General features: G+C 33.5%; 17 protein-coding genes, 1 non-coding gene and 1 pseudogene across 25 annotated transcripts; 11 read left to right on the forward strand and 8 right to left on the reverse strand.

The window, feature by feature from the left end:
* The first annotated feature begins 3,263 nt into the window (after positions 1-3,263).
* On the forward strand, positions 3,264-8,238 carry LOC100780952 (ubiquitin carboxyl-terminal hydrolase 2). Its single transcript, XM_006601807.4, has 3 exons — positions 3,264-3,534; positions 3,837-6,547; positions 7,850-8,238. Exons 2-3 carry the CDS (start codon positions 3,843-3,845, stop codon positions 8,085-8,087), a joined length of 2,943 nt encoding a protein of 980 aa, XP_006601870.1. The 5' UTR covers positions 3,264-3,534; positions 3,837-3,842; the 3' UTR covers positions 8,088-8,238.
* Positions 8,239-19,274: 11,036 nt separating this feature from the next.
* LOC100782394 (phytoene synthase 2, chloroplastic) lies at positions 19,275-21,284 on the forward strand. The gene is made up of 6 exons (XM_041011963.1): positions 19,275-19,673; positions 19,751-19,801; positions 19,891-20,063; positions 20,148-20,383; positions 20,472-20,664; positions 20,849-21,284. Exons 1-6 carry the CDS (start codon positions 19,355-19,357, stop codon positions 21,029-21,031), a joined length of 1,155 nt encoding a protein of 384 aa, XP_040867897.1. The 5' UTR covers positions 19,275-19,354; the 3' UTR covers positions 21,032-21,284.
* Positions 21,285-23,222: 1,938 nt separating this feature from the next.
* Positions 23,223-25,654, forward strand: LOC100782934 (pentatricopeptide repeat-containing protein At5g39980, chloroplastic). Its single transcript, XM_003552717.5, has one exon. The coding sequence runs from the start codon at positions 23,362-23,364 to the stop codon at positions 25,336-25,338; it is 1,977 nt and encodes a 658-aa protein (XP_003552765.1). The 5' UTR covers positions 23,223-23,361; the 3' UTR covers positions 25,339-25,654.
* Positions 25,655-26,247: 593 nt separating this feature from the next.
* Positions 26,248-30,678, forward strand: LOC100781668 (DEAD-box ATP-dependent RNA helicase 52C). Its single transcript, XM_003551613.5, has 6 exons — positions 26,248-26,677; positions 26,756-27,534; positions 27,606-27,848; positions 28,143-28,310; positions 28,927-29,040; positions 29,681-30,678. The coding sequence occupies exons 2-6, from the start codon at positions 26,773-26,775 to the stop codon at positions 30,167-30,169; spliced, it is 1,776 nt and encodes a 591-aa protein (XP_003551661.1). The 5' UTR covers positions 26,248-26,677; positions 26,756-26,772; the 3' UTR covers positions 30,170-30,678.
* A 247-nt stretch (positions 30,679-30,925) lies between these two features.
* LOC100783470 (non-specific lipid transfer protein GPI-anchored 6-like) lies at positions 30,926-32,240 on the reverse strand (annotated as a pseudogene).
* A 3,238-nt stretch (positions 32,241-35,478) lies between these two features.
* LOC102668428 (splicing factor 1) lies at positions 35,479-40,984 on the reverse strand. 2 transcript variants are annotated; one of them, XM_006601810.4, is made up of 9 exons: positions 40,732-40,984; positions 40,308-40,620; positions 39,881-39,991; positions 39,734-39,770; positions 39,553-39,635; positions 38,039-38,116; positions 37,837-37,890; positions 37,564-37,692; positions 35,479-37,414 (listed from the first exon to the last, which is right to left on the reverse strand). In XM_006601810.4, the coding sequence occupies exons 2-9, from the start codon at positions 40,578-40,580 to the stop codon at positions 35,834-35,836; spliced, it is 2,346 nt and encodes a 781-aa protein (XP_006601873.1). In that variant the 5' UTR covers positions 40,581-40,620; positions 40,732-40,984; the 3' UTR covers positions 35,479-35,833. The 2 variants fall into 2 exon arrangements, with proteins under 2 accessions (XP_006601873.1, XP_006601872.1); XM_006601809.4 differs by having other exon boundaries at positions 39,734-39,773; positions 40,732-40,983.
* A 3,980-nt stretch (positions 40,985-44,964) lies between these two features.
* On the reverse strand, positions 44,965-45,709 carry LOC102668641 (gibberellin-regulated protein 12). The gene is made up of 3 exons (XM_041011964.1): positions 45,522-45,709; positions 45,322-45,352; positions 44,965-45,244 (listed from the first exon to the last, which is right to left on the reverse strand). Exons 1-3 carry the CDS (start codon positions 45,585-45,587, stop codon positions 45,063-45,065), a joined length of 279 nt encoding a protein of 92 aa, XP_040867898.1. The 5' UTR covers positions 45,588-45,709; the 3' UTR covers positions 44,965-45,062.
* Positions 45,710-50,621: 4,912 nt separating this feature from the next.
* Positions 50,622-54,042, reverse strand: LOC100784006 (purple acid phosphatase 15). 2 transcript variants are annotated; one of them, XM_006601812.4, is made up of 8 exons: positions 53,465-54,042; positions 52,800-52,991; positions 52,346-52,679; positions 52,038-52,255; positions 51,714-51,904; positions 51,289-51,573; positions 51,045-51,164; positions 50,622-50,933 (listed from the first exon to the last, which is right to left on the reverse strand). In XM_006601812.4, the coding sequence occupies exons 1-8, from the start codon at positions 53,805-53,807 to the stop codon at positions 50,898-50,900; spliced, it is 1,719 nt and encodes a 572-aa protein (XP_006601875.1). In that variant the 5' UTR covers positions 53,808-54,042; the 3' UTR covers positions 50,622-50,897. The 2 variants fall into 2 exon arrangements, with proteins under 2 accessions (XP_006601875.1, XP_006601876.1); XM_006601813.4 differs by having other exon boundaries at positions 52,800-53,013.
* Positions 54,043-54,296: 254 nt separating this feature from the next.
* Positions 54,297-56,900, forward strand: LOC100784000 (protein transport protein SEC23). The gene has a single exon (XM_003551898.5). The coding sequence runs from the start codon at positions 54,462-54,464 to the stop codon at positions 56,652-56,654; it is 2,193 nt and encodes a 730-aa protein (XP_003551946.1). The 5' UTR covers positions 54,297-54,461; the 3' UTR covers positions 56,655-56,900.
* Positions 56,901-58,354: 1,454 nt separating this feature from the next.
* On the forward strand, positions 58,355-64,251 carry LOC100784538 (TBC domain-containing protein C1952.17c). 4 transcript variants are annotated; one of them, XR_419292.4, is made up of 10 exons: positions 58,355-58,812; positions 58,874-58,969; positions 59,034-59,138; positions 59,216-59,380; positions 59,455-59,553; positions 59,645-59,773; positions 60,033-60,212; positions 60,798-60,914; positions 63,605-63,793; positions 63,976-64,150. XR_419292.4 is itself a non-coding variant. In XM_014770850.3 (9 exons), the coding sequence occupies exons 1-9, from the start codon at positions 58,591-58,593 to the stop codon at positions 61,523-61,525; spliced, it is 1,122 nt and encodes a 373-aa protein (XP_014626336.1). In that variant the 5' UTR covers positions 58,358-58,590; the 3' UTR covers positions 61,526-62,332. The 4 variants fall into 4 exon arrangements, 3 of the variants coding, with proteins under 3 accessions (XP_014626336.1, XP_006601878.3, XP_003552768.1); XM_014770850.3 differs by lacking the exons at positions 63,605-63,793; positions 63,976-64,150 and adding an exon at positions 61,517-62,332 and having other exon boundaries at positions 58,358-58,812; XM_006601815.3 differs by lacking the exon at positions 63,605-63,793 and having other exon boundaries at positions 58,360-58,812; positions 58,882-58,969; positions 63,976-64,251.
* Positions 64,252-65,062: 811 nt separating this feature from the next.
* TRNAY-GUA (transfer RNA tyrosine (anticodon GUA)) lies at positions 65,063-65,156 on the forward strand. The gene is made up of 2 exons: positions 65,063-65,099; positions 65,121-65,156. It is a non-coding gene; the product is annotated as a tRNA-Tyr (tRNA).
* Positions 65,157-67,767: 2,611 nt separating this feature from the next.
* LOC100785062 (cation/H(+) antiporter 3) lies at positions 67,768-70,355 on the forward strand. The gene has a single exon (XM_003552721.5). It carries the CDS (start codon positions 67,768-67,770, stop codon positions 70,129-70,131), a length of 2,364 nt encoding a protein of 787 aa, XP_003552769.1. The 3' UTR covers positions 70,132-70,355.
* A 1,041-nt stretch (positions 70,356-71,396) lies between these two features.
* LOC100785594 (uncharacterized) lies at positions 71,397-74,464 on the forward strand. Its single transcript, XM_006601818.4, has 7 exons — positions 71,397-71,613; positions 71,797-71,876; positions 71,935-72,151; positions 72,453-72,508; positions 72,598-72,693; positions 72,771-72,951; positions 73,990-74,464. Exons 2-7 carry the CDS (start codon positions 71,827-71,829, stop codon positions 74,110-74,112), a joined length of 723 nt encoding a protein of 240 aa, XP_006601881.1. The 5' UTR covers positions 71,397-71,613; positions 71,797-71,826; the 3' UTR covers positions 74,113-74,464.
* Positions 74,465-75,527: 1,063 nt separating this feature from the next.
* LOC100786123 (uncharacterized) lies at positions 75,528-83,783 on the reverse strand. The gene is made up of 14 exons (XM_003552723.5): positions 83,583-83,783; positions 83,307-83,414; positions 82,254-83,141; positions 81,829-81,929; positions 81,607-81,721; positions 81,288-81,365; positions 81,029-81,121; positions 80,463-80,546; positions 79,179-79,277; positions 78,179-78,241; positions 77,690-77,720; positions 77,207-77,253; positions 76,926-76,984; positions 75,528-76,108 (listed from the first exon to the last, which is right to left on the reverse strand). The coding sequence occupies exons 2-14, from the start codon at positions 83,379-83,381 to the stop codon at positions 75,889-75,891; spliced, it is 1,953 nt and encodes a 650-aa protein (XP_003552771.1). The 5' UTR covers positions 83,382-83,414; positions 83,583-83,783; the 3' UTR covers positions 75,528-75,888.
* Positions 83,784-85,505: 1,722 nt separating this feature from the next.
* LOC100787189 (myb-like protein X) lies at positions 85,506-90,162 on the reverse strand. Its single transcript, XM_006601820.4, has 4 exons — positions 89,901-90,162; positions 89,093-89,788; positions 86,981-88,001; positions 85,506-86,709 (listed from the first exon to the last, which is right to left on the reverse strand). Exons 2-4 carry the CDS (start codon positions 89,168-89,170, stop codon positions 86,222-86,224), a joined length of 1,587 nt encoding a protein of 528 aa, XP_006601883.1. The 5' UTR covers positions 89,171-89,788; positions 89,901-90,162; the 3' UTR covers positions 85,506-86,221.
* A 2,690-nt stretch (positions 90,163-92,852) lies between these two features.
* Positions 92,853-94,936, forward strand: LOC100499841 (uncharacterized). 2 transcript variants are annotated; one of them, NM_001399547.1, is made up of 5 exons: positions 92,940-93,006; positions 93,414-93,549; positions 93,647-93,715; positions 94,447-94,553; positions 94,627-94,919. In NM_001399547.1, exons 2-5 carry the CDS (start codon positions 93,426-93,428, stop codon positions 94,756-94,758), a joined length of 432 nt encoding a protein of 143 aa, NP_001386476.1. In that variant the 5' UTR covers positions 92,940-93,006; positions 93,414-93,425; the 3' UTR covers positions 94,759-94,919. The 2 variants fall into 2 exon arrangements, with proteins under 2 accessions (XP_040867522.1, NP_001386476.1); XM_041011588.1 differs by having other exon boundaries at positions 92,853-93,006; positions 93,414-93,715; positions 94,627-94,936.
* A 5,151-nt stretch (positions 94,937-100,087) lies between these two features.
* LOC100811409 (UDP-glucuronate 4-epimerase 6) lies at positions 100,088-102,482 on the reverse strand. The gene has a single exon (XM_041011966.1). The coding sequence runs from the start codon at positions 101,786-101,788 to the stop codon at positions 100,427-100,429; it is 1,362 nt and encodes a 453-aa protein (XP_040867900.1). The 5' UTR covers positions 101,789-102,482; the 3' UTR covers positions 100,088-100,426.
* Positions 102,483-116,036: 13,554 nt separating this feature from the next.
* On the reverse strand, positions 116,037-119,944 carry LOC100801291 (Werner Syndrome-like exonuclease). Its single transcript, XM_003552089.5, has 6 exons — positions 119,603-119,944; positions 119,306-119,485; positions 117,891-118,021; positions 117,627-117,785; positions 116,631-116,741; positions 116,037-116,325 (listed from the first exon to the last, which is right to left on the reverse strand). Exons 1-6 carry the CDS (start codon positions 119,823-119,825, stop codon positions 116,251-116,253), a joined length of 879 nt encoding a protein of 292 aa, XP_003552137.1. The 5' UTR covers positions 119,826-119,944; the 3' UTR covers positions 116,037-116,250.
* An 847-nt stretch (positions 119,945-120,791) lies between these two features.
* On the forward strand, positions 120,792-131,828 carry LOC100818545 (DNA repair protein RAD50). Of its 2 annotated transcripts, none has more exons than XM_014770884.3 (25): positions 120,792-120,999; positions 121,090-121,499; positions 121,562-121,676; positions 121,763-121,991; positions 122,153-122,331; positions 122,418-122,588; positions 123,018-123,122; positions 123,200-123,307; positions 123,411-123,622; positions 123,718-123,810; positions 124,546-124,673; positions 126,191-126,305; positions 126,422-126,551; positions 126,658-126,867; positions 127,055-127,263; positions 127,451-127,652; positions 128,131-128,300; positions 128,374-128,698; positions 128,866-128,991; positions 129,081-129,133; positions 130,270-130,420; positions 130,515-130,577; positions 130,688-130,821; positions 131,194-131,322; positions 131,422-131,828. In XM_014770884.3, the coding sequence occupies exons 1-25, from the start codon at positions 120,877-120,879 to the stop codon at positions 131,459-131,461; spliced, it is 3,930 nt and encodes a 1,309-aa protein (XP_014626370.1). In that variant the 5' UTR covers positions 120,792-120,876; the 3' UTR covers positions 131,462-131,828. The 2 variants fall into 2 exon arrangements, with proteins under 2 accessions (XP_014626370.1, XP_003552170.1); XM_003552122.5 differs by having other exon boundaries at positions 120,793-120,999; positions 121,069-121,499.
* Positions 131,829-140,771: the final 8,943 nt, after the last annotated feature.

Genomic DNA, 140,771 nt, shown 5'->3' on the forward strand with positions numbered 1-140,771 from the left:
ACCAAATGTTTTTCTAGGTAAAAAGCTAAAAATAGGAAAGCCAATGAAATGTACACTATCCCGTGCCTTCAAACACCTCTAGGTCCATGATATTGCAACCACCTCAAAAGAGCAAACGTCAGAACATGGACTTGCAGAAAGATGTGGTTATTTTTTTTAGCAAAGGAAATAATAGCAAACATCGATCCCAAAATCAAGAAATAATAGTAACCATCGATCCAAGAATCAGGCAAACAAATAAACATTAGCCCCAACAAAAAAAAATTAAAATACAGAAACATATAGATTAGGCATCAAATCCATACCCTCAATGAACCTAGCAAAGTGAAAACGGCCCAAAATAAATCGTAGAAGATAAAAAATACACAAACAACAACAACACATTTTTTCTGATGCAGGGTAACAGAAAGTTGACATCTTTAGTATCCAACACAACAACAGAAGTCCACAACATTGGAAACAGACAAAGGTCACGCCTTTTTTCTATCGAAAGCAAAAAAAAAAACAAAGTATTTAATAAATCGAGCAAAGAATGGAAGGCTCACAGTTTTTGGGACCCAGTGAAACACAAAGTTGAAAGTTTTAGCCATAAAAACGAACACAAAGGTCAAACCCACAAAGAAGGCAAGACAAACAGGTTGTGTGATTTTCACAAACATAAAGGTCGCAACTTCAAAATCGGACATAGCTACATTTGTATGCATCACAACAACATAAGTCCACAACATCAAAATCAGACAAAGGTGACACCTTTTTTCCATCCAAAGCAATATAAAAACCAAAGCGGGAAAAAAATCAAACAAAGAAGGGTCTTGCATGGGCAGAGTGCCGTTAGCCTGTCCCAAAAATCACCACAAAAAATTAGACAAAAAAAAGGAGGAAAATAGATAAAAATGGAACCTTTATTCTTCAACACCGTTGGTGAAGATCTCTTCCATAGAGGAGGCCGCAACTTTAGATGTAAAAAAAAAACACAGAAGAAGGAAGAGAAGGAAGGCAGAAGAAGGAACCGAAGGAAGGAAGAGAGAACGGGGAGATAAGAACAGGATCGTGTACAAACATTTTGGGGCCTAAGGCGAAAATGTTAAATGAGTCTTTTTTTTACAAGAATTTTAAAGAGACTTAGTATATTATATAAAATATCAACTTTTATATTAATGTTCTAGCTTTTTTAGCTGCAAAATCATTTATCAGAGTTTTATAATCAAGCAATTCTAACACTTCACTTTCAATAGATAAAATAGCTAACTCATTCAATCTATCTTATAACATTGTTGATTTTAATTTTAATCAATAGATAAAATAGCTAACCCAACCGTATACATTCATAACTTAAGGTTATGTAGTCTTATTAATGAAAAAAATGATTACAAATAATAGATCATATCTTAACAAAATTTACCACTTAATAATTTAAATTGACAAAAAAATATTAAAAATGTAAAAAAAATAAAATGAAACTCTTGGGGGCCTAAGGCAAAGGCCTCATTGGCCTTATGGTTTCCACGACCCTGAATTATAATATATTACTTAAGTAAATAATTTATATTATACATATATATTTCTTTTATAATATATTTTTTATGTAAGATCTTTTATCTTGAAAAAGTGAAATATGACCATGATTTTGATTTGTAAATTTCATATTAACACTTTTATGTTGAGACTTGAGACCAATATTACCCATATACTTTCAAATAGTATTTTGATTTTGAATTGACTTGTAAATCTCTAATATTATTTTGTATATTATGATTGTATTAGATTTAACATATATTATATTTGTTTCGCTCTATTTAAGAATAATAAATTTATATATCTATATTGTCATCATATGATATCCAAGTTTAATTTATAGGTTTTGTTAAGTGATTAAAACATTAATATTAATAATAGATTTGTTAGATGATTATATTTGCAATGCTATTTATTTGTAAGTTAAATTTAAAAGAATTTTGCGAAGTAAATAAAAAATAATAAAATGATAGAACCTCAATACAAAAAGAATTGCATGATACTATTATCTACTAATTACTCCACTAATTCAGCATCAATTATCCACTTTAAAAAATCACTTCAAGTCTTTGAAAGAATGCAAAGATAACAAGAAGAAGAGAGAGAAGATGATAGAACTAAACAAATTAAAGTAACAATTTTATGTATACAATTTTAAAATATTCTATCCGTTATAACTTAGAAGTAAAAATCAAACATATAATTTTAATTAGTTTTATTCTTTCCGTTGCAATTTTATAGGCACTTAAAATAAGTAAATTTGTCTTTTGATTTCTTAATTTAGGAGGTAATAGTGCATGTATCTATGGGGGAAAACAATTCTTAGGTTAGACTTTATTTATTTTTCAACCGAACTCAGAGTTTGTTTCTTTTTCTTTCTTACAATGAATCATGGATTACAAAAAAAAATATTACCATTCAAAATCTGAAACAAACCAATTAATAATTATTATAATAATCAATTATACAATGGTACATGTTATTCCAATTATAATTACTATCAATGATAATAACAATCTGCGAGCAATCCCGTTTTTTGCGTCTGTAACAATTATCTACGATTCTAATTCGAAAGAGAGATTGTAATATTACATTTTTTTTGCTGGGTAGACTGTAATATTATATAGTAACTAGTATATTGGAAAAAAGAACAGGACCTAAGACTGTCTAGCCTCACGCTGTACACGGGTCCTGGATAAGAAGTGGAGAGAGAGGAATGAGAGAGAACGACAAAATGGAAAATGAACACTCACATTTCTTTTGGTCTCCATTTGCTCCCTTTTTCTCTTCCTCTTTTCTTCTCCGGTTTCTCTACTCAACCCCGCCGTAAGTATGTATCTTACCATTTTGTTTGCCTCCATTCGTTTGAACTTCATGGGTAAAATTGTGAGCTTGGTGTTCCTTTTCTTTTTCGTGGGATTTTTACTAATAATTATCAATTATTAAATTAATAAAATAAAAAAAGAAAAAATAATATTACGACAACTGACACTAAGGAAAAGAGAAGGGGCCTTTTTTGTACAATAGAGATAGACTATTGTATATAAAATTATATTATAAATATATTTTAAATATTAGTTATGACATTTTTAAAATTTAGAGAAAAGTTTTGTATGACTTAATTAAAATTATATTTGTATAATTTATATAAAAGTTGGTGATTTGAACCCAATTTATATTATGTAAACCAAATATTGGAATTAAAATAGTGATTTAATGAATCTAGTGAGGATATAGATTAAGATTAGGGTACAGTTGCGTGCTTGGTTTCTTCTCAAAAGAGGGGGCGGATCGGGTAGTGACCCGCCTGGACTGGTAAACAAACCAAACCAAACCTTGCAGGTCTCTCGTCAGAGGCATCCATTCCGTTCCCACAGCACTCACCACACTGTTACTCTTCTTCAATCCTTACTACAGACAGCAGTATCTTTTATTGGATTTATCTCACTCACTCACTGGCTTTGTTTTGCATCTTCTCTTGCCCAACTCCTCCAGGCCTTTCCGCCTACTCGCTGGCAGGTACTCACTTTGTATTTGTATTGTTTGTTTTCTTCATAAATGCTTTCATTCACAATATCTTTCGATCTGATGCTTTCAACTACATTATTCCGCTCGCGTCCTAACCTTTCGGTAGGGACCCAGCAACGTATCCGAATTCGTCTTCTTCGTTCAAACATCACACTCTTATATCTGATTTCTCCTGGATTCCAAACATTAGTGCTTTGCAAACTCAAATTCTCTATTTTCGTCCTCCCCCTTTTGATGCATAATGGATATCTGTTGTGTGCTGGCAGATTTCATTGATTTGTTTTGGATTGTAGGAACTGATGGGGAAGAAAGTCAGAAAGAAGACTCGAGGTTCTGCCAAGGAGATGGGGGTTGCTACCCATTTGCCAATCAAGGTTATTGAATCATCCAACCCGACTGTCGAGTCTTTTGATGAGGTTGCAAAAGAGACAAATTCTTGCCCTCATCTTGTAAAAGGGGTTAATTTTGACAGGTTGTCCACTAAGGTTGGCTCTTCTGGATCCATTAGGTGTGAAGATTGTAGGGAAGGTGCGACTAATAGAAGGAGCGGTAAAGGAAAAGGTAAACATGGGAAGAAGAAAGGTGGTGCATCATTAGATTCAAAATCTGAGTCAAAATCTATATGGGTTTGTTTGGAGTGTGGTCAATATACCTGTGGAGGCGTGGGGCTACCAATAACCCCTCACTGCCATGTGGTAGGGCATGCAAGGAAAAACCGGCACCCCTTGGTGGTTCATTTTGATAAGCCCCAACTGTGTTGGTGTTTTCCTTGCAACATGCTTATTCAAGTTGATAAAATTGAAAAAACTGATGAATCAGGTCATCTTCTATCTGATGTTGTGAAATTGTTGAAAGGACGATCACAAGAAAAATCTTCAGTGGATATTGAGGATGTTTCCGTTGGGGATGGCGGTAGTATTACTTCAGAAATTAACTCAAGGGCTCTGTTTGCAAATGATTCATATGGACAAGGTGGTTATGTAGTTAGAGGTATGATTAATCTTGGGAATACTTGCTTCTTCAATTCAATTATGCAAAATCTGCTGGCTATGAATAGATTGCGGGACAACTTTCTTAAGTTAGATGCTCCTGTTGGGCCACTTATTAGTTCCTTGAAGAAGCTTTTCACTGAAACAAACCCTGAATCAGGATTGAAAAATGTTATAAATCCTAGATCTTTTTTTGGCTGTGTCTGTTCTAAGTCTCCCCAATTTCGAGGATATCAGCAGCATGACAGTCACGAATTGCTCCGTTGTTTACTGGATGGGTTAAGTACTGAAGAACTAGCCGGAAGGAAACAGAATGGTTCTCCCAAAAGAGATGGAACCTCTTCCAATACTTTAGTTGATGCTTTATTCGGGGGTCTGATATCTAGTACTGTATGTTGCATAGAGTGTGGGCATTTCTCAACAGTGTATGAACCTTTCTTAGATCTTTCTCTGCCCGTTCCAACTAAGAAACCTCCACCTCGCAAGGCCCAACAAGAACCCCGAACCAAAAAAGCTAAACTTCCACCAAAAAAAGGTGGAAAGATTCGAGTCAGAGTTAACAGGGATACTGATTCCTTACCTGTTCAAACTCAATCAAACCAATTATCCAGCCCCGAATCATCTTGCCTTGATCAGTCCATTATATCAGTTGCTGGAGAGATGGGGACTTGTTCTGCTGATTCTACATTATTAGTTTCTGAAGAAATAAAAAGTGTAGCTGATAAAGAGGACTTGTCTTCACCTAATTTGGTTACTGCTGGAGAGTCTCAACATACACAAGTGATTGACAATGGTGCAATGAAAACATTAGACGAATTTTCATGGTTGGATTATGTGGAAGCTGGAGCAAATGAATGTGATTTCATTTCCCAAAAGGAGGATGCTCCAGAGGTACAGGATACTGAGAGCAAAGATGAATGTTTAAATGAATTGCATGGACAGGCCACCTGTGAATCTAGTGGTCCTGTTTGTTTCCTTAAGGAGGATCAAAACCTAAGTCCCACATTTTCTTCAGCAAATGGGTGGGAAGACGAGGTTCCATTACAAGTTCAAGGTTCAGAAGTCCTGTTACTTCCATACAAAGAAGAAAGTTCCTCTGCTGCTGAGATCATTGGAGGAGATGGTGAGGGCTCCTCATCTGTTTTGGGTGGTGGTCAAGAAGAATTGGAGTTTGATGGCTTTGGTGACTTATTCAATGAGCCTGAAGTTGTTGCTGGGCCTGCTCCTAGACCATCTTCATGTAGTGAGGTTATGGAAGCTGGTTTTATCATTGGAAGCAACAGTGAGTCTGATCCAGATGAAGTAGATGATACAGATTCTCCTGTCTCTGTAGAGAGTTGCTTGGCACATTTTATAAAACCCGAGCTTCTCTCGGATGAAAATGCCTGGCATTGTGAGAACTGTTCAAAAGTTCTCCAACATCAAAAGATGGAAGAAAAAAAGCAGGCAAGAGCTGTATCTGATAGAAATGAGACTGGAATTCATGATGAACCATGGCATGCAGTTAACTCTTGTTCTGTTAAAGTCAGAACCATTGGAAATGGGGACATAAAAAATGACCAAAACGTACAAAATTTGGTTGCATGTGATAAACACAAAACAAATCTTGAAAATGGTCAAAGAGATGAGCTTAGTTTAATTGTTAATGAAAAGGATAGTGGATCATTTGAAATGGAAGATACACATAATGATGAATTACAGTCTTCAAGTTTTCATAATACTTGCAATGAAGAAAGCTGTAGTCATTTAGCTGTTGATTCTTGTGTTACTGAAAATGTCCAAAGAAGAGATTCTCCGATGATAGGTAGTGATAACAATGACTCAGAAGAGGCTGACTCCAAAAGTGTGAAAGTGAAGAGGGATGCAACTAAGAGGGTCCTCATTTATAAAGCGCCTCCTGTCTTGACCATTCACTTGAAGAGATTCAGCCAAGATGCCCGTGGGCGCTTAAGTAAATTAAATGGCCATGTCAATTTCAGAGAAACAATGGATATTAGACCCTATATTGATCCCAGGTAATTTGCCACTTTGCTAGATCTTGTTTGAAGTTTGAACAATCTATAAAGCGTAGACACCCCTTCCCAATATCAGCTTGTCAGACACTATTTAGACATGCCTTGAACAATTTAATTTTGGCTCAGTTGCCTCTTGAACACTGGCCAAGAGAGTGAGCTGACGTCTATTATTGGCTAGACACATATCATTCACTCCTATCATACAGAAAAGATATTTTTTTAAAAGTCAACTAATATTAATATTATAAATATTAGAAATTTTTTTAAAACTGAATTCATTTAAAATATTATGAAGCACAGAACCTGTTCTTCCATTGAATGCAAACATCTTTGCAAACAAAACCCTGTTTTTGTCTTGGTTGTCAGTTGCCGCTCTACTCCAGTGTGGTGGTTGCCGGGTCAGTCACCATGGTTTTTGTTGTTGCCAGCTGCACCTTGGGCATCTGTGGTTGGGTGATGCTCCTCCAGCATCGTGGTTGCTAGACATCTATGTTTTTGTCCTTTGTCCTTGTTTTCAACCTTGTCTCATGTAGTCTTCGTCCATCTTTAGTACTGGTGCTCCATTTAAGGTTATGACACTGATTAAGAAATATTCAATTAATACAAATTTAGACAAAAATACTCTCAGCTTGTCAACTACTTTTGTCATGAATTATCTTACTATCTACCAATTATAAATACATTATGCTTTCCATTAACTTATTTTTATGACTGATGTCTCTTTTAAATGAAAGTATTAATTTATCTTCTTAATCATATCTAGGGGTATTGTTGGAAAAAATAGCTTTAAAAGCGTTAAAATACGACTATTTTGGAACAAAATCAAAATTGTAAAGGAGGGAGTATTCATTTTGTGATGGATATTATAATATGAAAATTGTAAAGCTTTAAAACTGTTTTTAGAAGGTAAATATATAAATCTTAATTCTCAATTTAGAATTTGGTCATATATATATATATATATATATATATAGTATCCCAGTGTCTTATATTTTGAACATTAGCCATCTCTATATCGGAGGTCGGTGTTTTATAGATGCTTCTACATGTTTGCTTTTATTTCATATATACCCCCTATAATCTTCAATTTAGCTTCTTTTCTTTTTTCAAGTGTTAAGGATTGTCTTTTTAGTTTTATTATGACAAGAAATATTTTGGACATAATTTCTCTTCATTGCAATTGCAAACAGTTTGGATTCGTAAATGCAGTCTTGATTGTAGATGTTTAGTTTTTTTTTCTTTTCTTCAGTACTTCACATTGATATACTGGAATGTAATTCACTCCCAATTATATCCAAGCAGGTGCATAAATGAAGAGAAGTATGCATACCACTTGGTTGGCTTAGTGGAGCACTCCGGAACTATGAGAGGGGGTCACTATGTTGCGTATGTGAGAGGGGGCCAGAGGAACTGTGGGAAGGGTGATAAAGAGAATGAGGGTTCCACATGGTATCAGGCAAGTGATGCATATGTGCGTGAAGTTTCCCTTGATGAAGTTCTTCGCTGTGAGGCATACATTTTATTCTACGAAAAAATTTGACTGGAACGTCCGTCTACTTTATACGTATTTATATTCGAGGTAGATATAGCGGTTTACTAAATTTATGAGATAAATCATTGCGGGTGCGTGTAAAAGCAATTACCGTATATTGTATACCATTTTTTCGACATGTGATGAGGTGTTGACTGTACAATGCGATGTCATACAATCAAAAGTCAAATTTTCTTTTGGTGCTAAAGCTTCGGCCGTTGCATTTAAAGTTAAATTACAAAAAGGTCCTAAGCAATTTTCAAAAAATCTAAAATTAACCTTCACTTGGGTATAAAACAGTGTCTCTTTCCCCCAAAATTCGGCTTGTGATAGGAATGGAAAATGCCCTAACATCATGAATATCTTTTTTGATGTTGCTTGTTTAGCAACAAAAATTTGGATACACAACTAATTTTTTAAAGCTTTGGATCATTTTATCAACATGCCTTTGCGGATTTAGGAAAGTGTAAGGAAAGTTACTGCGGTTATTGACCATTATAATAAATGAGTTATAATATTTGGACACCTATAAATTTTAAACGGTTCATCGGCACTCTTTATTCTTTCTCTATCTATCTCTTCCAATCACACTACATCACCAATAAAATTAATCACTTATCTCTCCTCTCTTTGTATCTCTCCCTTCCAATCACATTACATCTATAACTATATATAAATAGAATACATATTTTGGTGTACACATTCTTATATCCATTTTATTTCTATAACTGCATTTTTAAGTTATTATTTTATTTCTATAACTACATTCACAAACCATCTACTAACTTTTATCATCCTTCCTTTTATTTAAAACAAAACATGGAAAAACAATTTGACTGAGTGTTTGTTTTCTCCTAGTCACCAATAAAATTAATCCCTTAGCTCTTCTCTCTCAAGATGTAAGAAGTGTCTATGAAAATCATTTTTTCTAATAAAACAGTTTATAAATTTTTTACGAAAGATAATTACTTTCAAATCAGGACGTTCATAAATCATAATAAATAGATAGTTCTCCCAACAATCTTTTATACGATACCTTAATTTAAGAGGATAAAAAAGTATTAGAATTAGTCACTGGTTGATTTATCATATTGTTAGTATACTAAATCTATAAAGCTTTATACTGATAATTTAATTTTTACCGAATAAAGTTTGTTCTAATAACATAATCTACTATTAATTGTTAGTACGTAATTTAATATATATATATATATATATATATATATATATATATATATATATTATGAGTATTTTTTTATAAAATATTTTTGTGCGAGGGTATATATCGTCCTTGATAAAAGCGAAGGATTTAAGAGAATTAGAGAAACGCAGGGAGGTTGACGTGAATCAACTGATATGAAGAAGACCAATAATTTGCAAATTAGCATGGTTCGCACTAAGACTTGCTTTAAATTTTATAATCAATCTAAACTGTTACTTGTCTGTCGTCAAATTAAAGTTTCAACTAACATAACAATATTGTATTTAGATTTCTTTAAAAGGAAGAATTATTGCTTTACTTTTTCTTTCAAAGATTACTTTGTTATTTAACGTCATCACTAACTACTAACTTGGGTAGTTGGGTCCTTAAAGAAAATGAACAATCGAAAAGGTCCAGCAGGTGCTAGCACCAATGACAGAAGTAAACTTTGTGCGTTGTGGACCAATTTCTCAATGTCAGTGGTAAATCTTTGTTTCCCACCATTTGTAGTGTCGATGGCCAACAGTGATGATGTGTTGGCCGACACTGGCATTTCATTTCTAATCGTCGTTTGAAGAGTATATCTCCTTATGCATTGAAGATGAGAGGCAATTTTGTAAGGTAAGGTCGTAGTTTTGTTACTCTTTTCCACCATAGATGCGTGAATGATAATGTTGTGTTTGAATCCTTTTTTCTTTTTTGTATGGCATGCTAGAGATAATCATAGAACGTGTGTCTAATGTTGTTAATGAGCCATTAGTTGACAACATAAATGAATAGGTCCTTGATGGTGAGGATGTGGGTATAGATGAGTGTATTGGAGATGATATGCTAAATGAAATTGATAAGGTAGCAAAAAAATTGTTGCTTAGTGTAGAGATAATGATGGTGGTGTGGGTAATGTGTAAGAAGGAGATGTAGTGGCTGACAAATCTACACAGGTCGTTGTCCATTCTTTGTATGATATTTCACTTAATTATGGTGGTTTTAATGTAGAAAAAGGAGACATAGCAACTAAAGTAATGATTGATTTCTTTGGTGAAGTTGGGGATGATAAATAAGATACTGAGGAGAAAAATGAAGATGGGAAGAGGATAATGATGGAGGTTATGATGATGACGCTTAATAATCTTTTGATGATGAAATTGATCTAAATTTTATCATCAATATTTTAAGTGAGTGTCCACTTTTATAAATATTATGGATCATTTTGTCATTTAGTTACAAATGTTAGGGACCAATTTGTCGTTGCCTAACCTATTACAAAAAATTAAGAACAAACTCTTTAGCAAAACAATTGTTAGCTTCGTGAATTTAAAATTAACAGTTAAAAAAAGTATCACTAACAATTTAGTCCAAAACACTGTTGGTTGACGTGGCAAATCACTTGCATTCGTTGATTTGCCTTGTCTATAATGTGGAGTTCATTTTTGCTACATGGATTTGCCACATTGTCTTTCATGGGCCATGTAGCCAAAAAACGTTAACAAAAACAAAGATAACTTGATGGTTGGACTAAATTGTTGGTACATTTGCACTTTTGTAGACTAAATTGATCAGTTTCATAATAGTGACGAGGACATTGAAACTCAAGGACCGACACAAGGATTAGGAGGACCTATGACTAGAGCTAGAGTCAAAAAGCCAAAGGAGACCCTAAAACAAGTGGTAGCAACAATTCTTGAAGTTGCACTTGCGGTGAAGGACATTGAACCAAAATTATTTCAGTGCATGATTGTTATTAAAGACCCATGAGCTAGGTGTTGTAGCTGACTTTCTTCTTTTTTATAATTAAATAAAATTGTATTTCTTTTATTTTATTTTCATTTTTTTTATTTATTTTAGTGGCTAACAGCCTTGGTGTCTTTTCATTTGCACCACTAGGAATCAAAGTGCATTTAGAATAATTAAAGGTAGGCTGCCTTCATAATTGTTCATACTTGCAATTAATGGTATATTTAGAATAATTAAAGGTTGATTGCCTATGTGTACACAAAAATTACAATGGAATGGGACTTGAATTTAAAAAAAAAAAATACTTGCCTATTGTGAGAGTATTCTCTAGGTTTCATGTTGAACCTGTTTGGACTTATCAGGGCAACTCATCACCCTTATGGCATCTTCCTTTAGCTTATTTTCCATTGATGGAAGTGGCACCTTCCACCTGTCATCAACGATCCATAACTAGAATCATATCATCTGATATTAGAGCTTTGACTCTTGATACAGGTTCTATCTATCCTTTTCATTCGTTTATCTTTTTGTTTTTCGTTTTTCGCTATTCTATCGTTGTTGTTCAAGTCATCTCTTTGTTCGACTTGTTTCTGCTTGTTCTGTCTATTCATTTTTTTCGGTTTTGTTTTGGCATTCTTTTGTCTTTTGTCTCTATATTTTTGTGCTCTGGGTATATTATAAAAAACAAGTGTAGTACAAAAAAAAAACTTTTCTGTTTCAGTGTTCTAGTTCTACAAGCACAAATCAGAATTAAAAAAAAAAGTGCAATACAAAAAAATGCTTTTGTTTTAGTGTTCTAGTTCTACAAACACAGCAGAATTCAAATAAAAAAAAACATGAGTGCAATACATCTATTTTAAATCAAGAGCTGTTGGATTGTTCTTGATGTGTCCAATTTAGTTCTATCCAGAAACTCAAAAGGATACTAGAGTAGTAAAAGGCAAGAGTGCAGTACATCTGTTTTAATGGCCATATTGAGTGCAAAAACATGAGTGCAACCATTTGATCGAGTGTAAACACGTGAGTGAAGTGGTGAGGATCATTTCTATTAACCTTGATAATTTCTATTTGCTTTTCAAAATATGGCATGAGCCGGTGGTGATGACCCTCCTCATTTAGGTGGAGCTTAGAGGTTGTTACTTGATGCTATGAATGAATAGATGCAAAGGATGATGAGACAAAATAATGAGGAGCTCTATGGCAGGATTGAAGGAATAGAAAATCATTGAATCATGATGCTAGAGGTCCTAATGTTGCCTTCATAATTGTAGTTAATGTTCATAATTGTAGTTGATGGCGCATTTAGAATAATGAGAGGTTGGTTGCCTATATGTACACGAAAATTACAATGGAATGGGGACTTGAATTTTCAGAAAAATATTTGTGTATTGTGAGAGTATTCTCTAGATTTCAGTCTAAACCCATTCGGACTTATCAGGGGCTATCCATCACCCTTATGGTGTCTTCCTTTAACTTATCTTTCATTACTGGAAGTGACACCTTACACCTATCATCAAACGAGTCGTAACCAGAATCATATCGTATGGGGACAAAATTGTCATTGAATGCAAACTATAAGACCAAAGTGGCTATTTACCAAAAAAAAACATTAGTCAAACCAACATTATGTGACAGTGGACACAACTTTTTGAATCTTATTTCTTTTTTCAATTTTTAATGTTTAAATAATACTATCAACCTTAACATGAACCTGCCAAACTCCAATAACTTTAAAGATAAATTGTAATGGATGGAAAACTCATTGATAAAAACAAACAAAAAGGTTTTTCATAGTTTAATCATGAAAGTGAAAGCTAAAGAAGTTTTAGTTAAATTAGAGCTTAATCAAAGAATTGTCTCATTTCTATAATTTGAAAATAAATTCATGAAACTTAAAGACAACATTGTGAAGAACACAATGAACTCGATGCTTTATACTCAAGATACATATATGAGTTGGAGTTCATTTGGATGGATTAAATAGATTTTAGGTTGAATAATCAATTAATGCTTATTTTTTTTATTTTTCTACAAAATTTGACACTTAATTTTCATGTAATAAGTTCAAATGAATTTTGATATGTTTTAAGTCGATTCTTATGTTTTCTAGGCTTCCTAAGCCATTATAATAGTTAGTGGAATTTAATTTCTAGTGGAAATTTAATACTTAGTAAGAATTCATTTCCTAATGAAAAATCAAGGCTAGTGGATCATCATAGGGAAAAATTGCAAATGCATGATTGACATCAAGAAATAAAATATCAAATTCACAGGAACAACGCTTTTGGACTTAACAATTATCACAATAAAAATAGAAACTAAATAATTTGGAAAAAGATTAAAATTTGATTTTTAGAATATTTGATTAGAAATGAAAAAATTAGATAGAACATAAAGATAAAAGATAAAGAAGACTTGATTAAGATTAAATTCAAATTTGAAAATGGGATTTCACTCCAAGACTCTTTGTTCAATTAATCTAACAATTCAAGGTTCTTCCTAATTTTTCTTTAATGACTAATTAATCTAAGGTATTATCTGTTCTCTTTCAAGCAATGAAGATAAGTCTAATTGAATTTGCCCCCACTATCGTGGTATTCTATTCATTTATTTAAACCCTTTACGTTCTTTACTATAATTCATTTTACTCCCTATGACTAATTCTATTGTCGTGAATTAAAACTTAAACTCCCCTTTCATGGTTCCAACACAAAAGTTTACCTCTCATTTTATCCCTTAGCATTTAACATCATTCAAATGGTGATCAAACATCAACATGTATAAATTGATAAAAGAATAATTAAAAGGGAAGAATTAAAGAGAACCTCAAATAACATACATTAACATGAACAATTGTCAAGAGCTATGTCTCGAGGTAAAACAGGTGAAGATCAAGCTTTATGTGCACAAAAAAAATTATTTATTCTTAGTTTTTATAATTCAAAAAAGGCCTTCATGTTAGCAAAAAAGTTCACATATGTTATTAAAAAAGGCTCAACATATAGTTTTTGCTTTAGGTCTCACTTATAGTTTGTCAGTTTTATATGTCCCAATCTAGAATAAAAGAAATTGCTCACACATAATTATGAACAATCCCAAAGAAAACATAAAAAGAAGAATATATAGTATCAATTGAAGACGAGAAAAGTTAAGAAAATTCAAAGCTTTTGCTAAGTTGTCAATACTCGAGGTTCAGAACCTAATATAGAACATAAAGTTCCTATTTTAAGTAACCGGCCAAACATGATCTAACCCAGTCACTTAAAAAAAAATAAAAAAGCAATTAAATCTCGTTGGGGCAATGCACGGACGTGCGGATTTTTATATGCCTGTGCGAGTTTCGGCCAAATCCAAAACAACATAAATCAAAAGTGGCACGCTTGTGCAGATCTCTACCAACTTCAGAAAACTTCCTTCTTCAACTCAAACTGCCTCCGAATGCCACGATTAGGTCCCTAAAGTCTGATATATGCCAAAAAAAAAGCTCTTTTTGCACCTCAAAATCAAGTAAAAACAACTCCACATCCACAAGAGAAACACACAACGTGTAACAGGTTCAACAAAAAGCTAAAAACAAATAAAGAAAATGCAAAATTAAGACCTTAGCAACAAACTATGCAACTAATTTAAACTAAAATGACACTTAACAAATCGCTCAATTAGAGCTAATTTCCTAGTGGGAATTAATTGCTAAGTGGAATGTTTAAAGGGAAACTTAGCGTATAAATGGAGCTCACTTTATGGCTTTGAAGGGAGTTGAATTAAAATGAAGTATGAGTTTTCCTCTTTTGTGAAAGTTTCTCTTAGTTTTTTGATAAAAAAAAATTGAATTTGATCTTAATATATTACTCACTTTCTCATCTAACTATTTTTTTAATGTAATGTCAATATCCTTCTTTTAAGTGAAAACTAAAATTCGTTTCCTAAATCTGAATTCTTTTCATGGTGATCCTATTTTGTTTTTGTGTTCCTATTTATGTTAGCAATTTATCATTAACTTGACTGAGGCTAAATTTAATGCATAATAGAAAAGTTGCACTTAGCCGATGCTAGGTCTGGACTTTATTCTCAATCGATCGCACCCTCACTTTCTTTTATTCTCTCTCTAGTTCTCTCATTCTTTTTTATGACCCCACTGCGAAACCACCCCCCAACCATTCTTAATCTCTCTATACCGTTTAGTTGCTCTGTGAAGATTTACCGTCGTGCGAAGACTTCAATTGCCACTTTGAAGAGTTTGTGATCAGATAAAGACTAGCAAGCTGCCACTACGAACTAAGGCCGGTACTTCAAATTTTCATTATTATTTTGTGTGGAATGTGATTGTTTGCTTGATTCTTCTATGAAATATATATATATATATATATATATATATATATATATATATATATATATATATATATATATATATATATAGAGAGAGAGAGAGAGAGAGAGAGAGAGAGAGAGAGAGAGAGAGAGAGAGAGAGAGAGAGAGAGAGAGAGGCAATATATTATAGCATACTAATAATCATACATGAAGAGAGAGATCAAGAAAGTGTTCTTGAATTCATCCTTGAGTCCGTAATGCTTCAACTGACAAGAGAGACTTGTGTTCTTGTATTGAGATTAAATAGCCCACTTTCTATAGTGTTTTTCATGTGTATCAAAATGTGTAATGGGGTATCAGTTTTATAACTCGTAAGACATAAGCAACATGCATGTAGCTAGGGATTTCTGAACGGGCTATACAATAAATAAATGACCAAACTCATTACAAGGTTACTATTAAAATAAAGCCCAATATAATGTCCATCAATGATTTAGTGCCTATTACTAATTATTGATCATAATCATTTTGGCAAAAACAAACAACACAATTATTGAACATAATTAATATATTTATAATTAAAAAATATTCTAGTAACTGATTAATGTCAATCTACAAAATAGATTAATTATTTAAATAATCTAACATTCTTCCATTTAGATAATATTAGTTAATTACATATATGAATTTTTTAAAAAAATTATATTAGAATACCAATTACGGTTAAGGTATACACCAACCAATAGAACATAGAATACAAATTCTTAACAATGAAAAAAATAATCCAATAAGACATATATCGTACATGTTAAGAAGTTTATACTCACATAAAGAATATGGTGGATAAGAAAAATGCATCATATAACTAAATTAAGATAAATACGTTATTTCAAAAAAATGGTCCAAGCGCATATGAAAATATTATAAGAAGCATGATTCTAAAAATGATGTTATTTTATACATATATCATAATAATATGTTTTTGCACTTCCGATGATGAAAAACATCAAAACTTAACCAAACCATGCATAGAGTTACAACATTTTGATAACTCCAAAAGTGAAGTGTTTGATTTATTATTAGCTCTGCAAGCATGTTTTCTCTAACAATATATTTTATTTTAAGTCTGGAAATATAATCTACATATATACTTATAAATACTCATAATAATCTAATAACAAGAGTAATTACATATGCCAATAAATACTCTATAATATATTCGACATTAAATTAATCCGAGTTTCATACAATAGGTGATTATGCAAATCATTGATAACTCGATCCCTAGCTAATCTTTGCTTTATATAGAATTAACTCAGATGCTTATAGCTTTGCCCGTAAAATCAATGCTGCGGTGGTGCGTGCAGAGAAGAAAGAAATTAAATACAGTATGAATTAAAGATACAGAAATGAAATGCTTTCATTTTGTTACAACAAATTAACTTACACTGTTTTACACGAGCAAGATGGATCACACAATATGTTTTATTTTTGAGCAAAAATTATTTAATGCATTTTAGTGGCAAACTTGCAAGGGTAATTTTTGGTGGATATTTTAGTAGAAGCCATAATGACGGACTGCACAGCATGAATATAATTGGTTTGACAGTGTATGAGCTAAATCCTGCCATTTTGATGACATATTCCCACTCTTTAAGTGTGCGCTCTTTGCCGAAGTTAGTGTGCGCCATCATTATCATGTCCAGCATCAATCCTACATCCTTCAACCCGTTATGTTTCTCTCCTCCTTCTTCTTCAATCTTCTACATTCATTTTACAACACATTTAAGAATGATTTTGAATCAGCCGGTATGGTAAAAAAATCATACGAAAAGAAAAAGAGGGATACGAACTAACTATAATGGATATATTGGATGAACGTGAAGTGATTGATATTATACTTTCAAGATCAGAACTTCTTGTTTCAGAAGGTAAATCTATCAAACTTGATCGATCATTAACAAGTAATCCAAATATGAATGAATTTGGTCTGGGGATATAAAAATAGTACTTCAAGATTCGTATGTACTTCAAGATTCGTATGTTTATAACCACGGACATGAAAAGTCAAAATTCTTTATGACAATTCATAAAAAATCGTCTTAGAAAAACTATATTTTCTAAAACGATTTTCATGAAAATAATTACAAGAGGTTTAAAAAAATTAAAACAAATTTAGAATTTTAAGATAGATTTTCAAAAAATTATCTTAAAATATTTATAATTTAATAATTTTTTTAGAGAATTGTTTTAAAATATTTTTTTAAAAAAATTAAAATAATTTTAGGATTCTATGATTGCCTATGGTCATATTAACCCATTATCAATATTTTGAAGTAAAATGTTAAAATGGTAGAATAAATTATACAAAAAGTATAATGGTTAAAATAAACATTATAACATAAAATATAAAAAAAACAATAAAATCCTACTTATTCAAAAATGAGTAAATGTAAATCTAATAAATATTTTATGAGTAAGAAAGAATAAAATATAAAAAAAATAGAAATTAATACTACGGACTTTCACAATTTGAATTGAATGATTCTGAGGTAAAAAATTATCGATTCAATCTCTTTGGTTTTGACACTTAATCTTCTATTCAATTCTTTTTTTTATTTTTAATTTGATTCACTCCCTTCTAATCCAATTAATTAAAATCGATCTGGGTTTGATTAGTTTTCAGTTTTTTCAAAGAGCCAGTAAATATTTAAGCTAATGATGAAATTCATAGTAATATTACATTTAGAAAACCAAACGAATATAATAGTTGGAAAAGCACGTAAATGCTAAAGTAAATTATAAAATAATGGCTTAACTAGTAAACAATAAAACAAAATTGAAAGATGCAGGTCATTTCTTAATTTTTGCTAGTTAATGCCTAACGGAGCGTTCGGTGGAGGAAAAGCTTTTCATGCTCTGAAAACATTAATTTTTTAAAAATCTAGAAATTATGATTCATGGGAATATGTAAAATAGATTTTATTAGTTTTAATATATTTTTTTTAGAATTAAAGTTTCATGTAAAATAAAATTTTCCCTCCATTCGGAAAAGTTGTACTCCTAATCCCTTCCTTGAAAATGCTTTTATGGAAAAGTGAGTTAAAATTAATTAGGAATCATAATTTTCTGATAATCTTCTTTTATTAATTGCATGTCAAACATAAAAATTATAGTTTTCTACTCTAAAATTCATAGAAAAATAAAAATTGTTCGTCTAGTGAACATCTCCCTAGTGTCTTTGTACTAAAATCGTAATCGAGTATCGTGAATAAAAAAATTTATAGTATATAATATAAAAATAAGTTTGTACATCAAACAATATTAATATAATAAAGCGAACTTTTCATATTACGATAAGAAACTAGTTAATACCATATTCTATGTAATATTCATTAATAGTATATATAAATATGTCCAACCGATACAAGGCCGGGAGACTATATATGTAATTGTAATATATACCACCTGGGTAGTTGTACATTGAGGGCCAGGGGTAGGGCCATACAAAACGGCAGATTCTAAAGTTCAGCCAATAAAGGACAAATAAGCGAAGGATTGATTGTAACAAAAGAAATTAAAAATGGACAGGCCAAGGAAAGGGGTATATGAGTTCGAGAAGGCATCACCAGTGACTAAGATTCGTTACAAGGAACTGAACTAGAAGACACAATTGTAAGAGAAAATTTACAAGACAAAAGCAGCATCTTTGTAAGCCCCGTTCTTGCTCAAACCAAACTAATTAAATATAAATTATCAATATTCCAGAACTTTGTTTATTGCATTAACTAGGTGATTTCCATTGTTTCATTCGTTAGTAGTAAAAAATGAAATGCAATTTAAAGCATCAATCTTACATAAGAATATTCTATACTACCCCAAATTGCCATTGAAATGGTTGTTGGTGTTTACACCCTATTATACAACAACCATATCTAATTATATAGTTGATAGGCTCCTCCAGCCACATTAATTGAGTTAGCAGCAACATATATCCCAGTTAAGCTAAGCCTTGAGAATAGAAATAGTGGGATGATGAGTTTATCATTTTGTTCGCTGATAGCAAAGCCTTGTTCCATGATCAATGGGAGCAATAGGAAACCATGTTGTGGTCGTACAAGATTTGGTGTTATAATTAGGTCGGAAGTAAACGTGGCTCCCAAGCAAAGAGGAATTCCCCAATTGTCAAAACAAGGAGTTCCTCTTGCTGTACAAGAGGTTGTTCACAGGCAGTCTCAGATCATAAATCATTGTAGCAAGCCTAGGCCACTGTTCGAGCCCACTTTTCTTTATGATGCCTATGAAATGTGCAGAAATATTTGCGCCGAATATGCCAAGACCTTTTATCTAGGTAGGTACAAATCAAATCCACTCTTTTCTTAATTTGTGTTATCTGACTGACAGAACTTTTCTTCCCATTCTAAACAGGAACCTTGCTTATGACGGAAGAAAGACAGAAAGCTATATGGGCAATTTATGGTAAATGACACTATAATTGCAAAAAAGATGCATGATGGTAGCTTTGTATTTATAGTGAAACCTTTATTGAAACGCTAGCTTCTCTTCAGTTTGGTGCAGGAGGACGGATGAACTTGTTGATGGTCCTAACGCTGGGTATATGAGCTCTTCTGTTCTTGATAGGTGGGAAGATAGATTGCACGACATTTTCAATGGACAACCCTATGATATGCTTGATGCCGCTCTTACTGATACAGTCTCCAAGTTTCCCTTGGATATTAAGGTCATTAATTAATTACCAGAATTATTTATTTATCTGGATCGCTTAATTAATGAAGTACTTACTCTTGTATTTCATTAATCACAGCCTTTCAAGGACATGATACAAGGCATGAGAATGGATACAAGGAAAGCCCGATACAACAATTTCCAAGAGTTATATCTTTACTGCTACTATGTGGCGGGAACTGTGGGCTTAATGACTGTTCCAATAATGGGCATTGCCCAGGAGTCTGTCATCCCAGTTCAAAGTGTATATGATGCTGCACTATATCTGGGTGTAGGAAATCAACTCACAAACATTCTTAGAGATGTGGGGGAGGAGTAAGTTCTTTTTCTTCACTATATATATTAATTCTGCTTACTATATACATATATATGACCAGACTCTTTTAATTATTTAATTAATTAGTGCATTAAGAGGTAGAGTGTACCTTCCCCAAGACGAACTAGCCCAGTTTGGATTATGTGACAAGGATGTTTTTTCAAGAAACGTCAGTGAAAGATGGAGAAAGTTTATGAAATATCAGATCACAAGGGCAAGATTCTACTTCAACCGGGCAGAAGAAGGAGTTTCTCAGCTCCAAAAGGCCAGCCGTTGGCCGGTAAGGACATATTTATTATATTTTTAAAAATTTACTGAAAACATGCAGAACTATATAAATAAATAATAGAAATTTAAGTCCCAGAAAATAGCAAAGATCGTATCGATCAGGATATATATGGATCATGTCATGCTATGCTGGTGACTTGCAGAGGTTAACACTTTCCTTCTTTGTATGTCTGCAGGTTTGGTCATCATTAATATTGTATCGTAAGATCTTGGATGCAATTGAAGACAACGATTACGACAATTTGACTAAACGAGCTTACGTGGGACGAGCTAAGAAATTTTTAACGTTGCCTCTAGCTTACACTAGATCTCTCTCAAATCACAAAACGAAATTTCGTTCTTTAACAAGGCCTATCTAGCAAACTAGATAGTACCCGAAACTACGTACGGATCCAATGAAATGCATACTTGGATTCCTTGTAAAGATGATATATTCTCCGAAGATAATATGAATACTTGAGCTTGGTTTCGGTTTTCGCAGAAGGGAGAAAGACCCGGATGAAACCCCCAGGAATCTTACCACCTGCCATTTCCTTGGGGTTAAAATTGTGCAAATGTACCCCAAAAGATAAAAATTCCGAATGCATAAATTCATTTCTTTCTCTTTAAACCCACTCTCCCTACACCTTAATTAAGAAAGGGTCCTTTTGAACCAACGTGTGAATATTGTGTATGCGTATATTATATATACAAGTACAGATGCGGAGATCGAGAGATATTATAAAATTTTCGTTATTATATACTTGTAGTTGTTTAAATTTAACAAATATACAAACAATGAAATTAGTATATAATTATAATTCAAAAGTTTTTTTAAAACTATTATAATTGAACAGTTGACTTAATAAAAAAAAAACATGTAAGAATTCTTAATTATTGTAAAAAAGAAAATATTCAATTATGACCATTATATTAAGATTATCTATTCATATTACATAGTACTATTTAATCATAAATTCCATGAAATCTTTCAAAAATATAGCGTGATCTTTAATTATAAAGGAATTAAATTACATGATATTTGTAATTAAGGATATATTAGAAAAAATTAACTGAAAACTTATAACTTATAAGCTATTTAAAAGTTTATAAATTATAAGTTAAAAGTTAAAAAATTCATAAACTCCTCAAAAGTAGCTAATTCATATTGGTTAAAACTAATTCATATTTTGATGAGTTTATAAGATTTTGATTATAGTTTATAAGTTATTTTAATCAAAAGTTTATTTTAGTATATAAATTTATTTTAATATATAGCTTATTTAAATCAAAGTAGATTATAAACTACTCAAAATAACTTATAAACTCTCAAAAGTTTTACCAATATATGAATTAGTTTTAACCGCAGTAGCTTCTGATTGGAAAGAAAGTAATGAAATCAACGCTCAAAACCTGTATGAATATGTGTCCTTTGCACTAAAATAATTAGGTGCACTAAAATATGGTATTCACTGCTGTCAAAAAAACATATGCTATTCACTTTTTGATCCTGACACAAGGCACAATAAATAAGGAATATTATTTGTTTTTAATCTTTTCAAATGCATCTAGACTAAAGGATTTGTTGAAGTATGAAGTAATTTGCAGCAAGCTTTACCACAATTTGACGACTTGAGCTAATTTAGAACATCTGAAGCAAAGGGCAATGACATACCAATAGGCTGCTTCTTCTGCTACACAACCTGAAAGTGAAAGATGTTGCCTCAATTTCAAGAGTGACATTCCAAGTGTAACCACGGAATGGCCATTAGCATTTGTCAAGGTGTATATTATATTTCATTCACAATATTTTCTTTCGTAGCAAAATGGATTTAATTAAAAAAGTTAACATTATAATTTTAATAACCTCATGAATTTGATTATAATTAAATCATTAATTTTTAATTAATGATTATAATTGTATATTTTCTTTTAAAATATACTTTCTAAACAAAAAGCTAATTTCAGATAAGATATTCTTCAAGATAATTAAAAAATGACTACAGGCTTTTGTTTCTAAATAGGGTTCTTCTAGTAGGTTAAAGACATCCTACTTTAGAGTATAAAAGTGTATTTTGCTCTAATTATTAGGTGAGACGTGGGTTATATAGAATTTTCTAAATAAATATGGTAAGATATTTAATTATATCTTATCTCCATAAATCACGAAATTAAGATATAATTCAAGTAAGATATAATTAAGATAGAATAAAAGATGCATGATTAGATGTCAAAGGTTATAGAATCAGACGTTCATAATATATATGATTAAGAGGATTGACCCATTACTTAGTGAGTAGAGTAAGTCCTTCGGGTTCGACCCAATAGAGACTAGAGGGCACAGTCCCTCAAGCTTGAGTACACGAAGAATCTGAAGTATAAAGTCTATAATCTATTGAACTCGACCAATGACTTGATTCATTGGGATGGTCCAATGAACTCGCGGGTACATATTTATTTAGGTATTGCTTTATTAATATTTATAAAACAAAATAAAATGAATTAAACAAGTTTTCTTAGAAGATGAATTAAAGAGATAAAATAAATGTAATTTATATTATAAATTAAAATACTTTAAAACTCTTGAGGTTGAGAGTGGGATTTTGGGCCAAAACCGGGGGCCTTCCGCAACGAATGAAGCCCATGTTGCTGAGGAATGAGCAGTAGTAACAAGTATGAAGAGATAGATAATCCATAAGCATAACTGAAGATGTGCACGGTGGTTTCAAGTTCAATCCTTGTGGGATGGCTTTCTTCTTATCCCAAAACGAAAAGGAGCGTTGGCAATGGCATAAGCCATTTAAGCCCCGCTATATCCGTAGCAGCCACAGCTATGGCTAAAGATGTGTGGACCCGAACATCCTCTTCCAACACCAGTAGGCAACGTAGTAGAAGGCAGCAGTACTGGGACCGCAGCGTTGACATGGAAGAGCTATTAGCGGCAATTGGACAGACCCAGAACGAGGATGAACTGTATGCGGTTATGTCTCCCTACAACGGGAGGCAGTTATCCATGCGCTTCATGGTTTCCCTGCTGTCCCGCGAGCCCGATTGGCAACGTGCTCTTGCCCTTCTCGATTGGATCAACGACAAGGCCCTCTATTCTCCCTCCCTCTTCGCCTACAACGTCCTTCTCCGCAACGTCCTTCGGGCCAAGCAGTGGCACCTCGCACACGGCCTGTTCGATGAAATGCGCCAAAAGGGCCTCTCCCCAGATAGGTACACTTACTCCACCCTCATCACTTCTTTCGGCAAACACGGCTTGTTTGATTCTTCCCTCTTTTGGCTCCAGCAGATGGAGCAAGACAATGTCTCCGGCGACCTTGTCCTCTACAGTAACTTGATTGACCTTGCCCGCAAGTTGTCCGATTATTCCAAGGCCATTTCCATCTTCTCCAGATTGAAAGCCTCCACTATTTCCCCCGACCTCATTGCTTATAACTCCATGATCAATGTCTTTGGAAAAGCCAAGCTCTTCCGCGAGGCTCGCCTTCTTCTTCAAGAGATGAGAGACAATGCCGTTCAACCCGACACCGTCAGCTATTCCACCCTTCTTGCCATCTACGTTGACAACCAAAAGTTTGTTGAAGCACTTTCTTTATTCTTCGAAATGAATGAAGCCAAATGCCCTCTTGATCTCACCACTTGTAACATCATGATTGATGTTTATGGCCAGCTTCACATGCCCAAGGAAGCCGACCGCCTCTTCTGGAGTATGAGGAAAATGGGGATTCAACCCAACGTCGTTAGCTATAATACGCTCTTGAGGGTTTATGGAGAGGCTGACCTATTTGGGGAAGCCATCCATCTGTTCCGTTTGATGCAAAGTAAGGATGTACAACAGAATGTCGTCACCTACAACACTATGATTAATATTTATGGCAAGACTCTTGAGCACGAGAAGGCTACCAATCTCATTCAAGAAATGAAGAAAAGGGGTATTGAACCCAATGCCATCACCTATTCCACCATAATTTCTATATGGGAGAAGGCAGGGAAACTGGACCGCGCTGCCATCTTGTTTCAGAAATTAAGGAGTTCAGGAGTTCGAATTGATGAGGTTCTTTACCAGACAATGATTGTAGCCTACGAGAGGGCAGGTTTAGTTGCTCATGCAAAGCGTCTACTTCATGAGCTCAAGCGACCAGATAACATTCCCAGGGACACTGCGATCGGAATTCTTGCCAGAGCTGGTAGAATTGAAGAGGCTACCTGGGTTTTCCGGCAGGCTTTTGATGCTCGAGAGGTCAAAGATATATCTGTGTTTGGTTGCATGATTAATCTTTTCTCTAAGAACAAAAAGTATGGCAATGTAGTTGAAGTGTTTGAGAAGATGAGAGTGGTGGGATATTTTCCTGATTCTGATGTTATTGCTCTTGTGTTGAATGCTTTTGGAAAGTTGCGTGAATTTGATAAAGCAGATGCTTTATATAGACAGATGCATGAAGAAGGGTGTGTTTTTCCAGATGAAGTTCATTTCCAGATGCTGAGTCTATATGGTGCAAGAAAAGATTTCGTGATGGTAGAGTCATTGTTTGAGAAGCTGGATTCCAATCCTAATATCAACAAGAAAGAGTTGCATCTTGTTGTTGCTAGCATTTATGAGAGAGCAGATAGACTTAATGATGCTTCCCGAATAATGAATAGGATGAATCAAAAAGCAAACAGAAGTCATTATCATGCTTAGCAGTGTGCATCTGCCTTTTTCCCTGTGTAACTTGTTGATGAACATTCTTTAGCCCTGTAATCAGAAAACCTCTCATTCCCAACTGAGTGTCATGTATATATGATACGATATTGAGCAACGATGCATATTCTGAATAGCAGCATCCTGATAATTAGTCATTACACTTCTATTCCCGACTTATGAGCAATCTTCTTTTATTACCTGCCCTGTCGGATTTCATTTTAGTGTTCCTGGGGGCTCTTCTTCCCAGAAAGTTGAGCCGCTCTTTCTGCCAATATATGACTGTGCTTGTTGTAAATCCGATGAGAATTTCAATTACAGATGTAACTGAAAACAATGAATGTCGTGTGCATTGTTGTGTTTCTCTGCGAAACTCAATACTGTGCTAAGGAAAACTCTACAATGTTATTAATGTTAGAATTCAATGGTTCTGTGAGTCAAACTACTCGCGATAATTTTGATTAATTGTGGATCGGGAGGCTTTTGTTCCTCAATACATGCCTATACGTGATGCCAAATTTAGTTGCTTGATTAGTATTTGTCTAAGTATAGTTTCATAATTGAATTGCCTACATGGTAAGTAAATTTTAAAAGGTTTAACTCTAATATACCAAATTGAACATTTTATTAATTAAGGGACCAAATTAAATGAATAAAATGGAAAGACAAAAAATAATTTAGCCAACAAGTTTTCATACACAATTTTTTGTGATGAAAATATTATTGCGATAAAAAAATTGTTGATTTTTTTTTGCATATTTACTGTTTCTAAATTAAAATACAAATGAATTATTTTTTAAACAAATAAATATTAAAAAGTATAGAGTTGCAGAATGATACTTATTTATAATCAGTGAATTCACTATTAAAAGTAAGAAACTTTACAATGTAGATTAGGAGTTTGAATTAGTAAAAATGAAAGGAGATTAGGGAAGGAACTAGGAAGAGAGGAGGAAAGTTGCGGGTTAACGAGAGTTTAGGCAATAATGAATTTAGGTTAATATTCAGGACAGGAGTTGAGATTTACGGCAGCCGCAACAGGCAGGACAACGCGTCTTAAATTGGCAGCAGAAACGGAAAGAGCCTTTTATTAAAAAAGAAGAAAAAAAAAGATATATATATATATATATATATATATATATAGAGAGAGAGAGAGAGAGAGAGAGGAGCGCATCCTAAGGCAGAAAAGATATTTTTGTATCCATCATCCCATCCAAGTTTGAAGGCGTGTTTGTTGTGTGGGTGGCGTTTAGGGTTTCTCGATCTTCGTCAATAATCGTCGTCTCCATTTCAGTCAGGGTTTTAGTCTTCCTCTCCTCCCAATACACACTGCATACAGGTTCCCTTGTCTCTCTATCTTGTTCTTTTTATCCATGGCCATGCTTGGAATTCAATTGATTGATTGTTTGAATTGTAGGGTGATCGCTTGGAAGCATGCGAACTTCATGGGCTGATTTGGCTGCCAATTCGGCGTCTGAAAATGCGGGAACCTCTAACTCCACAGCTCCTTCGCGGCCGGTTTATGTGCCTCCGCATCTGAGGAACCGTGGACCATCAGAATCCCTTGCTCCAGCACCTCCATCCAATAATAATAATAATGTGGGATCACGGTGGGGTGCTCTGCCACCCAGAAACGGATGGGGGAACAGAAGTGGTGGTTGGGATCGGCGCGAAGTGAATCCCTTCGGAGGTCAGGAGGATGCAGCAGCAGAAGAGGAGTTGGGAGGCGAGGAGCAGCAGGAGAGCACGGGAATTAACTTTGATGCGTATGAGGACATTCCGGTGGAGACGAGCGGTGAAAACGTGCCCCCGGCTGTGAATACTTTTGCGGAGATTGACTTAGGCAACGCGCTTAATCAGAACATTAGACGCTGCAAATATGTGAAGCCAACGCCGGTTCAGCGGCATGCCATACCGATATCCCTTGCGGGGCGGGATTTGATGGCTTGTGCGCAGACTGGTTCTGGAAAGACTGCCGCATTCTGTTTCCCAATCATCAGTGGGATTATGAGAGGCCAAGCCCAAGTCCTCCAGAGGCCGCCTCCTCGCGGTGTCCGCACAGTCTACCCACTTGCCCTTGTTCTCTCACCTACTAGGGAGCTATCCATGCAGATACATGAAGAGGCTAGGAAATTTTCTTACCAGACTGGGGTTAGGGTCGTTGTTGCTTATGGTGGAGCTCCGATAAACCAACAGGTCTTCTATCCTCTTGTTGCTTTTGTTTACTTTTTAATGTTTCTTTCTATTGATCCTAACTAATTTTCCAGCTCCGGGAACTTGAGAGAGGGGTGGATATCCTTGTTGCAACTCCGGGAAGACTGGTAGATTTACTGGAGAGAGCTAGAGTTTCATTGCAAATGATTAGGTATTTGGCCTTAGACGAGGCAGATAGAATGCTGGATATGGGTTTTGAGCCACAAATAAGGAAGATTGTAGAACAAATGGACATGCCTCCAGCAGCTGCCAGACAGACTATGCTGTTCAGTGCCACATTTCCAAAAGAGATACAGGTTTCATATTCTCTCTATTTTGGGATTGGGAGGATGTGCCTCACCTTACGTTGTTACTTGTAACCTGTAATTAATCTGAGGTCCATGTTTTTGTGCATAACTTATTTGCATTCAGGGAATCGCTCCTTCCACCTTCCTTCTTAGAAGGATTAACACACTACTATAATTAAATGATGGGCATTCCTAATTTGAATTGGGATGATAAGTGGCTTGAGAGGTCTAAAATATTTTTTGTTGGATATATAGCTTACTCATTTCATCCTTTAATTTTGTTGTGTTTTACTTAATATGCAGAGACTTGCCTCCGATTTCCTTTCAAATTATATTTTTCTGGCTGTTGGAAGAGTGGGCTCAAGTACTGATTTAATTGTCCAAAGAGTTGAGTATGTTCAAGAGTCTGACAAGAGAAGTCACCTCATGGATCTTCTTCATGCACAGAAGGCAAATGGTGTACAAGGAAAGGTATTCTCACAGTTCACTGAAAGTGTATTTTACTTGTATAAACTCAATAAATATATTTGTTTTTAGCAATTAAATGTAATGAAATACACATTTCCAAGGGCTTATTCAAGTTATTTTGGCCTCAATAAGCTGATGAATGCTGATCCATACATCCATTGGTCTTGGGAGGATGTTCCAGATCAATTGAAATGAGGGTTATGCTATGAATTCAATGATGCTTGGTATTCCTAAGTTGATTGATTATGGTTACAAGTTTTTTTTGCCTTTAATAATCTGTGACTCCTGTAGCAGTATTCTGGCAAACTGAAAAGGCTTTCAAAGTAAACTTGATGATTAGTATTGTCTCTGAGACAGTTGGACCTAATTTGGATGGGTTTTTCTGGATTATGCTGATCAACAACACTATAATTGTCTTGCTTGAACATAGTTAGGTCAATACATGATTACATGCATTCTGTTATCTCAAACCTCTTGGCATCTGTTTGTTTGTTTGTGGTAAATTTATAGCATGGATGTTGTGTTTTCTCATTGTATGATTATGTTCTTTCTCTCTGAAAGCAAACACTATTGCTAAATTATCTAAAGCCTATTTCATGGGTGATGTTGTACTCTGCAGCAAGCTTTGACTTTAGTTTTTGTGGAGACAAAGAAGGGAGCTGATGCTCTAGAGCACTGGTTGTGCCGTAATAATTTTCCAGCAACTACTATTCATGGTGACAGGACACAACAGGTTAGTATGTTGTACAACTATATTTGCCTTTGTATCTGTATGTGGATGTAGATGCAGAATAGGCCCCAACTATTCTCATTTTTTCTGCTGTGACAGTGTGTGATGATCCGGGAAAGCAGTGTTGAATGCTTAGTGGAAAGTAGGGATGACATCTGACTTTCCTATGACTTACATGTATAGAAATAAAAGGGGAGAAGAGGGAGTCAGTTAGGACAGTTGGATTGAAAAAGGTTGTTTGAGGAGAGTCCAAGTTCTCAAATACCTGGAATAAGGGAGTGTAATCGTAGTAGTCAATAGCACACTATACTGTAGTGGAGCGGTGTGGCCTTGGGCCTCTATGTGATTCAAATAGCAGAGTGTTTGTCTAGTATAAATTATTTATTTTGTATTGTAATATTTAGGCTTAATTGCATTTTTGGCCTCCTTACTATCGTCATTTGTCAAATTTGCCAAACCCCCCCCCCCCCCCTCCCCCCTTATTTTTTCACTAATTTGGTTCCCCTATTACTTTATTGTGCAATTTTTGGTCGTCTATTAACTTGACATCTAATATTTAACAAAATGTTGATGTGGTAGTATAATGTTGGTGTGGATGTGCAGTAGAGTGTATATAGGCTTATCTTTTTTACAATGCGTGCAGGAAAGAGAATTGGCATTAAGGTCATTTAAAAGTGGCAACACCCCCATATTGGTTGCAACTGATGTGGCTGCACGTGGTCTTGATATTCCTCATGTTGCCCATGTGGTTAACTTTGACCTTCCTAATGATATTGATGATTATGTACACCGAATTGGAAGGACAGGGCGGGCAGGAAAGAAAGGCCTTGCAACTGCGTTCTTTAATGACAACAATGCATCCCTGGCAAGGGCCTTAGCAGATCTGATGCAAGAAGCAAATCAAGAAGTACCTGATTGGCTCTCACGGTTTGCTGCTCGCTCTTCCTTTGGTGGGGGAAGGAACCGTCGATCAGGAGGAGGCCGTTTTGGTGGCCGTGACTTTCGAAGAGAGGGTTCTTTTAGTAGGGGTGGTTCTGATTACTACAGTGCAGGAAACAACAGTAGTGGATATGGCACTTCTGGTGGGTATGGTGGAGGATATGGTCCTGGGGTAACCAGTGCATGGGATTGATTTTCAACCTGATAGCATTATATACTGTCTTATTAGGTATTAGGTGCAGACATACACCTAGGGTGATTTTTCTCCCTTTTTTGTCTTCTTTTCAAGTTTATGGTCTTTAATTTACTCTTACCTTTCTAGTGTTTCAAGCCACAATATCATTTTGTACGGTTTACAATGCTAATCACCAAAGGGAGATGTGGGTGTGTATGTAGCATCATTTCCACATCAGTAAAGGTAGTGCAGTGTCAGTAGGTGTTGGCAATGGCGATTACTAACATATTAGGAGTTCTTTTTAACAACTTTCTGTACTCTTCATTTTGGGTGGTTATTTTGGTGGGAGAAAGGTTGTAGAATATGCGGTGGGAGAGGTGGAGGCATTTCTTTAAAGTCGGATCTTTTATCTCTTGATCATGTTTCTACCCAATGTATGTTGTCATCTTGACTTCCCCATTTTGATGGGCTAAGGCTTGTAATATTTTAGTGGTTGACTGAAATGAATGAAAAGTATTCTTGCCGGATGTTTGTATTGTGACATATTTGTGTGGAAATATCTGCTCATGGTGTTTCTTATATTGAGGATATGTTTGGTAAGACAAAAATGGGTAGGTGGATAATCACTGTATTAGAACTTTAGTAGTTTTAAAACACATTAGCAAGTATGGCCTTGGATAGGTTGTTGTACTTCCAATCCAAACGCACTTTAAAATTAAAATGCATTATTTTGTTTTAAAAAGTTGTATAATGTGTCACAATTTCTTGCATTATATAACAGTCTGGATAGTTTGTTTATGTAAGAATCTTAAGAATGAGTTCTTTTATAACTGATTTGTCTATTATTTTAGGAATTTACAATGTTTATCTTTATTTGCCTTTGTCTTTGTTTCCAGTGGTTGATCCCTTCTCAGCACCACTGGAAACTGAAGTTGAACTGGAACTGTTTGTTTTGCTGGATTTTTGGAATCCCTCAAACACCTTAGCATCAGGAGAGTTAGGTACTAAATGCAAAAGATCTGAATGATATGATATGATATGATATCAGCAAGCCAAGCCACAGTAGTATACTGGTATTTATAGATAAAGCAAATTAATAACATTTCATTACCTACACACTGAGTTATATTATTAGCAGGTGCGTGGCAAGCAGTGGGTAGTTGAATAGCGAGAGTGGCGTTGATCTTGATGCCAAGATTGGGGTCGTCGCGATCTTTGATGAGGATGCAGATGCATTTCTTGCTCTTCTCAAGGACCATTTTGAGACCACTGCAGCAATCTATGGTTGGGGTTTTGGCTTCACCACCAACGTAAGGAACACAGCTAGCTAAGCCCAATTAGTTTGTCTGCACATTCTTCTCTGTCCATGTTTAAATCTGACTTTGCAAAACCAACCAGCAATACCACAACTAGTAACATTAACATTAACATGGGATCCCTCAACCTTCTGCTGCTGCTCTTAGAAATCATTGTGTTGTGAATGAGAACTATCAATAATGTTGTTTATGCTTTGCTATGCTTGTGACTTGGGACTTCACTCCGCATTTTCAACATAACATAGTGGGGTGTGTGGGCCCTTCCCTAGCTATCCATCACATGTGAACCAACTTTGATCTCTACGCGGCCCTGTCCCATGATTCTATTGTACTTGTTATGTTTATTATCATCTGTATAACTTAAAAAAAAATAAATTGAACTGTTCAGTATAAAAATTTATATAATTTTCATTTCTGAACGAGAAACGGCTATCGGACACACTCAAATGAGTTTAAGTGTGTTTTTGTTTCCTTGTTTAAGGTGTGTTTGGGAAGAATTGGTGTGGCTTAACACTTTCCAGCATGAAATTGAGGAGTAAGACTTCGTTTTTTATGTTGAAAAGCGATTTACGCTATTTTAACTGATAACTATACACACACTTAATATATTGGCATTGGACGGATTTTAAACATAAAAACAAACACACTATAAATTGCAAGGTGCAAGATGATTTTCTTAAACATTTTAATAAACATATTTTAGCAAACCTAAAACTAAATTATTACAAAATTTAATCATTTACTTTCGTAAAAACCATCTAATGTTTATAATTCTTTTTATTATTATTTTGAAGTGGAGTCACCTTCACATTCCATCTCTTGAAGATACACAACAACAACAACAACAACGCCTTATCCCACTAGGTGGGGTCGGCTACATGGATCAACTTCCGCCATAATGTTCTATCAAGTACCATACTTCTATCCAAATCATTAAGTGCGAGATCCTTTTTTATAACCTCTCTTATAGTCTTTTTGGGTCTTCCTCTACCTCGAATTGTTTGTCTTCTCTCCATCTGGTCTACTCTCCTCACTACAGAGTCTACCGGTCTTCTCTCTACATGCCCAAACCACCTAAGTCTATTTTCCACCATCTTCTCTACAATAGGCGTTACTCCAACCCTCTCTCTAATAGCTTCGTTTCTAATTTTATCCTGTCGAGTCTTACCACACATCCACCGCAACATCCTCATCTCCGCTACACCTACTTTATTCTCATGTTGGCTCTTGACCGCCCAACATTCTGTTCCGTACAAAATCGCCGGTCTTACCGCAGTCCGATAAAACTTTCCCTTTAGCTTGATCGGTACCTTTGCATCACATAACACCCCCGATGCTTTTCTCCATTTCATCCATCCTGCTTGAATGCGATGATTCACATCCCCTTCAATTTCCCCATCATCCTGTATTACAGACCCAAGATATTTAAACCATGTGACTTGAGGGATAATATGGTCTCCTATTTTCACCTCTGAGTTAGAAACCCTCCTTCTTTTGTTGAACTTACATTCCATATACTCCGATTTGCTTCTGCTTAGGCGAAAGCCATGTGTTTCTAGAGCTCGTCTCCAAGTTTCCAACCTCTCATTCAACTCCTCCCTCGACTCTCCAAGGAGGACTATGTCATCTGCAAAAAGCATGCATCTCGGCACTATCTCTTGGATTTGTTCCGTGAGGACATCCAGAATTAAGGTAAAAAGGTAGGGGCTAAGGGTTGACCCTTGATGCAAACCAATTGTGATGGGAAAATCGTCTGACTCTCCACCCTGTGTCCTAACACTAGTCGATACCCTATCATACATATCTTGGATAGCTCGAATATATGCAACCCTAACCCCTTTCTTCTCTAGAGCTTTCCACAAAATCTCTCTAGGCACTCTATCATACGCTTTCTCCAAGTCAATAAAAATCAAGTGCAAGTCTTGTTGGGCCATGCGATATTGCTCCATCACCCGCCGTAATAAATAAATCGCTTCCATGGTCGACCTTCCCGGCATGAAACCAAATTGATTCTCAGTAACTTGAGTCTCCTTTCTTAATCTCCGTTCGATCACTCTTTCCCATAATTTCATGGTATGACTCATGAGTTTGATTCCCCTATAATTTGTACAATTTTGTATATCCCCCTTGTTCTTATAGATTGGCACTAACGTGCTTCTCCTCCATTCCTCCGGCATGCGTTTTGACCTCATAATTTCGTTAAAGAGTTCGGTGAGCCACTCAAGACCTCTATCTCCAAGAGTTTTTCACACTTCAATAGGTATGTTGTCTGGCCCCACCGCCTTACCGTTACTCATTCTTTTCAACGCTTCCTTTACTTCCTGTTTCTGAATCCGACGATAGTACTTATAGTTCCGGTCCTCTCCTCTTGTGTCTAGACTGCTAGAGTCATATCCATATCCATCATTAAATAAGTTGTGGAAATACGCCTTCCACCTTTCCTTGATATCTTTTTCATGCACTAAGACTTTGCCTTCTTCATCCTTAACACACTTTACTTGATCCAAATCTCTAGTCTTCCTCTCTCTACCCTTAGCAAGCCTATATATAGATCTTTCTTCGTCCCTGGTTCCTAGAGCTTGGTATAGTCCGTCAAAAGCTTGGGCTCTTGCCTCACTCACCGCCTTTTTGGTTTCATTTCTAGCTATCTTATACTTATCCCAAGTTTCAGAATTTCTACACCTAGACCACTCCTTGAAACACTCCTTTTTTACTCTAACTTTGCTCTGAACATTTTCATTCCACCACCACGATTCTTTACCCCTAGGTCCAAAACCTCTAGATTCACCCAACGTCTCTTTAGCCACTTTAATAATCTCTTGAGACATCTTGTTCCACATATCATTTGCACTTCCTTGTGATTGTCCACACCATCCCTCCCATATCTTTTGTTGGAAGATTCCTTGTTTCTCACCCTTCAAGTGCCACCATTTGATCCTTGGTGCTACCATAGGACTTCTTCTCTTTGCCCTATCTCTAATTCTTACATCCATAACCAAAACTCTATGTTGGGTAGTCAAGCTCTCTCCCGGGATAACTTTACAGTTCAAGCAATACTTCCTATCAGACTTCCTGATAAGGAAGAAATCTATCTGAGAACATGTCCCTCCACTTTTGTAAGTGATAAGATGTTCCTCTCTTGAAGATACAATACCACTTTTTTTTTGGCGTCCATCAGTTCTCATGTCTAATACTTTTTTCAGCATCTTGAGTTCGTCCTCCATTGCATTTATTTTTTTGGTCATTTTAGTTTCTTCATATCTTATAAGCTCCATGATAGCAACATTGTAACTTTGGTAAATAACATATGGTGGTCTAATTCCTTTGACAAATTCTTCGTCACGTCTTCATTTTTTCTCCTGAACATCGCGTCTTCCAACTGGCCACTAGCCAGTATGTGTTTGTTGCTAAATATGGGAATCGTTATGCTTTTTTAATATATAACAATTGGATAACAAGAAATTCATAATTTTAATGTTATTTATTTGAACATACGTAACATGAACCCGTGACAAATCGATGCATATATTCTTTAGGGTAACCCGTGATTATTTTGGATTTATCCGTGATTACCTATATTATTTGATTATAGTTATTGGACCCACAAAAACTTTCTCTAACGGTGAATAGGAAACCACTTCTGAATTTGGAAGTAGGGACTCGAGAGTTCAGAGCCACAAATTCATTTTCTTCTTTGACTTTGCATTTGCAATTAGTAAACGAAAAACTTGAACGAATACATCATTTTCGGCTCAATTCAATTCATATTATCCACTACGTTTGCGATTCTTTTCCCCTTGAGCTTATCTCATTTCTTTTCTCTTTTGGTTGAAATATATCTCCTTTCTTTCAAGTACTTCTAACTCTTGATACTAAAAGAAAAAGAGTTGAAAAAATTAAGACCTACTCTTAAAAGTCGTATATGTCCTACCATTCCTGATTGATTGACAAGATAAAAATCTTAAAACTGACAATACTTGAAAATTCAACTATTAGTAGTAGAAGTTACAATTGTCAACAAACAGTATCAATCATTGAAACCAAGCTTAAATGCAACTTGGTCGAAGTGAAAAATCCAAATGAAATGATGTGGTTACATGGAGGAGAGATGACCAAATTCCTGCAAAGATTGGTTCAACTCAATTCCTAATCAAGCATCAGTAATGGGCATTCTGAAAAGGAAGGCCCAAAAAACACTTAATACAATAGTCCTCAACTCAAACTTAGCGGTAAGAAATCATATATTATTTTGTAACATGGCCATTGTTAATCTATACAAATAGTATCGCGCCTGTTTGCCTAAAACTGTAGTCATGACTCCAGTTTTTCACTATCAGTTACGTATCTGTAGCCACATCCAATTCCCTCATTTTCCAGGATTACCTTTGTGTTGTGGAGGTGCAGAAGTGGGTGAAAAGGGATCATAAATTTGGTCTGTAGCATATGCAATCTTACCAGAAGCCATGGGGGGATTGCTGACAAACTTTTGATTCAGAGGCATTGAGATATCTGCCCATGCCATCTGAGTAGCATAGCTTTTTCGAATAGGCATGCCTCTTTGGGAACCAGCACTGGTCAAATTTGGAATTTGTGGGGCAGAAATGAAGTTCTTCATACCCATTTGTGCGGCTGATGATCTAGGTGCAGGTTGACCAGCATATGGAAACACACCATGTCTGGGTGGTGGAATTGAGTTCGAGATGGAACCTGATCTTCCCCCAAAGGCAACGGCTTGATCCACTTGACCAGGGAATTGTGTCCTTGGAAAGATTTGACGAGGCTGATCAGGCACAGCAAAACCAAATGGTGGAGGTCGTGGACCAGAAGGTGGTTCTTGTGTAGCACCTGATTGACTGTTTGGTCCAGAATAGACTTGACCATAGTCTGCATTGGGCAGATGTGATTGAAAAGTAAAATTTCCAGATTTTGATGTCCCCAAGACTGGTGGTTTTACATGGGTGTGATAAGGAGCAACTCCAAAAGCAAGATTAGGTATTCCTGCTTGCTGAGGCAATGGAAGTGAAGGGGATATTCCAGGTGAAGGAAATGAAACAGGTCCCAATAAATGGTTTGCAGATATTGGTACAGGCATTGGTCTCAAAGAAGATGGTTGTCCAGGGGATATTCCTACTTGATGTGGAGGAAAGGTGGCAGATCGTGGCATCATTGACATATTTGACTGTGGTGGCTTAAATGCAACATCTGGCTGTTGATGTAGAGAAACAGGTCTTGCAGGTGGAACCACTGGTGAAGCCATTGGCACCATATTGCTGGGACCAACAGACATTTTAACAGTGACAGGGGCTTCGTTCTGGCCAGAAGAGACCCCTAGATGGGTCAATGACTGGTTAGGTATTGATGACGATATACCAGACATAGGTAGATGCATTGAAGACACAGATGTCTGATGTTGTCCTATTGGCGTTGGTTGGCTTAAAGTAACAGGAAATGAAAGTGAAGCATTTGTTGGAGTTAACAAATTCTGTACAGGGTTTCTTGGGGGCCCAATGTGACCCAAAGGACTTGTCTGAGTCATATGTGAATACTGTAAAACCTGTCTTGGTGGTGGTGCTTGCACAGAAACATGTTGATTTGGAATAATCGGCTGAAATCCAGCAGGTCCAGGTTGAGCACCAAAAGGCGAAGTCATGTTTGAAGTGTGTGATGGAAAATGGGGAGTTCTAGCAAGACCTAATGGATTTGGGAGGGCTACACTGCCAGACGAAGCAAACACAGGGGAATGAGATGGAACCACTGAAAACCATGGACTAGAGTATTGGAAGTTATCACCATGCATTTGTGTAACAGCTACTGGTTGCAACACAGCCTGGTTTTCCAGAGATAGAGAATCTGCATGAGAAGGGGGGCATTCGTGGCTTTGACTCAGAACATTAGTGCTGTACCTAGAAACTGATATAGAGGGAGTAGAACCAGCAGCTAAATTCCCCTGAATAAAAGACACCAATAATTACAAGAACAATCAAAATAGAAAATACAGAAGGAATGGCATCATTACAAAAATAATAATAATAAAAAGTATTATAACATAACCGTAAATCATAAAAAAGTTCTATCATGTGAAATGACAAGACTCACAATTACAGAGGTAACTAGCAGTTCAATGATTGACATTGCAGCATCCACTTTTTCAAAACTATCAGCTGATAGGTTAACATGCATCTCTTTGTAATTGCACTGGATATCAGTTCCAGGTTTAATTTCACCCTGAAAATGTAACAGTTAAATAAATGGAAAACAGAAAGCAAATGCAAACAATTACATTTCTTTCCTCCCAAAATCAAGTTATAATATTTCAAAGTCATCGTGCAGAATAAAAGCCACATTATATTATCAAGTGAAGGAACTTACTTTCTCTCCTGTGTCTGCTTTGATTCCATGAATTTTTATCTTTGCACCAGTTTCCTGATATATGCATATATCAGAGATCAATTAAAAAAATAAACAAATTTAATATTGTGATCTCAATCAGCAGATACAGCTTACTGACTGCAGCTTACTGACTGCAGATAACCAATGAAGGATAGAATAGATATCAACACAATGATCTTACCTTTTCAAGTTGTTTTTGATTATCACCTTCAAGCCCATATATTAGACCAACAAAATTGTACCCAGGATATTCTTGGACCTGGAAAGATGGTATTACATATAAGAGTTTTCATTGTATTATAGAACTTCAGGTTTAGTTGAAGATATTTCATTTTTGAAAAAAGCAAAATATCATTCTTAAAATTAAGTTACAACAAAGAAATGCCAAACTTTAGCATTAACATATCAGAAGCAAAAGAGGTTGAGTCATTTTGCATTCTTACTCTGTAGAGCAATCGGTATAAAAGTAATATATTTTAATTGTAATCTAGGTTGGGCTGTTAGTGTGCCTCAATTCAATGATACATCTTATACTACAAGTTAGTTTTCAACTTTCCCTCAAGAATACAAGGAGTGAGCTTCAACAACAACATCAACCATCAGGAAAGCAGCCAAGGAAAATGGATGAGAAGATCATTTCTGGAAAATAAAAAGTCTGGAAATGACTTATCTGTTTCTGGTCAGTTAATTAACACTTGCCACATGCTCAAGTCAAACACCATGGACCTTAAAGTCAGACTCATAAAGAAATAATATAAGGCCTCAACCTAAAAATTGCCACCACCTTACAAGTTACAACATAAAAGAAATATTATAAGACCCACAAAACCTTAACTACACCCATAATAATTAATATTATAATTATTAACAGAATTAAAATATTATATTTTGACAAGGCATCAAATCATTAAATATATCAATACTTGTCAATAGAGGGTAAGTATCCACGCAATGGTAAGGTTACTACCTTGTGACCCACAAGTCATGGGTTCAAATCCTAGGAATAGCCCCTTGGTTTGTGGGGGTAGGACTGCAAAACATCTGTGATCCCCAGACCCTATTTGGTGGGAGACTCATGCACATGCTGGATGCATGCAAGTGGCAAAATACCATATATCTATAACCCAACCAATCAATCGAAAATTAAATCCGATGCAATCAATTCATTTCAGTAAACAAAAGTAAATGGATTGTATGGACTGGGTTATTGTGATTAATGGATGGATAATGATCTATCCATTTGTTTCTCAATTCATTGGATTATTAAATTACTGAAAATGGATCAAGTGGTTTTTCTTCCTATTGCTATTGAAAGTCCATTTTTCCTTTTTCCTGCAGCTTCTCCATCACTATGTGATCCATTGGCAATACTAACACAATTATGGAAAATGAAATTTAAAACATAACATGCTTTTAAACAGATTGGTTGGATATTCAACCATAAAAAAAATGATTAATGAATGGATGGATTGGATGGTTGGGTCATGAATTTTAATAGATTTTTTTTATCCATCCATTATAATTGGACTAAAAAATTATCCAAACCATCCAATTGACACTCGTATGGATGCACTAAAAAATGGTGTTGAACTCTAAATCCAGGAAATTTATCTTTTATTTGTCATAAATATAAGTTACTATGGAATTTAAATAGCATAGAATTACATCTAGCAGAATTTTAGAATCAATACTTACAGGCAAAGGAATGCTGGCTTCTTTTAACAATGGTTTAAAACCACGTGGAGGCTTGTAACTGGGATCTAATTTTAGTATTTCACCTGGATATGATTAAGATCAAGATTACAATGGAATACACAGCCTGTACGAAGTAAAGGGGAAGAATAAAAAGGAAAAATATACTTCAAGGAAAACAAACCTATTGCTTCCCGCTTTTCAAGTTCGAGCATTTCTGACTTCTTAAATCCATAAATCAACATCAGAAGTTTATTTAAGAATAAATTCATAGCATTTGGAAAATAACAAGTCATAAGAATTAAAAGGAACAGTGTCAATTGTTGTTAACCTTGCTGGTAATTCGAGGGCCAGATTTGCTTTGATCTGGATTCAAGTTCTGAGTGTCCCCAACTTCCAGTTTTTCTGATTCCAACTGCTTTGTAATTTGGTCCACTCGAATCTACAAAATGTGTACAATAACAGTATCAGTTATTGACATCACAGAAGCAAGAACCTATGCAAAATATCAGCAGAAGCACACACTACAGCACCCAACTAGCAAAAAATACTTCTTTACTATTGGCAATCTCATGATCTTCGTGTAAGTAAAATGTCTATTGTGTATCTCACAATATGCAATACTGAGGGTTTTAACCTGGCAAGGAAGCATTAGTGGGGAGGGGTACCGTGAGCAAGGAAATGATGATGGGAAAAAAAAAACCTAAAAGCAGTATAAATGTTAATGGAGTATTGTTTGAAAGGATTCCAGAAAACACCTGCAAAGCTAAAACTTTTCCCCTCCTGACAGCTGCATCTTGTGTGAGATCAGGTCCCCATTTTGATTTCCTCTCAATTTGTTTTGAACTTTCTTCATTGGTGGCACCAACAGTGACCCCATGCTTTTTAGCCCCTCGGAAAATAGGGACCAGTGACCCTGACAATTTGTTTTTAGGGATGACAAATCCAGATTTGGCAGAAAATATAGAGAGCTTTTGGCCAGACATTTTGTGAGGTTCAGGAGCACAAGTTGAATCAATCTCAGCACTCATTCTCTTATTGAACAACCCGGAAACTGTAATTGGTGTTCGTCTAATTCAACAACAAAAAGGCGTACGAGAATGAATATAGATTGCAGCATAAATTGAAACAAATAGAGATAGTATTATATTACATAAAACGAATTGAAAAACGAAAACGAACCTGTTTGTACGTAGTAGCTACAGATGAATCTGAAGTCAGAAATGAATTGCCTTTGGCACTCGCATTATAATTCACAACTCATTCCTTGTCGAAGCGCTTTGAAAGGAAAATCGAAGCAACTGCAAAACAATCTCCTTGCTAACATAACCTTATTTCTACTCGTTACACTGTTATGTTTTGTTACAAGTGAAACACGGAGGAATGAAATAAGAATGATAGAATTAGAGAACCAAAAAACAAAACAAAAGTTGCGTTGTGTTACTGTTTTTTTAGATGGATAAAAAAAAAAAATCAATCTATCTATTTATATGAGTGGAAAAGAAAATTTTAAAAAATTATAATAAATTTTAAAAAATTATAATAAATTTTAAAAACTAATTTAAAATGCATTTTTTTCTATCATTTTTCTTAATACAAAATTCGTTATTTTCTTAAAAATGATAATAAACAATATTTAACTTTAAAAGTTTCAAAGAAATTATAGTACAAATCAGCTCTAAATCACAACAAATGCTGAAATACTTTTAACTAGAACCTATATTAAAATATTTTTAATTTATCAATTTATTCTTCGCTCATTCGATAAAGATTTTGTTAAAATATATTGTTAAATTTAAAATATTAAATAGTAATTACCAATAGAAATTGTGGGATAAATATATTTATTACATTTATTGAATTTAAGAATTATATTTAATAAATTCAATGAATATAATTAATTACTAACATTACATTTGTTAAATTCAAAAAATATGTTAGATTAGTAAATATCATATTTCACAATTTATTAAAATTAATCATAAATGCTCGAATTTATCAGGAAAAAGGAATGCATATTGTTACGGTCAACATTTACTAATGCTTTTAATCCTTAAAAATCTCTCAATTTTCACTAGTCTTCGCGAAATTCAAACTTTGATTTTGTATCCTTAATTATTTTCTTGGTAAAGTTTAAAATTTTAAAAAACCTTAAACTTCTTTTTCATACATTTTCACATTCATCTCACTTGCATGATCACACAATATTGTTAAATTACTATTAGAGTTTAGGAGCAAAGATTAAAGTATAACCATGAATCCTACTTTGATGACAAAAGATAGTCCAAATTCAAATTGATTTGAACCTTCAAGACATGTTCTCTGAAATTCAAAAGGATGGTTTTCGGTGTTGTTATGGCAGCATATACTTTCTGTATTTTCGGCTTGTTAGGGTCACGTCTTGTGGCCTTGATTTGTGTGAATAAAATTGTGTTTGCCTCTTCAAAAAAATATTGTACTAAGGTATGCCACAATTACATTCTTATTTCTCATTTGCTAATCACGTTAACTGCCTCTAGTAGCAATTAAACATGGCATTGCAACACTAAATTAATAAAGGTATGCATAAAAAAGAAAAACAAAGGCAATAAAGTATATCAAAGATAAATAAATGCAACAGCAATAAAACATTAAGACTAAACCTTGAAAACTGAAAAACTCTCACCACACATAAATGACGCTATAGGCCAAATTAGGCCTTGTTATTAGAACAACTTAATCACTTGTCAAGGCACTATATATGTCAATTGCCACCATTCTATTACAGGGGGGAAAAAAGTTAAGAAAATGTGAGTCCAAGGCAATGGCCTTAACCACCTAGCCTTATACACGATCCAGTTAGCACGACCTATACTTAATTTATAATCATCTCAACATTTATTTCAAGTCAAATTAATAAATAGACTAAAAATATACAACTCAAAAATTTGGAACTCCAAATGGTACAATTACTGTACCATGAATATCTAAACGCCATCAAATTTTTTTAAAATAGCTTTTTATTTATGAACATTTAATGCTTTACGTCATGAGTACAATTCATTTTTTTTCAAGTTTAATCGTTATTTTTTTACAATTTTTTTCTATCGTTAACATCCAATTTCATATGCATCATATTTGAAAATAAATTACACATAAGTTTTTTAAAACAAATTGTAGTTACCTGTAACTGTAAATCAAAATATACAATTGCATGCCCCATTTTGATGACAAATGGGTGATCCAAATTCAAACTAGGTATTAGAAACTCTTAAACATGTTCTCTAACTTTCTTGAACAATTTAAGAAAATTCCAACACTTAAGATATAATTAAATAAATTCTGCAAACTATACTTGTGTAAATTTTGTCTTGAAAGTGTCCAGTATCCATATTAATACTGATTATATGATGTTTAAGGTTTTAGCATAAGTATTAAAGAATATAATTAATTTGTTAAATTTTAAATAAATATTAAGTAATTTTTTAATATATCATTTATTTCTCTAATTAATTAATGACACATTTACTTTTCTATATATTATTTTCACTAAGTATTGATTGGGATAATCTTAAAAGATATATTTAATTTAACACTAATTTTATAAAGCGACATATATTTTGAAACAAATTTTTCTCTAAAACATCATATAATCTGGAATAGAGGAAATATTTTATAACCATCTCTAACATTTTTTTCAAGTCAAATTAAAATTACATAGTTTAAAAATTTGGAACTCCAAATGGCACAATTGTTATACCATTAAGATTCAAATGTCATCAAATTGTTTATTTAATAGCTTCCCATTGATGAACTTTTAATGCCTTACGTCATGAGTTTAGTTCATTTAGTGCAAATTTAATGTATGTTACTTCGACTTTATTTTAATCACTAACATCCGAAATTCATGTGCATCATATTCGAAAACAAATCACACACACACAAAAAAAAAAAAAAAAAGATTTGAAAACAAATTGCGATTGCCTGTATTTTTAAATCAAAATATAGTACTTTGATGACAAATGGATGATCCAAATTCCAATTAGGTATTAGAGCCTCTAAAGCACATTCTCTAACATCCTTAAACAATTAAGGAAATTTCAACACTTGAGATATAATTCAACAAATTCTATAAAATTTACGAACACAAGAGATACGATCATGGAAATTTTGTATGGGAAGCCACCACAAAGCATTCGCTCCAACACTTTGTAGCCATCTAAACATCTCATTCAAGTGAAAATAGTAATAAATAGTCTAAAATTACAGTACCTAAAAAATTGAAACTCAAAATGACACAATTACCATGCGAAGTATATTTAAATGTCATTAAGTTGTTTATTTAATACTAGTAGCTTTTCATTGATGAGCATTTAATGCTTTATGCTACGAGTTCAATTCAATTTGTACAACTTTAATGGATTACTCTTGACAATTTTTTTTTTATCATCACTAGTATCTAAATTTCTTATCTAAGACTTTATAATTTGAAAATGTAATGTGAATAGCAAGAAACATGTAAATTGTGTGATTAACCCAGTAATTAAAGTTTTATAAGAGAATTAGAATAATATTTTTTTAAAATTTATTATTCGATTGAAAATTTTTCACATAAATTATATATATGTAAAATTTTATATTAATCTAAAATTAATTGTCACTTTATTCATATTGATTAAAATTAATGTAATATAAATATTTTAAAATATATTAAAATATGAATAATTTGTTTATTAGTATTTTTCAATTTTTACAAAATTTAACAGACAATTTTGATAATATGTAGATATAATTCAACGATTGAATTAATAAAAATCATATTGTATATCAAGTTAAAAATATAATAATTATCAAAATTATATTGATATAATTTGATTTCTCCTCTCAATGCATCAAAATTTAAATATCAAGTTATGGTTGTTTATATTTCCAAATGGTATGTAGATGAAAAAAATTATGGACAATAATATTTGTTTATTTATTTGGAGAAAAATAATAATTTAAAAATTAAGAAATTAAGAAAATTTAACTCAATTGATTAAGCGTAATGCATGAATTATTGTAAAACTCTTAATATTATATTCAATTCTCATGAATAAAAATAAAAAAATCAGTGTTGTGTTATTCACACAACAATTTATAAAACGTTGTGTTTCTCATGGATAAAAATAAACCAATCAGGGTTGTTTTTTTTAGATTTAAATTTATTTTTTTTCCTTTTTCTTAAAACAAAGGGTTAATGATCATTCATTCTAAAAATTTCACTTTGACTTCTCCCTTTGCCAATGGCTTTAGAAAAATTTACCAATTAATAATCATTTTATCGTTTATTACTTATTTCTTGATATTAAACTGTTATTATTTAATTTATATTTCGTCTTTTTGTGAATAAATTAAAAGTGTAGGATTGATGGTAAAGAAGATAAAGGATGAAAATAAGATAAGTGCAAACATTTATTTATGAAGGCATATACAATAAAGTACATGCCACAAGTATACAAATTTTATTGATGAAACGCAATAATGAAGTTGAATTAGGGGCACTTGGGTGTTCCTTTATTGGTTTTCCAATTGTTATAACATGGACATTCTTCCTTGTGACCATAGGTTCCCGATGGAACACACAAACATTTTGCACAGCACAAGTTACAGAAGTACAAACACGCCTTCCTAGCCCGAGCCTTTGAACAACGATAATCGCATGCCCCCGGACATTCTAAATTAATAATGTAACTAATGTTTCAATTCTCGACATCAAATTTACAACAACAAAAATATGAATAGAATCAGTACCTTGGGGCGTAAGTGATCCTTCTCCACCACCCTGAAGATGTAAAAGGAACAAAAGAATAAATAATCAGAAGTCTATTTATGTTGATGTAAATAAGAAGAAAAAAAACTATCTGATCACTAATCACTGCCTAGCAGGCTGGATCGAGTTTTCAATATATATTTATGGCTGCTGAGTATATAGGGAAAGAAACATCACTCACATAAGCAACTTGAGTCACAAAAGCCATGACAAATATGAGAAGAAGTGCACACACAAATTTAGTCATGACACTTTGATTGGCCTTACTCTTGGAACAAAGTCTAACTTAGTTAATTAGAAACGCTGTGAAGGTCAAGGAGTTATGTTTTTTGGCCGGAACCAACTTATATTTTTTTCTCTGCACCTACAATCTGCTGGGTCATGTTGCTTATTAAAAAAATATTATTAATTTAAATTTATTTATAAGTTTCTAAAATTTTATCAAATTTTTAATTAAATCTTTATTATTCTGAAACATATCGCTAAGTTATTATAATTTAAAAAAAACAAATAACAACTAAGGTCTTCAAAATAAACTTACACCTTTAAATTTCTATTACATGTTATTAACATAACATTTTCTATGTGATAATATTTTAACATTTTTCCTCATCAGTTTTTATATTATTTTTTTCATATTTATTCCTCAAAAGCATATGTCTAATTCACTAAAATCCTAGCTACCCCCCCCCCCCCCCCCCCCCCCCCCCTTGCTGAAGAATTCCTATATCCGTTTGCAGCAACATATTGTAACTATGCAAGCATCGAAGGTTCATTTATCAATTCCAAATTGAGGGGTTTTTTTTCACTGTGTTATTGTAAAATATCTACCTATAGTTTTATTAATTAACAACTAATCTTTAACAAAGAATTTGATTAACCATATTTATGATTTTTTTCTTTTAATCATTTTTTTATTCGCAACACTCAAGTTTAATATGAAATTACTTAAAAGATTCAAGTTCTCACAACTAACAACATATTTTGTAACTACATGTGTGTTTGAATGAATATTAACAAAATTAATTTTAAAATGATATAATTTATGTTTAAATATTTTTAATATAAAAAATATTTAGTAATAAAATTTAGTATAGATTTTTTTATTGAACATAAAAATTACATAAAATTTCTTCAACTCATAATATATTTTAGGTCTATATATAATAAATTTCTCGACATAAAATTAATCATATAAAAAATTACTCAAACTCATATTAATAGATATTTCAACGTAACTATAAAGAATCTAACAGCATTCAAACACTTTTTGAATTGTAAATATAAATATTGCATACAATTAATGATGAAATTGCGGTTTCTAGCTTTTTTTTAGAAAAAAACAATATTGAAATGAGCGTGTTGGGTTTGAAATTATTTTAGAGGTTTTTCCAACCGAAAGTAAAATGAAAAAGTTAAACAAATGATACTTACGGTAATACATTTTAACTTCTTTTTTTTCAGAAAAAAATCTTATAATATCATCCTCTTATCTTAAAATTCAATGTAGTTACAACTAGTGACGAGTGATACGAGACAACACCGCTAATTATAATCAACAATTGATAACGGATTCACCACGATACGATTAAGGTAGTATTTGATTTAGAAGCATGAAGTAAGAGTGAACGTGTTCATCATTTCAGTTGAAAAGGACTGAAAGTACATGAGTAGGATGTTTATTATGTACGAAAGGCAGCTGAAAGTTTTTTTTTTTTAAAAAAAAAAAAAGGGATTCACATGCTTTTAGTTTTATCTCAAAAAGAGAAGAAAGAGAATATTGAAAGACAGACATATTCACAAACAAGACTGTAAATACTTTGGTTGATTGGCAAATAGTTGGCACGACTATGTCTTTAGCTGATGGCCTCTGCTACATTGAAGCTCATGCTTCTACCAGCGCAACCGCATATCTTCTTAATTAATCTCTATTCAGATCGCCCGCATATCTCTCATCTTCATCTTTACATGGATTCCCCCCACGCACGTACTGTACTTTTTTTGGGGCTCCTTGGCTGATCAAATTATTTAAATGATTGTTAGAATCAAATCTAAATTTATTTATTTTAATTAATTAGTTGAATTTAAGTACAAGATTATATGAATTATTTGAGCATATTTCCCAGCATTAAATATTGAAATAGTGGGAAGGGAATGAGTTCACGTGCATGTGCAGGCAGAGAGAGCGAGGCTTCAGGTGTCTCTTTACATGGCTGTCTCTTGTCTTTTCTGCCATCTCTATTCACCACCCACCTTGTGCTTCTCACCTTTGCTTAGACCATTCCATCCAACGATTCATTTTCATCTTCATCCTGCATTGTTTTCCACAAATCTAGGGATCAGTGGATGCTTCTCAATGCAAGCTCGTACAACAAAAATTATTACGGGCAATAATTTCTCCTGCACGCCTTGTCCAAAAGATAAAGGTTCTCCCTCCATCCTACGTACTCCCATGTTTAGTACAGCAAATAGGACAAAAATAAGATAAATATTTAGTAGAAGAGTAGAAACAAAAAATAGAAAAGAGATGAAAATAAATAAATCAGTAAAAATAAACAAGAATATTATAGAGAATTTCACTAATTTTAAATTATTTCTCCTGTGACTTGCACTTTCTGAACACTACCAACTCATTTTTATCTTCAAATTATGTTCATATTCTATAACAAACAAACCATACGTTTATTTGGGTGGTGCATGGGAATTATATTAAAAAACTCGATTTACTGTAAAAATACCATATTATGTTGAAGTATTGAAGTGATTCGAGAAAAAGAAATAAGACAAAGGGCGAGAAACTAATATAGTATTTTCTTTGGTTCAGTTTCAACAAGTCACTCTCTAACACTTTTTCGAATAAAGGAAAGAGAATCGAAAGGAAAGAAAAAAAAATTAAAATTTGAATTAGAAACAAAGTGGAAAGAAAAAAATTATTTTTTATTTCTATAAGTTTTTTATTTCTCTTAATTCAAATAAAAGAAAATATACCATTTCTGTGTTATATTTCTCTTTATTTTTTCCTTCTTATCAAACATACTAGAATTCTGGTCAAAAGTTAAATAAGAGTTAGATTCTTAAGTTACTTTTTCTAAATCCCAAATCACATTGTAACATTAAATTTAAGAACTTCATTAATTTTTTTCTTCAATAATGAATCCATTGAAAACTTAAATCGAGCTCTACTTGTTGTCTCACATGTTTATAACTTTATATTTATATTTTCACATGTTTATAACTTTATATTTATATTTTACTTCAAAATAATAATTTATATGTATTTTAATTTTCAACAATAAAAAAATAACGGTTTATTCTTCATTCTTAATTTGATTTGTTCATCTTTTAATTTTATTTCATATTGTTGATAAAAATATTTTCTCTGTCTTTTCTCTATTATTTTCGACAAATATTTTTTTTCGTAAGAACCCAATTCTTTTATAGATCAAAGAGTTCTTTCACAGTTCCACTTGACAAACTCCATATAAGAGTAGTGGGACAAACTCTTACTAATTAAGATGCTCTTAGAAGCTAATTCAAACACACTTTTTTTTTTATATCATTGATATAGCTAGATATATAATTGAGCAATGACATGTGAATACTATATCATTTCAAATATTATATATAATATTATTTTAGTTCTTTTTATCAAAACATATATATATATATATATATATGTATGTATTTATATTTTTTCTCTTTATCTCTCTAGGTTAAAAATATATTTGTGATATTCATAGATCATCTTGTATATTATTAGGTTTACCCTTGTTTATTTGGGTATAAGTAGGGTGGAAGAAAATTGAAAAGATAAAAATATTAAATTTTCAATGTTTGTTTGAAAAGTATAATAGGAAAAGTAAAAAAGAAGCTATGTTAGTGAGGCTAACTAAAAACTACTGTACTTTATTTCCAATTAGAATGAAATTGAGGAAAAATGCTTCTTCAAAAAAATATTTATAATATGTTTTTAAAAAATAATAAATAATATTTTGTTAAGAAAAATATTAAATTGAAAAATCACATTTTTAATTATTACAAAACATTTTTTATATAATCCATTTATTTTTTTCCAATCATCTGAAGAGAATTTTTATTTTATTTTTTAATCTATACAAATAACATTTTTTATGTTCTATTGTGCTTCTATTTTTATTCTTTTTCATTTCTTTCTTTATTATTTTAATCCAAACAAGACAGGATCCATTGGGTTAGACATTGCAAAATGCAAGTAACTAGAACACCCCGATCAGGATCACCCAGCGTTTAAAAAGAGTGCACAGTCATACAGTTTTAATCAAACGGTCAAAACATCTTTAACTTACATTTATTTTATAATAATTTAATGTATAAAATGTTTGATTGCATGCAGTTGAAATTTGAATAGTTGAAAATTAACTGTATAAAACCCTTATCCCTTAGGTACAGTATAACAGTAACCATGTTATTGCTACTTGCCATTAGTAACGACACCTTAATCTGCAAAGAAAAAAGAAAAGAGAGAAAAAAATTAGTTTTATTTTTTAAAGTCATTTTTTTTTTTGTCTTCAGTTAAAAAAAAGAAATGTGTGATTATCTGCAACTTTTTTTTTTGGTTATGCCTTGGCGAAGAAAGCAAATTGCTGATGCAAGCAGGTGACTAAAAGGAGGTCAAATGGTTCGAGTTCTTCAGTTAAATGAATGCACTACAGTACTGTAAAAATGAAATGGGTTATTATATTTGCTTACTTGGTTTCAATTCTTTATAATGACTGTGTATTACTGCTGGTGCTGGAGTTACAAATACAAATACAAATACAAATACAACAGTGACAACACCTACAGCGATGCCGAATGTGGCAGCACCTACCACAACAACTCCAATCCATGGCGGGGATGGTGCAGGAAATGGAATGAACCCTCCAATCCCTGAAAATTCTACATCATCACCTAATTCGAACACAATAACCACCTCATTTTTAGATTTCCTTCTCATTCTGCCCCTTATCCCTTAATTAGCTTGCCTGTGCCCGTGTCAGTTTGCGGTTGAGGTATATAACTACCTTTATATTTAAACCAACACCTCATTTTAGTTGTTCCCTGTGTTTCTCAGACACGACAATAATATCATTAGCGTTTTAACAACGAATTTCTTGCGTATCATTTTTTTTTTCCTTACTCCCTCATGCATATCTGATCGTCAAATAGAAAGAAAATCCTGACCGACTACTAAGGCGTTTAACAATATAAATACTGACTAAGCAGCAGAAAAACACAATTTTGCACCTGTATGACAATTGAGTTTGTGAATAAATAATACATTTTTCCAATTTGATAAAATTTTGAGACAACTTGCCTCATAATTTAGTTGGAGGCAAACTTTGATAGGATTCCAGTAATTCGAAGAAGAAAAAATGTTATCAAACTTCAAGAATACAAAATTTATACTGAGTAAAACGCAACGTGTTGTCAAGACACAATAGAGTACAGTATGCCTCTGAATCCAATTGCAGCACATGGTGACAGAAAACGCCGTACGATAATTTCAGTGCTCCACATTTTGAAAGTGTTGCTATGCTTAATGCATCTTGAAGTTAAATATTTTAGCACCCTCCTACAAAATTAAAGAAAACTTTCAGGTTAAAAAATAAATTTTGCTCATGATAATTACGAAACTGAATTACCAGCTGATGAATAATGATGATAAATACATAAGATTATGTACCTCTGGCTTGATTGGTGGGCAGTTTTGAGGTTCCCTAACAATGTAAATCTCATCTCCAGCACTGCCATAAAAGTCTTGATTGCGATGCCAAATCCACAGTGCATGGGTTTCATTTTTCACCTGCATATGATGTTACAAGTTAGTTTGCATGTTTTGTGTACCTTTAACATGCACGAACTTATAGCACGAGTTAATGTTTTAGAAATCTCCACCCATATATATAGAAGAGAAAGATGAGGTGTACCTCTAGAATGCCATGACCGAAGCTACTTTCTCTGAAAGCACTATAATCAGGCTGTCGGTCCCAACAGAAGTTACCTTCTGCTGGACCGGAAGTAAAATTAAAGGCACAGAAGCCACCCATATAGTCATCTGGTGTAGTTGATGGTTCTGGACACTGTCCAGGTTCATCAGCATGTGTGATTGCCATCTTTTCCCTGTTACCACCGTCTCCAACCGTGATATAAACAGGACCACAAGGATCCAATGTGTAGTTGTATACCCTGTTTGATCTCTCATACGCATGAACCTGTTCTCCCATAAGAAATTTCTAAGTACAAGCTATTACTAAATTAAAAATGCAGTTGTATATAAGCACTTATTGAATTTTGTCTGCTTATTTATGGATTATGGATCATATGCAATGAAAACGTACAGTAATATACTTACATGTCCATTGAAGACAATGTCAACGCCATATTTATATAATAAGTCTTCCATCTCCACCCTCATACACTCTGCTTCTCTATAATGAGCCTTGTAGGTGCTATACCAAGGTGCATGCCATGTAGCTATCAACCACGGAGTTACTTCCCTGTCAACAGAAGCCAAGTCTCTCTCCAACCACTTGTACTGGTCCCCTGCAATTTAAAACTAGTAGTGATCAGTAGCATGAATGTAAATAGTTAAACAGGAATGTTTTCTGAAGACTAAACCATGCATGTTAGTAACATGAAGAATATCAATCATGTAGTGTAGGAAGCAAGACTTAACCTGATTTGTCATAGGATATGTAGGCCCCCAGCATTATAAAATGTATCCCCCCAGCATTGAAAGAATAATAGAAAGTGGATGATGATCCACTCTCTTCTGATGGGAATGCAAATCGAGAACTATAAGCAACAAATGTCTGGTTTTCAGCTTGTTCTTCTATCTCATGATTCCCTTCTATTACCATTATTGGGACACTAGAAATCAGAGGCTGCATGTACCTGAATCAATTATAACAAGCTAAGTTGCAACCAAAATCAACAAGACCATTTATCTAAGATTCCTAAGGAAGAGAGTGAAGAAAATGTTACCTTCCCCAATAATCCCAACGAGGCTGATAGGTTTCATGGATGGGAGTGTTAGGAAATGAGCAAGAGTAGCAGTCTGCCCCAGTGCCATTAGTAAGATAGAGGTTGGCACAGCTAACATCTCCAACCAACAGAATAAGATCAGGATGGTTACTGGTCATATGATTAACAGTGGATGTGGTATTGTATGTAAGACCCAAGTCTCCAACCACTGCTATTCTGCTAGGGTAGCTCTTGGGGCCTGAAGCTGGCATAGTCCTGAAATAATGAACGTCACTCATTCCTGACAAAGAAGGATCTCCACATTTATATTGATATAGTGTGTTGGGTCTCAATCCTGCGTGCACCAAATACAATACAATTCTAAATAATTAATTACATGCCATGCAAATAAAAACTTGAGTTCTAGGCAATTAATAATAGAAGGGAAGCTAGCTTGTACAAAGTGTTATTATACCTGTGAGACGAACATGATGTATAATTCCAGAGGTGTAGTTCTGAAGGCCTTCAAAAGGATAAAGTTGACTGTAAACGAGGGAATAACCCGTTGCTTGGTGTCTCATGGACCTTCCGAACCTTCCATATTGAACTATGCTAGCAACAGTTTCAGGATCTAAGGGTTCTATATTGTCCCCAATTTGGAATTCCCCTGCAACAATGTGTGATACGTACTTCATGCCACATGCGTTTTATAGACAAGCACTAGTTAGCTAGTTATATAGTAAAAGTAAACTTATAGCCACTTAAGAGTTATGGTAGAAGCACAAGCACAAATCAGAATGTGCCTTGGAACAAAAAATAATTCAACTGCCTCAAATTGTGTATTTTTGGCTGCTTTGAGTATGTTTGGTTTTGTGAACTGTGGAATGAAGATAAAAGAAAAAAAACTATAAGCACCTAGAGAGTGAGTGTGCTTCCTGTAGCAACACGGGTTTTCATTCAATGCTAAGTAACATGAATTGCATTAGGATAAAACAAAGAGCAAAAGGCATTTTGTCTGCATACCGTGATGGCAGGAATTATATAAAAGTTACAAGTTCACGTGAACGACTGAAGCAAAAAAACAAGAAAAGTGATGACTGCATTCATTTGTGAACTGAAAGTAGCAATGAAGATGAGTACCTGTAATCCAAGAAATCCAAACAGAATCATGAGAAGCAGAGAGTGAGAGAGAGATTTGTTCTGGCTGGAACCCTTCAACGGTTCTTTGAACCAGAGGATCTGTATCTGTCAGGTCCACGGCGTTTCCTCGGAAGCTCTGATCAAGAGGAACGGTCACAGGCTTGAAGGGTCCATCCAGAGTTGTTGGAACTCCGCCATCAACAATGACACAACTTAGAGAAAACAACATACACACTATAACCCAACCCATTTCAGGAGTGCAATGACAGCTAGCAAAATGAGTTGAGATGCTTAAATGCATTGGGATAAAGGAAAAAAAAAAGGCAAAAGTCAAAGATTTCATGCCTTATTATAAAATGGAGAACGTTTTTCGTGGAGCAAATCAAGAAGTTTTTATTTTATTTTATTTCATGGGAGGCTGAAAAGGACCTCAAAGAAACAATAGATGAAATGATCACTCAAATGGTGATGGAGCGAATGCTATTACATACTAGTCAGAAAGAATGAATGGAGGCTGTTTTGTTTGGACCAATCTAACTACTACTGACAAGAACCCTGGATAAGTTACATTTCCATGGTTCATATTTATAAACGTCAATATTTCCAACCCTCCGGTCTCTATGTTTTAGCTGCGCATACCGGGTAATGTGTGATGATTAAAAAAAATGTTAATAAGTGTTTTAAGAATATTAATTGAGAAATTTAGAGTAGAAATGTTTTTAAGGTTAAAAATGATGTTATTCAAATCTTTTTTAAGTTCTTTTATAATTTACGTAATAAATATTTATAATTTTTAATTAATTTCTTAAAAATACCGATTAATAATATTAAAAAAGTAATGTAGGATGATATTTAATAGATTTATTTGTTTATAAGGGTTGTATAGGATAAGTTAAAAATATAATTAGACAGTAATAATTATGATGAATGGGGGGAGAGTAGGGTTAGAGGTAGCTGCGAAGTAGAGGCGTAAAGGGGAAAGAGAAGAGAAGGGGGGATGGATTTGGTTGAATTGGAGGCGGTGGAAGGGCTCCGATGGGCGTGGAATTCGTGGGCGGCGGATGGGACAAATATGATAATCCCACTGAGCATAATGTGCACACCCTTGATGTTGTTGAACAGTGAGGTCCCTCTTCTCCCTTACGACCCTCTCCTCTGCTCCCGATGCGGCGCCGTTTTGAACCCCTACGCACGCCTCGACTACCAGTCCCGCATCTGGCACTGCCCCTTCTGCTCCCTACGCAACCCCTTCCCCCGCCCCATCGCCGACACCAACCTCCCCGCCGAACTCTTCCCCACCTACAGCACCGTCGAGTACTCGTCTCCCTCTCCCTCTCCCCCTCCCCCTCCCCCTGCCTTCGTCTTTCTCCTCGATCTCTCCACTCCCCAAGACGAACTTCCTCCCCTCAAGAACCAGCTCCTCCACCTCCTCCACCACTTGCCCGACCACTCCCTCGTCTCTCTCATCACCTTCGACTCCATGGTCTATCTCCACCATCTCTCTTCTTCCCACTTTTCCTCTCTCCTCGTCTTTCACGGCAACCGCCATCTCTCCTCCAATCAGATCCGCCACTTCCTTAACCCCCACCGCCACCAGGCTTTTCTTTTGCCTATTTCCGAATGCCAATTCTCCATCACTACTGCCATTGAAGAGATCCATTCTACATCCAACTCCACCATCTCCGCCTCTCGCCCTCCCAGGTGCACCGGCTCTGCAATCTCCGTCGCCCTTGGTCTTTTGGAGTCTTGCCCCATCAATACAGGCTCCAGGATCTTGGTCTTCACCTCTGGACCTGCTACTCTGGGACCCGGAATCGTTGTCGATTCTGATCGCCGCCAACCCATCAGAACCCACCATCACATCTTCAACGCCCAAGCAACACACTATGCTAAGTCTTCCGCTTTCTATAATCAACTCTCCAAGAGGCTATCCGGTGCATCTGTTGTTCTCGATCTCTTTGCCTGTTCCCTTGATCAAGTTGGGGCAGCCGAGCTCCGAGGACCCGTTGAGCACTCCGGTGGATTCATCGTTCTCTCTGAGTCTTTTGATTCCGATCAGTTCAAGAATTGTCTGAGGCAGATGTTCAGATGTGATGACCAGGGCCACTTGAGAATGAATTTTGATGCGACTATTGAAATAGTCACCACCAAAGACGTGAAAATCTGTGGAGCGCTTGGTCCTTGTGTGTCCCTTGAGAGAAACAACTGTTTGGTGAGCGAGGCTGAGGTTGGAGAAGGTGGCACCTCTGTCTGGAAGTTAAACACGCTCACCCACAAAACTTGCATTGCGTTTTTCTTCCAAGTGAATCAGGAGCAGAAAATGAAAATTCAACCGGGCTCTGCATTTTTAATCCAGTTTATAACGCGATACAGGCAGGGAAACATGATCCGGAAAAGAGTGACGACTGCTGCAAGGCGATGGGTTGCAAGCCATTCGGCAGATATTGGTGCCGGGTTTGATCAAGAAGCCGCAGCTGCAGTCATGGCAAGACTTGCCATTCTCCGGGCAGAAACATGCCATGCCCGTGATGTCATTAGATGGCTGGATGACACGCTTATACGTTTCACTTCCAAGTTTGGGGACTATGTCCCTGAAGATCCATCCTCTTTCCGCCTATCCTCCAACTTCTCCCTTTATCCCCAGTTTATGTACCACCTGAGGCGATCTCAATTCATTGATGTCTCTAACACTACTCCGGATGAAACTGCATTCTTCCGCCTCGTGCTCAATCGCGAGGGAGTAGTAGGATCCCTTATAATGATTCAACCCACACTTTTCCAATATTCGTTTGATGGCCCACCGGTGCCAGTGCTGCTAGATATTCGTTCCATTTCTCCAGATTTTATCTTGCTCTTTGATTCTTTCTTCTGTGTGGTGATTCATTATGGGTCCAAGATTGCCCAGTGGAGGAAGCTGGGTTATGATAAGGACCCCAATCACGAAAGCTTGAGAAAGCTGTTGGAAGCCCCAGAACTGGATGCAGAGCAATTGGTTGCTGACCGCCTTCCAGTGCCAAGGATTATAAGATGTGACCAGCATAGTAGTCAGGCTAGATTTCTTCTTGCCAAGTTGAATCCATCTGTTACTCAAAATTCAACCTACACAGAGGGTTCCGACATTATATTTACCGATGACCTCAGCTTGGAAGTTTTTCTGGATCAGTTGCAGGTGCTGGCAGTGCAAAGCTAATAAAGACCAACTTTAATTTTGAATTTTGTAACTAGTTTTCAAACAAGAGGTTCCATGTTTTCGGAAGATTGTTTTTCTTTGTTTACTTACGGAGTTGTAAGTTATCTGATAACTGTGATTAGAATATGGTTTGGTCTATTAGACTAGTTTTGAAGATGATGTATGGTTACTATTACTACTCTGACTAGAAACTGTATTATTCCCCCAGCTTCTTGCATGTACTGTAAATAACACAATGTTATGACAGATTAAAGCTATGCATTGCTCGGTTTCATTTATGTTTTTTTTTTCCCCTTTATGGTGCAAGGAAGTCGTCTTATGTTTACCACCAGGGGTCATTGTTCAGACGCATACTACTGCTTCCTCTATCGCTGTCAGCTGATCTTGAACATGGTTTCGTAAACTGGATGGTGAGGCATACAAAAGAATCCCCCTCATATACACGATGTTATGGATGTAGTTATAGTTGACATCTTAGAAATTGCAGACTACCGAACCTACGTTAATCACTCGGTATCAAATGTTGAATACAATTGGGAAGAGAATCATAAACTTGGTTACAAGTAAAAAATCTTGATGCCCTAACAAGAAAAACGAACAACATGATTAACTTATCTCATAACAAAACTCACTCACCCTAGAATTTAGGATTTGTGAAAAAATTGCTCTACATTTGTCAAGGATAACATGCAAGTTAGCTACACCATTTGCAACATGATTAAAAGCCTCTACCACAGTCTGTCAGTCACTTTCAAACATAACATCATTGAAACCGAACTGCGTGATCCATTGAATAGCACAGTGTAAGGTCCAGCTTTAAGCTTCTGTTGATGTTGGGATACCTTTTAAAAAGTGTTGTCTTTGCTTTGATGAAGTTGTCTTGTTCACCTCTGACGCATACTCCCACTCTAAAGGAATTCAACTCGTTGAAAATTGCAGCATCCAAATTGCATTTGAGGAAGCCATTCGGTAGGGGCTTCCAGCTTCTGGCGTGATGTTCCATGGGTGATGGCTGCATTTCCGCCATGTTTCTTCTAGGTGCTCTCCAATCTGTTAAATATTGATAGCTGAGGTTGACTGATATGGAGGGATCAATGTCAACTTTATTTCAGACCTTATCATTACGGTTTTTTCCAGATGGACCAAAGAACCACGGGAAGTTTTGCTTTTGGAGCTGGTTGAAAATTCTGAAGAAGATCAAGGAGTAGAGAATTATGGTATACTTTTATAATATAACTTAAGTTAATAATACAAGTTTATTGAAATAAATTACGACCGTTCTGATAATGAGTTTTTTTTTTTTCAACCATCCGTATCGTGAAAAAAAAAATCCTGATTTATCCGGGATTTGATAGAAAATAAATAAAATTTGATAAAAATTATATTTTTCAAAGATAAACTCTGGGTACTAAATGAATCATTCGACTTCACAAATTAATTATTTATTTCCCTCACTTGATTATTTCCGGCTAAAATGAGTTAGAAGAGTGAGTTAAAAGTGAAATGCTTTTATTAAAATGCATAATGCAATATGTGCTATGATTTTAATATCTATTTATTTGTTAATTATTTTGATGATTTCGAATTGAGTCACTTTTAGAGAATTGTAATTTTTTTTATAAAATATATTCAATCATCACTTAACTTAAAAAAAGTGTTGATAAACTGTGTCAATCCAATGCAAAATGAAGAAATTGTTATACGAATGGAGTGGCAATGTTTGGGGGAGTTGTGTTGTGGTGGCATTTTCTGGACGGGCCATGTGTATAGAATGTGTGGCCCACTGAAATTAGAGGAGAGGTGTTAATGCAAAATTGCAAGTGCATGTCATTGAATTTGATTGAGTATAGGATTCCAATCTCAATTTCAGCTTCTTCTAGACTAGAATAGAATAGTAGAGTATAAACAATTCTCGAAGGAAACCCTAGAAAGAAGGATGAAGAAAAAGAAGCAGGTGCCGGAGTGGATGAACAGTTCTCTGTGGTCCACCCCCTCCGACCCTCCTGCTTCTGTTTCTGTTAGAGAAGAACCCCCGACAATCCCAACCAATCAGAATGCCTCTCCTCCTCTTTCTTCTTCTTCATCCGTTTCTTCTCCTACTGCTACTGCCGATGACATCTCCCGGCATGCTCAGGCTCAGGTTCAGTTGTTGGCCGAGGTTAGCTTCCTCACTCACTCATTCACTTGTCTTGAATTGCTAAGTTAGTTGTTCGTTTTAGTTGTCTAGGAAGGTGATAGACATGCGCGAGTTGAGGAGAGTCGTCGCTTCTCAAGGAATATCTGATGCTGGTGCTTTGCGCCCCACGCTCTGGAAGGTACCTTTGCAGATTAATTTATCCTTTCCAATTAAACACAAACAATACAATTTCACCTTTGCAGCTTTTGCTTGGATATCTTCCGCCCGATCGTTCCCTTTGGTCCTCTGAATTAGCCAAAAAGAGGTCCCAGTACAAAAATTTCAAAGACGACCTCCTCACGAATCCTGTAACTTTCTTACTTCATACTTACTTACTTTTTGCTTCTCCATCCACACACATCTGAATGTTTCTGTACCTAGTCAGTCAGAAATCACGAGGAGGATGTACAACTCCAACTCTGCTGCTCTTGGTATCGATGATGCAAAATCTCATACTCAGACTAGGCTCTTGCTTTCTAGATCACGTATCACTCATCAGGACCACCCTTTGAGTCTTGTCAAGACCAGCATATGGAATCAGTTCTTCCAGGTACTACTATCTCTATTATGCTATCACCTACTTACAACACACACTTTATGCCTCTCTTTCTTTCTTTGTCTTAGGACACAGAGATCATAGACCAGATTGACCGAGATGTCAATCGTACTCATCCAGATATACACTTCTTCTCTGGTGATTCTCTTTTTGCAAAATCTAATCAGGTTCTTCCTCTATTTATTTTTATTTTCGAATTCATGCCAACTCGGTCCTTTTTCTTGCCATTTTGACTTTCAACTTTTCCGGATTTTGCAGGAGGCTTTAAAGACCATATTAATTGTTTTTGCAAAGTTGAACTCGGGTATAAGATATTTTCAAGGGATGAATGAAGTATTGGCTCCTCTCTTCTATGTGTTCAAAAATGACCCTGACGAGGAAAATGAAGTAAGTACATCCTTGCAAACTCTCTCCCACCCCTCTTTCTCTTTCAGTTTCAAAATGCTTACTGAGGGCCATATGTTGATACAATGGTTCCATCTACATAAAAGAAAATTTAAAAAACAAAATGTGAAACATGGGTATGCTGATAAGGTTTTTGTTTCCAAAAAGTTGCTCAGATAGCAGTGACTAAGTAATGTAGTTTCATTTTGCTCGTGTTATATGATTTTAAATTTTTTCAGCTGTTGCCACATACTAAATGCAGGCCTTTGCTGAAGCAGACACATTCTTTTGTTTTGTTGAGCTGTTGAGTAGGTTCCAAGATAATTTTTGTCAACAACTTGACAATAGTATTGTTGGAATCCGTTCCACTATTACAAGATTGTCCCAGCTTTTAAAAGAACATGATGAAGAACTGTGGCGTCATCTTGAGGTCACCACTAAGGTAACATGCAATTTTAAGTACGTGCTCTATCTAATAATAAAAATCTTTTCAACAATTTGAGAATGGAATAAGGGTTGTGACTTGTGAGGGAGAACTTTTCCTTAGAACAATGGTGATTAACTCATTTTGTTTGGCACATAAAATACAAAGATTGAGGAATAAAGACAATGTCCTCTCACCTCTGCTCTGTTTAATTAAATTTGTTAAAAAAGAATTTCATCATTCGAATATTATATTAGTAAAACTAAATAATAAATGATCTAGAAAGTGTGTTTCTTTTTTCTTTTTTTTGGAAAAGGCAAAATAGGTATGTATTGATATAAAATAATAGGCGCAAGGTATCCAGCATAAGGCAAAATAGAAAGTGTTTCTTACCTGCTTCACTGTTTCAGTGATGTGTTCTTCTCTATGTTACACTTTTTTTCTCCCTGTTTTATGTTCCTCTATTAGTTAAGTGGCACTTTTGGTCTTTACTTAGCAAGTATATCTTGAGTGTCAATTTGCCAGATGATTTGACGCGTTTGACTTGATTATTGAGCAGTTGATCAGAAAAATCTCACATTTCTGGTTCTAATTCCATGTCAGGTTAATCCCCAATTCTATGCATTTAGGTGGATTATTCTCCTATTGACACAGGAATTTAATTTTGCCGACATCCTTCATATTTGGGACGTCATTTTAAGTGATCCAGAGGGTCCACAGGTACAGTTTTGTTCCTATTTATCTTGTACTACCTTAAACTTTTCCCTCAAAAAAAAAAAATTAATGGACTGACATTTAACCTTATGTTCCACCACCACTTAGTAATGCCAATGGTAAGAAATGGTGATGGATTTGAAATTGTGGAGAGTTATTTTTAGGTATTGTTCAGTTGGAGTAAAAGAAAAGAGATTGAAATGTGAGGAATGAAAAGGAAAAAAAAGAGAGATGAAAGTGTACTTGTTAGGTAGAAAGGAAAGAAAGATTTGAATTAAAGTGATTTAATAGGTAATAAAATAATAAAATTAAAATTAAGTATTTTTATAATTTCAATTTTATCCTTGTATTTGTTCTTTTTGCCAGCAAAAAAATATTTTCTATCAAATTTTTATCAAGTTTATCAAATACTAAAATATTTTATTTCTTTTTTTAAGAAAAATTGATGTGTGTCTTTTAAGTTTTAATCTAACAGATCAGTTTGACAGACTTAAAATACTTTTTTTTAAAGCTTAAACCTGACCTTTTTATTTAAATAAGTTTTTAAAAAAATATAAATTTGATCTTTATAATAAACAAGTCCAGGTCACACTAAAAGTTCCTTATAGGCAGCGTGACTCATTTTCATCCCTAATGAGAATGTCCACAACAATCATCCCTAATGAGAATGTCCACAACAAGCTGCAGCAGGACTTAAGTGCTTCCACATGTTGTGTCTTTACACCAAGAAATGCATATCTTCGTGCCTCAAATCCAGCTGAGTTCCTTTTGATTTTGCATGTCCTGTGCATTCATGACAGCAACAGTATACCCATTGTGCTCATCCATTTTATACACTGGACCCTGTGTCCCATGATAGCCATCTTCTAGCCAGCATCATAACACACGCATACTCTCATTAAGTTTTGGTAGCTTATGTCAAATGGCTTTGATAGTCCTTTGCCAGCTATTATGTCCAGTGGAAGGACCTGAGATTCTTGCTGCTGTCCCCTAGATATGGTGTTGGAAAAGGTGTGAATTTGTTCTAATAATTAAAAACTGAAAGTCAAAACTCTTTTTTTGTTTTAAAAACTAAGTTTACAGTGTTTCAAAATTAAGTTAAAAATTAAACTAGTCATTTTATTGAATGTTTGGTTAAATTATTCATTTGATTTTTATAAGTATCTTTATTTTAACTTTTAGTTCCTAAGAAGTGGTTTGGTTGAGGGAGAGAAGTTACTATTCAAGGGTAAATTTTAAAAAAATAGTGAAGGTTCCTCATCCCATTTTTTTTTATTTTAATTCAAATATTTCTTCCTCATTTGATTCGGTGGACTAATAACCTAATGGTACATTCTGAACCATTTGGGTATTGCCGGTTACCTTTGTATTTTTATTTTTTTAACTGAATATATAATTACCATGAAATGCCCTTTTGACCCTAATAGCAGAACATGACATTTCGACTTCACTTCCTGCTGGGCAACAATGACTATCTCTAATCTAAATTAACCTTGCTTGCCATTCAAATAAATCACGACTAATCTAACAAAATTGCCAAGCAAAAATCAACCCCCAACTGTACATTTAGACTCCTACTGCTGCGTGCAGTCCGACAACACCATCTCAACGAATACCCATATTTTAAAATCCAATACCACTAATCCACTATGAAAGCAATAATCAAATTTAACACCCATAATGTCTTCATCGAAATTGAACGGAAAACTGAAAACTAAGACAAACTCAAATCTCGTGCCTGCCGCAGCTTCTTACGAAGACAACAAAAAACACCCAATGGCTAATCCAACTTAAAACACAATCATAATCAAAGGGCAAATCAGTTAATTTCATCAACTGCCTATAAAAAATAAATTCATAAATATTACATTCAACTACTAAAACCTATTGCCAGTTCAAATCACGCACGATGAATAAAATACTATTATATCCAACGGACACTATAAACTCGTTCAAAATACTTAATGGTCCATGGTAGCCTGGGTATACAAGTTAAGTTTGAGTCCCTACACATGTATACAAGTTAAGTTTTGGTCCCTGTTGAGAATACTAGAGAAAAAATTTTATTAGATAAAACTGCCACGTAAACTTTCTTAAGATGATAAACTGCCACAAAAAATTGTATAGCAACTGGAACTTCAACTGTTTTTTTGCATAGGGACAAAAATGAGAAATATAGGGACTAAGTGAATAGTTTCACCAATATGTTTTGCAATTTATATTGGCAAACCAAACTGAATACCTAATAAAAAAACCTATAAGACATCATTAATAATAGTTCTCTCCTTACTATACTTTGTAACGCACGCTCTATTTACTCCCCACTTGTAAGTTTAACCTGCAGTGGTGGATTCAGATTTTTTCTTTAGTGAGAACAAGAAAATAGTTTATAATATTTTCACAGAAAAATATTATAAATTTTTATAAATACATAATTCCATGATAAAAAGAATTCAAAATACTTTTAAGTTCCTATAAATTATAATTGTCTAATATGTATTTTCAAATTCATATTTTGAAAATGTTATATGAGTTTTTCATTGTCAATATTATCCAAAACATTTCTCTAGATATGTAAAACAATTATTCAAGATTCAACTATTCATCTTTCTCTTTTATCTCTTATAACTTTCTACATTCATTTTAAAAAAAAATTGTCTAATGAAGGCAATACCTATTTTTTTTTATGGGAGCAGACAAACATTTACTATTTTGTGGGGGCAATTTCCCCCATGGTGCTGTACATGAATCCGCCCATGCTTGCATTTTATGGGATCCCATTGGAAAGGAAATATGATTAGAACAAAATCAAAGTTACTCCCTTCTGTGTTGTGCTGGAGTGTTAGAGTATATTACAACTAACAAGTCATGTGCTTTCCTTGACTGTAAGCAACAATAAATTCCTTTTGCTTGTCAAATTGTGCATAGAACTGATAATGGTTTATCAGGAGGTTATGGAGCATGGGATTATGTGTTGATTTTCTTTTTCCTCAAAATATCTAGTAATTCTTCCACTCAGTGAAAAAATAGAAAAAGCAGGAAAATTAACTGATGCAATACTGTGTAGGAGACACTTCTCAGAATATGCTGTGCAATGCTAATTCTCGTTCGTAGACGCCTTCTAGCGGGTGATTTCACTTCTAACCTCAAGATGCTGCAAAGTTATCCCTCTACAAACATTAGTCATTTGCTCCAAGTAGCAGATAAGTTACATGTACAGTCAGTCTAAAAATGGTTTTCACCGCGGATTATTTTGCATTGTGTTTTTGTCTCTAACATAGTGTTTAATTTTATAATTGTAAATTACTCTGTAATTGTAAATGTTGGTTCAGATTTCAGAGCAGCAACGGGTATTTTTTATGCCTTGGTTTTGTCATTTTATTTTTTTAATGGTAAGCCCACATTACTATGATCTTGGTGGAATTCGCCTCTATTCACATTTAGTTATTCACCTCCCGTACACCCTCCAAAGAACAATATATTGTTGAAGCTTTAAGACGTACCATTTGCCCTTGTTGGCTGTTGATTTTCAATGTTTTATGGCTGCATCCCACTCGCTCGATTACTTTCTTCTCTCATTTTGCATTCTAAGGCTGTTAGAGCAAAATCAAAGCAATGAAATTGAAAATGTGGCAAATTGAGAGAAAAAGTTTAGTTTCCATGAGGTAGCAAAGTTGGGACCAACATAAATATATAGGTTCTAAACATTGACTTCTAATACGTATTTAAAAGAAGAAAGGAAAATAATTGAAGATGTTCTTTTATTATATTCTTTCGAAATTAAGTTCCATTGGATAACTTCTTCCCAGTATGTACCATTTCGGAAAGTATGTTACTGCGAAACTACGCTTGTCAAAGGCATGCAACAAATTTTGAGCTTCATTAACAGTTCATATTTAGTCTCTATAAAATTGAAATGATAATCACCGTTTTGAAGTTAGGTTTGAATTAACTACGCTTAGCTTCGAGTTAATTATATTTTACAGGGACTAAAAACATTAAAATTTGAAGACCAAAGTTTTGCTCAACGATTCTATTCACCATTCAACTTGCATTTTGGATATAACACGTCATCCATGGTCCTATTCATGGCACACGATGCTTTTCATTATTAATATTTTGTTAATTGAAATCTTGAAATTTTGGCATAAAAGCCAACCTTGGCTCAGTTGGTAGAGCGGAGGACTGTAGTTGGTTTGTTTTCTGCAGACAATCGTTAGGTTGCTGGTTCGAATCCGGCAGGTTGGAATTTATTTTTCTTTTTTAAGGAAATTTCTTTATTTTTCTTTTTTAAGGAAATTTCTTTCTTTTTCCTTTTTAAGGAAATTTCTACACCATATTATCAATGTTAAATACCACATGGTACATTGCATACATATAAATTGTGGGGACATTAATTCATAGTCATCACCTAAGCCGTTAAAGTTTAAAAATTATATATACTTGTACGATTTATGTTTTTAAGATAATATATATTTTTACAATGTTGGTCATATTCTTGTCAGAATCACATTTTTTTAATTGGAAATACATGAGACAATGACTTTTGTTTCTTCTGGAAAATAATCATAGCATTTTATTATAAAGAAATTGTTCAAACACAAGGAATTACATGATTAAAAATATAGATACTAAAAAATAATGGAGTCGTCCTAACTAGCTCACGAGTAATTTTACTGGCTTAATGAGACAATAACTTATATTATGTTTGATTTAGCAGATAAAAATAAAAGAATCTTTTTAATTAAAGTAAAGTATAAAAAATAAAATCTTACATGAGATCCATCGAATTTCTCTCCTATTTCACTCCCCCCTCCCTAAATCAAACACAACATTAGTTCAAAATTAGTCATGAATATTTTTGGTTGTATATTTCTTCATTAAGTCTCTTAATATGTGTTGCTAAATAAGGAGTACATCTAATTTTCGCTTCATTGTGTTGCTGGGTTGGTTGCATAGAGATAGGCCGTGGGTGGCGCTCAGAAGGAAAACAAGTAGGATTGGTGGACATTAAATAGACATAAACTTGATATATATACTCATTCTACTTTACCTAATTACCTTAATGACGATTTAGATAAAGGTTTCAACTCTAAAGGAACATATATTTCACGGGATAATTTTACATTTTTATAATCACATTCCTGAAAATATTATACTCAGGAATGTTATTCACATAGACATGATCGGTATATAGAATTATAGAAAAATTTAAAATTTATTTAATTAAAAAATATAAACAATTAAAAGTAAAAAAGAAAAAAGAGATATAGTTGAATGTGGTGGGAATAAATAACATTAACTTGAAATATCATATACTCTTCCTTCTTCATGAGAATAAAATTAACTTGAAATATGAATATATAACATTACTCAAAATACAACTTATCAGAAAATAATTTATCATAATCTTCTAACAAACATAGGTGTATATGTTTTTAACCTCATATTTTCGGAATAGAAGAACATAAGGTTAAACAAGTGTTCCCTAAATAATCATTGTTCTTTTTTTTAGACTAAATTGTAATTGTGACTCTTATAATTCTTAATCCACTATTTTGGTCACTTTGTTTTTATTTTTGTAATTTTGGTTTCCTATTTTTAAAAAATCACAATTTTGGTTTAATCTTCAACTTTTCATACACTTATTTCTTTTGTTTTTTATATTTTGATTAATTAAATTCTTTTTTCTGATATTTTAAGTGAATATATTAGGTCTAAGATTCAATTGGACTAAAATAAAAGGAAAAAATATATATGCAGAATTGAAGATTGAATTAAAATTGTAGATTAAAAAAAAACTAAAATTGCAAAATTAAAAATAAGGAAATAAAATTTGTGAATAAAAAATTAGAAAAAGATAAAAATTATAATTTAGCTTTCTTTTTATTATGACAAAGGATATTGTTCTTTCAAAGATTCAGTTATTCATATAGTCATGAAAAAGAAAATATAAGGCTTAAATAATTGTAATTTTAGTCACTTGATTGTGATTAATATGCAATTTTAATCTTCCGATATTATTTTTTTTTTCGAATTTAGTCTTAATTTTAATTATTACAATCAAGACATTATTTTTTAAAATTTTTTACAATCAATTCTTTCCATTAGTTTTTTATTTAAAACCCACAAATTTCCATTTTTGGATTTTATATAAATATAAAATAATGGAATGACTTAATTGTAATAATAAAAAACATGAGGGAGTAAATTAGAATAAAAAATGTTGAGTAACTAAAATCATACATAGTCGTAATGGAGAGAAAAAAATTATTCAAGATAAATTACAAACAATAAACTTGTGTTTCTGCCTAATTCAAAAAACTTGTTACTATTTTTTATTTGTTTCTTTGTCCCCCTCTTAATTAAAAAAATGGAAAATGATTAAAAAAATAGTAATTAAAAAAGAATATTATATTTTAAACACGATTGGCGTGACCTTAGTCAAGGAATGGGATAATTTTAATACGTGGAGAGGTATCTAATTGTTTGTTAAAACCAATAAAGGAGACATTTTCCACCCTAATTGTCTAATTATAATAAAATGGTTGAAATTAAGGAGATTAGACAACTGTATGCAGGTGTAAATATAGAATGATATGTTCTCAAGTTGTAAAATGCATGTTCTGTTAAACAGGTATAATGAAATTAGGAACAACCTTGAACATTTACTTATGAGATGGCAAGCTATTGTTTCCTACACTAGGGTCAAACTTTACATAATTAAGTATCAATTACACCGAAGCAAAAAGTAGCTAGCAAGCCCCCCGTGACCAATATAAATGATATGATATGACATCTAGCTCTTTCAAACTCTCTGATTAATTACATGCGATTGAGTAATTAATCATCGATCAAAATGAATTCGAACCCAAATGAAACCATGTTCCTTTCAATTACACCAGTGGATGAGGCGACGCACAGGTACACTGTATGCCTTGCTGCGCCACCCCATATTGTGTCAGATGGGTTATGGGGTAGTGCTGCAGCAAATAGGAAACCAATGAAATCTTTTCTCCCATTGTTTGAGTTACAGGTCCTTTTAATATTTGCCATCACCCAAATCTGTCGTCTCCTCCTCAATCCCTTGGGCCTCCCTATATTTATTTCACAGATGTTGGCTGGCCTCATTCTTCAAGCTTGTTTTGCGTTGGATCCATTTGCCTCATACATGAGGCTCTTGTTTCCGTATGGAACTCACGACACCATTACCACAATATCATCTATTGGTTTTGTTCTCTTCATTTTTATAAACGGTGTACAAATGGATTTTGGTTTGATAACAAGGATGGGTAAGAGGGCATGGACCATTGCCATATCCGGATTGCTAGTACCCATATTTTGTGCCATTTCCATACTAAGCTTATTTCCATTTGGCCACTCTGGAAACTACGATGATTTGGTTGTTGCATTGGTCTCCCACACCGTAATTTCATTTGCGGTCATTTCTTCCTTTCTTAATGAACTTCAAATCCAAAACTCCGAACTTGGGAAATTGGCATTATCTTCAGCATTGATCAGTGACGTATTGTGCACAATCGTTACCTCCACCGGCACTGCTGTTATGGTTACTGAGGATTCTAATGTCAAAGAGGTTACAAGAAACATCTTGTCTTTGATATGCATGGGTATCTTAATCCCATTAGTGTGTCGCCCAGCAATGTTATGGATCATCAAACATACCCCGGAAGGGAGAGCTGTGAAGGATGGTTACGTTTATGTTATCATCGTACTGCTCTTCATTTTAGGTTGGCTTTCCGTTAAAATAAATCAAGAATTCGTGCTTGGAGCTTTCATTTTGGGATTGTCTGTTCCAGAAGGACCTCCACTAGGATCTGCATTGGTTAAGAAGCTTAATTTCTTTGGTACCACCTTCCTTTTGCCAATCTTCGTCTCTATCAGTGTGTTGAAAGCAGATTTTTCCGCCACTCATTCATCCACATCAGTTATGACTATGACTTTCGTCGTCATCTTCACTCATTTGGTTAAAATCATAGCATGCCTTGTACCTTCCCTCTATTGCAACATGCCGTGGCGTGATGCTCTCTCTCTTGCCCTCATTTTGAACACCAAAGGCGTTGTGGAAATTGGCCTCTTCTGCTTCTTATACGACACCAAGGTAATTGATGGGCTAGGATTCGGAGTAATGATTTTGAGCATAATGGTGGTAGCATGCATTGTGCAATGGTCTGTCAAGTTTTTGTATGACCCTTCAAGAAAATTCGCTGGATACCAGAAAAGGAACATGATGAATTTAAAACCGTGGTCTGAGCTGAGGATGCTGGTGTGCATTCATAAACCAAGTCACATATCGTCAATGATAGATGTGCTTGACCTGTGTTGTCCAACAACAGAAAGTCCAATCATTGTGGAAGTATTGCATCTAATAGAGCTAGTTGGACGCGCCCTACCCATTTTTATTCCCCATCGCCTTCGAAGGCAAGCATCAGGATTGCAACACAAGTCATACTCTGATGATGTCATTCTTACTTTTGACATTTATGAGCATGACAACCCACATGCTGTATCTGCATACCCTTGCACAGCAATAGCTCCACCCAACCTCATGCATGAAGATGTTTGCAACCTTGCCTTTGACAAAGTTGCTTCCATCATAATTCTTCCATTTCATCAAAGATGGTCTAGTGATGGGGAAGTTCAATTTGATGACAAGAACATAAGGACACTAAATAATAGGGTCCTAGAAATATCTCCATGCTCGGTTGGAATACTTGTGACTCGTGCCTCTCACCAAATTAGAGGTTCAACCACTCGATTAGCACTAATTTATTTGGGCGGACATGATGATGAAGAGGCATTGTGCATAGCTAGGAGAGCAATTAGGAACCCAGAGGTGAACCTTGTTGTTTACCACCTTGTTTTTAAAGAAGATGATGAGTGGGGACAAGAAGTGGATGATGAGCTAGAAGATGTGAAGCATGCACATGAACATAATATAAGGTATCAACAAATCATAGCAAAAGAAGGGGCCCAGACAGCTGCTTTTCTTAGTGACATAGTGAAAGAGCATGACTTCTTTCTAGTTGGGAGGCGCCATGGGATTGAGTCCCCTCAAACTGATGGACTTACAGACTGGAGCGAATTCCCAGAATTAGGTGTCATTGGTGATTTTCTTGCTTCACCAGATTTGGAGAGTCGTGCATCAATTTTGGTCGTGCAACAACAACTCTCATCAAAGGCACATTCTGGCTGGTTATTTTAGTTCTCTAGTCAAAACAACAACACAAATGCATTTTTCTTTTTTTTGAGAAATTCCATGACATTCTTCAAACTTTAAGAGTTTTGCTATTGTTATTTATAATTTTTCTCACTCTTTCTCTCTCTTAGTATATGTAAACTCATCCAATTATTTAATTTAAGAAATATATCAAAACTCTTTTATTTGTCTTCATAACATATCAATTCTTTCTCTTTCTCTCGCTCTGTTTTTTTTTTTACATTATATTTTTAGGATAGCTAAAAATCCATACACTCTATTCTGGGTTGTGTTTTTTTTCTTCTGAAAATTCATACATTCTCGTACTTTTTTTAATACAAGGTTTTATAAATAGTATTGTCGGTATATATTTGTGTTTTTTTTGTTTATTACATAAATAGTATAATATTTTATGAATATTGATTTTAAAAAATATCAATTAATATTTTTGAGTTTGGATATTTTTTAATTTTTTTAAAACTTAAAAGTGGTGATAAGTTTTAATGGTCCAATTTGATGACCAACTCAATTCAACTAAAGTTAAATTGGGTTGAAAATAAAAAGTACAACTCAACCTAAATAAGTTTAATTTGATTGAATTAAAAAGTAAATAAAACTCAACGCAACTCAAATCACTTACTTCCTAATTTATTCATTTAATCCTACTCATTTATTAATTTTATTTTTATAAATCATTTTCCAAACCTGAAGACATTATAAAACTTAAGAAATAAAAAAAATTATGATTTTTATTTATTTTATTTTTCTAAGTTCTTGTTTTTATTATATTTTAATATTTGAAGAAATGAATTGTAACAAAAGAAGAAAATAATAATGAATTATTGATATTTAAGATAAATAATTTAACTCTAACATCAGAAAATTAAAAGAACTATTTGTAAAAAGGATAAATTTTAAGAATCAATTAGAATGCAATTAAAGTGTCTATTTGTGAAGGGATAAAAGTTAAGAATCAATTAGGACTAAATTAAAATTTAAGGTATCTATTTTTTTTAAAAAAAGTTTTAAGAGATTTATTTTCCTAAAAAGAATATAACTCTAACTCGGTCCAATTTCTCATTTACTTTCATCATGCGCGTGTATATATGTGTGTGTGTGTGTGTGTGTGTGTGTGTGTGTGTGTGTGTGTGTGTGTGTGTGTGTGTGTGTGTGTGTGTGTGTGTGTGTGTGTGTGTGTGTGTGTGTGTGTGTGTGTGTGTGTGTGTGTGTGTGTGTGTGTGTGTGTGTGTGTGTGTGTGTGTGTGTAAAAGAATAAAAATATAACCAAGTCATCGATCCGATGATGACTTTGACATGGATGTGAAGGAGTGCATGCAATACTCCATTATACCTAATAAAACAAGACATGTTTGAATATAAAAAAATCTCCAAATAATTATGATTACAGGACACAGCTGAAGGCATTGATTCCCCTATGGTGGCAGATGATTGTCTAAATTTGACCGGTGCAAATCTAGACAATAAGAGGTGTTGTTCACAACCCATGCTACTTGTTATTTATTTTCTTCTTGGGAAGTTGGGCATTCAATTGAATTAGTTTCAAAGACACGCATTCTGGTTTTTTTATAGCCACCTAATCATTTCGGTGGTTCTTTATTATAATTTGCTTATAAAGATTAAAGGGTATACTTTTTCGTTCTTATGTTGCAGCAATTCGAACTTGATAATAAGATTGATGAAATGAAGTTGGTTCTAAAGTCTCTACAGAATCTTCAGTTTACAGTCAAATGGTAAGTTCAACTACTTTCACTCACTTCAAATACTTACTCATCATGTTCCCTTGTTCAGGTTTGAAGTTGTAGAGCAGATTGAGTATGCATTCATGGAGCTAAAAGTGCTTGCATTCGGTGAGAATTGCATTAGGTTGTCGTTGCAGACTTATATGCCAACATTTGTGGGCATTTCCTACCTACCGAGAGTTGAAGCTACCGTTGATACAGCTGAACTGAATCATGAGTTATTAATTGAAGTTTTTGAGGGAACTATGAGGTCAAAGAATGTTCAGGTATCAAAACAGATCATTATCTTAATTTGACTTGCTTACGAGGAATCTATTTCTAATTTTCTATTCATGGTACTGTTTCATATTTTGAATGTGATCCTGGTATAACACAGCAACGTATTTGCCTTTTTCTTTCTTAATCTCCTTTAACTTAAGTTTGTATTGTTGGACGTTTTTATAGGCTACCATTTCTTTATGCCTTAACGGCATATAAAAAACTTTAATTTGTTAATTTAATTTAGCAGTTTTACAATCCTTGCTATCTTTAGATGATTTATTATTATGTTTTTGGTATTATTTTTAGGTTTTTCCAAATGATATATATGTGAACGACATTGTTGATACTGCAAAGTTTGTCAGGTTTGCCATGTCCTCATTTTTTTTCTTAACCATGGGTCCCAGATTCCTTGTGGCCACAACTCATGCCCTGACATTCATTTTCCGTACAGCAAGTCTTCATTGCAGTGGTTTATACAGAAAGTGCAAGATAGAATTATACTAAGCACACTTAGGCATCTTGTAGTAAAGGATGCTAATAAATCAAGGTGAGACTGTTTCGCTTTGATGTTCTTAAATTTGGATTATCTTTTAGTGTTCTCTTTAAATTTTTGTCTCAAATCAGATATTCGCTTGAATACTTGGACAAAGATAAGACTATTGTGGTTCATATGGCTGGAGGAATCGATGCGTACATAAAATTGTCACTTGGTTGGCCTATATTTGTTTCTCCATTGAAACTGATATGTATAAAGGGATCAGATGATTTGAAGAGAACTTCTCTAAGTTTTCGTTGCAAAGTTGAGGTGAGAGAATTTCAATATGTATCAGCTATAAAATTTCTATCAACATTTTTCCTTGTGGTTTATGGATATGTACAGGCATTCTCAGTGTGGCATCAGGGTTTTAAGCTCAAAAATGTTCATACTTAATTGTTTGCTGAAAACCTATTGAAATTCCAGAGTAGCTTAGTCCTACATGTATTCTTCATTTCTTTTGACAATAACAATAAAATTAATTCAGTGGCATAGCCAATGTTAGTCTGAATGCTGTAATTTTTCTCCTAAAGTGTCTATATAATAAGACAGCTACCAACTAAGAAGTAACATAAAAGGCCATTGGGCCTATTATCTAACACCATTGATGTTTAACTTATTAATAAAAGAAACCCGAAATGGGTGACTGTCTCCTACATACAATTATCTGTACTGCAAATGCAATCATGTCCCGAACATTTGGGGATAACTGCAATTTAATGAGGTCCTGTTCGAATATTATGGAGAGCAAATTTTTGTATGTCCACAATGTTTCAAAAATATGATAATCAGTGTTTACAAAATTGATAAGACAGCTACCAGCTAGTATCAGTTTCCTCCCAGGAGTTTACAAAATGGTACTTGAATCCTTTAATCAGTGTCAACTTTGCAGTCTGCACTTCGTACCTTACAATTTGGAACACTAGATTCCTAGGTCTTTAAATTCTTGTATTTAAGTTGTATTTTTAGTATTACATTCTGAAAATTATAGGGTATATGAATTCTGATTTAATGTGATGTTAGGGAACGTGTTTTTGAAATACTTAATGAGCGGTCTTTCACATGCACCTCCCTGATAGATCTTTGACAGGCCATTGTTTGGTGGTGTCTTTTTTAAAATTTTCCAATGATGATGCACTTAATCACTTGTATCATGAATTACAGCGGTTTGGCACCGAAGATATTTTCTCCTCATCCCATGTCTTCATTTTGCATTGAAGTGTTATTCTGATCATGACCTGATTTGACAGTATATATGATAGGAAGATTTCCATGCTGACTTTCAATATTGGGCTATTGATTTTTCAGAAGTTGGCCAATTCTTTAGATACCCATATTCGGCAGAATATATCAAGTTTCGTCGATGCAGTTGAAGAAGTACTTATGGAACAATTGCAGCTTGATCTTCGGGTCGGTGATAATTCAGGTTAAGGATATCATCATATTTATGATGCTAATTGTAGATATACCTCTAGAACCTTTATCTGTGGTTGAAATATTGCTTCATGTGCTGAAACTCGTATTCTACTGGATGGAACAAATGTTATTAATGTCTTCTAAAGAAGATTTTATGCAATTTAGACATGAAAGTCATGCCAAATAGGTATATATAGCTTCATGTGGAGCAGAAGGGTCTCAACAGTGAGTCCAGGTCCCCATAGGAGTCCCTCACCTCGCAATATTATATTTCTGGCTTTAAGCCTAGTTTGGCCTCCACCCTCTTCTGTCAAGTGACCATTGACTTTTCACCTGATCATCAATTATATTATTTATATGCACTTTAGTCTAAGGGATCCATGTGTTGTGTTGTGTACACATGCGCTTGAATTTTTCTTTGAGCTCGGTCGTGTTGTGGTCGCTGTTTGTGATACGGAAATAGGTACTCTGGTCCACACAACGACAGAGACCATCGTGAGTGTGGATATATATTTTATTAACGGAAGAAGAGAAAGTGGGTAGATGGAGCTCACATACTTGACTTCACTATTCTGAGAGTCACAAATTGGTTAAATTGAAGAGTAATTCTCAATTATGCCATTTATTAGATCTTGAATCTTGATGAACTTTTTTTTTTAAGCGATTCATCAAAAAATAAAATTAATAGTTCTAACAACCATGTGTGGTCAAGTTGGCAACTGGCCATGTCTGTGAATTTCATTTTTATCTGCAGCATAGTGGTTCGGATTTCAATAGAAATACATATTTTTTGGAATACATTAGACGCCAAATGGGGATTAAACCACATGACAACTAAAAGGTTTTTTTCTTCTGAAAAAGACTTATTTCATTTCACATAAAATACCAGAAAAAATAAAAGAAGGGATACTAACAAAATTAAAAGTTTAGCTGACGAGTTCAATTTCATTCCTTTTCTGACTGTCCCTTTCATCGTCTCAATAACGACTGTTCTATTTTTTCTTAATTATCTTTGATTTAAACTTGATATTAAACACAAATCTTCTATTAAATGAAAAATATTTTGAACATAATTTTATTAAATAAAACAAAAATAGTTAAATATTTACTTATATTTAAAAAAATGAGTTTTTTTCTTATAAAAGAAAACGGAGGAAGTATATAATAAATAGTTGACAATTAGGCAACTAAAAGAAAAAGTAAAGTTTGCTTCTCTTCTATCAACTACAGTAACATATTGCCAAACTCGTAATTAAAGTATATATTTTCCCCCATCTTCACACATACATTTTATATCTATTAAATTCAATTGCAATTAGTTGTCTTTCAAAAGTATCTACAAAAGCTCGTTTTCCATAAACAAAATTTGTTATTTGTCCCTTATTTTCCACTGCGGTGCTCCGGTGGCAAACGGATCATACTATATCATAGAAGACCAAACCATCAATGAGTTTATTGAAGGATTAGTTTGCAATACTATAAGTTGAACCACCACAAATTTTTGGTACAAATTGCATCACGCAAATACATTCTTATTATTTTGACAGTGGAAATTGTACCGAGCACTTTTGGCGTGGCATGCATGCAACAAAATCAAACATAATCATCCTCATGAAATATTTCTTCTTCTTTTTCTATATATTCAAAACGCCTACAGGCAGGGCAGAGTCCGTGGCAGCAGTGTTTGGATAATGTCAACTTCCAAACTTTCAATCATGGAAGTTAAATTTGCTGTGACCATATTAATCTCTCTTCTAATTTTCATGTTAGCACATGACAATCTGGAATGACTCATACATTCTGATTGAGAGGAACTGTCGGTTCAGGTACTGGATCTTGGTTACCTTCACTATCGGATGGTTGGGATTCATGTTTGGCAGCAGCCTGCAACACCCGGTTCTGAACATCTGATGATGATGGTGATGTAGGTAATCCTAAGCCATTTGATTCTAATTTTCCAGCAGCCCATGAAAATGCTTGAGCTCCAAGTCTAACAGGAGAAAGCAACAACCTTTGAAGGACAAAATAAGACAATCAGGTCAAATTTTGTAATAGATGACAGAGTAAAATTAGTTGACATTATTGTTAGCTGGTATTTTTTGTTAGCTGCTATTTCCTAATCTAAACCACATCTTTCTAGACAGAAGATTGATTATTTATTAAAAAAATTTGTTTTCCATTCTTCTGGGAGAGAATTATATTATAGATGTAATAATATCAGACTGATCTCTTCTCCCCTAATTTTTTAACATGCTTGAGTTGGGCACTGGTATATAGCAGTTTAAAGGTATTTGGAACAAACACCAGCCAGATTGTAACTCTATCCTAGTTACAAGTTTCAAAGTGTATTATTCATATTTATGCACAAGTCACGTTTAATATCTTATTTATCAGGACACAATAAAAATTTCTTCCATGTATACTATGTTCCAATAAAAATTTTCTAGGTATTAGCAAGCAAAGATATTTGTCATTCTCAACAAAAATAAAAGAAACAGTCATGCCTAAAGAGTTGGTTTAGCTACACGAATTCCAAAATGAATAGTGTTTAAATATATATGTGTCTCATGCTCTATGTTCATGTATACTGTCTAGGGGGGCATATGAACACATTTTCTGATCCTTTCACATGTCTAAAATCATGGCTTTTGTGTCTGTGCAATAGTTAACATGAAAAAGACGATTGTGACAGACCTTCCATGAATGTTAAGATAACTTGCGCAAAACTGAAAATATATGACATGGTCATAAGATAATATTTAAATTACTAAAAGGCTGTCTACCTTCATGATTATATGACCAAAATATCCATCATGAAGTATACTTACCTCACATCTTGTTTTAGATCTTCTGACTTTTCATATGAAGAAACCCGCAAATAGATGGTCTGGTATACAGTGAACCATTGGTAAGGAAATGAAAAATCTCTGATGTTATTGACCAAGAGATCATAAAACATGACAGAACATGAGAATTTCCCAGCACACAAATATTATGAGCCGGCCATGTGATTTCCAACATAAGTGGATATATAAACTAAACTCTCACTGAAACTTTTCAAAGAAACAATTTGATTGAAAAGCACTTGCTGAAAGGAAAATAAACATACCAAACCGAGGCCAAAAGCACCAATCAACTGTAATGTCTTCTCCCATTCTGAGACAAATTGATTGTGCTTTGTCAGATCAGGAAAAATAAAAAAGCCTCATCCCACTTGAGGATGATGAACAATAAAGTGATGGAAGTCTTTAGGTTTTCATTAAAAAGAAATCATAGACATTGAGTCACTCATGCATGATGTTTGATGGATTTAGAGCTTCAGTTTAAGCCACTGAACCAAAATGAATTTGCATATACGATATAACCCCTTAATATAGTGTGAGAAAAAGTAGACCAGTCACTAATCAGCTTCACAAAAAATCTATGTTTGTAGGCATATACACGCAGAGGCACCTATCAAAATGAAAATAAAATTCTACAACCGCTGGCTACCGCCATAGAATTTGGATGTAACCCAAAAATTTAAGTTTCAAATTCTTAGGTCTTAACAAATTGATAGTTTATGAAAGGTTATCAAAGAACACGCACGCACCTAGTAATGCATAAAGCCCTGCAATAAGTACCTGAGTCAAAAGTAGTTGCATTATTAGCAGATAATAAAATTGAAAGCAATCATGTAACTATTTCCAAATCACATAAAAATATGAAAGAAAAGATTCCTTCATGATATCAAGGAAGTAGACAAAATATTTATTTAAGATTATATTGTCTATTACACGGGAATATTTAGTTACATACATATTCAAGAAGCAATAAGTAAATTACTGAAAATGTTAGAACAATGGAATAAATCAAATAACTAGAAACCCATTATCAAATTCTCCCCCCCCCCCCCCCCTACTCAACCCAAATTGCTCCACTGAATATTGTTTTCTACCCTATAGTGGTGTTATACATATCATGTTATAAACACACGAACCTTATTAAATTGACTTAATAGCTAACATAGAGAAATCCAACCAAATTGACAAATAACAGTTGGAAAATCATGAAGATGCCATTCAAGTAACTTGACACTTACTGTACCATAACCTAAAAGTTGCCCAGGAGAAGGACTAACATCCTCCAGAATTGCTTCAGCTTCCTGTATATGTACCGAAATGCATGTGCATCAATGAAAACCCAACATATATAATCAAGTTAAAGTTTCTCTTTTAACCTTTTATATGTCTTCAAAATAAAAGCATAAACACAGAAACAGATGGGACCCAGGACACAATAAAGAAAGAAACCAACAAAAAGCAGTTAGAGTAGTTACAGAATTAGTTAGGTAATAAAGAGTAGTGAAAGAATTGGTTAGGTAGCTGGCTTGAATAGTAGGAGGGGGTAAAAGGGGACTCCTGGAATTTTAATATTGGAGAAACCCGCACTAGCTCGGTTGTAAAGGGAAAAACCTTGGAAGGAGTATTCTCTTTTTTCTCTGCTTGTCATTCGATCCATCATCACAGATGCATTCTTTAACTTTCTCTCTTCTCAGTTTTCTAACCTCTCTTAAATTTCAGGTTCTGTTTTCGGGTTTGTAACTGACACACACACAGAGGAAGCCTTACAAGAATAAATAGAAAGAAGGCTGGCATAAATCTTAATTATTCAATACAATGTCAGAGATAAGCATCTACTGGATTAGAAAATTATAGTTTCACATCTGTCCTAAAAGAAGATTTATAAAGCAACTGCATTCTTAATAAAGTCCTAAATAAATGCAATGGGGCTACTTTAAAGTTTACTAAAATGAAATGCAGAATCATACATGGTTGCAACTTTTGTGTTAATTTTCAAAAGACAGACAACGAAACTGGAAGACAAAGGAAGCAAGCCAATGGCTTACTGTAGAAATCAATTTGGGGATTTTAGGCTTTTAGCCAAATGATTAATTTACAACAAGGAGCTTAAAGTCATGGCTGAAGCACCTAAGTAGCAGCACCATTACCTAACCTAGAGTTTTCATCCCATTATTTTTGGATACTCAAGCTAACAAAATTGGTAAAAATACAGATAAACAACAGTAGTTCGACGAATACCTCATTGAGTATGGAAAGTGCTGTCTCAGGTTTGAGTTCCTTGATGCGGAGACCTTGTTGCATCCAAGACTGAAAGCCACCTTGAACCAAGTATGGATTCTGTAATATCATACACAGGTTGTTAATTTTCTGATACTCCATTATATGGATTTGATTTCAAAGTTGGTGATTAAGTGGATTGTGCAGAATGTATCTGTTAGTCAACCTGGGCAATACAAACCACCACTAAGGCACAGACACTTGAATTAAAAGAAGCTGTCTTTATGTCTATGACATATCTGACAATCGGCATTTGTGTTGACTAGGAAGGACTAAGTGTTAGTTTGAACATATACAAGTTAGGGCATCTGGAATTCAATCAAATTCTTTTATTTTTTATTTTTCTCATTTACAGTTTCAAGCAATCAAAGACTCATGTCCTTTGCTGGAGTATCATGAACTAGCTCATAAATCATCATATTATAACCTCACAGTATGAGTTCAATCCATTTTCATTCAGAACTATCCAGTTATATTTGATATTGATGATAAAGACACCGCTAAGGTTGAAATCAAGCAGAAACTAACAGAGAGTAGAGTTATGTGGAATAGTAGGAGTACATTTGCCAGAAATTTTCTCAATTATCTTACTTTTCCTCCATGGCAGCAAGGACAGGTCTAGAGGGGGCTCGGGATTTTTCGTATATATACATATATATTTTTAAATTAGTTAGTATAAAATTATGTAAAATTAATTGTGCATGTTATTATAATAATAATGGTTAAGGTTAGTTAATGTAAAACTGTATAAAATTAATTGTGCATATTCTTATTGTAATAACGATTAAGGTTAGTTAATGTAAAACTAGTTGTATTTGTTGTTATTATTGCAATAGTTAAAGTGATAACTAGTGTCAAATTGTGTAAAACTAGTTGTATGTTTGTTGTTATTATGATAATGGTTAAGGTTATTATCATTTAAAATAAAAATGTTTTAATTTTATATGTAAAAATAGTAAATTATTAGAAATTAGACATTTAAACAATTATAAAGGAAGGAAAAAGAAATTCAACCCCCCTTAATAGGTTTCTAGATCCGTCCCTACAAGACAGAGCTCTTCAACCCCAACCTTTAAATACAAAAGTTAATTTCGAGGATTCTATATCAGATATGGAAGCGGCATAAACTGTTCTGTGTTACCTAGATCCCAAATTTCGTTGTACAAAGCTAAACTGAGCCAAGAATTTTATGTAATATATCAGTAGTTTTGCAGAAAATATCTCAGCAGGTATTGAAAGACTTGCCTTGAGCCCAATTTTCCTCAAGGATCTTGCAATGCCTTTAGAACGAGTACCATCAGCATCCAACACTATAACCCTGGAACTGTCCTATTGGCCAAAGAAAATAAGATTTTGAGACATCATTTCTCATGCCAATTCCTAATCACATTTAAAAAGTATTTGGCTATTGGCACACAAACTCAACGCATTGAATATGTGACTATCTCTTACCGTGAACTTTTACCTATTGTGAAAGATGCAACATATCTAGGCACAAGCACTTTAAAAGCCCCATTTAATGTCCTAGAAAAAATTAAAATGATGAAACTGCCAAAAGACAACGCTTATTTTATAAATACCATATAACTTTAGCAAGTAGTTATTGATATCCCTTTTAAGGTTCAATACTTTCACACCATAATATTAAAATAGAGAGAGAAATTGAAGGGCATGTATAAAATACTGCTTTGCAAAGAATGTCATGTAGAAGAAAATCTCAAAAGAGGAAAAGTTTCTGGGGTTATTCCAGGAACTTTCACGTAATTTTATTCAGAACAATAGACCCTATTCCAAGATACAAAGATAAACACCTTAACCATCTTCAAATTTCGAATAATAGCAGCAATCAAGGAATCATCAAGTTCTCTACCACTCTTCAACAACTTGCGTATGGAGCCATCAACCTGAGAATTGCATAATATGTTATATTAGCAGTAGACAGATTATAAATTAATTGTTAATCCATCTAACAAGCAACCAAGAATCAGGATTTGATCCATTTAACAAACTTAAGGTGTACCACAATTATCCCAGTCACATCTTCTAAACATTAGTGTGCTTTAAACCAACCTCAAGAGGAGTTATACTTGCATAACGAAACCTAGCAGCCCGTCGGAGATCAGGAATGCCATATTTTTCTCGCATTTCCTGCCAAAAAAGAGCAGTAATTCCATTGGTCAATTTTGATATCAAAATAGTTAGCCAAACAAATGTAAAAAGATAGGAAAACTTCCAAAACATGAGGAGACCATAGTTCGAGTTTGGAAGAAGTGTTGAACAAAAATAGAATGGGTATCAAAACACAGGGATAGTCAGACTTTACCTTCATAAATTATACAAATGTTTTTCCTGCTATGAATAAAATCCAGAAAAATTAATCATAACTTGCCTCAGAACGGACATCAATAAGTGCAGCATTTGCATCCTCGGCCAAAAGCTCAAAAGCTGATTTAGGGGACAAATCTCCTGAGTAACCTCCATATGTCCACAACCAATAAAAGGCCCTGCATATCTATGCAATCTATTACAGAGAGCATTTGTGATTGCAAATTTTATTCTTTAATAGACAAATAACAAAATTTTACTTTTGAGGAAGGAGAAATTCACATACCATAATGTGGCTGAAGAGCCTAAAAGAACAACAAATGGAATGATTGGGTCATTTGGATCCAAGCCAAGACTCTTCTCCAATGAATAGACAGCCATGTATAACTGCCGATGGAGCATAAATTGTCACAATACGTAAATAGACTAGAAACAGCTAACAAATTTAAAATGTTTGTGAAATAAAACAGCAAATTGAGAGCATGGATTCAGAATATTTCAACCACCAATAAGAGCAAAGAACTTCTTAAGCAAAGCTGATGAAAAATCACCCATGAAGAAAATGATTTGACTCAACTTATTTGATAATTCAAGTCAAGTTCAAACAAACATTAACCAATATGAGATTTCAAGGGAAGTTAAGACTTAGAATCAGGTAAAGTTGAGAGTAAAGTATCTTATTGAAACGTCTATGTTTCTGTAAAATGTTACCCTTTGAGTTGCAGACCCAACTGGCCTCAAGATTTCTGTTGCTTTATCTTCATATACATTGACTGTATCCCTAATTCCTGCTGGAAGGAGCTCCTTTGCTGAGCCATATAGGTAGACAACATATGAAGCCCCACTTGTTAGAGAACTCTCTACAACTATAATTGTGCGGCGCAACACATCAATAGCCACAGCAGGTGCTTTATTTGTGACTCCAGTCAGCTCACTTGAAAAGCTGGTTAACTTCTTATTTGTTAATTCCCCTGTTTGATCAACAGAAGAAAATGCCTTACTAAAAGCATTATCTACAGATTTAGTAGCAGTTTTAACAATAGAATCTACAAAAGAAGTAGCTGTATCCAGTGAGCTTCGTAAAGCATTTTCTCCCTTATTGATTGAGGCACTGAATGATTCATTGATTCCGGCAACAAGGTCTCCAACACTTGCTTTTGTACTGACTAATGATTCATTGTCCACATTAATTGAACTAGGACTTGGTGCAAAGTTCTCTGGCATTATATCAGCAGTCGATAGTGTTTCTGGTTGTGCTGGTGTCACTAATGTGTTAGATCCTTCAGTTACCTGTTCTGCAAAATCTGCAAATTCATCAGGCACAGTAGATAGATGATAATATTCCATGTGTCTGACTTCCCCATCACTCAGAGAATGATGCCCATCTGTTGTCACTGGTAAATAATCCCACGTGCTTGTAAGGTATCCCGGTTCACTTGTAGAAGAAAAACTACCCAATACTGTCTTTGTAGCTTGCACTGCAAATGAATTTCTCAGTGAATGAGTTCCATATTGTGAAGCCAAATGCACACCTTCTTCAGCCACACATCTGCTCTCAAGATCCTTTCGAATGGGGTGCAATCCCCCAAACAAGGGAATCTGCAGGAACAAGATCAAATTGCCTCAAGAAAACAAAAACTAACAAACAGTGATAGATAAATAAAACTAAAGTATTTCCATCTCAGAGATTTTTCATTGATGGGTATGATGATTGATGAACAAAGCAGAAGCACAGAACATCGATAGAAGACTGAAGAAATTGACCTGGGAAGATGTGGAATAACGTGGGGTGGCTGAGCAAACAGGCAACATTCTCATATTGATGATCACTGAACACATCAATCAAACATAACCCGCAATCATCCTCTTCCTCTGCATAAAATCAACACATGAATTTGTTATTTTACAAATTGGAGTAACGAGAACCATGATTTTCAAAACAAAATGTCATTGTATCAAAATCCGATATCAATTTTGAGTTTCAGAATAACAAGCATCCAATCCAAATTAATACAATGTGTAAAAATGGAAGGCACTGACCTTAGCTCCTTTGCGTTTGCGTGTTCTTATTGTTAATTTGTTGTTTGAAATTTGATTGAGCTTAAGGTTTATTTAAAAAATATCTGTGGAATATTTTGGTAGATTATCCAAATGGAAAGGGAGGATATGGTGGAACACGCCCGGCTCATCCTATTTGCTTTCTCGTTTTGTCTCTTATGCACCATAGACACCACAGAAACTCACGTCACACATGGATCACTCGTTTTGATGCCAAACAATTTTACTAGCTGGATTATTTTGGTATGCTTTAGAATTTCAATAACGTTTTATGTTTAATATATTTTTAAGGATCGTTATTAGTAGTGGCAATCAAGTTCCAAATCCTGAACTATTTCTCCTATAAAATTTTGTGTTTGTTGTGAAATATAATTGTTAAGGGACCAAAATTCCATTTTATCGTTGAAAGTTGTAACTTAATTTTAAAAAATTATCCAAACTTTAAGGGGAATTTAGTAAGAGACATATAAATCAAGATGTCTACTCTCTAGTTACGGTTTATAGGTTTTATGTTAGTCACTAAATTTTTAACCATATACCCAATTGTATTCTTGTTTCTATGTTGATCAAAATGCTATAAGTATTTTACTTTCAAAAAATAAAGTGATGAGTGATACTATCATAAATGATCTCAAATTTGACACAATATTTAATTTTTTAAAATTATGTTTTTAATCTTTTATTTTTTACAAAATTCATTTTTAGTTGATCATCTTTTCACAAAATTTACTTTTGGTCTCTTGATTTTTAGACCAATCTTTATCTCTCAACTATGTTCATTATTATTTTTAGTCCTTACCATCAAATATCATTATATTAAGAATGATGTGATAGTCACATGACTTATTATTTGGACTACTAATTTAACTAACAATCACATTATAAAATGTTATTGGTTTAAAATATTTTCTAACAATTTTATGGAACTACAAATTTTTTGACCGTGCAAAACTGCCAGAAAATAATTTGAAACCTTGAAGAAGAAAAAAATAAAGATGTAGTAAGTAAAATCAACAACCTAAAATACACAAATTTACAAACACTTAAAACTTGCAACACTGAAACTTGTCATTATTGTCTGGCTTTCTTGTCACCATCATCACCTCATGTTCACAATTTTTGCACAGCGTTATACCAAGAGTAAAAGAGTTCGTGGAAGCAAGATTAAAATGAAGAGAGTTTAATGTTTGTTTTACAAGTGAGTTAGGATATTAGGGTTTAGAAGTGTTCAAAGTTGGGGAGGTTTGAATTTTGGTGCTTAGGGTTTTGAATCATGAGTTCAATGATTTGTGATAAGAGTAGCAATGTGAGTTAGGCATGACAAACTAGCCTACCAGCTCACCATAAATTTGACAAGCAGGATAGAGTCTTCAGTCCACTAACTCATCAGCCTGCTACTAATTTTTTTAAAAAAAATAATATCAACATGAGTACATTAGGGTTTTCAAAATTAAAATATTCAAATTACAATTTCGCGTGTGACTATCTCTTGTTCAAGTATGAATGTAATTGATGTTATAATAGACTTAAGCTATCAAGTCAAATTTTGTTTCAAAGATTGGTGGGAAGTTGACACTGACAATGAATATCATAAATCTTTGCTACAGGGTATATCACTGTATATACAATATCACAAATTGCTTTATTTGTTGCTGGGCTTCTAGAACAGGTTAATTACTTTCCATTTTTGTTTCTTTTAATGAAAAAATTATTGAAATGGTGTGTAGATCGGATAGCTATTAACTTGAATCCCATAAGCGTCAGAAATAATTTAAAGAAATTAAGTTCGTGTCAATCGAATTGATATAGTAATATTCAACATCCTCCCCCATTTAATTAAATTTACTAATCAACCCTAAACATGTATTTTGTATCCAAATGAATAAATAAATATTTGAATTGATATTGACTAAATAATTAGGATATTCATCTGTACAGATATGAAAGTAAACTCTGTTAGCTAGTTGAGAAACAAGTCAATCATATCTTTGGTTGTATGATAACCCTTGTAATAGTTTTTAACTCAACACTGCCCATTGAAAGCAAGGACTTGCAAAATGATGAAATAACCAAGAAAATTTACAGGAAACCGAATAAATGAATCCGACTACCAAGACCCTTTCCCCCCTCTCTATCATACATATTCTAGTAAATAGGATTTCTATGTTACAAAACAAAATTGTGGTCTAGTTCTCTTACATTCTCATTCTCAACTAGAAAGAACTAGCTAGCTGCCCAGGAAAAGATCTAGGCAAAAATTATTTAAAAAAAAAAAAAAGTTGCACGAGCTTGCACGTCTCTTCCCCACAACCTGCGGCTGCCTTTCTTTATGAAGTCTAATCTGTAAACGAATTACTATGTCGTCGCGTGAAGTGAGAACTACTGCCCCAATCAAGCCTCCGCCAATACACCAAACATGTAAACACTTATGACAGATGCTTCCCTCCAACCAACTCAAAATCAAGACAAACATTATTTGTTGCTAGTGTGCAACTAACAAAAGAATGCATCAGAAAATAAGAATCAATTCATGGCTCCAGATGCTGTAGTTCCTCTCAAATAGAGGGTTCCTTGAGCAGATCAGGTATTTTTGAAGTATCATGTGCCACCTAAACAATCAGTCAGTATGGAATGACAAATGGCAGAGCAAAAATATCTGCTGGCTTTATATGCACAGCTTCTGCCCATACCTGTAGTGTATCCTCAACCTCTGAAGATTTCACTGCAGGTGTTCTTCCTTGCCAATGGCTGCTGCCAAACAACCACTCTTGGTCATCAAAATCAGACCACTCATCTACTTTGGGCACGGAATATACCTGACTTATGTATTTGCTATCTGGATGAGGTGGTTTTGCAGATGCTTCACTGACTGGAGCTGGCATGGTAGCAATGGGAGTGGGAGTTTTTGAGGAAACTGTGGATGGTAGAGCTTCGATGATGCCATTTATCTTGCGTTCTTTGTTATCAACCTTGATATTAGAGGCTGCTGCTAGCCTATCAGATGTATTCTGAAGGGAAATTTGGCAGGGTTCCAATATCCTCCCATTTTCAGTGAGATGAGAGAGAGATGGAGAGGGCTTTGGCAACTTACTGGGCCAACTGTCATTTGCTGTCAGAAAATTCAGAAATGAGTGTCAACCAACAACAAAATACATTATAATAGAAAAAATATATTAACCATTAAAATATGAAAATAATTATGTAGCAACATCAGAAATCTAACAAAATCTCATAGGATGGAGAAGTGTAGATATCAGCTATTAGGTCAATGAAATAATATTTTAAATCTAACAAGAGACATTCTAGTTTATCTAATTACAACCAGATGGGACCATTGAACAACAATAAGAAAATGATGATTCATCATGTATGACACTCACCATGCATAATTCCATTTGATTCAATGTCCTTCCGTTTCTTGAGATTTTCCCCAACAGCAGATTTCTCACAGCTGTGCCTGGAAACCTGTGTGAAAGAATTTGAACCTATTGTACCAGCTTTGCTGCTTTCTTTTAATTTATTCTGCTGCTCTCTGTTTTCATGTTCAACATTCTCCTTTGCTTTCTCCTCCTTTTTCTTCTCTTTACTCCTGTCTTTGTCCTTCCCATGTCCTTTTTTCCCCTTCTCTTTATTTTTCTTTTTATCTCCATGTTTATCATCTTTTTTCCCCTTAACCCTCCTCTCTTTTCCTTCAACTGTTGCTTCCAAAGGTTTGTAAATATTATTTTCCAAAGATTTGGGCATTTCATCAACCCTGGGATGAAATTTTCCAGCATTATTCTGAACTGTTGCATTTCCAACTGGTCGGGACTCACCCCAGATTCCTCTCCTATCAACCTTTCTAGTATCAATGCCCTTATCCTGAAGCCTTTCCTTACCATCAGGCCAGGTGTCACTACCCTTAGTAACCAATCTAACAGCCCCATCATTCTTTCTGTGTCCTGCAGTTGTAAACTTTTGAGCCAATTGATTCTCAGCTCCTCCATCATTATCCCTAATCCTCTTGTCCAACTCCAGGAGGAATTTAGAATCCTTGTTTTCCTCAGCCAAATGATTATTCTCTCTAACCTTCTCTCCATTGTTACTGGCAAACTGTTTGGTGAGTTTATCCTCAAGTAAAATAGCCTTCTTATCATTTGGTTTGATTTCCTTTTGATGTAATTTACCTGCATTGGGACCCTGAGCTTGTCCTGGAAAGTCTTTCTCAATTGCAGCACTGGTTTTGCTCTTATCTTTATCTCTGTCCTTGTCCTTATCTTTCTTTTTTTCTCTGTGTTTTTCTTTTTTGTCCCTCTTTTCCTTATGCTTTCCATCCCTTCCTTCTTTGTCTCTCTTTTCCTTACTTTCCTTCTTCTCTTTGTCCCTCTTCTCTTTTTTATGCTTTTTTTCTCTGTGCTTTTCCTGCAAGTTGTATGGAGAAAATAGATATTAAGACTAATAATCAAATGAGGAAACAAGCAAAATGACTTCACATCTCCATTCCACCCTGAAAAGAAATACAAAAGAGAATAATATCCATAGAAGAACCATAACAACATGGTCCTAGAAGATCCAGCTAAGAAAAGAACAAGACCATTAAATGCTCACTGTTCTACATGCAAAATACACAGCAACTAATCATTAATTTAGCCCTTTATAACCAAAGAAGAGATACAAAAAACAAAAACAAAGACAAAAATAAAAATCATTATTAAGCACAAGAAAAAAATTCAAAGCAGGAGACAAAAAGTATCTCTAAAGTGCTTGCAATATCTACAGATATAACATCTTACCTCGTGGTTGTTCTAAATGAAAAGGCATCAAGCCCAAAAGTCATTGTTTTACATCAAAATCATGTTTTCTCCAACATTCCACATATTTATCATACAAAAAGTAACAGTACACCAAAACCATCCAATAATAGACATGCTTTAATTCTCCACACTATCTCAGCTCAATAACATACGTCCAACTTTCCCACAATTTGTCATCTATTACTTTTCCCATCTGAAGGACTAATAAGTTGATGACAATGACAAGTTGTTTATTCAATTCTAATAACAGATTATGTTTTGACCCCTTCCCCTACTCCACATCAAACACATACAGCACCACAAAATCAGCAAAAACAAAAAATCCAAAACAAAAGCATTATTTTACAATGTATGACAGACAAAGTGGGTTTCACTAATATTTTTGCTTTTGCCCGGGAGTAATAAATATTATAGATGATTTAAAATAAATGATAAATCAGTACTCCTGGCATGAAAGTACAAATCAAATTCAGTTGAGAGAATAAACTTCCACAAAGGCAGTAGAATGATAAGGATTTGGTAAAAGATATTACTCTTAATGGTTTAACAAACAATTTGATGGTCCATTCACAAAGAAGCATCTTATATTATCAATGCACATTTAACACCTATACAGCTGACAAGAAAATTCATTTTTGCATCCCAAATCTTGATAATGAAACAAAATGCATATTGTGAATATAAGGAAAGTACGTTAACCTTTGTCAGTACATCCACGTCCTGTGCTGTAGCCTTCTTTTCATATCCTGGTGGTGGAAAAGGAAAGCAGCGCGACATTGCACAAAGTCCAGATATGTCCGGTGTATCTTCCTTGTAAAATTGAGAATTTTTTAATTAGTTTCCAGTAGCACTGTTCCAGAAAGGGAACCAACCAGCAACTATGCTCTTGTCCATGCACCATGTCACCGCATTCATTTCCAGCTTCAATATTCCTCCATAAGCTTCTTATTGACTATAAACACAAATTATGGGGAGCACCAAGGATTACTTTACTTGCCTTGACCAAATATGCAATCGGCGGAAACTAATATCATCAGAAATGAAGGAATGAAATGAACATGGAACACTGAAGCTGACAAACAGGATTCCTAGTACAGTGGTAAATGGTTGAGCTAAAACCCAATAAGTATATGCTTAGGTGTTGGGGCAGAGCTGCAATCAGATCCTCGGTAACAAGAAGTGAACAGTTTTGCCTTTGAGTGAAAAAGGAAGAGCCAGCCTGCGACTGAGTAAAGAATGAATTAATATAGACAATCCTCTTCCATGCTCATGTGAAACTTAAGAATGAGAAATCTCCAAGTAGAAATGCTGAAGCACAAAATTGGAAGGTATGAAGAGATCAGAGCTCATGCTCATTTCATGCAATCCCCCGAGAGGGTACGATCCAAGGAAACCCTAGAAAATCAAGTAAAAGAAAGAAGCTGAGTAGATAGCGGGAAACGGGAATAGCCAGAGAGAGAAAGAAAACCCTAATTCCAATCGAGCGAATAAAAACTTTTTGGGGTACCTAAGCAAGAATAATAAATAATAAGAATAGGAATCGATGAAAAGGGGCAGGGGTGAGATTGAAAGAGAGAGTTATTGGAATGGGCATTGTAGGAAGAGGAGATAAGATCTCTCTTTCTCTTCGGGGACAAAAGAAAAGAATCGTCTTGTCGAGATTCTGGGTTTTCTATTCTCCCTTCCCCTTACTACTGCTGCTGCTTCTTCTTCTTCTTCTGATGTGTTTTTGTTATAATGCTCCTTTCTTTGCGTTCTGCGTCTATCTATTCCCTTTTTTCAGGATTATTATTATTTCAAACAAATACACCTACAAAAATACGCCCTTAATAATAATATACCAATTTAAATTCTAATTCTACCGTTATTCATAAGGCTTCTACACACTTGCACTTTAATGCCATCAATTCAATGATTTCTTTCTCCTTTTATCTTTTCACAAAACTAACCTCATTATTTTGCCCACGGTTCGGATGGGCAATAGAATTAAAAATAGGCATATATGATTATGAATTTTAATTCATTTAAACTTTTAAATTTTAATTTTATCTTAGCTCAAAGGTAAATGAGTAAGATGATTATGGTCACTAAAATTGTCCATACAAATATTTAATTCAGGACTGAAATCTGAAATCACTGTTAAATTGAAATAACTTCACATCAATTTATTCATATCATTAATAGGAAATCCAATTTAATTTAAATATCCTAAAGATATTTTACAACATGTTTATTTGTGTTTTTTTTTATCTCTTGTTCACTTTTCCTTCACTACTTTTGACTAGTATTTTAGTATGTCCTTTACAAAAAAATTAATGTTTACTTTGTATAACTAAAGGTTATAATAAATAAATACTTCTAAATATATAAAGGGTTTTGCTATCCAAAGTGAGTCTAAGGAATTAAAATGGCAAAGTCTTTATTGAAATCCATAATAGACTGGTCTACGGGTTAAGTAATAAAAAATATAAACTTTGAATTTTTTGAAAAAATAATTATTTGAAAATGATTGACAAATCTAGAAAATTAAATTGTTTGGCTAAAATATATTTATGATTCTTCTAAATGTTTTGAAGTTTGGTTTTAGCCGCTCTAATTTTGTCTTGTTTTTCATTCCTCTAATTTTGGAATTCAGGGTCCTCAAAATAGTTTAGATAATCCTTTAATAACATGACAAAAAGTGTTTTGGATGGTGTTAAGGACCAAAAATGGCACACTTCAAAATGTTTTAATTACTATTTTGGTCTTCTAGCTAACATTTTGGCTAAAATTTAATTTTGGTTTCCTATTTTCAGATATTGGTAATTTTAGATCCTTTATTTTTCAAAAGTTTGCTATTTTGATCATTCCATCTAAAATGAAGATGTTGACCATCGAGTTTGGTTATGTTGACCAACATATGACAGAAACTGATTAGATAAATGATAGGTGAGTTGGATTTTTTTTATTATTACTTGAAAAATTGACATTGAAAAAAAAGAAATTTTAAAAAAATGCTTGAGGAAGGAATCAAAATGTTGATTCTCAAACCTTAACAGCTAAAATTTCCCAATCCTAATCCATATAAGAGGCGCATGAGGAAGAGCGAAGATTCGGCTCGGGAAAAAAAATCAGCATAGTACTACAAATCCCTTTTTACTCTAACCAAAGGTTGCAACTTTACATAACTAGTATAGGTGTAGCTAAAAAAACACAATAAACTATAAAAAGAAAAAAGAGGTGAAAGCGGCGTTGCTAACAGTTTCATGAAGGGAGAGGCTCAAAGTGAGAGGGTTATTCGATCTTAGGACTGTTCATGGTTAGTTTTTTTTAATAACTTAACAATAACTACTTAATAACCAATATGTCAAGTGGTTAGTATAATCAAGCCATAATCACTCATATAAACGCTTATATAATTGGGTATATATCATAATTGATTATGGATACAAACGATTGTCGATATATAGCTGGTTTAAAATTCCTTTTTTTTAGAGATTTAATGTTTGTTTTTACTCGAGATTTTGTGGATTTACTATTGCCGATGTGCATAGCTTCGTATTGCACAAAATTTAGTCACTATGTTTCTAATTTTTCATTGGAGAACTATTAGCAAGCATTTTCGGTCGGAAGCACAAAAGCCAAAATGAATATATTAAACCTCGGTGATTTTTAGTCAAATCCTACTCTATCATATGCATAAATTCAATTGCTAAACTGAGGTATGGTGTGAGACTATGATTATTTGAATTGGATTTCAAGAAATATGTTTCATTTGTTTAATTATGCCACTAAATTGAAGTTTTTTAAGTTAATAAGTTACCCAGTTATATGAGCAGTTTGCGTAAGTTTATTTTTTTAAAATAAGCAATTTCATGGTTTCCTAATGTATTTTTTCAAATTATTTTTATTTTAAATAAGCAGTTTTGTTTTTTTTTCAAGAAGTAAATTCTATGTATTTATTAAAAAAACGCTTATATAAATATCACTTATTTTAAAATTTAAATAACCTCACCCTATATTTATATTTAATTGAATTTTATTATATTGGGATAAGATTCAACGTATAGGTTCAAAAGGTTTGTAAGTGTTTTTATTGGGTAATGATATTGAAAATTTATTAACACTTCCTGTATACACTCATAAAATATAAATTTCATTCTTAAAAAAAAAGAAGATGTATTCTTAAACTTTTTAATAATTGAAGAATCTAATTAATTTTTTAAATAATTAAAATATTAAATTATATTTTATAATAATTAAAAACAAATTAAATTTTTAATTATAATTAAAGGACCAATAAAAATATAGAGAGACATGAAAATAAAAGAAGATAAGAACGATGACTCGTCCAAAAGAGGTTTGTTAAATTAGCGGATTGATCGTGTGCAGCGTAAGTAAGATAGTCCCGAAGATAAAGCCGTAAGTGTTGAAAGTCAACGAAGAAAAAGTTGAAGCAAACCAATAGGCAGCATACAACAGTAGCGGTTGTAATTTTAAAAATATAGACCTACTTGCACAAGATTTCATCGCACACTCTATAAAGCGGAAGATATTTACTACGCCTGCGCCTGCAAGTGTGAGTGATATTTGAGCTTAAACCCTAGCCGCTCTTCTCTTCATTCTTCACTTTGGTAATTTTCTTCTCTTCTTCATCCTTCTCCTATGACCTTGATGCATTTACCTGTTTGTTTTTGCTGTTCTTTTCTTATTTCTGCATTTGTTTTTGGCTCGAGGTGCAAATCTGCTTATCTGAAATGTGGGTTTAGGGTTTAGGTACAACTAATCATGCTACTGGGTTGGTGAGAAGGATAATGCTTTGAGCTTTGTGATGATTGAGTGCTTTTGTTGAGATTGCTTTAGGATTTCCTTACTTTGTGTGTTTTTATGTCTTCCAAATGGCGAGTACGATGTCTTGAAAGTTTTTTTTTTTTTTTTTGTGAAGTGAAGCATGTGACCTTTTTAGAATTTGTCATTCAGTTGTTATGGCTATCCCGATGATGTGTTTTTATTCTATTGATCCTTTCATTTTGTGTATCAGGAAACAATCATAATGGCGTTCTGTAATAAGGTTGGAAATGTCTTGAGGCAGGGTGCTGCTCGCAGCACACATGCCCCTGTTGCGTCCATGCTTAATTACATCCGCTGCATGTCTTCAAGCAAGCTTTTCATTGGAGGTATTCACTTCTGTTGGAAAAATAGTTGTGGATATAAACCACATACTTGGTCGCCTATTTTCTTATGGTTTTATTATTTTGGACTTTGCTATCTTAGGCCTTTCATATGGAGTTGATGACCAGTCTCTTAAGGATGCATTTTCTGGCTTTGGAGATGTGGTTGATGGTAAGTTCAGCCTGCTTTCATTGTTGTCATATGCTGTCCAATTTCAGTCCCCCGTTAGCCTCACTTTACCATATGTTCTTCGGTTTCCTTTGATGTCATTATAATATTGCCATGACATTGTGTAAATCCTTCTTCTGCCATTGCGACTCCTTTGTGGTGCAACTTCTGTGAAAACAGCTGTTGCAGTTGCAATGTGTGTCACGGTTTCAATTGGCTTCACATTTTTGTGACAGTGTGGGACTACTCACAACCTCCCTCCGTTCATAGTGTCTGACTCCCCCTCCCCCCGCTCCTTTAAATGTTTTCATAGGTATTTTGTCTTGAGTAATTGAAGTTTGCAGTTAATATTAATTTTAAAATAGCTGCTTATTCTTACTTGCTTATAGATTAATTTTTTATGCACATATTAATTGAGATTTTATTTCAACTGCTATGTAACTTGTTATTTGCCTGCAATACCATCTCTGCTATAAGTGGAATTTTGGCCCCCATCCTGCTGTTGGAATTTGTGTGCAAATTACCATTTTTTGTCTGGTTATTTCCACATGTGAATATTACTCAGAATCACAGCAAGCATAGCATTTTGTATCTTATTGTTAAATTGTGCTGGTGTATTCAAGGGAAAATTTCTTGGTTTATTATTGACAAAACTGGAATAAACATTAGAAGTGACTGGTGAGATTTCACAGCTGCTTTAAAAAATGACTGCCTGGTTTGGGTCTGTTTCACAGCAAAAGTTATAACTGATAGAGACAGTGGAAGATCAAGGGGATTTGGATTTGTCAACTTCTCCAATGATGAGTCTGCAAGTTCGGCACTCTCTGCAATGGACGGGAAGGTCAGAGTGCTTTTCTGTTTATATTGAACTTTTTTATTATAGTCATCATTATTGACATGATATAGTTCTGTAGGATCTAAATGGGCGAAGCATTCGGGTATCCTATGCAAATGATAAACCATCTGCACCTCGACCTGGTGGCGGTGGCGGTTATCGTGGCGGGGATTATGATGGTGATTTTGCTTCTCGTAGTGGTGGTTGGTGATCAAATTTTTGTTTGTTGCGCCTTCTGCTTAGTTGAGATTTTATGTTTATGCCTAGCACTTCGATTAAGGTGGTCACTCAAGTGGTAAAGTAGTAATTATTGGAATTTTATGTTTTTCCCCGTTACATTTCTTGGTTATGTTATTCTGTGATTTTAATGGAGCATTTGTTTCCATCTATTATGGTCAATGTGCATGTTAGGTTGTATTTCGAATTACTTTTCTTGGTTCGGTGTTTATTTTTTCAACCACTAAAATAAAGTAGGTGTTTTCAATATATTTTGTCATTATGACTTGAGAAAATGGCCTGGCACTACCACCTTTTATGGTGACAGTAAGTATGCCAGGAATTTTATTTTTTATCAAATGCTTCCATGATCAGATTTCAGAGAAACTAGTTTGAATTGTTTATAGGGTGTTCTGCCCTTAAATTGACACGATTACTCTTGGGCCTGTGGATTCTTCTGAAGTCTTCGGTTGTTCTAAATATGGGTTTGTTATATTTGGGCCTATGAAATCTAAAAGCCACGAAAGGAGATTAATAACTTGGACAATCAGTTTGATTACACGGGCCTGTTGTGTACCGTTTGTTAAGTATTTTTATTTAGATTTATCATATTCACAATTTTGTAGGTAACTATCTATTCTCTTATTGTAATTCTCTTTAACAACCCGTCATTTAATTTAAATAAAAATTAAATAAGTTTTAATTACGAAATCCAATAAATGCGTTGTTTTTTCAAACAGCAATAATAAAATTAATAATAAGAGACTTCTGTCGTGCGGTTTTGCAATTTCGTATATTTTTTGGAACCCCGAAGCCTGCAGTCCATGTATGGGACGAATAAATTGTGAGGAAATAAAAGTAGAGAGAAATTTGATATGGTTGATAGGCTTGAAATGATTTTTAAATTTCACATTTAGTTGCGAATAGACCATTATGTTTTTATTCTGGGTTTACTGCTCATTTATTTTCCTACTGCCATTGAGAAAAACTAATCGAAGCAATCCTATTGCCAAAAACAATGGACTTCTGAACAAATGCAAGGTCAATGCTGCTGAGAAGGGTAGAAGACAATGTTGAAAATATATTTCCTTTGTTTTCACTATTCTTTGGAGTTTTCTAATACATAATTATTACCCTCACTCCCCGTTTTCTCTCTCAATATTCATTATTCTTTCTCACTTTTGTACATAGCTTTATAAAATTATTATAATAAATCTTAGAAATGTCATCTCATCTCCCGCTCTAATGTTCTACCTCTTCGAGCTATAACAAAAAAATCAGGTTCATGGAAGAAATTTCAATGGCTGGTTCTTGTGATATAACTATTATACTGAACGAGTGACTTAAGCAATAGATCATCTAGAGTCAATATTACCTTAAGTATTTGTAGTTAAGATTTCAGGAGCGAGGGATGGAAGGACTAAAGCAAGCGAGGTCTAAAAGGCAAGGTCAAGAAAAAGCGGGTGCGCAGTTATAATTCTTTTAATCAGTTTTAATAAATGTATAAACTTGGACAAGTTCTTTCAAATGTAGTTTTCTTGGATTGGAATGCCTACTCAGTGTCGGTGAGCAGTCTTAAGTTTCTTAAATGGGTCAAACAGTATGGCATATCTTGTCAAGAGTTTCGAAGTGATATGTCACCCTAATGTGAGGGCATGTGCTTATGTCCTTATTATCAAGTGTGAACAAAAGCCATCATTACATCAAGTTTTTCACTGAGATTGAACTTGCTGCACAACGTGATTGGTGGAACGTCTTTGTCCCTCTCATTTCCCAAATTTGTATTTGTCCATGTATATCAACATCACAAATTTGTCCATGTATATTACGGTGTATTTGGAAATTAGTTCGGAAAAACGCAACGTAAAATAATTGTTACTAAGATTTTAGTAACAATTAGTTGAAATTTGTCCACGTATGATTAACTTATTTATATTATAATTTAAAAATTGTGACCCGAGTTCTTTTAGTAACAATTATTTTTTATCTACTGATCATAGAGCTAAGAGAGACATTTTCATTGTTATTCATAGAAAATATACTACCTAGATCATGCATGCATATAGCAGCAGAGTTTGGTATCTTTGCAAATTTTCAAACTTCATTCAGTATAAATGAAGATATAAGCTGACTCCTTTGCTAATTGGTTCTCTAACATTAAAATAAGAAGAAAAAGAAATCCAACAAGATTAAAAAAAAACTTGCGTTGACATTAACTGTATACACCAGCTTATATCATCTCTCTCGCACACACAAAAATAAAGATATAATTTTAAGATAATGGTTGAGAAGGAGGATTGAAGGGGGGAAAAGAGAGGCTCTGGGTTCAAATAATTAACATTCTTACAATAATTAATAACTAATATTTTATTGATAAAAAAAAACCTATACATACTTTTGACATCCTAGTATGTTATATATTATGTCTAAGTATGCTTTAGTCAAGTTTTCCCTCCAATAAACCTAAATTATTTATTAATATTATTGTCAATCATGGGTGTTTTTGAAGAATATAATCCAAAACTATTTTCAAAATATATAAAGTCTCAGACTACTACCTATTAATTTTTTTTACGAGATCCGTTAAGTTATGTCACTTCATCATCTAAGCAATGATGTAACAGACTGAAAGAGCGTCAAGCATCTCAACCGGTAAAAATGCGACCCATGGATGAGCAGATGTGCTTACTAACAGCAAGGTAACTCAATTTGCCTAAACTGCAATCCTGATTTTATTTTTAAAAAAAAGTTAATCAATTTACCCACAAATTATGCAAATCACATTTAATCAAATTGTATAAAAAAATGACCGCTGATCGCAAATCTTCCACACAGTTAACAATTACACCTTCTGCATTCACCAAGAATATGCTGCATGAGGAATTACAACACAGCAGCCATGCCTAAAAGAATGTCAGAGAGAACCTGCTTGAAATCAGTCTTACTCATTTTTCATCTGGAATTGCAGTCAATTATAATTTGAAACGAGATTACCAATTGCAGTCTGCAGAACGTCCATGGTTGCTTTTTGGCACAGTAATGGCAGAGGATGTTATCGATCATCTGTTGCACAATTTGCGGCTTTAAATTTTAGATTTCTGATTAAACAAAGCTGATATGGTAGTCTTTGGATCAGGTAAATCGGTCACTATGACACACGCATATCACAATCAGTGAGAGATTAAAACGAGGGTATAAAATTACTATTAGTTATGTTGATTATTGTGTCGTCATGAATATAAATTTAATGTGAAATTGAATCAGATTCATTGATCAAGTGATGAAATTAAGAAGTAGTCTGATGATTTCCACGTCGAAAGAAAGTCAACATAGTGAAGGTTTATAGGCACTAAATTTCAATGTGAATGACAAAGGTATAGAGTCACATCTAGATCTAGAGGAAGAGGACTGGTGTTCCCAATACTAATACTTAATTGTACAGCTCCAGCCTGTCGTTGAGCATCCGACTAGTGAAGAATATTTATATTGCAGTCCACGCGTCTTACTACATTCAAATTGTCATCCACAAAACCAAACCAAACACATGCCAACATCTTTCTTCCATTTGGTCAAAGTTTGTGCCTTACTAATGCAATAGGAGTGGCCCTGTTTCGGTCTATAGGGCATTACTATCTTGCTTTGGTTGTGTACATACATTGACTATAATAATATACCCCTCTTTCCTCACACGCACATTGCAAGAAAGAAGGATCCATTGACTTACTTGCCTATACCTAGTTATTTTTATATTAATTGATCCAGCTGAACATAATATACAATTACCCTTATGTTTGTTGGTTTGTTTCAGTAATAACTGCAAGTAATTAATATGATGGATCCCTTCCTTAATTAAAATCTTTTTCATTGCCGATGCAGATGGAATTTAGGTGTTTCATTTCTCAATAGGCAATGTCCATGTGATGATCATATATTCACGATAAAAAAAAGTTCTACTAGACAAGAAGCTTGTGACACACACACACATATATATATATATATGCAGCATGTCCCGGGACTTGTCTTTACTCTTTACTGTGCTAGTCGTGGAAAAATTGTACATGTGAATAAATTACTTTTACTTTTTTTAGGTTTGGGATAAAGCCTCACGAACTTCACTTATATATATATATATATATGAGAGGATATTTTCAAACAATAATTTATAATAATAAATTTGACAGCAATGAAAATATAAGATGTGATGAGTGATAAATAACACGACAGGGAGAAATAATATTGTTGTATATACAAGAAAAGGAAACAGGGAATCACAATTATTTATTTAATCGGATTCTGAAAATCTTGACTTAGTGCGCATAGACAACTAAGAGGTTTTGAGAGTTTGCAATAATAATGCTCTTTTTTGAACACGCTAGTCTTTAACTTCAACCCTGTCTGCTACCCGGAACTTCCAAGGGACTCTGTGTCTTTTTGTTGTAAGTGTAAGCAACTGGCTGAATCTTGTCCATTCTTACAGTGATGATCACGTACAATTTTACACAACAACAAAATTCTCTCTTCTATTATTGTTGTTGTTGATTAAGGAAATGATGGTTTCTCTTATTTACGGAGAAATAAAGAAAGAAGTGAATGTCCTTGCTGCTCATTCCTCCCACAATGCCTCTTTCGATTGGGACCGACAGGGAATAAAGAATTTTAAAACTTTACAGGGCACTTGAGAATGACAAGTGTAATAATTTCTTATCATTAAAAAATACGTATTAGAAAGCCATAACGAACAAACTCCCAAATACTTAACTGTTTATAATACTCCATTATGTATAAAAATGGGTAAGTAATTACCTGTCTGGGTCTCTCGTGTTGGTTTAAATTATTATAATTGTAGTAAATGTAGCTAAACATATTTATCTTGTAGGAAGAACACTTTATCCTTTTATACGAATAAAAAAGAGATATAGGAATTTAAATGTACCTTGTGAAAGAGATAATTAAAGTTTTGATATGAGTTGTGTTGTGTGTAAGTTATTGCATTTGCGTTAATTGGCAAGATGTTTAAGCCAATGAATTTTGACACTAGGGATGTCATTATTTTGGTAACCACCACTTTGTGTCGTTTCCTTGCTGGTATATATAGTTGCCCTTACTTACCCCAATCCAAGTCAATTCAATTCGTTTTGTTTTGGTGAGTGAGTGCCACAGTTAGTAATGGTAGTATTTTCAAGAGAAAGAGTCATGAATCTCCAAAAACCAAAGCAATGAATAATGGTGAACCAAGGGAAAAGCAAAACTGTAACAGTAAATGATAAAAATAAAGTGATGAAAAGGAAAGATAATTTGTTGAATAACAAAAAACAGAAACAGTGTGAAATGAAGAAAATATTATATGGATAAAAGAAGGGGAGAGATCAGCAACCTTTGTGGCAGACCCCACACACAGCATTATTACAGATCGATCTACATTACAATTACATACACTTGTTTCTGTTTGTTTCCATGACATTTATATATATGCATGTCCTTCATCTATACCAGATATTTATATGATGTATAATTGCTACACCACCACAACAATAACAATAATAATAATAATAATGATTCAACAAAAACAAGAAAAATGATCCATGAGCAAGGGGAAGGTTTTTTTGTTTTTTTTTTCTTGCCGTAAAAAGAACAAAATAGAGGAGAGATAATTATAGAAATGGTCATTCAATATTGTGAAGGTGATTATCCTTTTTCAGGCTTGGCTGGAGGCCGTAATAACCGAGGTACCACTTGACGAACTTGCTGAGACCGGTGGAGAGATCGGTGGTGGGTTTGTAGGCGAAATCCCTGAAGGCCAAGCTGACGTTGGCGTGAGTGAAGGGAACGTCGCCGTTAGATGGCATCTTAATGACGTGCTTCTTGGCCTTGGTTTTCAGCAAACCTTCTAGAATGGACACCAAGGTCCCCACCGGCACCGGTGACGTGTTCCCTAGATTGTACACTCTGAGCTGGGCAGGGCCCCGCTTCTTGCCGCCGCTCCCGGTGCTCTTCTGGGCGGAGTCGAGGGCGCCGAGGCAACCCTTGACGATGTCGTCGATGTAGGTAAAGTCACGCGCCACCTGCTTCCCCTCCGGCGTCTGGTAGACGTCGATGGTCTTCCCATGGAGGATGTCTTTGGTGAAGAAGAAGTAAGCCATGTCGGGTCTTCCCCAGGGGCCGTAGACGGTGAAGAAACGGAGTCCGGTGAGGGAGAGGCCGTAAATGTGGTTGTAGGTGTGGGCGATTTCCTCGCCGGCCTTCTTGGTGGCGGCGTAGAGGCTGGCGGGCTGGTCGGTGCGGTGGAGCTCGGAGAAAGGGTTTTGGGTGTTGAGGCCGTAGACGGAGCTGGACGAAGCCCAGACAATGGCGGGTTGGGGGTTGGCGGATTTGGCAGCCTCGAGAAGGTTGACGAAGCCAGCGATGTTGGCGGTGACGTAGGATTGGGGGTTCTGCATGGCGTAGCGGACGCCGGCCTGTGCGGCCAGGTGGAGGATGTGGGTGAAGGGGACGAGGTCGAAGAGCTTCTGGAGCAAGGGGGTGTCGTTGAGGTCACCTTCCACGATGAACACTTGGTGTTTCCAGAGCATTGCCTGCCGGGCGCGTTTAAGGGAAGGGTCGTAGTAGTTGTTGAAGTTGTCAAGCCCCAGGACACCGTCGCCGCGCTTCTTCAGGGCCAGGGAGCAGTGGCTGCCCACGAAGCCCGCAGCCCCAGTGACAAGGACGGTGAGGCCGTTGGGGCGGCGGGGGGAGGCGGAGTGGCGGACCTGCTTCTCCCAGGCGCCGAAGGAGGAGGAGGAGAGGAAGTAGTGGGAGTGGGCGTGGAGGTGGCGGTGGGTGGAGTCGGTGGCGGAGAGGGGAGGGTAGTTGAAGGTGAAGAGGAAGACGAGGATGAGTGCGACCAAGAGAGTGGCGCGGAAGAGGAGTTTGGAGGAGGCGTTGAGGAGCTTGGTGCTGTTGAGTCTCCGGATGTAGCTGTTGTATCGCTCTAGCTTTATGCTCTTGCTAGTGTCCGGAGGGGAAGAAGAACCCATATTCATATTCATTCAATTATGAGCTTCTTCCAGCCCTCTCAAAACACTAATATAGAGAGAGATATTCTCAATAATCATCTCATGAATTTCCCCATGTGCTCTTCACGTGCCAGCTAACCTATATGTCAACTCTTTTTGGTCCATTTCCCTAAATTAAACCTCCATGCCATGCTCTGGTAGCCTAACACCAACACAACTCAACTTTCTCTTTCTTTTTTACTCCCCATTCTATTGTTTGTTTTTAGACCACTCTCTTATGGAGGATTACCAATTCCACACAAATGGATTCTATATTGTAGCTACTATTTTAACAAAATTCAAATCATCTCATCATATCATTTCATTTTTTATTTATTTAAACTCATCCAAATAGAACTGCAATTTATTTTTATGCTCGTCCTCATATGATTTTGTTCCTAAAATTCTATTTAAACTCAGTCAAAAACTTGTCTAACAACATTCAGTGATCTATGATAAAGTTATACGTCGAGGAGGAGGACGAGGATATTGTACGTCGATCGATAAAATGCTACTAGCTAATTGACATGTACGTTAATTAATTTATAGATTAATAAGAACTGGGTATATAATTAACTTAGAAGGTAATTGTCTAAACTGCAAGTAATTTTACTCAACCCTAACTATTCAACTAAACCCTAATGCTAAGGAATGGATCATGCTGACTAGAGTTTTCTTCTGAATTGACTACTCTAATTTGTTAAACGCTGTTAGTTGATATATTATATATTTTTAAGGTTCGAAAAAGAGTGGCCATTAATTGGGCACCGACAATGTTAGACTACGTACCGTTTTCATATTTGTCATTATAGGACTAGTATTTTATTATATACTGATCGAGTAGTATATGTCAAAATTTTGTTAGCATCTTTCATGTTCATTTAACAGTTTGCAGTCATCACGTTAAATCAAGCTGATAATAAATTGCTGGTTTATCATAATATTGGCTATCTAATCGATGTTAATAAGTATATATAGTTGAAATTTTAGTTAATTTATGTTACTATTATATAGTAGTACTACAGTAGTAGTAATCTTCTGACTCGGAATTTTATGTAAATTAAGGATCAGAACGGCCTTTGTCGGCTCTTTAAATAATCCTTAATTTCTGAATGACCCCAAACTTGCACCGAATCAAATTTATACCAAAAATTTTCTATCCATTGCTGCACGCAAATTTTTGCTTGTACTTGTACAACGCCACCGAATGGAAGAACTTAAAAATTTATATGAATCCTTATCCCACGACTTCCCTTTGATTCCTCTTTCCGAAATTCACTCCCTCCAATAGGCAATAGCTGGGAATTGCAATGGATTCTGATTCGATGCATCAGGTCGTCATAAACCATGTCTAATAAATTGGCTATATATGGAGCCCCACTTGTATTAAATATTTTTATGTGATTTGATCAACTTATACAACATTTACATTCTATTAAAGATAGAAAATTACTTATCGTAATACGTATAATTAATAAGTGATGTAATTAAGTTTACGTATAATTATGTCAGCAAAAAAGTTACGTTTAATTAATATAATGCATATAATTATGTACAATTGTAATGATCATAATCATAATGTTGTAGAAACGGGACAGCTGATAATAAGCAGCACATATATTTGGGTCATTTTAAAAGCAAGCGTTATACATTGTTATCATTTACAGTTAAAGTCTTTATTAGAAATAATTACATGATGGCAGAAGAAAAATCAAGAAATTAAGATTTTAAGAAAAGCTTTTTTTGTTAAAGTATCGTAGCATCTCCCGTTGGCCTAGCTAGGTACATTTTACGCTATAAGAATTTAATTCATTGTAATCTAAAAAACCTCACTGTAAAGTGTAAATCATAATTACCAACAAGTTAGAACAGACTACTCATTCCTCTATAAAAAAAAAAAATCCATTGGTATTTTATCGATCACCACGAAAAGTCTTCGATAATTTAATGAACTTAACTCATTATAACCCGAGAGTTGATACAATAGATTTTTACATACAAAACCTTGAATAGGTTTTATTTATTTTTGTTTCATGAATCCTTTGTACCATTCTCGGGGCGGGATGGGGCCAAAAATGTTAAAGTTCCCAAATTTGGTTGTATGAGCGAAAGGAAAAGAGAGACGGGGAGAAAAAAAAAAAATAGCAAAGTGATAGATTATATGATAAAAGTAAAGAATTAACAAAGTGATGTGGAATTAATATATAAAACAAAAGTTGGCTGTATAAATAACAATTAAAAATTTATTCCCTTTTTATGAAGTTTTAGACATGCATCTTTCGTAAGAAATTCTGACAGAAAAGAAGAATTAAATAAACATTTAAATCTTTTACATCTTATTTTGATTTTGGTATTTTAGAAAATATACAGGATGCCAATTCAATAATATTCCAACAATCCTAAAATATTAAATCGTTTATCTTGAAGTATATGTCTTAAAGACTTTTTTTTTTTTTCCAGAACGAGGCCATAAGTATTTTTTAACGGATTCTATTTTGCTTGAGTTGCCTAAACTCACTGTGAGTAACATTTTTTTCCATTATTTAATACAACCCCATATTTAAGATTATTTAATTAAAGAAATTTCTTATTTAGTTAGAAGAATTAATCGATATGCCAAATTTTGTGGACTTCTTTTAAAGAAAAAAAATACTTTGTTTTGAAAGTTGTTGATTGTAGCTTGATGGCTTACAATGACAATAGTAACATGTAGAGTATTAATGAATCGAGTTAAATTGACTTAAAATTTTAGCTTGACTTGTTAAATAAATGAATGATTTAAGATATATTGAATCATTTATTTAAATGAACTTGATTAATAATTTAGGATTGTCTTGTTTAAAAAACTAAAATTTGAGTTTGACTTGTTAAGCTCATTTAAAACTTAATTATTTTAAATTTGTAAAAAATTCTTAAATTATTTTTTTAACTTTTTAAATGAATAATTATAAGTTTCTAAAATCAAATGAAATTATTTCAATCAAATTATCGATAATTCAACATACAAAATCATTTGAATCAACTTCATACCAATAATAATATCATTAAATCTAGATATATTTTAAAATTAAAAGAAAAACATATGTAATTTTCTTAAATCTTAAAAGAAATTTGTGTAGGCTATAAAAAAAAACATATATAATTTCTTTAAATTTTTTTGTGTCTTTAAATTTTGTTGTGTAATTTACTCATTATATTTATATGCAAGGGAGATTAGAAGAAATGAAGATTTGAGTTGAGTTCAATGGAAGTTAATTTCCCAAGCTAAGGAAAAACTTCCACGATGAGGCAGTAGCATGATACTCAAATAGTACAAACATTTATTCTTATTTCTCTTTTTTTTTTCTTATCAAATCGTATTACTTTATCATATTATTCCCTCTTATATAAGATTGTGTCTTTCTCTTGTAAATTGTAATATAGACTAGCATTTGCTATCCCAAAACATTATTCTTAGTTATTTTTTTGTTGGTGACTAGGACACGTGACAAACATGGCTCATATTAGCAAACTAATTAAAATAATATTAAATTGTTAATAATTTAGTAGATTATATGGCATATTCAGAACAATGTTAACGATTATTTAAATATTTGGGATTCTTGATGTAGGTTTTCATAAGTCAAGTGTCGACATTTAACAAACTTCTTTTGATAATAAAGAATAAAAGTATTTTAAAAAACTGAGGCATAAAATTAAGAAAAAAATTAAACAAGGATTAAAACTAAAATATTTATAATATTTAAAATATATTAATTTAATTAAAATAAATATATTATTAATTTTATTTAAAAAAATATGAAAAACTAATCAGAACAAAAACAAAAAAATAAAAATACATTAATAGTATAAATATTTTTATAATTTTATATAATTATAAATTGTTATGTACAGTAAAATTATTGTTTTCTTAATAACTATTTTAAAAAAAAACATATTTGAAATAACTTGTGATTAATTGCAACATAAGAATTCTTACACTGAAAAATGAAAACCAAACACAAAATAAAAGTCTTTGAAAAAATATATTTTTTACTATGTGAAGTAATTAATCAGATTTTTTTTTTATTGTATATATAAAATGGGCACCATATTTACACTAAAAATGTTATAAATTACGTTCCATGGTTAAAATAAATAAAAAATGATTTATTTGTAAATAATTCTTAATAAAAAAATTAAGAAAATATTTTATAAAAATGTTCTTATATAACATTTATCCCATGCTTAAACATATTTGTCAATATTTTTTTCATTAATAATGTTATATAGATAGATATAGAATATGATATAACACATCTAAGCACACATATTTTTCATATCTGTTTAATTGTTTAATTTTCTATTTTTTTGTGTGTAAAATGTATATGCATATTTTAAGATTGATATAAAATTAATTGTTAGAATCAAATATTATTAGATAAATTTTAAATTTATTTGTTTGTTTTTTAAGAAAATTGAAAAGTATGTCTAAGTAATTTATAATAATTACATAAGTTTTTTTAAAAAATATTTTAATTATTTTAGAAAATAAAAATAATATATTATGTTTTTTTAAAATTATATCATGAAATTATCCTCACAAAAAAAAATATATATATATATATATATCATTGAAATTATTTTTTAAAAATACTACCTTTGGTTCTTCATATTTCATGATTACAAGGATTAACATGACATCAGCACCACTAACACCCCATGTGATCAAATTGTGTGCATCATATTACTAGTATCCATAGCAATAATATCACTGTCCATTAGCTACTAAAAAGATCCAATCACTGGTCTATTCAATAATAAAAGATCCAATTTCTCAACTCTTCCACATTTCGTGGTTTATATATTTTCTCCCCAATCCAAATATATATATAAAATCAGCGTGCAATATTATATTGTAAAAAGGATTATGGTATCTCATTTTTTAAAAAAAGATTAATCATATTTAATTATCTCTTAATATGGTTAATCTATAACTAGTCTTTTTAGTTTTAATTTCGTCATTATAATCCTGTTATTTTCAAAAGATTGAGTACTTATTACACATTCAAAAATGTTATTTTTTATCCATAACAAATAATTTATAATAGTTCAACGTACTATACTCAATGAATTAAACTATATTCCATTAACATTCAAAAATATTATTTCTAACATGTTATCTTGGATTGGTAAAAAATTATTGAAATATAAAATTATAAATAAAATTCCTTTATTTAATAAGAAGTGAGTCTCACAGAATTTTATGATTTTGGACTATGTTTTGAATTGTAATAAAAAATGAATGAAGAGGGATGAGAAAGAAGGGAAAATTATTCCATTATTTGGTTTTTTTTTATAAGTATTGATATTATTGAAGTTAAGCACAAGTTGTGTCCAACTCAAGAAATTCATTATTTGGTATGAAAAATAGGAATGAGACATCCAAAGAAGAATTATCATGATTTATTCTTAAAAAAATGACTATTTTATCTTTAATTTTTTTTATCCTAATCATAAATCTCTTAAGGATAATATGGAAATTAAAAACTTACAATTCATTCTATTTTGCTCCCTTTTTCAATAGAATGAAATATTTACACATCCCATTATTCAATAGAATGAAATATTCTATTATAAAATATTTAAAATAGAAAATGGTATTTTTTTTCATTTACATTCTCCACATCAATCCAAATATAATCAAAATAAATTTCAGTGAATAATAAAAAGTGTATTAAAAAATGTGTTAAAAATGTATAATTAGTATTTATCCTTTAAAATTAAATAAATTTGGTTCTGCTTTTAAGTAAACATCTAAAATTTAAAGAACATGATATACCTACTTAACGAAGATGACGTGGTGTTGTCCCAGGTAGTTTTTAATTAGTGACATTGTAAACATCTTATTAATTTCAAAATTAACCCTTCAAACAATCCAATTATATACCCCCATGCCTCCATTTGATGCATCTAGATCCTTCATCTACCATTAACGCTTATAGTCACCTAAACAACAGCACCTGAAATAAATCCATAAGACAGGAAAACAAAGTGTATAGTTAACTATTGTGCATTATCATTAGAACATGTTTAATGTCATGACTCACTTTTATAAATTTTCTTCTCAAATTTGTTCTCGTGTGAAATTTATCTAGAAAAAAAAAAAGCTATCACTTTGGAAAGCATTTTTGCCTAAATCCTTCTTAAGAAAAGAGTTAACCATTATTGAACATTTCTCTTTTGACGACAAATAAATAAATCAGTCGTGTTAAGTTATTTTAATATAATAATAATAAATAAAAAAAACTCACAAACAGAGACCAATTTGTTAATTTACAGCCACTGTTTTTGTGGTGGCTAAATTTTGTGACATTATTTTGGAATTGGATTCAATATATGACTTTCTCACGTGAAAGAACTTTTCCAATTTTAAGACCATTCGAATATTCTTATGGTACATATACTGTCACTTGTTTAAAAAAATATATTTAATGTAATTATTAATTTTTTTATTCTTTAAACCCATAAAAATACTATTGATTCCATAAATTAACTAATACATAATTATTTTAGTTTAACCAATGATTTCGAGTGTTGTTCAAATTATAAAAAAAACTCTAGCAATATAATTCATCGGAATTTTTTTTTTAGCAGTTTAAGAATTGTCACAATTTTTTTTATAATTTTTTGAATACACATTATCAACATCTTTTATCGAAGACAATTATGATTGAGTTAGATAAGATTATCATAAATGGTAAAATTATTTCTAGAAACTATTGATTAAAATGAAATAAATCTCTAACAGTTAATCTACATGTTTAATAATATTTTTTATGGTTTTAAAGTATAAAAAATTATAAAAACTAAACTATTAAATTAAAAATATCTTTGAAAACAAGTGGTAAAATCTAGACAATTAGATTAATCCAATGATCTAAAATGAATAAAAGTCTCAATGACTTTCTCTCCATAAAGTCACCAAATCCAAATCACATTATTTTGTAATTTCACACAATTTGATTGCTATTTCAACCACTAGAGATTCTGCAAAATTCCAATTACTAAAATCAGCTATTTTTTAGTAGTGCATAGAGAAAGGAAAATGTTCCCCATAAATAGTATGTTAAATACTATGCATCTAAATGACTTTCAATTAGAAAAATCATAATCCTTATTTCAAAATCTTAATTAAAAACAATTGATTTTAGTACATTGCCATTTTTTTTTTGGTTGGTGATGATAATATCTCTCAAACCATTGAATTAAATATTAATGTTACTTGTAATGTGCAATGTATGATTGTCATTAATTCGAAAAAAAATTACACATGAAAAAAAATCAAATACAAATTTTTTCACTAAATAAATTATTCCTTCACATACAAAACAACAAAATTTTACACTAGTGTGTCAATCTTATGGATTAGTAACATATCATTTGAATCAACATAAAGAACTTTTGTTGTTGTCTTTAATTTTTAGTCACAACTTCCATTAATTTAGGGCAATATAGTAGAGTAGAGACTGAGGTAGTTTGTTGCAAAACAAGTAGCATGTTAAATGCAACTATATTCAAGTTAAATAAATTAGATCGTGCTGCATCTAAATGACTTTCAAATTGAAAAATTACCCAAAAAAAATCAAAATTTTCTCTTTAATTCAAGTGACTAGTCTTTTGAACCAACACCATTATAATTTAATTATAAGAACTTTTTATGCCCTATTTTTATATTTACTTAACATTTTCCTTTTAAATTTTTTATTGCCATAACTTCATAGTTCTGATAGTTTTTACGACAATACAACATGGAATTATAGAAAGGAGGCAACTTATTCCCCGCCAAGAAGCATGTTAAATACAACTCTATTCAAATTAATCAATAAAAATTAGATTGTGCTGCACCTAAACGATTTTTAAATAAAAAATCACGATGTATTTGAAAGAAAATCTTAAAAACAGTTTTCTCTCTTATTTTAGTTGCTTACCAACCTCGTTTGATGAACTCCGAGCAAAAAAGATTGGATTTGGATGAGAATTATTAACGTACAAAAGTGGAAGAGGAGTGGGGGCCTTATTGATTGATGGACCCAACACAAGAAAGAAAGGAAAGGCACGCGAAGGTTCATAAGTCATGGCCAATGGATTCCTTTCAAATGGAGCATTGTGGCTAGGTACGTCACTTCTGTGATCTGTCCTTTCTTTATTCCTTGAGAAGTATACTCTCTATCACATGGGAATTAATTACCAGTACATATTAATTGCGTTAATTTGATCTTCTGCAAAATGTTTGGGCTTATGATGGAAAATATATTTAGTTTTCTTCGATCGAACAAGATCATAAAACTTTATTTATTACGAAACACATGTTCATGTATGGAAAAAAAGGAAAACAGCTAGGTGGAAAGAATTAGGAAGAAACATTACGTTTTTCATTGTTTAGATGTGGAGGGAAAAAAAGTGAGACCAAAAAAATTGTCTACAGTGGAGAGAAAACAACTAATTTTTTGTTGAAATAATAAATTTATTCATCAATCCATCTTAAATTTTTTGGGTGAAACCCTTTCTCCAAACTTTATATCTTAATTAATTTGAATCGAGTCGCATCAATTCAATTTATTTAAGGAGATAAAATCTTTTTCAATGTCTATTTTATTTGTACATAAGAATCAAAACTGGAGGAATGTCTATTCTAGCGGGTCATATCAGAGCTGAGAAACTTACCAAGTTTATATTATACAGTGAATGGTTAATTTATTCTACCTGGTGGGTGGGAGACAATATATCCAATTTGATGCAATCGGTTGGGGCTAGCAAAAAATATTTCATATGAATAAACACCTTTCATATTAGTTTAGTCCTTTTTGTGCTTCTTTTTATTTTGTCAAGTCATCACCTATCTCGAGACTGCATGGTCCTGCATGTTCAATTCTTATTCTACCAGTAGATTGAGCATGGAAACTTCCCCAAGAATTATGTGGGATAATTATAATTTTCTTAAGCTATGCATTAAATAAACTCTGTAGTTTACTTATTTGCTTGTAAGGAATAAGGTTGCTCACACTGATACCACAACAAAGTCTTATCTTATCCCATTTAGCTAGGATTGCTCACACTGATAGTAACTATAAGTGTTTTAAAACTTTAGATACTTTCTACGATTCTTGATACCGGTTGTTACAAGCAATATTGGAATTTTATTTTTAAAGAAAAATAGAATTTTGTTATTGAACTGGACAAAATGTTTCATTGATTGAAACAGAATTATAGAAAAGTTAATTACAGCATAAAGTGATTAGCTATTTATAGATGCACCGTGATAACTGAAATCTAACAAATTATAACTAATTACACACAATCCTAACAACACAAAATCCTAATTAAAAAATCTCTTAAGTTAGCCTTGAGTCACACTGCTATTTGCTCTCATTCTTACTTCTTTAACTAATATTTGATGACTTAGATTAGTTAGTTTCATGTAGGCTTTTTTTTTTGTTTTTTTTATAATTTTAGTTTAAAATCTATAAATATGAATTTGTGGAATTTTTAAATATTTGTTTAATGTAGTGTTTTTATTTTTATTTTTTCAGCATCTCTTTGTGTATATATGCTATAAGAAATAATATAATCCATCCTGTCAAAAATAAGGTACTTGGTCCTTTAAATTTTTCTGAAAAATCATTATTTAATTTAGGATTTTGTCATAGAAATTATAATAACTCTATATAAAAAATTATAATAAGTTATATTTTGTATGAAATTGTCTTCATAATTTTTATTTTGTTACACTCTTGTAATTAATATTAAAATTTATTTATAAAATTAATATTTAAATGATAGATTAAATATAAATAATTTGTGAACCTCTTATTTTGATTTAATCTATCATTTAAATATTTATTTAATAAATAAATTTTACGATTAATATTAATTACAATGCTAACATAAATTATTTTTAATTATTTTTATTTTTTTCTAATGGGATATCATTCATGAAAAATATCAATAATTAAAAATAATATTTAATTCAAAGACGGTGCTTATATCAACACCGTCTTAAAATCCTTACCTTCAAAGATGATGTTCACGACGTCGGCTTTTATGACGGTTAGCGATCGTTTTAGAAAAGTCTTTTTTCTAATAGTGAATAAGTCAAGTTTCTTATTACTTTGAGCTATTAGTATTATATTAAAAGAATAAAAAAAGTATTTATCATAATTATATTTTGTTTTCTCTTTCTTTTTCACAATCAGATCAGAAGAAAGAGGATTGATTATTTTTTTTTGTCATTTTTATCCAAATTAATAAATGAAATAATACAAGCAAAAATGATCATATTTCCTTTTTTTTTCTATATCTTATTTCTTTCATTTTTCAATTCCCTAATTTTTTTATTCACACCCGAACAAAATGATAGGGTGCATTTAGAATAGTTTGTTTTATATTTTAAAAAAATATAACTAAGATATCATTAAAACTATTAAAAAATATTATCCTAATTAAAATAGACAGAATCCAAACAAGATTAGGCTTTAATTTCCGTGAGTTGCAACTATATATTTGCAAACAAGTAAAATAACGCAATATCACCTTGCTGTACGTCTTAAGATAAAAATGACTTAAAATTTATTTAAGTTACACTATATTCTTCTCATTGCTATGGGATAAATTTCCAACCAGCAGGCTTCTATAAAGTGTAGAATATGTTATTTCATTAATTAATCAACGCGTTTCTTTCAATCTCTCCCTCTCCTCTCCTCCATCTCAAGAAATAAGACATGCAATTAATGTGAAAGTAGCATCCAGTAAAAAATAATCATTTCCATCTGTTAATTAATATATAGAATGAGACATGTGCATGCAATGGGCTATGAAAGAAAAAGAGTATGTTTATTAATGTTTTTAAGCAAAGTTGAACTTGCGGTGGTTAATTTCAGTCACCACAAAGTAAAGTGAGAAATGGCACGGACATTGATCAATTAATTAATAGAGTCGAGGAGGACTAGATAGGTTAACTTCTTGACTTTTTTTAAGTGAGAAATACATATTAATTTAATGCATTATAATATATATATATATATATATATATATATATATATATATATATATATATATATATATATATATATATATATATATATATATATATTTGTTGATTTATATGTGTGTGTGTGTAGAAATGCTATTCGCGGTGCTTTTATGAAAAGCCAAGATTGAAGAAGATGCTAGCTCATTGGTCGGTGGAGCCGTGTGTCTTGACTTTATTAACCATTAGATAAGACAGAAGAAGACATGATTCTCCTCACTGCTTCCCCTCAATAGTTATGATCCACACACACAACTAGAATTCCATATAACATGCATTTTTATTTATTAATTTATCATATATAATTTTGGCCCTTGGGCATCCTATGGGGTTTCATTAGTCCCAACGAGGTTCCATACGCTTTGCCCTCTCCATATGATTAGAGCATGCATGCATGTTCAATTTTCTGGTACAGACAATTTTTTTCAGGGTAAAACTACATAATTCGACACGTTAGATGTTTTGCTTTTGGATTAGGATTAACTTTAACAACGTTCACTGGGACATTTCTGCCGTAACGTATGTTTGGACAAAATGAGTTCTCTTTAGTCAGAAAAAAAGAAAAAGAAAATATCTCAACTTAGCTACAGCGCATAATTAATAAAATTTGTTCAGTTTGGTTAAAAAAAGAAAGTGACAAATATTATTGTTTCGAATGAATTAATGGATGACTTCTGAGCTTGAAAAGTGTTTCATTAATTGCAATGAAAAGAAATGATCCAGACATTATCGTTTGTGCTCTTGGGCAGGAATCTGAATTGAAGAAAAAGAAGAGTACAAAAGCGACTATATTTGTTGTAAATTAAAATAATTTATATATATAATATCCAAGTAAATACGTGCAAAAAAAGTTGAAAATGTAATCGTAGCTGCCTTTTGATCTGTTAATCGTGTATTTTAATGTTATTCTTTATATAGCTGGCGTGATTATATTCCCGTTGATATCTCTTTTGCTTGCATGATTGGGGAGATTCGTGTTTGATAATTGGTTCTTTTTACTTTTTGGTCAATAATAATATTGAAAATCACGTAACTAGCATGATATGAGAGAGCCAATTGCCACCGTCTTAAGAAACTATCGATCGAATTGTCGTTTTCCATGTTGTTAATCCATCCTACTTTGCACTCCTGACAACAACTATGCCTCTATATATCGATAACTTTCTACTGTCGGCACCATAACTGACATTCATTCTCTCTCTCTATATTAATTATTATAAGATATTGAAATATCTGCTTATGTAATGAGTCTCTTTTTACATTGCTTGCCCACGTAAAACCCTTTAAAAATCGATGCATATATATATATGCTTGTTAGCTGTAATTATTAACAGGTACCTCTCAATCTGAAAGCAGGCTAGCTAGGGTTGTTGTTAATTAACACCACCTGTTACAGTAACGGGAGCTCTTGAAATTGATCAATGAGGTTCACTCACCAATGGGGGTGCTGGGGACAATTGGGGCCATCACCTTCAATTATCAATGAAAGTTAACATTGGAATGAGAAGGGAGCAAATTGAAGATCATAAAGTCGTACGTAAAATATATCAACCGCAAAGTTTACAATTGAAGCTTGCAGGTTATATATATAGGCTAGAAACAATTAATATTTTATCGAGGAAAATATTTCTTTGCCTGTGTTCAACCAGCAGAATCTGTGTAATTTTATTTAATTGGAATATTCGGACAATGTAATTTTATTCTACAATATAATTCAATCACACATTAATATATCTGAAGTTTATTAACTTTTATAATAATTATTTTTAAAATAATAATGTAAATAATTTATGATTAATTAATTATGTGAAAAACATTATAACACCAATGCATAAAAATTAAACCCGTAGTTAATTTCACCAAAATAGAAATATTTGTTAAAAACTATTTTATTAACTTTTAACATTTTTTTAAAAATGGCACTTCATATAATTTCTTTTTAAGATCATATGTATGTTTTTATGGCAAGAAATAATACTCATAAGATTATTATTAGCAAAACACTCCCTCTAATTATTTAAATTCTTTTATGTAAAATTCATTTCGTTTAATAGAAATATTTAAAAATAAAAATAACATTATAAAATAGTTTTTTTTAACATGATGATAAATTACTTAAAATAAATTAAAATATAAACAAGTTATTAAAATGCAAATATAATTATCAAATTTCAGGTTATGACCACAGATATATCCTTTTATATAATTTCATACTTATCAACTAATTCAGCAATTAATTTTGAAATAGCATTTGTGGATACCTATATGTTCATCAACACCTAGAGAACAAGAAATAAGAGAAAAATAGTAGATATAATAAATGATATAATATAATAACAGAACAAAGATTAAGAAATGTCATATATATATATATATATATATATATATATATATGAGGATTTTACAAAAATTACACCCATTCTTAACCGTTGATTTCATTCTAATTTAAGGCCAATCCCCATTCTAATTTTAATCAAAGCTCTCCAGTAGAACTTCCCTGTAATTCCAATTTTGCTTTGCAACCTCGTTACCCACTCATTGCCTTTCCCAATATCTCTCTAATATAGCAGAATTTTACACAGGATGTACACAGGCTTATGATAAACGCTTTGCTTCATCCAACTCAGACTAAAATCCATTTAATGCACCATAAGCTTAACAAAGCCTAACTCCCAAGATTTATAACTAAAAATCTGAAACTGGATACATTCAAATCAGATCTTGCACCCTCTTCTCAATTTTATGGTCGGAACGAGAGAAATTGTATGGTTGGGATCTTTGCAGGCGGAATGAATGGCTGGAACGATAAAAATTGGCAAACAAAGAGGTGTGCAAAAGAGGCCTGAGATTAAAGGAAAACTGGAAAAGGGAGAACTGGTCAACAAGTCTGCAACGTGCACAAAATTGAAATTAGAGGAAGAGTGATGATTAAAATTAGAATTGGGGGGTCAAGTGAGAGAGAGTTTAATAATTTTATTATTAGCGTTAGATTAGAACGATATCTACGGTTAAAGATAAATGTAACTTTTGGAGATATATTCATGTATCATTACTCTTAAATTTTTCAAACACTTTTAATTGAATTAACTTGTTAACTTTCAAGTTTCAACTAGTTTATTCCAAAAAATTTATTTTATACACCTCAAATTCTACGCCCAATAGACATCATGTCCATCGTTTTTTAATCACATCAGCCATTTTATCTATTCCTTTCTATTTTCTTATCATACTCCCAAAAGGGGATTTTCACTCTCCTATGGGTGTCCAAGCAGCAAAAATAAAATGTTACAACAGATTTTTTATTTTTACAGATTACAACAGATAATTAGTACATGACAAATGATTAATATTTAATAGAAATGAAATTCAATACACACTAAAGATGTAGTCATTCTTGCGGTACAGCATCAACTTGGCCACTTCTGTCAGTGACTTTCTGGGCGTCCGGGAGATCTTTAATCGCCTGCAAAAGAATGAACCAATTCCTTGAATCAAGTGTCAATAAAATGGAAGAGACGACTGAGGACGTTAATAGTTTGAAATCAAGATAAGGCTAACAATTATCGTATGGTGTGGGTATTTACTATTTAGTCAAATACGAAAAGAAAATAAGAGGTAAAATTTTAAAATCAAATTATGCACCTTAATATTCGAAGCTTTTAAAAAATTGAGGTATATAAGTTGATTTTATATTATGAGAAAACTTTAACTTATTTTATCTTCTAATAGTTGTTGAAAAGTTTGTCTACACTAAGATTTAGTATTTACCTGATAAAGACACCAAGAAGCAAAAGCATCTGTTGCAGCATACTCTAGTTGCTCCTTTGACAAAACAGGAGCCTCCCAATTTCCCAGTCTTATTTTGTTGGGCTTTTTAAGCTGCAAGCATAACAAACTTGGTAAATATCCTACCAAGATAGTTCTTCACCTTTTTTTAAGAAGGCGGTTGAAACATCTCCCTGTCCCCTTCACATTTTCCCCTTCTCTCCAGGGACAAGAAATAAAAAAGGTTATGAAAAGACGTTGATGATCAAGTAGTCATAGAAAATTACATACCGATTATTTCTACGTTGTGTTTGTAGGAATACAGATGATCTAGTGAGGATAAAATGAACGACAGGAAAAAAACAGTTTATTACTTATGGCATCTACTTTTGTCATTTTCTATTTCCTACATTTAAATAACTTCTGTTGGTTTAACAGGACCTTTCTCTTTCTCCCTTCGAACATCTTACAACAGTACAACTAACTCCTATTGAAAAGGAAAATAATTAATGGTTTATTCAGAGTTGATTTTTGGCATAAGTGCATAATGCACGTGGTGAATTTTCCATTATTGTTTTCTTGAAAAAAAATTCTTATTCAACTACTACTAGTCAGTAATTAAAGCTATTTATGGAAAAAAATACAACATTTGTAATTGGATACTAATTTAGGAATGCAACAAAAAATGTGTATGTGAAATCGAATAATGCATTGATTTAGTGAGAGCAGAGGACGAGCCATTTTCCTTTAGGCAAATTCAACACCCAACAAAGATCCATTTTTCAGAATCTACCATATGAAAATTTGAGAAAGGGTGAGGTGGTGAGCAGGTCTGGCTCATTCAACTGGCAACAGTTTTCCAGTTAACCAGCCAGTTGGAAAGGCACCAGACTTTTTGATGTGCCATGCCATCAGGTGTCAGATGAAGAAGGCTGGAACAGTTGAATCACGGTGTCCATGTCTGGTCTGGGTTATAAGACAGTTGGATTCAAAACATACCTGTTTTGATAGAAGTTTTTCAGTCAAAGATGCAAGACCCCACTTATGATCTCCACCAAGCTTTTGATTAGCATGAAAAGAAAGATCCGTCACACCTTTAACAGATATGTTATAATCTCTAAAAACCTTCACAGCATCACCATCAATCCCAGCTCCAACCTTGTGCACATCAAACGTTGTATTAACACTTAAGATAATTGATTAGTTCACATAGACACAAAAGAAAAAACAAGAAAAAAAAATCAGCTTAACAGAAATAAAAACCTTCAAGACTGTGGGATCTTCAAGCAAAAGCTGTAAATTTTGAGGGATTCCAGAATGAATTAGATGTAGAACATGACAATGTCTAGTGTCACCACATATCTGCATCACTGCTACCTTTCCGGGAGGAACACCTATAAAAGTTTTATACAATAATGATTCAGTAATATAAATTATGACAATCTTTCTTTTTCTTAAGAATTAGTGTTTTATAGGGGCAAAAGGGAAGGCTCTTTTGCTGCAGAAAAGTAGGAAATTGATCTCTCACCATAGGTGAACAAAGCATTTACAGAAAATCCATAAACTATGAAGAGTAAAGAGCCAAACAATTAGCTGGAATTAGAACTTTAATCCCCCGGCCTCAAATACTCAAAACCATGTCTTTACCTTCATCCACATTGTAATTTGCAACACAAAATAGAGAGGCTCTGCGTCCCAGGAATTTTGAAATTCTTCATCAAGACAGTCCACCTGATTCTAGACTTGAAGCATTCTATTCTATATAAAAACTTCGTACCCCATGCCCAGAGGCTCTTCGCTATGCGAAGGTATGGGGGAGGGATATTGTACGCAGCCTTACCCTTGCATATGCAAAGAGGCTGTTTCCGGATTCGAACCCATGACCAACGAGTCACCAAGACACAACTTTACCGCTGTACCAGGGCTCGCCTGGCATAATTTCTTGCTTACGTAACCAATATCGGAAAGAAAATACTCAACAATATAAAGAGTGTGTTTGGTTTGTATTTTCATTTTCTGTTTTCATTTTTTGAAAACTGTTTTCATTTTCAAAAAATTAGAATTCTGAAAACATGTTTGATTTAACTTCTTGTTTTCTGTTTTCAAGAAATAAAAACACTGAAAATGCATTTTCAAAAGGAAATGTATTTTTAAATTTGCTTAAAATTACATTCCTTGCCATTGCGTTTTCATTTGATCGAAAATGAGGTTCCTGGTTTCAACTGAAAATAAGATATTATTGTTTTCAATTTTTTATTTGTTTGGAAAAATATTTTCACTGGAAATAAAAACAAAAATTCAACCAAATGCATTTTCATCACCATTTTCTATTTCTAGTGAAAATAAAAACAGAAAACAAACCAAACCAATCAGCCCTGATCACTTTCTCTTCCATCTCATTTCCACCCCCATTTTCTTCCTACCTCTCTCCTCCTTTTCCATTTCATCACTAATCACATCTATCACTTTATCTTCCTACCTTTTCTTCTTCTTATCTTTCTCCTTTCCACCCCAATTTGCCTCAAAATGGGGTGGGCATTTATCATTACTCTATCAAATACGTATCAATATTGTTACCGTATAACCTAAATGCAGAAATTGTAATAGGCCAAACACTATCAGGTAAGTGGTATGCCATAATCAGCTATTGAAAAAGAAGGAGAAGAAGCTGAACTGACCTTTTCTGAAGGTGGGTTTCCACTCAATGTCAAATCCAATTGCAGTTTGCATCATGTCGGTCGTTTTTTCTTGGAGAATTTGTAAGAGCTTTGTTGCAGCTTTCTCTACAGCATCAAAAGTCCTGCTATAAGAAATTTGACCACTAAACTTCATTACAGGCAATGTCATTCTTGAATCGCCTGTGCAAGATGAAAAATGAAAAATTAGAGGAAATGTATAGTGAATAGCAGAATTGAGTGATTATTAGTGCATTGGAAAGGGTAAAATAGAATGGGGGTGAGGAAAAAGAAGAGAACATGGACGGGGATGGGGCGAGAAAGAAGAAGCGTTTGGGTGTTGAAGAGCGATAAGCGATTTGGGCAAGCGACGACGAGGAGTGTGAGTGTGATCGTTGAATGGACGTTTTTTGTTATTGGAAAGAGAGGCTTCGATGGCTTCCAGATCATCCTCCGTCAAAGGCTCGCAATCGCAGACGAATGAGGCAAGTCGCGTAAAACCACCCTCCTCCTCCTTCTCCATCTTCGGAATGGAGGGAAATAAAGGAAAGGACCCACTTTTTTATATAATTGTTGAGGTGGAAAAGCAAGCCTGGCTAGTCCATTTTGGCCTATCTCCCTACTTGATTTGAACCTAAATTTTTCTTAGTACCAAAGGAATTGAGTTTATAAAATAAGCTAACAATAATAATATATATGTATTTATATTTTTGGAAAACAATAAAAACTTTTAAAATATACATAGTAGCAAACTTAAGCTTAAACACCTAATAGCATTCACATAAATTTTTTAAAAAAATCATAGTGGCCCGCACAAAAGCAAACCCATCCCACCTTTCCAAGTTGAACTACCTAACTTGTCCCATCATTTTTGAGTTAGCCCATCAAACTAAACCAATTATGTCATTCCTAGACATGGACATATACCTTAACCTACACCAAATTCAGACCAAGCTTTTAGAAATTAAACCATGTCAATATTTCTATAAGAAATTACTTAATTAAAAAAAGACTAGATTTAATACAAATAATAACTTTCTAGTATTATTATGGGTGTCATCCTAAAAGTCTCCATTACCATATTCACCTCCTCATTTCCTAAGTTGAAGTCCTTCGCCTTTTGTCCATAACTAACTACCTTTAGCTTGTGATGAGTGACATTGTGCATGTTTGATTCTCTATCTAACATGCTTCTGCACGAATTCCAAAACAAATATGACTGTTCAACGCACAAAGGAATGGTATGGATGCTTTTGCCAATGTCCATTTGCATCAACAAGTGGTTACACAAACATAGTCATTGATGATTGCACTGGTTGAGGAACAAGAGTGAGAGTTGCCTTGGGAAAGGTGAAGGGTGTTTTCGGAAAGAAAAAAAACAAAAAAGGCAGAAGGTGGTAGTCCTAGCAATTTGAGAGGTGTGTTTGTGTTTGGTGAAGAGGCCCATCTGAGCCCAAAAGTGATAAATTGTTTATAGTGAGTTGAGTTGAGTTATTGGTAATCAAAAGTAAAAAAAAAAGAGCGGGCGTGGACGAGAATTGAGAGCAGAGTATGAGGGAGTGAGAGTGAAGAAGATGAGTACTGTTGATAAAATGTTGATCAAGGGCATCCGGAGCTTCGACCCGGAGAACAAGAACGTCATCACCTTCTTCAAGCCCTTAACCCTAATCGTTGGCCCCAATGGTGCTGGCAAGACAGTAAGCATTCATTCATTTCATTTCATTTCATTTTCTCTATCAATCATCCCTGTACTTACTTGTGCACAGACCATCATTGAGTGCTTGAAGCTTTCCTGCACCGGCGAGTTGCCACCTAACGCTAGGTCTGGCCACAGCTTCATCCACGACCCAAAGGTTGCGGGGGAAACCGAAACAAAGGGTCAGATTAAGCTCCGTTTCAAAACGGCCGCCGGTAAAGACGTGGTCTGCGTAAGGTCCTTTCAGCTCACACAGAAGGCCTCCAAGATGGAATACAAGGCTATCGAAAGTGTGCTTCAAACTATTAATCCTCACACTGGCGAGAAAGTTTGCCTCAGCTATCGATGCGCTGACATGGATAAAGAGATTCCTGCCCTCATGGGCGTCTCCAAGGCCATTCTCGAAAATGTTATATTCGTTCATCAAGATGAAGCCAACTGGCCTCTCCAGGATCCTTCTACCTTAAAGAAAAAGTTCGACGATATCTTTTCCGCTACCAGGTAGCTTCATTTCTTCATCCCCTGCCCTTGTTACTTTTTACTCACTCAATACATGCTTTTAGATACACCAAGGCACTCGAAGTTATAAAGAAACTTCACAAGGAGCAGGCTCAAGAGATTAAGACTTACAAGCTCAAACTGGAAAATCTTCAGACTCTCAAAGATGCTGCTTACAAGGTAGCTACCTCTACCTCGCTTTCCTCTTCCCTATAAATCATTAAAAAAACAATATCTAATTATTTCATTTTGTTTTCTTATTATAGCTTCGGGAAAGCATTGCACAGGATCAAGAGAAAACAGAGTCTGCAGAATGTCAACTGCAACAGTTGGATGGCAGCATTCAAGAATTGGATCATAAAATTCATCACACGGAGGAAACATTGAAATATTTGCGGAAGCTGCAGGAGCAGATATCAACTAAAACTGCTCAACGAAGCATCCTGTTTAAGGAACAACAGAAACAATATCTAGCTCTCACTGAGGAGATTGAAGGTGTGTAAGTGTTGAACATGGTATACGTTTTACCAGTTTTAAATTCTTTATCTCTTTCTATATTGTTAATAGTTTCAATCCTAATGGATTTACACAGATATGCCCCGTTTAATATATATGTAAGTTTCTAATGCTTTTTTCTGCATATTATATTTGATTAGACACCGATGAAGAGTTGATGGAATGGAAGACCAAGTTTGAAGAAAGGATTGCAAGTTTAGAAACAAAAATAAGCAGGTTGGAAAGAGAAACGGAGGACATTGACTGTACAAGTTCTACCCTTAAGGAGACCATTGCTGAATCCATCGAAGTGATTGCCAAGCTACAAGCTGAAGCAGAAGTAAATGAATTGATACACAAGCTGCCTATACTGACATCTAGTATTGCAGGACATTGTTGTAATTTTCTCTCTAATTTGAACTGCAGGCTCACATGTCATTCAAGAATGAACGTGATTCCTCCATTCACAATCTTTTCACTACATATAACTTGGGATCTCTTCCAAAGTCACCTTTCAGTGCTGAGGTTGCTTTAAACCTCACTAATCGTGTAAAATCAAGGTTGGAAGATCTTGAGAAGGACCTGGATGATAAAAAGGTGATTTTTCTGTTCTCTCTTTCTGGTTTATGTGTGAGTATGTTTACTTTTAGGTGCCTGTGCTAGGAGGCAAATTGAGAAGTTGAAGAATTTTCAAGGGTGATTTCTCGCTGTTACTTAATATTTGGGATAAAGGATCTTCTTGTTTTCTTCGTGGTATTCAATTGGCAGTATAGTAGAGGGTTTCTTTGCTGGATATATCAAGAGATTTGTATGCTTTGCTCACTTGATTTTTCCTTTAGCAAGGATGTTGTTTGTATGCTCCTGTACTTCTTTCTTTCTGACATCCACTCTATACTGTAGTGAATTTTTTTTCTTATTTAAAGAATGTGCTTGTCTAAATTTTTCAAAATTTTAAATTATTTTCACCATATCAAAAATAAGAAAACAACTTGATTATTAACTCTTTTTTTTGCTTCTTATGTGCAGAAGGCAAATGACAATGAAATCAAGATGGCATTTGATTGCTACATGAATGCAAATGACCGTTTGAAACATACTGAGGCTAAAATAAAGGCTATGACAGGGAGCAAGGTTTGGTGTTTCATTTCAATGCACAAATTTCTTGTCTATTTATCTTGTACGATGTTAGTACCTTGTTATGTATGCAGAGTGGCATTTCGAAGCGTATTGAAGAGAAGAAAAATGAGCTTGATTCACTTGAACTTCAAATATCTGATGAAAACTTCTCTCAATTAGATGAAAGAGAAAGAAATTTGGTAAGGGTAGCCTGCTCTTTGGTGATGTTTTGTAATTTATATATAACCTTTATTTTAGACATGTGGCAAATATGAATAGCATAATTTTGAGTAATGCTGGCAGGAAAATGAGGTTAAGAGGAAGGCAAGCCAACTCGACGAAAGACAATTTGAACCAAATAAATGTGAAGTGGAAAAGGAGATATATAGTGTAGATCAAAAGATTAAGGCTGTCAGTCGAGAGAAGGATATCATGGTTTCTGATTCACAGGACAGAGTTAAGCTATCTTATAAGAAGGGAGAGTTGGAAAGTCAGAAGAAGAAACATAAAAAGATGTAGATCCATTTTCTTTTTATCTCCTTTGCTTTTGGCTTTTTGTTTTCAAAATTATATATTTAGAAGTTGGTGATCATCTGTTTATTCTTTACAGAATTGATGAACAAAAGGACAAAATAAGAAAGGTGCTGAAAGGGAGGGTTCCTCTTGATAAGGATGTGAAGAAGGAAATTATGCAAGCATTAAGGTTTGGGAAATCTTTTCTTTCATTGTTTGCATCTAACTTGTAGTTGTCGTCCTATCTCCTATCTCTTGAATTTGGACTGAACCTAACTCAATCACAAAAGTTAAATCATAAGGTAAGGATTATTGAAAACTTTTTAAGCTCTACGGTGGCCATATCATATCTATAGTCGATGTGAGATCTCAGTACACACTCCTCATGCCCAAAATTGAACATGTACGTGGAGATTATAGGACTGATTATTTTACTCCCTCCGTTCCAGATTATATGACGTTTTGGAGAAAAAAAATTGTTCCAAAATATATGTCGTTTTGCAAAACCAATGCTGCATTAAATATTTTTTCCATGACTACCCTTAATCAATACATAGTGGGAGTAGTGTATAGGAAGAGTAAATTAGTCATTAATTAGAGAGATAAAGGGTATATTAGGAAGTTACTTAATGTTTTCTTTGAAATTCAATAAATTAATTGCATTCCTTAATACTTGTACCAAAACCTTAAACTTCATATAATCTAGAACGGAGAGAATATATTGCACTAAGAATGCCACTGTGGTGTTGATTGCTCAGCAAAGTTTGTGGAACTAAATTCATTTTTTTGACATTTGAGGATGAGCCAATATCAGATTTATAATATTGTTGAAATGACAACTGTGAGTGAAAAAATCCCACATTAGGTTAAAGTGCAAAGTAGATCATATATTATCTTGTATTTATGTTTTTTTTTTGTGGTTCAGGGCTGTTGGAGCTGAATTTGATGACCTGAATGCAAAGTACCGTGAAGCTGAGAAGGAAGTCAATGTGTTGCAGGTGAAAATACAAGAAGTTAATAGTAACCTATCCAAACACCACAAGGATTTGGAATGTAAGTGCTGTATATCATTCAAAGAAGTTGCATATAAATATTGTAGTTTATGAGTGAAATCAATGTTTCGTGTTCTGCATTTGTAATGTTGCAATGGTTCACAGGTAATTTACTTGTGTAGTTGACACATCAAAAGATTTTTATTTTCTTTTAAAATATCGCCCCCCCCCCCCCCCCCCCCATATTGTGTGGCACTCTTTTTAATTAAGTCTATTTCAATTTAGTCCTTTATAACAATCATTTTCAATTTACTGCTTACTGTTTTTTGTTTTATAATACTGTCTATAGTCTATTAGAGTTATATTAGTGTAGGGATCTAATTATAATTAGATCACTAATAGTATATTTTTGGTCCCTATATATGTAACACTCATTTTTCATTTGTTTATTGTACTTCACTATAACTCCATACCAATTTCATTGTTATAACAGGGATGAATTTGAAAAATTGTTGTATATGCATCAAATTGAAAATATGCATATGTATATGGACAAAAAATATATCTAAACCTTTCTCTGGAATAACTACAGTTTTTAGTTTTAGGATTGTATGTTTTTTACATTCTCTAGGTACATAGTTTTTCAAGAACAAATAAAATTGCTGGATGCTGCTTCATGTATGGTATTACTTTAGTAATAAAGAAGTTTGATGATGTCAAATACAGTCATATAATAATAAAAAAACCCTAAATCATACATCATAATGGAATCAACACACAAAACCCCTATTGATCCCTAACATAGAATATTCATTTAATCATCATATCAAGGAGATCAATGCATTCAATTACCATCTCAAGCATATCAATAATTATGGGGAAAAGGGGAACACATTTGGGGATGCATACAAAGCCATCAATGCAGTTATGGGGAGGGGGAAACATGCAAGGGAATGCACTCACCTGGATATAGTTGACAACTCCCCTAACAGGGTGCCTAGGTTGTCCATTCTGCGTTTCTCCTCTTCTCCCTTATCTATTTCCTCCTCTCCTTTCCTTTCCCACGACGTGTGCATTATGAGGGTGTGGATGTGGCTCGGGGTTTATGAACTGTCGCCATTTATTGGGCCATAGCAGCCCTTCGCCCCTTTCTTTTAAAAATCCATCTCTCTTTTAACTGAAGCCCATGTGTTAAGCTATTAACTAAATCCTTCCTAATTATTAGAATACCCCTTTTTATAATAAGACTAACTTTGTGGGATGTTACACAAATCATCTACGTTGAGTTTTTTAAAAGTTTGGGTTTGTAGGTTCTAATGTCTACGTGAATTTTTTTAGTGCTTTTGAAAGCCACACGGTTCTGCATATCAATAATATGATAATAGTGTGCCATAAATAGAAATAGGCAAATAGCCATTCCATAGTTTAGCATTTTGTATGTGTCTCTTATTCCCAATTGATATTTTTATATCTTTATGCTGCTTCTCCTTTGCCCAGTAGTCTAGTGTGCTTTTTTTCTTCTGCCATGCTGAATTACTGAACACAGTTTTGCACCATTTATAAATAATTTTCTTGCAGCAAGAAAGAGATATATTGAATCTAAGCTTCAGTCTTTGGACCAGCAATGTTCTGGAATTGATTCTTATCTCAAAGTTTTAGAGTCTGCCAAGGAGAAAAGAGATGTCCAAAGAAGGTCAATTTGTGCCAGACATTCATGACGTCATCTTTGTGACCATATCAAAGTGTTGTTTGTGTTGTCACTAGGTACTGGTCTCATGTACTAATACTTTGTCTGGTGATTGCTTGCAGCAAATATAATATTGCTGATGGTATGCGGCAAATGTTTGATCCTTTTGAAAGGGTTGCAAGAGCTAATCATGTTTGCCCTTGCTGTGAGCGTCCTTTTTCTCCAGAAGAAGAAGACAGTTTTGTCAAAAAGGTTGGTACATTTCACATCATATTATAATATACTGATATTATCTATTGGTTTTGAGCAAGCACTTTATATCCTTTTGAATTGTTTTTTTTTTCTTTTCTAATGACAGCAAAGAGTGAAGGCTACCAGTTCAGCTGGACATATGAAAGTTCTCGCCGTAGAATCCTCAAATGCAGAGTCTCATTTTCAGCAATTGGACAAGCTTCGTATGCTTTATGAAGAATATGTTAAACTTGGCAAGGAAACAATCCCTAATTCCGAAAAGGAACTTCAGCAACTTAAAGAAGAGATGGATGACAAATCTCAGGCTCTTGATGATGTAATTATCATAATTTCTTTTAAGTAGAAAGTTGAATCCCTCCATACTTGTTACTTCCTTTCTTGAATGTTTGCTTTGTGGATAATGATGATTATTATTTTTTTTATCAATTGTTTAGTATTATCTATTTCCCCCCTTTTGCTTGGTGTTAACTTGTTTTAGATTACACAACTACTGCAACTGTCAGGTTTTAGGCGTTTTAGCACAAGTAAAATCTGACAAGGATTTGGTTGAGACATTGGTGCAACCTGTTGAAAATGCTGACCGGATTTTCCAAGAAATTCAAGCTTTACAAAAGCAAGTTGAGGATTTAGAAGATAAGCATAATTTTCGAGCACAGGGAGTGAGGACTCTAGAAGAGATTCAATTGGAGCTTAACACATTGCAGAGCACAAAGTAAATAGCTTAAGATAGTTTCTACTTTATACTAACATGAACAATTTCACAATCTAGATCTATCAAGATAAATTGATTCTTTCATCTCAGCATCATCTCCTATTCCCTAAGTGCACTTATTTACTATGAGTTTTTGTTTTATGTTTCTTATTCCTATAATTATTTCCATGCATATCTTGGTTACAAGGGAGAATTTGCAATCTGAATTGGATCGGTTGAAGGATGAACAGAGGTATATGGAGAAGGATCTATCAAGTATTCAAATGCGGTGGCACACTGTAAGGGAGGAAAAAACAAAGGCAACTAACATATTGCAAGGTGTTAAAAGATTAGAAGAAGAATTGGAACGTTTAACTGAAGAAAAGACCCAAGTTGATCTCGACGAGAAGGTGTATAATTATCTCATACATTGATGGATACTTAATTTTGAGTTATAGGCATGTGTAATTGCTTTTTTACCCCTTTCCGTGTATGAGAGTACCTTATACACATTCTATATATTTTATCTTCAAATTCAATGTGTTGTATCTTTGTCTATATAGAATAAAGAAATTAAACAGCTACTCCCCCACCCCACCCACCCACTAAAGGAATTGCCTGTTTTTCAAAATTCTCAAGCTTACTGATTGATTCATACACTTGTTTTTAGTTCATTTTCAGACTTAACATGATCTGTTTGTGTTTATTTACAAAAATAAAAAATAACAATTTAGACACCCTTTATTTCAAAATTCTTTACATCAATCAAAATTGCCAAATTTATGAACTGATTACTTTGTTGCTACTATTTTAAAAATGCTCTAGTTTTTTTGTCTTTCTTTACCATGTCCAAATGCATAGTATCACCCAAAATTTTGGTATTTGCAGCATTTGGCAGATGCTCTTGGACCTTTATCCAAGGAGACAGACAAATTACTTGCTAACCATAATGAACTGAAAATTAGACTCGAGCGTGAGTATGAGGACCTGGCTGAACAGAAGAGAAGTTATCAACAAGAAGCTCAAGCACTTTTTAAAATGAATTCTAAGATCAAAACGTAAGCTTATTTGCTTGAAAAATGTTAGCTTTTAAGACTCTGAATTTCTTTAACATATGTTTCGTTTGATCAGGTATTCTGATTTAAAGAAAGGAGACAGGCTAAAGGAACTGCAGGAAAAGAAATCTTCATCAGAATCTCAACTTCAAAGTTTTGATACAAGGAAGCAGGAAATTTTAGCTGAACTAAACAAAAGTAAAGATTTGATGCGAGGTCAAGATCAACTAAAAAGAAATATTGAGGACAACTTAAATTACCGGAAAACAAAGGCTGAAGTAGATGAGCTAGCACATGAAATTGAAACAATGGAAGAAAATATATTGAAGGCTGGTAGGATTTCCACAGTTGAAACTGAACTCCAGAAACTATCACAGGAGAGGGAGAGACTTCTTTCAGAGGTATTTTCAAATCCTGAATCATACATCTATGCTTGCAATCTTAATTAGTTTAGCCAATTATCATTTCTATGTTCACATCTTCGATAGTTATATACTATTCCTTCTAGTGTAGAACTGACACACCTTATTTTTCTCTTTTTGGTTATATACCGGTGCCTTGGTGATAGTTAAACAGGTGCCGTGGAACAATGTCTGTTTACCAAAGCAATATTTCCAAAAATAAGGTTGATCTTAAGCAGGCTCAATACAAGGACATAGATAAGCGATACTTTGACCAACTTATCCAGCTTAAGGTGTAATCACCTGTGATACCAATACCATATTTGTATGCTTTCTTTAATTCTCTGTTTTATGTTGTTGACAATTCAACTTTTCTTTGCAGACAACTGAAATGGCCAACAAGGATCTAGACAGATACTACAGTGCACTTGATAAGTGAGTTTCTTTAAAATTCAGTAATGTTCAACATTACATCAAGTTTGTATGGCTTGAGTGATATTGCTTCTTCAGTCCAAACCAAGGAATCCCTTAAATATGATTCAAAATGGATCCTATTCTATCGTTGATCAGAGATTTATTTCTATATGAAAAATATGAATCAGAGTTTGAAGAAAAGACAGGGGAGGGGGGGGGGTCCTTGACCTCTGTTATCTGATAGTCATGGTTTTGCAATGCATAACTAATTGAATAAGATAACTTCTTACCTCATAAGGCCATTTCTCTCTTGTACTTCAAAAGCTGACGCATGTAACCACCTCATTTTGCATTGCGAGGTGCTGAGGTTACTTGGCAGCTTTGGTATAAGCTGTTTGGGTAATGCTGGATATTTCTGTTATTTGCTATAATTATATTATGTGCATTTACTTGCTCAATTGTATGTTATATGTGTTGGGAATGCAAATGCACATGCTTTATTCTTCCTGACATGGAAAATAGAAGGGTTACACTTTAGGTCCCTTAGCATTAATATTTGAAATTTAATCTCATTAAACATTTAGCTTTAATTATATGATAATGCAGAACCCCATAGTTTTTGAATTGGGTGCAATCAAGTTCCCTTCTCTAATTGGCATTAACATGGCGCCCTTTGCTTATGCGGCATTATGAAATGCCATTTTGACCTTAGTAAAGTCAAAAGGCCACATTAGCAAAAGCAACATGAAGTCTGCATCTGGTTGATTGGGAGCTCCACTTAATCAACTGGAAAACTATCAGAATAACATTGTTGCAATTGAACAAGGGGGAGCCAACAACACCAAACTATAATAAACCAAGGAGACTAAAAAATATAATTAGGTCATCAAGGCAGGGAAATGCATGTCTTTCAAGAAGTTCATGAAATCAGTTTCCTCATTTTCTGTGTTTAGTTCTTGTTGCAAGCTAATTATCACGCCTGAAATACAATTACAAATTATGAAATGAAAGCATATTAAACTGTCTACTTCTAGTTTCCAAGCAATAATCAATATGGTTACACTTGTTAACAAATTAGATACTTATGTATCAAATTACTGATCATAATCTGCATTTGATTTTTGTTCATTTGTGACTTTTTATGATTCATCTTTCAGAGCACTGATGCGCTTCCACACAATGAAAATGGAAGAAATCAACAAAATTATAAGGGAATTGTGGCAGCAAACCTATAGAGGACAAGATATAGACTACATCAGTATTCATTCAGACTCCGAAGGTGCAGGGACCCGTTCCTACAGTTACAAGGTTTGACATATCGTATTGAAACACCAATTCCTTGAGAAGCTGTCTAATATCCTCATAAAATCTTTGAAATATTGTTCTTGTGCATTCCATACAGGTTCTCATGCAGACTGGTGATGCAGAGTTGGAGATGAGAGGAAGATGTAGTGCAGGTCAGAAGGTATGTTATCACCGAGGGAATTGCTATGTGCCTATGTCTAGTATTCCTTTTTTTTAAAATAAAAATAAAAATAATAAACAAATAAGCTTGACTTAATTGTGAGGTTCCAGGTTCTGGCCTCTCTTATCATACGGTTGGCTTTAGCTGAAACGTTTTGTCTCAATTGTGGAATACTTGCACTGGACGAACCTACCACAAATTTGGATGGACCAAATGCTGAAAGTCTAGCTGCAGCTCTCGTAAGGTGTGAATAGATTGTCGCCTAGTTCTGATTAAATTTTCATGCCTCCATTCCTAATTATAAGATCCTTTCAACTAATTCACACCTCTTAAGAAAATTAGTTAATTTATTTAATTACATTAAATTTGTCAATTATTTATACAATCGTTCTAAATTTTTTTTTTTATCTCTCTATCCACTTAATTACTTCTCATTAATATTTGGAGATAGAATAATTTAGTAAAGATATATAGGAAAAAAAATTTAATGTGTCTAAAAATTAGAAAGAAGTCTTATAAAAAATGACAAACAAATTTCTGAAAATGATGTTATAATTAAGGACGGATGAGTGAATTAATTTTGTATTAATGTGCTGTTATCTTCTTTATAATGCAGGATCATGGAGGACAGGAAAGGGCAGGAAAATTTTCAGCTAATTGTAATCACTCATGATGAGCGTTTTGCTCAACTGATAGGGCAGCGCCAGCATGCAGAGAGATATTATCGTGTCGCCAAAGATGACCAGTAAGAACGACGATAATTACAGTTTCATTTTGTTTTCATGTCAATATCGCATAAGAAAAGAAATTCTGTTTACTTAACTTCTCCGTCTCACATTTTCAGTCAGCACAGTATAATCGAAAGCCAGGAGATATTTGACTGAAGGAAGGATTTTATATTCGAAATTGCTTGTTGGTGTTACCAGTACCGACTGGCGGAATTGAAAAACCAGACATCCCTCGAGTCATTTATGCTAACTGCTGTCGATATAGGATATCGTAGGTGGGGTCGTCCTAGTAAATTAAAAGGTTTAAACACTTGACTGCAATTTTCACATTTTGATAAGCATTTCATTTATGACCTGCTGCAGTTGCAATGAAAGATCTGTACGTAGAAAACAACGGTTTTCTGTTTACTGGTAGAAGATTTATTGCATTGTATGGATGATCTCAGTCATTGTGAAAAAATGAGGCCTGTAAATCAGGATACTGATATGAAAATTAAAAAAAAATTATTATTTTTCATAGGGATATTATTTTTGTATAGCAATTCATTGAAGTAACTTGAAATGAACAAAAGCTTTCTCCAGCTTCGAATGGTAAGCATAATATTTGATTTTGTTATTAAGAAAATATATTATGTAAGGAAAACAAAACAAGACAAATGAACTTAAAATTGAATCGAAAAACCAAGCTAGCCTGTGACACCAGAAAACAAAAGATTGCGCAAGACATTTTGAAGCTAGTCCTTGTACTTCAACTCAGATACAAGGAAGCCAGGCATATTGTTGTCAACATCAGCTTTGAGCTCTTCAATGGCCCTATTGTTGAAATCCTTCAAAAGTTTGCCATACTCCTTCTGGATGTCCAGTGTGAAAATCAGTGCACGATGAAGGAACTCTCTGATCTGCTCAAAGTCCTTATCAACCAAGCCCCTAGAAGTCAGCTATATACCGGAGCATTACTGACACTTCTCCTTCTCAATCAGCTCTTGGATTTCTGGGTCCACCGTCACCTGTTTAACTATCACCGCTTCCGACCTTCACTTCACTTAACAGTTAACACAACACAAACCAAACAACTGATAGTGCACTGTGCTTTCTGATCTGATCTGCCCTTTAAACCCAATTCCCCATTCCCTACCATATGCTAATGGACCATTCTACCCCTTTTTCTGCTATATTTTCGTTTTACTTTACTGTTAGATGTGACTCATGCGAGGTGGTTTAATGAAAATGAAAGATACAAAGAAAAAAAAGAAGGAAAAAAGTATGCTGTATGCGCAAATTAAATGAAAGAGAATTGTCCACGTGTCTAAAGGTGTTAAGTACAACTACTACATAGAGGTTGATTTGTAAGTAATAATACACTAGTACTTCACAAAAGACCAACCCTGCCCTGCCCATAAATATAATTGTCTCATTCCCATTTGCTTGACTGCAAATTTATTTCTGTAAGCTGTGGTCGGGTTAGAAAAATTCTGACGTGTAACTGAAAACTGTGGTTAAGCTTCTTTCTTTGTTCTCACTTCTCTTCTCTCCGGTGTAGTGTAGTTGGTGGTTTATCGTCAATTGGGTTGGTGAGGGTCGCATGGTCATTTTATTGTATTGCTAGATCATATCATCATGCAACTTATAAAGACATTATCACGTTAAACGTTACTCTAGCGTAGTTTTGCTCGTGGCATTACGAGTTGTATATCATATCATTACTAAGTGATAATAAATATTATTTTAAAAAATAAAATTTATGAAAGTAATTTAAATGTCTTCATTTTATATCCGTGTTCATTTTTTTTAATCTGTTTTGGCTACATTCCAAAATTGTGAGTAATTTGTTAACTATGGTATTGAGTTGCTGAAACTTTGACGCTTGTATTATAAATATCTTATCAATATACTTGACATTATATCTTGCTAATTCTAAGAAAAATGATGTAATGAAAAGAAACTTGTTCATATATTTAAAGAGTGAATAGACAATTTAGTCTCTGAGATTGTACCTATTTTGCATATTAGTTCCTAACTTAATATTAAATTCAAAATAGTCCCTATCTTTGCATAAGTGTTGCAAAATAGTCATTCCATTAAATTTTAAAGTAACGCCGTTAGTGAGGTCAATTTTAGTGCCACGTGGACTATCCACGTGGCACTAAAAGATGATGTGGCATGACACGTGGACGTGCCTAATGCCACGTCATTTGATAATAACAAAATGAGTAAATAGGCAATTTAGTCCCTGACTTTGTACCCTTGTTGCATATTAGTCCCTAACTTAATGAAAAATTCAAAATAGTCCCTATCTTTTACATAACTATTGCAAAATAGTCCTTCCGTTAAATTTTAAAGTAATGTTGTTAGTAAGGTCAATTTTAGTATCATGCCATTTGATGATGATAGAATGAGTGACTTCTTCAAATTTGATGATTTTGAACCAATTGAGGCATATATACGAAAAAGAACTCACACACACTTACACAAATAAAAAGAACCAAAAATCCACAACAACAACCTTATCTCTGTAGCTGTCAACACCAATGGGCGAGGTTTGCATAACCATTCTCTTTTCCTCTTTTTTTTTCTTCAATTACCATCAATGTATCATTCTGGGTTCTGATTTTTTTGTGTGTTTTGAATAGGAAGAGAAAAAACCAGAGGAAAACAAAGTGGAGGAGAAAAAAGCAAATGAAGAAGAAAAGAAAGAAGAAGAGAAAAAACCAGAGGAATCAAAAGATGACAAGGAATCCAAGGAGGAATCTGCACTGCCAGAAATCGTGTTAGGCACAACCTTTGCAATGCATTGACACTTTAAGCATGATTTCTAGCATCTTTTAAGTTAGGGACTATTTTGCAACACTTATGCAAAAGATAGGGACTATTTTGAATTTTTCATTAAGTTAGGGACTAATATGCAACAGGGGTACAAAGTCAGGGACTAAATTACCTATTTACTCATTTTGTTATCATCAAATGACGTGGCATCAGGCACGTCCACGTGTCATGCCACGTCATCCTTTAGTGCCACGTGGATAATCCACGTGACACTAAAATTGACCTCACTAACGGCGTTATTTTAAAATTTAACGGAAGGACTATTTTGCAACACTTATGTAAAGATAGGGACTATTTTGAATTTAATATTAAGTTAGAGACTAATATGCAAAATGGGTACAATCTTAGGGACTAAATTGCCTATTCACTCTATATTTAAATATCGATCAAATTGATTGAGTTTATAATACCAATTAGAAAATTATGAATGAGAGTGTTTAGGAAGAATCATTTTTTATTCATTTTGGCTAAGTACAAACATAGATGAATTACATTTCATATTGTGGATTTATTTGGGTAAATATAAGTGAACCATGTATTATATGATTAAGTTCACGTGCCAATTTTCTTTTTACATTCTATTTGCCTAAATTGAGTGGTTATAATACATGTTTTATGAAATCACTTTGACTAAGCCCGTGCAATGTCTGAGATTATGAGTAATTATATGTTTAAAAATTAACCAAATTGATTGGCGTTTATATATAATGTGTGTTAGAAAATTATGAATTACAGTATTTGGAACCATTTTTTTTATTCATTTTCGTTACATTGCAAAAATGTATGTAAATTAGTGAATGACTTGGATGAAGTAAGCATGTCGTTCGTGAACTATGGTATTAAGTTGTTGAAACTCATGTTTGCATTGTAAAAATTGTCAAAACTCATTATTATTAAACTTTTACTTAAAATTACTTGCGGTAAAAGAAAATGTACAAATGGTTAATTGTTTCCATAATAACGAAAATGTATAAGGTTATTGAATAAATTATTTGTTAAATTTAATAGTGTATTTATTGAAGCAAATTGTATTACACTTTTGTTGAAGTGTCTTTTATGGCTTTTATATAAGAACTAAGAAATGCAATATATTTTCTGGTTAGTTATGAAATTTTTCATTGTAACCTTTATATATATATATATATATATATATATATATATATATATATATATATATATATACTCTACAATAAATACATACTAGTTCTTTTTCTTATTCACTTCCATGGTAAATGTATAATTTAATTTAAAATTAGATGAAAAGTAAGAGCTAAATTGAAAAACAAATGTTATCTTAAATTTTAAAAATATACTCCCTCTTGGTCTTAATTATATGAAAAAAAATGCATGTATGTTGGTCCAGTAAATAAATAAATCTAAATTAATTTTACTTTTTAAAAGGTAGTATTAAATAATATTAGTAAAATTAAATAATATTAACTAATAAAAGGTAGTATAACAAAAAAGTTTACTTTTTAAAGAGATTAGTAAAATTAAATAATATTAACTAATTTTTTTAACTTTCATAAATCATTGTTATTATTTATATTCCATACCGAAAAAAGTAAAAGAATAATATTTTTTTTAAAAAAGAGAAAATTAAAAAGAAATGGAGTAAGTAGTAATCAAATTTTAAAATTTTTACCATCGTTAATTTACCAGATCACCGACAAGACAAATATAAAGAGCTGGGGCTACCATTTTCACAGGTCCAACGTTTGGCAGCTAAGCCCCATGCCTTTTTAATTTCAACGTTCTTGCTTTGCTTTTCGGCTGTCCTCCATTTCTGTGCCCCGTTTACTTCAACATTCACAGAAAATATTTTAGTTTTATATTTAAAATTATAAAACAAAAATCACCTGTAAATTACATTATGTGAAATAAAAATATATAATTAAGCTTAGACGATTTTTTTTTATCAAGTATGCAACACCCACCTATAGAACACAGTCTTCGTGGGTTCATTTCATTGTATATTCCAATTTCCAAGCATATATTCAGATCCTCTAAGTATGAATTTTGAAAATATAACATTACCGGTATATGTTTAGACTAAAGTTTGTGAACTTAAATTTGGATTAAATTTAAGTTTATAAATTAAGTTTGTAAAAATATCTCAAGTCTTATTTTTATTAATCTGAGTTTTTAAATAAAAATTTATTCTCAAACATTCTTTTTAAGGATAATCAAACATAATGATTTTAAATTGATTTTCCTCTCAAACGTAATTTTAAAACACTTCCATTAAAAATTTAAACATACTCTTAGGATCCTTTTGGTTTAGAGGAATGAGAAAGGTATTAAAATAAACTGAGATGAAAAAATATAAAATATTTGAATTACAGTACGTAGAGTATAAAGGTGTAAGATGTACACTAATTTTTTTTTAAACTTTCATCTCAAATGCAATCAAGTTTTAAGTCCCATTTAACCAAATATTACCTTAATGTCAAACAAGATCCAAATGATCCTGGATTCATGTCCGTCTAAAATTTGAGATACTTGAAAATATATTAAGCAAGTTTCAAATGACATTATTTAATAAGGTCTTGAATTTGAGACCCTTAAAAATATACTAAAGGTAATTAATCAAATTTTCTTTGAGAATAAGTGGTATGGAATGTAACATGGTGGCAAAACGGAAAAATGATATGGGGTGGTGGAACTGGAGCTTGCTTCACGGGTATTTTATTTTGTCAATCTGAGACCCACCAACCGCGGAGTCATGATCAGAGGTTGCTGAGTGTTGAGGTTTCAATTGTGGCTCTCAACAAAACACCACTGCTGTGACAAATATAGTATTAGTAGGCGAGACAACCACGTAGCATTAAAAAACACACAAATAACACCTCATAATTAAAGACATAAACTCTCTGTTTGTGTACTGCTAGATGTAAAATAAAATATATATAAAATCTGAGATATTTATCCAATTTATACCATTTTTAAAAATAATATCAGGGATATTTAATTAAAGTACAGTAACATATATGTGTAAACATAAACATAATGAACAAAATTAAAAGAAGTATGAAACACTGCATCCAGAAAAGAAAAAGGTTGACAATGAAACACATGCACACAAGAAAGCAAAGGTAAGACGAACAAGAAGATTTATTAATTATTCCTAAAGCACACATAAATAATCTCTGTTAGATACTGGCGGCGGTGGAGGTTTTCTATACAGCAGCTGTATATATGTATAGTTCATCAAGACAGGCCTTTGCGATCGGGTGTAACGTTACTATACAGCTTTGAGCTTTTCCACGCTATTTTTTGTTTCTTGGGCAAGCTTTTGGAAACTAAATTATTTTTGTTTTAAATAAATGTTATCAATTTTTGTTAAGTTATATGGGATAAAGAAGACATAAACGGATAGTCATACACAAATGTGTTTGAGCCTTTTTAATATGAAAAATACATGTATTTTAGTCAAAATAAAAAATAAATAATGATATCATATCTCAACATAATCTCAAAGGAAAAAAAAAAGAATGATAGCACAGTTTATGTACTTTAATTTGGAGGTTGGAATGTCTTACTAGTCCAGAGAACTAGAGCCCAGAGGTGGATACACTACTTTTAAAGCATTAATTAAACCAACATTTTAAAAGTATAATAAATATATTTTTAAGAAAATACTTTTTATTTGTTTAGATTAATCATTTATGTAAAAAAAAAAAAGAAGAAAAAAGAGTGATAAGATTAATGTGCTAAGTTGCATAAATCAGTCCTAGTAACTTGATAGACAAGACAGATAGAGTTAAAATTACAAAAAGTGACTCAACTTAATTGTCCAGTTTGAGTTGTTTGACATGCATGCACACAAAACATCAACAAACATTTGAATGAGCAGAAATCCATATAGAGGCTTAATTTGGTTAAGATAAGTAGGAAAATGAGGATCTAAATAAAATTTTAGTGATGGTACTAGTAGCATTAAACGATCATGTAATATTGCCATGGCATGCATAAGTAACAATAAGAAATGATTACACGTATACGTAGACACGAAATAAGATGAGATGAATTGATTTGACTTGGTGCAGAAGAGGAGATGGAGCGAATCAGCATCGTCCATTTGGAGTGAGTGGAAGCTATTTAAAGGCATATTCTGAGACTGGCAGACTTGGTAACGATCGAGCTTTGGAGATGGCGTTGTTGGTTGAGAAAACAAGCAGCGGAAGAGAGTACAATGACGCAAGCAGATTTCGGAAGATTAAAATCGTTTGAACTTGAATGTCATCGAGTCGGATCCGGAATAGTTGGCAGATCTACAGTTCCCCTCGCATAATGTTACGGATTCAATATTCAAACAATAATGTGACCATAGCCCTTGTCAGTAAGAAGATTAAAATGAACTGTCAGAAATATTTGATACTGCACGTGTTGTTTGTTACTATATATGCATCTAATAATCTATTATACACTTTAATCCTCTGGCCCTCCAATACAATTCGTTTTTCTTATAAAAAAAATCTATAGTTGTCACCTATGAAGCACGGACACTTCAGCTCCTTACTGTATTCGATGTCTGACACGCGTCAGTATCTAACACCGACACGACACCCGCACTACGTTCTATATTTTGGACATTACAGGTGTCCACGTGTCCGTGTCCGTGTCGTGTCCGGTGTTCGTATCGGTGTTGGTGCTTTATAGGTTGCCACTATACAAAGTGAAGTTATTCTTTGCAGGGTCAAAGATCTAAAAACCCAAAATAATAAGCTAGAATCAAAATGGAAAAGAGAGAGAGACAAGAAAATCCACCATTTTTCGCCTGCTCCAAAGTCCCAGCTTTCCACTTCTTTTTCCACATTTAATCCTTTTATATCATCAAAGTCCCAGCTGATTGTTACATAAGGATACTTGATGCTTCAATTTTGGTTGAACCGGGTATCCTTCCGCCAAAACCCAAGAACTTATCCTGTGTATGATCAGATTGGATTCATCTCTCTCAACAAATACTTTTTCATACACACGGATAAAAAAAAAGCAAAAATTGATCACAATTTTATAAGCAACTTAGAGATATATTATTAAAATAATAGTTAAGAACACAATAAAACTTTTTTTCTTCCGATAGTACACATAAAGCATTCATGTACCTTATATTCTCGTCTGAATGAAAATAATTTTATATGATAATTATTTATCTCCACTTTATTACTACCTTCGTTCCTGTATATAAAAACAAATATTTAATTCATCAAGATTAATGAAAATAGTTAAATTAGTTTATTTTAATTAATATTATAATATTTAATTTTTTTTCTAAAATACCCATAAAATTGGTTCAGGTGATAATTAGATATAACAAAAATATTGGTAATCCAAGGAAAAAGATTCAACCAATGAGTATGAGTTATATTGTTAATAACTCAATAAATACACTTATTAGTAAAATTCATAATAAATTAGATGTATAAAAGAAAATTAATAATTAATACATTTGAAAGTAATCATAGGAAAAATACTATCATTTATTTCTTATATAAAGAATCAGAGGTAGTATTTAACATTCCTTCTACTTTATTCATATAAGGGTTGGTAAGTAAGTTGTTGGTGAAAAGGGCCGTTGTGGAACCCAAGGCAGGTTCGTTTACGCCAGACACAAAAAATAAAAAGAAAATGAATCAGCTTCCATAATATTCGCTCTAATTTTTTTACATCACTAATAGGCCTTCTTATTTTGTGCAAAGAGGCGAAGAGGGTTAGTTATTTTGGATTCGGAAATTGGCATTGAAAGAAAAATAAAGGTACGAGAAAGAAAGTGGTTTTAATGATGACAGTAGCAAAAATGATGCTATAATTTGGGTCCAGCAGATGCAGGCACTGATGCATATATAGCCCATTAGCCCCTTCTTTATAAGTGGCGCCGTTTGAACACTCCCCACCTCCCCCCAAAGAAAAAGTGGCGCCTACCATTCATTAGTCATTACCAATAGGCAATAATCCAGTGATCATCATAACTGAACTGCAATTACAACTTAGAAGCTTCAATGCGATCCACCCAACCCAACGCGTTTCACAACCAAAATTCAGCTTTACACTGTTATTGAGCAAAGTCAAGGTTTTCATACTAAGCCTTTTTAGCCTTGGCACATTTCATATTATTCCTAACTAACTCCCTTCACCATTAACATTAATCTAATTACGCCACATGGAACTCCTTCAATTCATACAAATACAGTTGGGCCTAGGGTAGGATCCCATGAAAATCTCATAAGTGACCAAGCATGACACGGAAGAAAGAGTTGAGTAAATGTGAATAATTTTCAGAACTTGCTCAACATCTTTCAAACTTTCACACGACCTACCATCATTTCAGGCAAACTTTTCCCACCATCAAGTGGATAATATGATCCCCTTTATAAAATTATTTACAACGATGTTACCATTTTAAACAAACAGACAGCAATAGATTAATAAACACATACAGGCAACGGGTGGATAATATAATGCTATAGAAACTAATTTTGATATAATGACACAAGAAATAATATAGATGATGATAAAAAGACATCACCATTTTCTTAACCACAACCCATTTATGTGTTTGACACCCCATTTAATAACATTATCTCTCAGTTTCTTATTATTCTAAGCCCACAACCTCAGCCTGACTATACCCATTAGCAAT

Source organism: Glycine max, chromosome 18 (assembly GCF_000004515.6).
Source record: "Glycine max cultivar Williams 82 chromosome 18, Glycine_max_v4.0, whole genome shotgun sequence".
Classification (NCBI taxonomy): Eukaryota; Viridiplantae; Streptophyta; class Magnoliopsida; order Fabales; family Fabaceae; genus Glycine; species Glycine max.

Excerpts from the sequence above, each read along its gene's own strand:
- LOC102668428 (XM_006601809.4), bottom strand. The coding sequence starts at position 40,580 with ATGAGTGCTGAGATTGATTCAACTTGTGCTCCTGAACCTCACAAAATG. Across the intron at positions 39,774-39,880 it reads GCCCTCGAATTACCAGCAAG|AAGTCAGAAATGCTCGAACT; the intron begins GTTAACAACAAT and ends TATGGATTTAAG. Across the intron at positions 37,415-37,563 it reads TGCTAGTTACCTCTGTAATT|GGGAATTTAGCTGCTGGTTC; the intron begins GTGAGTCTTGTC and ends TCTTTTATTCAG.
- LOC100811409 (XM_041011966.1), bottom strand. The coding sequence starts at position 101,788 with ATGAATATGAATATGGGTTCTTCTTCCCCTCCGGACACTAGCAAGAGC.
- LOC100801291 (XM_003552089.5), bottom strand. The coding sequence starts at position 119,825 with ATGGAGAAGGAGGAGGAGGGTGGTTTTACGCGACTTGCCTCATTCGTC. Across the intron at positions 116,742-117,626 it reads AAAAACTTCTATCAAAACAG|CTTAAAAAGCCCAACAAAAT; the intron begins GTATGTTTTGAA and ends TTATGCTTGCAG. Across the intron at positions 116,326-116,630 it reads CTTCTTGGTGTCTTTATCAG|GCGATTAAAGATCTCCCGGA; the intron begins GTAAATACTAAA and ends ATTCTTTTGCAG.
- LOC100782394 (XM_041011963.1), top strand. The coding sequence starts at position 19,355 with ATGATGAGTTTATCATTTTGTTCGCTGATAGCAAAGCCTTGTTCCATG. Across the intron at positions 19,802-19,890 it reads AGCTATATGGGCAATTTATG|TTTGGTGCAGGAGGACGGAT; the intron begins GTAAATGACACT and ends GCTTCTCTTCAG. Across the intron at positions 20,665-20,848 it reads AAAAGGCCAGCCGTTGGCCG|GTTTGGTCATCATTAATATT; the intron begins GTAAGGACATAT and ends GTATGTCTGCAG.
- LOC102668641 (XM_041011964.1), bottom strand. The coding sequence starts at position 45,587 with ATGACTAAATTTGTGTGTGCACTTCTTCTCATATTTGTCATGGCTTTT. Across the intron at positions 45,353-45,521 it reads TTGTGACTCAAGTTGCTTAT|GGTGGTGGAGAAGGATCACT; the intron begins GTGAGTGATGTT and ends TTACATCTTCAG. Across the intron at positions 45,245-45,321 it reads AGGATCACTTACGCCCCAAG|AATGTCCGGGGGCATGCGAT; the intron begins GTACTGATTCTA and ends TTATTAATTTAG.
- LOC100785594 (XM_006601818.4), top strand. The coding sequence starts at position 71,827 with ATGAAGTTGGTTCTAAAGTCTCTACAGAATCTTCAGTTTACAGTCAAA. Across the intron at positions 71,877-71,934 it reads CTTCAGTTTACAGTCAAATG|GTTTGAAGTTGTAGAGCAGA; the intron begins GTAAGTTCAACT and ends TCCCTTGTTCAG. Across the intron at positions 72,694-72,770 it reads AAGGATGCTAATAAATCAAG|ATATTCGCTTGAATACTTGG; the intron begins GTGAGACTGTTT and ends GTCTCAAATCAG.
- LOC100782934 (XM_003552717.5), top strand. The coding sequence starts at position 23,362 with ATGTGCACGGTGGTTTCAAGTTCAATCCTTGTGGGATGGCTTTCTTCT.
- LOC100787189 (XM_006601820.4), bottom strand. The coding sequence starts at position 89,170 with ATGTCGCGCTGCTTTCCTTTTCCACCACCAGGATATGAAAAGAAGGCT. Across the intron at positions 88,002-89,092 it reads ACGTGGATGTACTGACAAAG|GAAAAGCACAGAGAAAAAAA; the intron begins GTTAACGTACTT and ends TACAACTTGCAG. Across the intron at positions 86,710-86,980 it reads ATCAAATGGAATTATGCATG|CAAATGACAGTTGGCCCAGT; the intron begins GTGAGTGTCATA and ends ATTTTCTGACAG.
- LOC100780952 (XM_006601807.4), top strand. The coding sequence starts at position 3,843 with ATGGGGAAGAAAGTCAGAAAGAAGACTCGAGGTTCTGCCAAGGAGATG. Across the intron at positions 6,548-7,849 it reads AGACCCTATATTGATCCCAG|GTGCATAAATGAAGAGAAGT; the intron begins GTAATTTGCCAC and ends ATATCCAAGCAG.
- LOC100785062 (XM_003552721.5), top strand. The coding sequence starts at position 67,768 with ATGAATTCGAACCCAAATGAAACCATGTTCCTTTCAATTACACCAGTG.
- LOC100786123 (XM_003552723.5), bottom strand. The coding sequence starts at position 83,381 with ATGTGTTCAGTGATCATCAATATGAGAATGTTGCCTGTTTGCTCAGCC. Across the intron at positions 77,721-78,178 it reads AACTTTTAGGTTATGGTACA|GTACTTATTGCAGGGCTTTA; the intron begins GTAAGTGTCAAG and ends CTTTTGACTCAG. Across the intron at positions 76,109-76,925 it reads GATCTAAAACAAGATGTGAG|GTTGTTGCTTTCTCCTGTTA; the intron begins GTAAGTATACTT and ends TGTCCTTCAAAG.
- LOC100784006 (XM_006601812.4), bottom strand. The coding sequence starts at position 53,807 with ATGAAATCTTTGACTTTTGCCTTTTTTTTTTCCTTTATCCCAATGCAT. Across the intron at positions 52,256-52,345 it reads CGTTGGGATTATTGGGGAAG|GTACATGCAGCCTCTGATTT; the intron begins GTAACATTTTCT and ends TAATTGATTCAG. Across the intron at positions 50,934-51,044 it reads GCCCACCAATCAAGCCAGAG|GAGGGTGCTAAAATATTTAA; the intron begins GTACATAATCTT and ends TTAATTTTGTAG.
- LOC100781668 (XM_003551613.5), top strand. The coding sequence starts at position 26,773 with ATGCGAACTTCATGGGCTGATTTGGCTGCCAATTCGGCGTCTGAAAAT. Across the intron at positions 27,535-27,605 it reads GAGCTCCGATAAACCAACAG|CTCCGGGAACTTGAGAGAGG; the intron begins GTCTTCTATCCT and ends CTAATTTTCCAG. Across the intron at positions 29,041-29,680 it reads ATGGTGACAGGACACAACAG|GAAAGAGAATTGGCATTAAG; the intron begins GTTAGTATGTTG and ends CAATGCGTGCAG.
- LOC100784538 (XM_003552720.5), top strand. The coding sequence starts at position 58,591 with ATGAAGAAAAAGAAGCAGGTGCCGGAGTGGATGAACAGTTCTCTGTGG. Across the intron at positions 58,970-59,033 it reads TGCGCCCCACGCTCTGGAAG|CTTTTGCTTGGATATCTTCC; the intron begins GTACCTTTGCAG and ends TCACCTTTGCAG. Across the intron at positions 59,139-59,215 it reads ACGACCTCCTCACGAATCCT|TCAGAAATCACGAGGAGGAT; the intron begins GTAACTTTCTTA and ends GTACCTAGTCAG.
- LOC100499841 (XM_041011588.1), top strand. The coding sequence starts at position 93,484 with ATGCCCCTGTTGCGTCCATGCTTAATTACATCCGCTGCATGTCTTCAA. Across the intron at positions 93,716-94,446 it reads CTTTGGAGATGTGGTTGATG|CAAAAGTTATAACTGATAGA; the intron begins GTAAGTTCAGCC and ends TCTGTTTCACAG. Across the intron at positions 94,554-94,626 it reads TCTCTGCAATGGACGGGAAG|GATCTAAATGGGCGAAGCAT; the intron begins GTCAGAGTGCTT and ends ATAGTTCTGTAG.
- LOC100818545 (XM_003552122.5), top strand. The coding sequence starts at position 120,877 with ATGAGTACTGTTGATAAAATGTTGATCAAGGGCATCCGGAGCTTCGAC. Across the intron at positions 124,674-126,190 it reads ACACCACAAGGATTTGGAAT|CAAGAAAGAGATATATTGAA; the intron begins GTAAGTGCTGTA and ends ATTTTCTTGCAG. Across the intron at positions 126,552-126,657 it reads AAGACAGTTTTGTCAAAAAG|CAAAGAGTGAAGGCTACCAG; the intron begins GTTGGTACATTT and ends TTCTAATGACAG.
- LOC100784000 (XM_003551898.5), top strand. The coding sequence starts at position 54,462 with ATGGATTTGGTTGAATTGGAGGCGGTGGAAGGGCTCCGATGGGCGTGG.